Source organism: Chaetodon auriga, chromosome 5, assembly GCF_051107435.1.
Source record: "Chaetodon auriga isolate fChaAug3 chromosome 5, fChaAug3.hap1, whole genome shotgun sequence".
In the NCBI taxonomy this organism is placed as follows: domain Eukaryota; kingdom Metazoa; phylum Chordata; class Actinopteri; order Chaetodontiformes; family Chaetodontidae; genus Chaetodon; species Chaetodon auriga.
In genome coordinates this window covers 12380354-12523368 of record NC_135078.1, presented here as the reverse complement: position 1 = coordinate 12523368, position 143015 = coordinate 12380354, and the positions used below count along the sequence as shown (strand labels likewise).

The 143015-nt window shown below is 42.2% G+C and overlaps 7 protein-coding genes across 10 annotated transcripts in view; 3 read left to right on the top strand and 4 right to left on the bottom strand.

The window, feature by feature from the left end:
- cabp7a (calcium binding protein 7a) overlaps window positions 1-19361 on the bottom strand; it is a 23621-nt gene extending 4260 nt beyond the window's left edge. Inside the window, exons 1-3 of the mRNA XM_076731421.1 lie at window positions 18358-19361; window positions 1683-1826; window positions 1427-1539 (exon numbers count right to left, since the gene is read on the bottom strand). Of these exons, the coding sequence (XP_076587536.1) occupies window positions 1427-1539; window positions 1683-1826; window positions 18358-18466 (366 nt within the window). The 5' untranslated portion in view covers window positions 18467-19361. The remainder of the gene's footprint in view (window positions 1-1426; window positions 1540-1682; window positions 1827-18357) is intronic.
- A 42483-nt stretch (window positions 19362-61844) lies between these two features.
- Window positions 61845-89016, bottom strand: nf2a (NF2, moesin-ezrin-radixin like (MERLIN) tumor suppressor a). The gene is made up of 16 exons (XM_076731033.1): window positions 88251-89016; window positions 86823-86948; window positions 86559-86681; window positions 83895-83978; window positions 78115-78183; window positions 77870-77952; window positions 75307-75382; window positions 74572-74706; window positions 73834-73908; window positions 73493-73606; window positions 72458-72580; window positions 71993-72210; window positions 70304-70409; window positions 68350-68468; window positions 66831-66990; window positions 61845-62095 (listed from the first exon to the last, which is right to left on the bottom strand). The coding sequence occupies exons 1-16, from the start codon at window positions 88362-88364 to the stop codon at window positions 62045-62047; spliced, it is 1776 nt and encodes a 591-aa protein (XP_076587148.1). The 5' UTR covers window positions 88365-89016; the 3' UTR covers window positions 61845-62044.
- A 910-nt stretch (window positions 89017-89926) lies between these two features.
- fbxo21 (F-box protein 21) lies at window positions 89927-97202 on the top strand. 2 transcript variants are annotated; one of them, XM_076730904.1, is made up of 12 exons: window positions 89927-90178; window positions 90743-90878; window positions 91107-91216; window positions 91336-91457; window positions 91602-91748; window positions 92007-92143; window positions 92250-92386; window positions 92699-92878; window positions 92993-93125; window positions 93288-93478; window positions 93567-93724; window positions 95454-97202. In XM_076730904.1, exons 1-12 carry the CDS (start codon window positions 89955-89957, stop codon window positions 95693-95695), a joined length of 1917 nt encoding a protein of 638 aa, XP_076587019.1. In that variant the 5' UTR covers window positions 89927-89954; the 3' UTR covers window positions 95696-97202. The 2 variants fall into 2 exon arrangements, with proteins under 2 accessions (XP_076587019.1, XP_076587020.1); XM_076730905.1 differs by having other exon boundaries at window positions 89935-90178; window positions 91122-91216.
- Window positions 97203-97410: 208 nt separating this feature from the next.
- On the top strand, window positions 97411-105200 carry tesca (tescalcin a). Of its 2 annotated transcripts, XM_076730907.1 has the most exons (8): window positions 97411-97578; window positions 99002-99071; window positions 99627-99707; window positions 100225-100364; window positions 102562-102623; window positions 103678-103785; window positions 103877-103924; window positions 104026-105200. In XM_076730907.1, the coding sequence occupies exons 1-8, from the start codon at window positions 97521-97523 to the stop codon at window positions 104116-104118; spliced, it is 660 nt and encodes a 219-aa protein (XP_076587022.1). In that variant the 5' UTR covers window positions 97411-97520; the 3' UTR covers window positions 104119-105200. The 2 variants fall into 2 exon arrangements, with proteins under 2 accessions (XP_076587022.1, XP_076587023.1); XM_076730908.1 differs by lacking the exon at window positions 103678-103785 and having other exon boundaries at window positions 104026-104240.
- fbxw8 (F-box and WD repeat domain containing 8) lies at window positions 105115-122280 on the bottom strand. The gene is made up of 11 exons (XM_076730903.1): window positions 121694-122280; window positions 121497-121601; window positions 120520-120684; window positions 119949-120037; window positions 117062-117219; window positions 116695-116891; window positions 116275-116493; window positions 110284-110411; window positions 106697-106870; window positions 106497-106613; window positions 105115-105563 (listed from the first exon to the last, which is right to left on the bottom strand). The coding sequence occupies exons 1-11, from the start codon at window positions 122156-122158 to the stop codon at window positions 105398-105400; spliced, it is 1983 nt and encodes a 660-aa protein (XP_076587018.1). The 5' UTR covers window positions 122159-122280; the 3' UTR covers window positions 105115-105397.
- Window positions 122281-125026: 2746 nt separating this feature from the next.
- Window positions 125027-134375, bottom strand: rnft2 (ring finger protein, transmembrane 2). Of its 2 annotated transcripts, none has more exons than XM_076731372.1 (10): window positions 133971-134375; window positions 133308-133385; window positions 132498-133009; window positions 132300-132376; window positions 131311-131411; window positions 130840-130993; window positions 127895-128044; window positions 126857-126922; window positions 126620-126721; window positions 125027-126173 (listed from the first exon to the last, which is right to left on the bottom strand). In XM_076731372.1, exons 1-10 carry the CDS (start codon window positions 134006-134008, stop codon window positions 126039-126041), a joined length of 1413 nt encoding a protein of 470 aa, XP_076587487.1. In that variant the 5' UTR covers window positions 134009-134375; the 3' UTR covers window positions 125027-126038. The 2 variants fall into 2 exon arrangements, with proteins under 2 accessions (XP_076587487.1, XP_076587488.1); XM_076731373.1 differs by lacking the exon at window positions 133971-134375 and adding an exon at window positions 133529-133656.
- Window positions 134286-136401, top strand: spring1 (SREBF pathway regulator in golgi 1). Its single transcript, XM_076731374.1, has 5 exons — window positions 134286-134437; window positions 134750-134906; window positions 135017-135168; window positions 135439-135552; window positions 135867-136401. Exons 1-5 carry the CDS (start codon window positions 134342-134344, stop codon window positions 135948-135950), a joined length of 603 nt encoding a protein of 200 aa, XP_076587489.1. The 5' UTR covers window positions 134286-134341; the 3' UTR covers window positions 135951-136401.
- The last annotated feature ends 6614 nt before the right edge of the window (window positions 136402-143015 follow it).

Genomic DNA, 143015 nt, shown 5'->3' with positions numbered 1-143015 from the left:
CATGAAAAGGAAATATAAGTATGACTTGATGTGTTAAACTTCAGGCAAAGTTGACGTCCAACTCAAATACAAGGTCCGTGCAAGTTGAATTTCCTATTGGACGATTAAGCAGTGTGATTTGCCTGCTGGATAACTGAGCTCATATGCCTCATTTTCAATCATATTAGATCAAACTGGGCTTTTCAGAAGGGCGGCCATAAGGAGACAGAAGTTAAAGTGAGTGTTTCAGAGAGAGGGTGAATAGAGGTGCCACAGCAATGGACTATATAAGAAAAATAATATGTTTTTTGAATGTTAAAGCATGCAAACATCTTCTAGGAGACACCCAAAACAAAAGCAGAAATCTGAAAATGAGCATAATATGGGACCTTTAATTCCTTTACTTAGGCCTAATGTTAGGTACTTTAACCTATTCAGCAGCAACACATCATATTTTATAAGCCGGTCTTGCATGTCAAATCATATTCTGCAAAGAATAAGCAATCAGATAAATTCAGTGGAGCAAAAAATACTATTTGCCTCATAAAGTCTAAAGTAGCAGAAAAAGAAAAGAAAATATTTACCTCAAAGTTTAGATTTTGAGTAAATGGATTTGCTTACACCCCACCTCTGGCATTTTATAAAAATTGAGTTAAAAGAAATAAAGAATCTGTGAATGGCCGAGACCAAAAAATCCCTGCAAACATGCCGATCCAGGATCTGCACCTGTTCAGAAAGCTCATCTGTGTCACTCATTTTCAGTTCAGCCTGAGCCGAGCTCACCAGTGTGACCGGAGGCTCTGTGTGATCAATCCAGCAGCACATGCTTGATACTGCTATTCACATAGAATGTTATGTGAAGCTATGCAGCCTTTGCAACAGTCCCTTGGGTTTCTCGACTCTCCCAGCAGGTGTCTTTGCTTGTGATTCTTTTATTCCAACACTGACTGCAACAAGAATTCCCATAAATCCCCTCTCTTTCTCACTTGATTTGGAGCCTCACTGTCTGACAGCCACTCAGGCGCTGTTATCACCTAACTACAACAAAGGCAGCTTTGACAAGAGCTCCATCCCATTAATTTCATCTCACTGTCAAAGTGAGCAGTTGATTATCTAATGAGGTGTCTGTAAATAAATTAATATCTCTTTTACACAAAAATTGACTTTAATGTTCTAAGTAATAAGACTGTCGCCACACACAACGAGGCGGAGATATCAGTTCAAAGTCTTGATGAAGGACACAGTTCTTAAGGGAATCCAAACCTCTCGAAGATTAAAATCCTCCTATTAACAACCCAGTGGATGTGGCAATTAAAAGTGGTTTTCCTTTAAAGTCTTACAGCAGCAGGGTCTAAATGTTTCTGCGCTTGGTGGTTCGCTACAGCTGCGCCTCTGCTGTCTGTCTTCTCTCTAATAGGCAGGAAACGAGTGATTGAATAATGAGCACCTTCCAAAAAACGGAGTCAAAGTCGGTGCCGTTGAACTTATCTGGCAGCCCAGCCGCTGTCAGCTTTGGGCCCAGAAGAGTGACAAACTCCTCAAAGTCCACCTGGCCGTCTCCTGCGGAAAAGAGGAACAGTCGGTGTTTATTGTGGCTGGTTTTACTGCCTGCTAAAGTCCAGTTTTGTGGGCAAACAGGGAGCAAGTTGCTTCTGTGCTTTGCGACTTAAGATGATAAAATCCAAGCTGTGTGTTTGCCTCACCGTCCATGTCCAGTCTCTGGATGATGACCTCCAGCTCCACCTCATTTGGCATGTAGCCCAGGGAGCGCATGGCCATCCCCAGCTCCTGCTTTGAGATGAACCCATTCCCATCGCGGTCAAACACTTTGAAGGCCTCGCGGATCTCTGCAGGGAAGACGCACACGCACACACACATACACACACACACACACACACACACGAGTTGAAGTCTTGCGGTAGAGCAGGATATGAAAGTGGGAAATGTTCCACACAGCAAAGACACATTTGTTATGCCGCATCAATGCTTGAGTCATAGTTGTATGGGGGTTGGCAGCTCAGGAGAACAAATTCCACCAGTAAAATGATGAAAAAAGAGCCAAAATAAAATAAAATAAAATAACACTTGCACAAAGAGCTGAGATCAGGACAAAATTTCAACATTTTAAAGGGCAGCATTCTCTGTCATCCTTGAATTTAAAATTTCATGGCGGATGAGTCAAACCTATCAAAGTCTTCACTCTCTTGACTGCCAAAAATATCACAAGGGTGTATTCTGCTGTGATACGAGGTGGGGAAAGTATTCTGGTGGTTGCATTTCCAAGATTCCAGTCCGTCCAATAATTTCTTAGACACAAAAATGAATGGCAGAAGGGTTAGAATAGTATTCCCAATATATTATGAGTATTTGAAACAATTACCACCAGCTCCAAATGAGACTGATGATGTTGAACCTCTATGTGTACAAGCTGACATTAAAATCAAATAATGTGAAAAGGCTAACTCACCATCATCCATTATAAAGAGAAACTGAGAATGATGTCCATTTTTCTCTGTTTCTTTTGGATATGTTTGTTTGGATTCCCTCTGATAGTCAAAAATATTGTGTTTTAGGTAAATAAGCTGTTTTGCACTTAAACACTGTTCAAAATGTCCTTATACCTGAACGACTCAACAGGTCTTTTGCCAATGACTCCTAAAGCAACACAAATAAAGTTCCAGTTCAACATGGCCGCAGTTTGGCAAGGTTCAGGCACCAAAACTACATGGTTAGATTTCAGAAATCAGAATCAGAAATCAGAAATCAGAAAAAGCTTTATTGCCAAGAATGCTTTTACACATACGAGGAATTTTTTCTGGTGAAATTGGTGCATTTAGAAAAGGAGTGAGTGATGGGCTGACATTGTCCGTTATAGGAGCATTTCATTAAGTTTTCATATCAAGATGAGCTGTCTTGTCATGATGAGTGCTGCTCAACCTGTGAAAATAGTTGCATAATGTTTCCTGAAACTCCATAGACCTGGTTGTGTCAGAATTCGGGGCTACTAAATACTAAAAGGTGCTACTGTTTTGTTGATACTAGCCAGGACACGAAACATTCTGCAGTTTGAAGCTCATCTGTGTCCTTCTTTTTTTGTCCTTCTTCTTTTTCCCTGAGTCCTGCTTTTTTCTATTTTCTGGATATTTTGGTGTACCATACTTGTTTGAGTAGCTGCTAGCTGCTCTGTTACTATGTTGAATCTCACCTCCGTTATCACATGAACAGTCACATTGCCTTACTCCTTCCAAGATTCTCAACTTGCTAAGTAAGAACTAAAATTTTATCTGAATACTAAAAATATCGGTGCCTCTGCTGCAATGATTTTGACTTCCATTGACCATGTCTCCTGTGACCTTCCAGACTTTATAGAAGAGCAGTACTAAACCACTGGAGCAGTGCCCCTTTAATATAGCTCGATAATGAAAGAGGTTGTATTGTGCTTCATGTTATTAGTAGCAGTGAGTTTCAGATAAACAGAGGAAGAGGAACTAGAAAACAGCATCATCCACAGAAACTCAAACCTCAGCAAAATAAAATGAAAGACATCCCAGTACTGGACGCACAGTTTGAACACTGAGATGAAGAAGACCTCCCATTAATACAGAGCCTCAATCACTACAGGAAATCTTTAAGATGTTAATTCCTCAGTTCAGATGAACGGCATATTTCCCCTCATTCTCCACTCATTTACTCTTCACGAGAGACCGAATCCCTTCATTTACATGCAGTAGCATCCACTATTGAGTCACCTACAATTTTAGACTCGTCCCATCATCATGTCGCACGGCTGATTAGCACACAAAAGAGCGGAGCAGGAGACGAATCTTAAGATAGAGCTGATGTAAACCTTCAGAAAATCAAGCGACATATCTCTAATCTCTCTAATCTGCCATTTACTGGAATCAGAAACCTTGAAATGCATCACTGAACCATCATGTAAGAGTCATATTGTATTCAGGCTTTGTAAAAAGACTTAATGGAAATAAGGTATTTTCCAAGGGTCTGACTGAGCCTTACGGACGAGGTCAGAGTAAAGAGTTGTAAATGGATTGTAGAGTGGGCTTCTGAATGTGTAATGGAAACAAAACAAGAACAGAATGATGTTGCTAAATAATACATTGTTACACAGGTGACAATAGCAGCCTTCTAGGTAGGCGACATAAAAATTCAAATGCAAATTTAAATGACTTTCTGTTCTCGCTTTACAGCCAATTAGCAGTTGTTGAGTTACTGAAGTGGAATAACATAAACAAACTTCATTAATCCATTGCGAAGCCAAAAGTCTTGTAAATGGGAATTGCTGCTCCGGTGATTTGTGTCAGACCGGCGACGAATGGCCGAGCCTCAGGCCAAAATCCACAGCGTGACAGTCGGTGACAAATATTTCAGCTGGAAAAACAAAACATGAAAGATCGATGACGGCAGGAAACGGTGTGTGTCATTCTGTTTATAATGTGGTACCTCGGCTTCGGGAAATAGTTTTTTGTAATCAAGTACACGTCCGCAGAATAGAAACCCTGCCACAGGGACAAGGGTACTTGGCAATCGTGTATTACAATGGATTACATCTGGGCATGCAATTTACAAAGCTGAGCACAGTGACATCCGCTGCGGCTATTCTTCACATTGCTTTTCTCTGCAAAATGTCTTACAGGAGATATAGTGTGAATCATTGGGCGCTTCCAGCTGTGGTTACCCCCACCCCCACCCCCGGCTTCCTTGGGTGTGATCTTATTGTTTATAGAATAACAATACCTCAGTATCCACCTGAGGTCCTCGCTCCATCTGTTTACCTTAGAAAAAGGGGCTTTGCAGCACATAGAAAAAACATGTTGCGGCTACACAGGAGGCTAGCACACTTTTAAATAAGGTGCCAAAAAAGCTTTGGCAAATACTCTGTCTTCCATGAAAGCTTTATTTATTGATCAAAGGGCAAGGTGAGCAAAACATCCCCACTGGTGAGTGCTGCATAGTATATTTGATGTAAAAAAAAAAAAAAGTTTGGATTGTGTAATGAAATACGGCCACTCTTTGTTGTGGGAGGATTTCATACTCTGTCACAAACCATTTACAGGATACAAACGCCTCAGTGCTGCATGGGCCAGAAATATAATGAATGGCTTATCAAGTCCAGTGAGATATACAGCCGTAAAAGTGGAATATGTATAGCCATCAGAAAAAAGAAACACACTTGGCTGTGCTTGAAATCAGGACAGAGTGCTGCGAGAATGAACTAACAAATCTCCGAAGTAAACCAGACCATACATAATCCGCACTCACTTATCAAAAGAGGCTGACTAATCATCCTCTGAAAGAATTAATTTCTCTTTTTGACCACACGCCATCTAGATAGAGCGCTATCTCTTTGAGAGTTTATCTATCTTAATTGTCCTCCCAGAGAGACAACTATATTCTCCCGCTTTCATTTTACTCTGTGGGCCCAAAATTGGACAAATTCTTATGTATGCCACAGTGACTTTATTGTAATTGAGAAATTGCCTCTGTCAGACGCCAAAATGTTCTCTCTCCTTGACTGTGAATAAATTGCTCTGGGAAGAAAAAAAGAGAATAGCTCTGATATTGGTGTACGCCTGCACAGATGACCCGAATTATCCGGCCCAATCAAAGGGAGGCAGTTGGCAAAAATGAGCCACCGCTTAATCATTTAGCCTTGAAATAAATGGATCTAAATACAAGGCACGCATAATTAAAACGACAGTGGGTCAGTAGCTGCTATCCACTCTCATGTTCCCAAACCAAATCATGGAGGTAAAAAAGAAGAAGAAGAAGAAGAAGAAGAAGAAGAAGAAGAAGAAGAAGAAAGCAAAGGATGGAGATTGTTTTGCTTTCTGCCACAATGACAGGAGATTACACTGTTGGGTAAGTCCTCATATTGTACCGTAGCATAGCTGATTTACATTACAGCTGCTTAACATGAACATCACTGTTTTCATTGTTCATTAATCTGATGAGTGGTGTCTGTGTGTGTGTGTTGTATAAAATGAGAGGATACAATGAAAAATGCCCTTCACAAGTCGACATTGTCAAATTGCTTGTTTCGTCTGAACAACACTTGAACACTGAAGGATAATCAGTTCACAGTGATAGAAAATCAACAAATCATATTTCAGAGGATGAAACCAAAGGATGTTTGCAATGACTAATGCTTTGGATGATTTGAGAAATGATTAGCCAATGGACAAAATTAATCAACAACAAATTAATTTATTGAGCAGTCATTTCAGCATTAATGTGCTCTTCTGGGGGGTTTCTCTGTTTGTCTGTTCTTTATTGAAATCCTAGAGGCTTTAAATCTGCATTAGGCTTCACAACAAGGTGTAAACATAACAATGGCGTCATCACGTTACGTTTTAGCTTTGTTCTGGTCTCTCCTTTCAGTGGATTATTTGACTCTTTAGTTGCTAAATGCTCAACTATGTTCATCAGCTAGTTGCTAACTTTGTCTGTTGCTGGGTGCTGGGCTGGTAGCAAAAAGCTAAAAAAAAAGTAATAATAATAATAACCCCTCTGTATGCTTACACCCGTTCCTGCAGCTAGAAACTGGGTTGATGAGAGCGGTGAGTGTGAACCAAAACAGTAACAACTGAGGGAAAGTCAGTCTCTGTGGGTTTGTCACTACAAGCAATCACTTTCACGTCTCTTTATTTTCATCAAATATTGATGAGAGCAGCCTGAAGGTCTCCAAGCTTCATATGTTGAGTGGGTGCCAAATGGTAGACCAGTGACTGTATATAACAGCTGCCATCATAGACTGTTTTAAACAAGCTTCCTTCCTTCATAAAATGGTGACATTCATTCATTTTTGGGTGTTCAAACCTAAGACACTGCCATCTTGCTTGGCTGGAGTTTCTGGAACTGCTTCAGGAGATATGCAAGGCACTAAGTCATTTTCCATGTTCGTCAAAGTCAAATTTTACCTCTTGTGAACTGTTTGAACGGGCATAAAAGCAGAACATATAATGAACCCACCATTTCATTTAAATTAGGGTGTCACCATTCTGGATTTTCCCTTCATTGCTGCAAATTTTATTATAGCTCCTGGCCTCTTTATACTTCACTGACTCTCCGTTAAAGCTTCAATTACATTTTACTTTATTACCTTATTAATATACATATGTTTTCTTCTGTGTTTGTTTTTTTTGTTGTTTTTTTTTTTGAGCTGCTGTTGTTGCATCTTCCAGCCGGTCTCTGGGACCGTGGCTCCACCAGGGAGGCGTGAATATTTTTGTTGAAAGCATGTGGTATTTGCTTTGATGTAGAGAGGTGCTTGTTGGCCTTCAAAGATGCGATGCCATGCGGTCCCCCGTGGTGTGATCTGACAGAGGATGAAAAGCCCAAGTTAAGATCGTGAGCTGCGAGAGCCAAGCATCTGAAGCTGAACTCCCACCAGAGAAAGGTGCAGCGTACTCCCATCACACTGCTCTCCCTGTACACCGTTGTATATCAATGAAGTGCACTGGATCCTTGCTGCAGCACAGAGACACCGAACAGTCTGTGAACTGTATGCAGCATTAGACAAAGCCAGGAATCGCTTGGAAATGGAGCTGATTCATGCAGACAAATAGAAAGCATCAATGACAAAAGGGCCCGACATCACTTTCTATGTGGACTTTTCTACTACTCTACACGATATAGTGATAAAGTGAACAAGATTTCAAGAATTTCATCATCTTTGCCCGTATACATATAATAAAGCAAACAGTAATCAGAAAGAAATGGGTAAAATTAACTTTCCTCGTCCTCGCACAACAGAGGCGGATCACATGGGAAATATTTACTTGGATTGCCGAGGCAAGCCTGGAGCAAAGCTTTACCCCTTTTCAGGCTAAATTTAGCATCAGTGAAAACTTTTGCTAATTACGCGCGGTACACTCTGAGCAGAACAGGCTAATACTGGAGCTTTTGTAGCTGTGAAGAGTCCGTGAATGTAATCCAGGGCCTGTTTTACAGAGCCAGAGATCCTCTTCCCCTCAGTCAGACCTGCATCTGCTTAGGGCTGCTTTGGATCGGTAATTGCAGCACACCCACTCTTTATGTAAGACCTTATCAGTGTGAGAAAAACACAGCTTGTGTGTGTGTGTGTGTCTGAACCTCAAGCGACTATTTTTAAACACCCATAGCAACCTTAATCCATCTTTAGCTGGATATGGGCTGACTTGGGCACCCGGAAGATTTGAATATTACCATAGCAGGCTTCTAATAAGGCTCTGGAGTATTCAAAGGGGCTATATGGCAGAGTTGCCTATGTCTTAAGGAAAAAATCCCACCTCTGGGTTTGGATAGAAACTCCTCCCTCCATTATGCAATTTGAAGCGCTTTAACCTCGCCAATGTAACACTGACATGACCACAGGGAGAAACTGGAAGAGAAAGAAAAGTTAGAAAGGCCGAGGTGTTTCATCCTCAATAAGGAAAAAAATCCCCGGGCCAACTTCTTAAACCCCACTTGACCTTGAATGATTGGAGTCAGCGAATGGGTGAAATTTTAGCCCGTCTCTGCTGCTTCTTACGGTTGTCTTTTCCAAAAAAGAATAAGATTCATTGATCTGTCTCCATTTTTTTCCCTTCCTTGCTCTTATGTTTTCTCAAAGCTGCGAGTTTTCATCATCACAGCCGATCCCAAGCTGAGCCACGGCCAATATCCATGAGGCGAAAAGCCGTGAGAAGCACCTCAAACAAAGGTCAGATGTGAACAATCAAAAGCCTCCATTATACATTATAGCTTATCCAACACTCCCTCATCAGTTCCACCATGTTAATGGTACGCGCTCCCTCATGGATCACGTTTTTCTACCACTGGATTTGGTTATTGTCTGGTGTAGAATTTGCAGTACTGCTCATCAGAGGGAGGAAATATTACCTGGGAGAAAAAGCACTTCACCTTCCAGAACCCATCACAGTTAATTTCACAGGTAATAAAGTCTGCTGGATTCACTCCTTCGTGGCAATCGATCAAAATGGAAATAAATGATTTAGCTTTAACTTACCTGACAGCTGTAATCACAGCATTTCATGATATTCTCCACTAATCTGCACCATGTTTTCCATCAAAACCCAACGTGGCAGGTTACAGTTACTGATCAGCTGTGAATTTATACGTTGTGGATTAGCTGGATAGCTTATTCTATTATTGAGTGTTAGATGAGAAGATTGATGCCACTCTCTGATCTGTACGGTAAATATGAAGCTACAGCGAGCAGCATTTTATCTTATCTTAGCTGTAAACAGGAGGACACAGTCAGCCTGGTTCAGTTAAAAAATCCACTTGCCAGCACCTCTAAAGCTCATTAATTAAAACTTTATATCTTGTTTGTTGAATCTGTTGAAAAACTGAAGTATAAAAATGACAAGTTGCTGTTTTACAGGGGGTAATGTGTCAGATTTCCACTGGTTATCAGACATATCGTCCAGTATATAACCAACTGTCAACTGTCCAGTTCTTATGCTAAGCTAACGCATACAGACATTAGCGTGCTATCAATCTTGTCATTTAACTCTCCTCTAGAAAGCTAATGAGCGTATTTTCCAAGATTTCCAACTTTTTTTTTCAACTCTAATGTAAAGTGGCAACAATTCAGTGGTCATTCCCAGAATGCCGTTATATTTATATCTACTTTTTAGCCACTAACATCATCACAAACACCACAACATTTTCACAAAACCACATATAGGTTTTAAAAGCAGTTTTACTTGACAGATACAACCTGTGGCTTGCAGGTTGTGGTGCTGGGTCACTTCACCCTCTGAGAAACAGCTCATTTCTGCTCACATCATTATCACCATCTATGTCAAGTAGAGCTTTTTCATATGCTGCCTGTCTCATCCAGGCAGGTGGTACAACCAAGAGAGCCATTTTGAAATCCTTTCCTGCCTGCCTGCTTGTGTTTCTGCCCGTCTGCCTGTCTGGCAGATACGCAGTACGACCCTCCACCATGCAGGCAGAGCGGGAAATGTTGAGGATTGACGGGGTGACGGGAAGTCGTGCAAAGTCAGATTTATTGTTCTCAGGCTGATTACATGCTAGCAGGATGCTTTCATCTGTAATGTCACGAACTGCATCCTTTTCCAAAATGAATCAAACTAATCTTTGCGTCCTGCTTGCGTTTCTTTTCTTCACCCAGGTGTGTACCTTTTATCATTAATGTTTTTTAATGATAATCATCAAAGCCTCTGAGGCTTGTCAGGCACTTAAACAGAACAAACTGATATCTTGCCGCGGGAAACCTTCCCTGTACACTCACACACCACACTGCATCAGTCTTTTATGAATAAATAATAAAAGGCCACAAATCCAACACCACCAAGTCAAATTCTGCCAACAAACTCTGAACATTTCACAGGCTTTATAGGCAGTTAACTTGGCAGTAATTTAACAATTACAGCAGTCAGTGCTGTTGATGCCACATGTCTTTCTTCTTTTCAAATCATTAACAAAAGCTGTCTGAGTTATAAACTGACGTTTGCCAGACTTGTAACATTGTCAAAATGACTTGAAAGGCAGAAAGTGGAAATGTAATGGTGTTGGCAGCGGTGAAACACTTCATTTATTAGCTTGATTCAGTTTTTGGTTTCAATATTATTTCAGAGAGAGGATTGTTTTTTCTTCTGTAGGTAAGTATGGAAAGCTGTCATCTATGCAAGGGGAAACAAAGTGTTTGTTTAGGGGATCCAATTTAAGGGTAAAACAAGGTTGCTGGGGGGTTTTTTTCTGCAAGAGAACAATAATTGAACTAATTCTGGCTTCCTGGGAGAGAGCCTTGCTAATAGCAGTCAATAACTGAAGTGAACAGGAGAGAAAAGTAGGTGTTTGGCTTTGGTAAGCACATCTGGATTGTTTGCACGCTCAACACTCCCGAAAATCAGCCAGCATACGAGCTACCATCATGATTGGTCATTTTGGTCTGTGTTGTTGTTGTCCAAATCTTCTTAGCAGCATATGCTTTAAAATGGTCTCAGTTGACCCCTTGGAAGTACACCCCCACAACGCCCACTGATTCTGCACCAGCAATACGCATAATTTTTGCCTTGCCAAGCAGATGCCGGTGTCTTTAAATATCTTCATTTGTATTCATGTAAGTATTTCCAAAGGAATGGAAGTCAACCCTCCACCTCAGGGCGAAGGAATGAGTCAATGTTTTCTGCTGCAGCTACAGTAAGAGTGGAGCAGAAACATCAAGATCTCCTCACAGGCAGTTTATGCCATTAGGAACACAGTGGTGTCAGAGTGTTTTTGTTTTTGGTTTTTGGGTTTTTTGGGTTTTTTTAGCAGCTGTCAGTCAAAGCAATTTGCAAGTCCCAAAAACTCTGCCAAGGGAATGACTAAAAATGTTAAAAAGGAAGCCCCGATAGCATGTGTTAAATTTTTATTACTGAGAGCAAACTACTTTCCAAAACAAAATGCAGCATGGAAGCCAGAATATCTTAAGAAAATGTTCTCGAATGCAAATTTATGATTCAAGGAGACACATGAGGGGAAAGAAAACTCCCCAGTTAGTCCTGTCCACAAGCCAAGAGCGCTGACGCTCGCCATCCACAGAATTTACCTCTTTGAGTGTCGCTGCTTGTTTTACATTCACATTTCTGCCCCCACAGAGTTCCTTTTCCCCTGATACACATCAAACTAACCCTGAGCTGTGATCAAGGCATAACTACCTCAGCTCAGTCAAATTAATTTATCTAGTATGTGTGCAAGTTTTTGTGATAAACTGTCTAACCGAAGATACGGTACTCAGTGCCCCCTTTGGTGTACTGATTTCTTTCATTTATGGCCATTTCTTTCATGTTATTGTATAGGAAGCTTTATAATCGTGTATTAAGGGATTATGGATCCTACGCACAGACACTGTTGTGACACTGTAGCCCTTTTTTGAGGAGGTACATAGGCTGTCAGAGTAATGGAAGCTACAAAGACACCAAGTTGGCCTACTTGCATTTCCTTTTTCAGCGCTGTTGAGGGTGAAATAAGACTAAGGCTGTGTTTGGAAAGAGCGACTACCAATGAAAATGAAATCAGTTTATTTTGCAGTATGTAAGGCCAGGCTTAGCCCATTAGCTTTTCTGGTTCTGGAAAGCAGAAGTAAACAACAGCACGGCTAATGGCAAATCACCACTGCCATGCAGCATCCTCTTATGCACTAAAAAAAAAAAAGAGAGAGAGAAAGATATTATAAATGTAGATAATCACAATTTTCCAAAAGATGAACATTTGTCTGAGAGATGAGTAATGCCCATCTGATGATGGAAGGGAACCTGATTCACTAGCTTTTTGTTGCATTACTTCACTGTAAATGTAACACAAGCTGAAGCTAGTCCTCCAAGTAATTCTGTTGCTTTGGAAGTGCAACATTAGGCTGTCTCAATCAAAGTGGGTCTCTTTTCATAAAACCTGATGATTGATGGTATTTTTGTTCATGTTCATGCCCATTGTGGTTTGGCCATATTGTGAGCATTTCCCCTTGACAATAGCTGCATAATTTCAATAAAGTACGTCAAAAAATGCAGAATGACTGACAAATATCTTCATATTATCAGTTTCCAGTATAGTAATATCATTGGGGGCCCTGCTGTACTCTGCCATTCATGCTGAAGTCTAAGGAAACTGCTAGTTTTTGAATTCCACACATTAGCAGAAGTGAATTTAGTGATGAAATAGCATACGAAAACTGTTGATCTGACTGCTTGTTACTGGAGATTTTAATGCAGATTTTGCTTTTGTTTGCATACTGGACACTACTAACTACATTTTGGCCAAATCAGTACATACTGTTAGTATAGCAGTGGTTTCAAAAACAGCAGAGTGCACAGCTATGCTAGCAGCTCTGTGAGGCTGTACTTGAGCACTGGGGGACTGAACAACAAGCAGTGCCATTTCTACAGCAAACGCTGATAGTAATACTAAAAACAATAAGAAGTCTCAGTAATCTTCTCCTTTTCAGCAACATATATTTACTGCATGTCCACTGCAAACCTTCTGCACAACCCTTCTGTCGCTCGATATCGGAGTGAATGGAATACTGTTAACACAGTGACTGCACGCCAATAGTCTCCTCATTCATTCTCATAATCACAAGAATCAGGCCTTCCTTCTATCACTTTCATCACAAAGTAAACACAGTTGCTATAATTCCATCTTGAATCTGCAGTGATGCCGGTCTCATTATTCTGATCACTTCCTGTTTGCAACATCTCAGCTTCCTGTCTCTGGTGGGGACTGACAGTCCAATCTATGTTTGATCAGGAGACAAGGAAAGTCCCCCTCACTCGACGAGCAAACGAGCAAATGGAGAGATAACTTTGTAGGCTGTGTTGATTTCGATTACCACAGACAGTTACTCAGGATTTTAAAATGCTCCTTGAGAGATTTGTCCCTGCTGGGGTTGTGTGACAGGTTAGACTTTCACACCCAACCAAACACCCTGGAACTGGAACTGAGTGAGGAAAAAGTAAGTATCATTAAACATGTTGATGGATATGAAGCCATAATTTTGGTGTACATTGACATTTTAATCTGAGGATTAATATTCTGGTTCCACCTGCAGAAACAGGGTCCCTGGATCAGATATGGCCGCTATCTAAGTAAATTCCCTGGTCTGCTTCTCTCTGCCTTGTTTTATATGCACGGCAATTTTAAGGTATTGTCTGCAAGAGTACTAAATGACTGAGATGGTAATTTGTATTGACATTTTGCTTCCAAGAAGAATGACTACCACAAAGATTTGGCAGTTGCAATGATTTAGCTATAATTTAGCTTTTTGTTATGAATTAATTTGTATGTCTGGCTTGTCCAACATCCTTAATAAACTGCAGCTATTATGTTCCTGTTTTCAAGCATGAAATTTAGATATTAGGCAACAGCTAAATGATCTTTTTGTTCTGCTTTTTCTAGCAGTTTGCTCATGTATGTTGAATGGATTCATTTACCTTAATGTCAAAATGTATTGACTATTTCCAAGCAAATTCTGCTTTCACACCTGGCCCCAAATGAATTAAGGTCTGTCAGAGAAAACTGAATTTTGGGCCTAATTCATGAAAGAAATGGTTGAATGTAAGTCCTCTCAAGCAATCTTCAGAGTTTACTTCTATGGACGCAAGACAGAGTGAATGAACGAAAGGCAGACAATGGAATATGTGTCATTGTATTTTAGTAGAATTGAAGCTTTCTATGCGAGTCCACCACTCTGAAAACAAACGCAAATGCGAAACAATGAAAGGAAAGCCTGAGCAGATTTAAAGTGAAACAACAGATAAAGTGCACTGATCACAACCTTGTCGGAAATATGCAAACATTCTGCTCCTGTCTTATCTTCTGCTTGTGTCTACAGAAAACGACTGGTGTCTGTTTACATGAGCTTCACTCTGGGACCTGTTACAAATGCTATAAGCTCAGCCCAGGGACTATTTTGAAGCTGCCTCCAATAGGGCTGTTGTTAGGCAGTGTGGAAATGGGCTACCCACTTAATTCCACCTGCAGTGATATTGACACTGAGCTTTGTGTGTGTGTGTGTGTGTGTGTGTGTGTGTGTGTTTCTTTTAGTGGTGGAGGAGGTCTAAACTATATTGAGCTCCTGTAATATGACCAACTGTTTTTTTTTTTTCAACCCTCTTGTGTAGGAGGGGAAATGGAGAATATGGAGTCCTATTCAATTTATGCTCACATCATTGTACATTAAGGTACTTGCTACAACCCCCCACCTTCTACACACACATATACACACACAAGCTTATCGAGCATCAGAAAAATTGCGTTTTGTTCCAATTATGGCTTTGACAGCCTTCATGCCAGCAAACTCTGGTGCCATTGGTCCAATCCCTGGGGTGTCCAAGCCAGTAATTGAAAATCAAGTCCTTGGCAATGCGTGCCAATAGGGCTTGAGCCTTCTCTCCCTATACATGCACCGACACACACATATTCAGTAATGTGCAATTCCGTTTCGTGACAAAGCTCTGTCTCCCTGACGGCCGAGCTGATGTATGTGACACTTCAGACTTCCAACCAATTCTCGTCCATCTCTCAAGAGATGGGAGCGGTGAGGAGACACGGAGGCTGTCGCTCGAGCAGCGTGTCACTCATCTGATCATCACACACTCAAGAATGTTCTCAGTACATGTTGTAATTTGGATCTTAACCGGCTTTAAAGTATCTGCAATGCAAAGAGTCGTTTGGAGTCAAATCAAACAGATTGTTTCCTGTAAATATTGTTTTTCTTTTCTTCTGACCCAATGTACTGAAACGTTTGACATAGCAACTCTTCCCTTTGCTGCATGCTGGCCTTGCACATTTGATGAAGGTAACAAAATGTGGAAATGACCAGAAATCATATTAAATCAGATACATTTCATGTTTTATATGTTGAACTATGCATTAACAGTGTGTGTGTGTGTGTGTGTGTGTGTGTGTGTGTATAGATATAGATATAGATATAGATATATAGATATAGATAGAGAGATAGATCTGTTAATGCATAGTCCAAAGAGTCAATGATGGACAACAATGTGTTCAGTTTGTCATCCTACGTAATGATATTACTTATGTTAGGGTCGGTAGGCTCCCAGAGAGGTCTGACTCTCTGTTATTAAACTGTTATACCAGAAAGCCAAATGGATATTTTGGGATTTTAGAGGGCAGTGCTGCATAAAAGGTTCTGTCAGCACCAATCACTGATACAGAGCATATAAAAATCCACTGGATTTAACCATGTTTTACAGCAGAGGTCATGAAGACCTAAAACAGAAGTAATATTGGACATCTGAAGCGTCCTCAGCTAAAAATTATGTTTATAAGCAATTCTCATAAAATGAGTTTAACTCATGAAGTATCAAGCTAATAACACAATGTTAATTATGTTGTTAATGAAGGCCTGGCCCTCAAAAGGAACATCCAGATTATAGGGGGTTACTAAATAAGAGCTGAAATGTCCAATAAGGAGCTAAATGTATCACAATGCAGCCTAATGATCCCAGCTGCTTATAGCACACTCCTCCATCTCTGAGCAGCTGAAAATATGATGAGGATAAAAGCAGGATTGTTTCTAAAAGCTTTAAATTAAGCTAAATTGAGCTATTAACCAACAAACCAATCAGTCACATTTATATTATTCCCATTTGGGGATATTTGGCAAGCTGTGAATCTCAGTTACACAATAACAACACTCAGTCCCCTCAGTGACACTGCCTTCAAAGTCTGCCTATTTCACAACCTGTAAGACATCCCTCACACGGGATCACTAATGCTCTACAGCAGCTGAAAGAGGCTCTGTCACTGTTGTTAACCGTGCATTACCTCAGGCTCTCCTTTTCTCTCCACAAAGCATCCCATTGCTTCTCCACTCAAAGTGCCACTACGAGTTGAGCCGTAAAGCCCAAACGGCTCACTTAGTCCTGCGACAGACTCACTGCAGCAAGGCAGCACAAGTGGATTTGACTGACTGAAGTCAAAACAAAGTGTTGTCTGTTTATCGCACCTAAAGCTTGACCGTATGTTGAAGTGGGAGGGGGAGAAGGAAGCTGAGATTCCTAAATCTCACCAACCGAAAGTTTCTTCTGCAGTAGAGAAAAATGATTGAAAAAAGGAGACACCCATCACTTTTTTTATGCTGCTGCTGTGTGCAAAATATATTTCTGTCGTGCAACGTGTCCTGGAAATCATGTTTGACAGTAAAGCATCGAGTGATGCAATGCTATAATCATGAGCATGACATCATGCAAAGATCACTTTTGACATGCTGACACTTCTCTTTTATCACACGCTCAGTTTGTGAGATGTCAAAGCAAAACAGAAAGACAATAGAGTATAAAATGCATATAGCCTTCAAACAGTTTCATCTATCTTGCACCAATTCTTGTCTTTTCTGGATGATTCTGTGTGTCTGAAACAGGTACTGAGCCAGTTCATAGAACACCTTTTGGGAGTCAAACCCAATTCGTATTTGGCCTCTTCCACTCAGCTTTTCTAATTAATATCAACCTGAGCACTGAATAGCATTTCCCTGCCAAGCTTATTATGTGTGTATGTGTGTGTCTTTGCACATACTGCATATGCAAACCTCTTTGTGTGTGTGTGTGTGTGTGTGTGTGTGTGTGTGAGAGAGAGAGAGAGAGAGAGAGAGAGAGAGAGAGAGAGAGAGAGAAAGGAGTTCGGGGCTGTGTCATCTCAAATGTGTGCCACTCCAGGTTCGATTAACGGCTCCTTTCTCACCCTCTCACCAGCACCCATCAACAAGCCCCTGCTTGTCTGTAATTGACACATAAGCATTTCAGTCTTTGCGTAATCCGGCATGTGTCCCTCACAATGTGTGCTTCCCTAACAATGTGTGCATTATTAAGGTATCAAACATGAGATGTGCACTGAACGCATCACTCAGCCAGGGACACGTCAGCTACCTTACAGCATCACTGCACTGAATATATGTCAACAACACAAGAACTTACTGTCATCACACATGCTTTGGGACTTGAACAGTGTCCCTGGGGTTGCTGTATGATAATATGCAGATGCTCCGGGCATGAATATTCTCAGGATGATAATAATAATAAAAAAAAAAATGCTCTGAATTGTCATGTGTCAGCATGCTTGTTGAGACTTTGCTGTTAGGTGCCACTGCAGTGCCGTGGAGGGGTTTTTTAGGATTTACGTTGATGTTGGTTGAATCATTTTGTGTAGCCGTGGTACAAATATTTCACAGTGCTCAGAAAAGGAAAACAAAGATGGAATATCAAACACTCCTGGACCATCTGATCATCATAATGTATGTGTGAGCACACTTAATGGGCCAGTGAAATCAGGCTTCCGTCAACCAAATATCCACCCAGCAGCTTCTGCTTCTAGTTGGGGTTAGTGCACCACAGCTGTCCTCAAGAAGCAACACTTTAAGGCTGAAAGGGAGCAGGGAAGCCTTCTTTTATTCAACCAAGTCAGCTCCACGCTGAAGCTATATGCAGCCGACCCTCTGATTGAGCTGTAAATCTATATTTGCAATCAATGAAAGAAAATTGAAACAAGATAACTGATCTTTGAATAACACTGATAACAAAGAGTGTGACTTTTTTCACATTCTGTTTCATTTATCAAGATCAGAATAAAAGGGGGGGGGGTTTGTTGGTTTTTTTTGTTTGTTGGTTTTTTTTAATGAATCCCAAGCCCTGAAACAGGCCTCTTGTAAGCTGAAAATCAATCATTTCAAATCTCCATCCGCGTCATGAGCGCTATCCAAGGTGCTGACCGCGCGTCTCTTTGAATGAGCGCCACCGCAGGAGCTGACCACAGCCTCACACACGCAAGCCTGTTATTAATAAACGCCTCCTGTGTGTGGCCCACCGGCCTTGAACACCCTCAGGTATACGTGAACAGGTAACATCTCACCTTCAACTTCGTCTTCGGGCAGGTTCACCGGGGCGCTGTAGGAGAGGATGTCGGGGATGGTGCAGATCCCCCGGTACATCAAGGTGGAGGTGACTGGGTGCATCGGCATAACTGCGACCTTTGGTTGCCACCTGCGCCCTCGTCATACAGAAATGTCTACAGAGAGGATCCCAACTTCCCCCCACGGTCACCGCGGGATCGGAGAGTCCATGGATGGAGGGAGAGATATGAGGTAGGAAACTGTGGATTCCGCAGCGTCTCCGCTTGCTTTTGCTTTTGGTCAACGGCGGGAGAGCGGGAAAAAATGTAGGGATGTCTTACCTCATTGCAGTTTTGTTATTTGCTTGAGAAAAATAGTATCCTGAATAATACACAAAGTCTCTTCAATGAAAACTACCTCAGACCGAGTCAATGCGCACATGTATGCACCACCATCCACCAAGGCAAGCTCCACATCTGAGCTAATTAGTGCAGGTTATTTGTCTGATGTGCAAAACCGATCAATCGATACACAAATTTGTAGGTCATCAATCCACTGACTGTGCGTTTAGTCCCAGCGTTTCGTCTGCCGCGAGCCTGCATCCACTTGTTGGATACGCGCGCTCACTTGACGCACTCCGTCCTCGAGGTCCAGCCAGCTTCACATAATCCACAGAAACGACGCGTTACACTCAAAAAGCCTGGTGAGGAAATAGCCTTAAAAAAAATCTTAACGCGTCTCTTGAAAGCGTGAAAAGATGACAGGTCAGCGCATGTCCCGATCCTCAAAGACAATAATTGCTGGGCTCGCTCCTAATTGGTCATGGGGGCGCATTGCGTTCCAGTTGTTTCTTCTTCAGTGGAGGAGTGAAGGAGTGTTTTTGTGAAAGGAAGCTCTCTGTGTGGATCTGATATGTACTCCTCTCTCCCTCTCTCTCTCGTCTCACCCCCGTCACTCTGTCTCTCTCATACATACGTCTACAAATACACACACTCTACATGGGTGTAGGCAATCCCTCCCGAATAACACACAAACGCACCCCTCCCTCCCTCTCTCTCTCTCTCCCTCCCTCTCTCTCTCTCTCTCTCTCTGTTTCTTTATGTTCAGCTACTCTCATATTATGATTACTCACTAATGCTAGATTAAAACAGCTGTGATTGACAACTATGAACCATAGGTGAGTGGCTGACTTCTTCCCACTGAGCCAAAGAATGAATGCCTGACAATTATGCATTTTTATGCATTTGAAGTTTTGCTATGATGCAAAGCTGCGTCGCCTGCTGGTGTAGTTGGCCAGACTGGTGTGACATACAGTAGGAAGTATTTTGCAGACTGTGAGAGAGGGAAAAAGACAGAAGAAGCAGAGAAACTGAGTTACAATTCCCCCCAGCCTCCCTCTTTCTGTCTCATCATCTCCAATTGTATGCTTTGCTGCACCACTATCTGTGCAGAGCGACCCAGTTGAAATGAACGGTCGTACTTTCAATGGATGTTTGGCTCAGCAGTTCAGGTTTGAATGGAGAGGCTTGAATTTTTGGTGACCGAGAGCCGTCTTTTTAGTAATTCCCTGACGTGTCTCTCTTTTGGTAGGAATCTTCATGTCAGGTAGGTTTCACAAATGTCTTTCTTTCTTTTTCTCTTTTGTTAATTGGAGTTAATTACAGGGCCAGCCATGGCCTTTTTGGGGCCCTCAAGACAGATTTTGCATTTGGGGGCCTCCATCCACTGTATTTATGTCTCTTCCTTTATGTGTAAAACAATAGTTGAATAAACTACAGTGATGTCCTGGCTATATCTCGGCGAAGCTGTTTGATGGGTCTGTGGGGAATGTTTTGAGCAATGAAGCAATAAAAGTGATTTGTTATTATGCAAAGTGGTTATGGAAACATTCATAAAGTCGATTTACTGGCTGCACAGTAACCCTTGTTTTTTTATATATTGCATTTACTTCATCATCATTTGGGGAACCTTCAGAGACCTATCGCCTGAATCTGCAGCTTCCCTTGGCTTCACACAGATTTCACACAGATTATATTGAGCTTCAGCTTTTTGCTCAGCTGTCCAGCCTGCAAGTTTAATGTTTTGAGTCACTCTCACTTTTCTCATACCTCCATTTTTTTGGCCACAGCAGGCAGCTGTTTTCAGAGAAGAAGTTCTAACAAGTCACTGAACACTACCTGCTCAGCACCAAATGGCAGACAGACACAGTTAGCAAGTGTCTGGTGCATTTCGAGCCAGATATTACCCTCAAGAGTTTTAGAGGCCAAAAACAGAGCTAAAAGAGAGTGAATATTGGAATTATGTTCAACAAGAGGATATTTCAATTGTCCTCACTCTTGAACATGGATGCAATCCCAGAAACACAACTAAGCAGTCTGTGGAAAGCATTTGGGGACAAAAAGTTTAGTATATAGAAACAGTCAGGAAAGGTTGGTGCCCTGTATGAATTCAGCTAGATAATCTATGACCTGATCAGTTATAATCTGCAAGGTCTGACCCCTGAATATAACCCCTGAAAAAAACGTTACATTTCTCCAAAAGTCCACCTTTGCTTGGTCACTGAGTTGCAACATTCTCCACACATGAGAAACATCCACAGTGCTGGCTGGCATTTTCTAATGCTCAACAGACCATTGGTAAGTCTGACAGTGTCAGCAGTGTCCAACAACCGCTGGCTACACACAAAAGGGCACTACCAACTTTGTATCCTCGGGTGACATGTGGCACCTTTTTGTTTGCACAAAAACAGCCTACCTAAAGCCTTCTCAACAGGAGGAAACTTTGAAGGTCAGACCACTTTCAGATCCAATAGCCGCAGTGTTCAGACTCCAGTGCGTCACAGGGCATATTTGTCACTGGAAATGTTTAATGATTACCCCTGCCAGGTTAAGGTCTCTCAGATTTTGGTTGTACACGTTGTGTGTATGTGAGAGTTGAGCTGGTGTTAAGGCTGGTGCTTGATGGCCACCGTGGTGCCTCCTCACATTGTTGTTGGCTAAATGCTGCTGTGACTTCAGGTAAAAGGAAATGTAAGAAAACTTCTAATTAATAACCACCTGAAGAAAAAAAAAATGTATTCATGGATAAGGCTTAGATTTGAATTTGTAATGATATCAGTAGAGAAAAAGCAAGAATAGTCGAACAGTCTATTAGTAGTAGAATAACAGAAAAAAATCCAGAAATGCACATTTTGTCCATAAATCTAAAAATCAAGTTATCAAGTTTTAATGTGCACATTACCACAGCAGGTGCCACTCTGAATGAGTGGAAGTGGACATGAACATGTTCCTTTTGAGCTCCAGAGGTGCAAACAATGACCAGTAAATTACCCCGAACAGTTCAGCTGCATGATCCAAGTGTTTTGAAGCCAAGTGATTACACTGTGGATTCAAGACTTTAATATTTCCCTCATTAAGCCCTAGATTTTCCTTACTCATCATGCATCACCCCACAGCAGTCTGCCTTCATCTGCTCATAAGTTCCTTTTTCCAAGACTTGCAGGAGTTGTAAAAGCGAGCCTAAAACTCATTGTGTATTCAAGTCTCTGAATAATCACTAAAAAGCTACTTCTGCGTTAAGCCACTTCTTTATTTATTATTGACTGAGAAGTGCAGAACTACTTGTGCTGCAGAATAAATCACTTGAATCATTTTGTCAGTGATTTCAATAAAAGTGTGCATTTTGTTGCTAAAGTAAGGCAATAAGACCATGACCATCTTGACCGAAGGCCAAGGACAGGTCCTCCAGTCTATTCCCTTTCTTGACAAGAAACATGATTGAATAAAGCTGTTGGCTCTTTTGTCTTTTTATCTTCAACCAATAGGTTTGTATGCATCAAGCAGACACAAAACGACATTAGCACTTATTTGGAGTTGTGTGTTTGGCCACAGTCCAATATTCGCACCAACTCCTAAGTGATATGTTTGGCTCTTTAGCTTGCTAAAATGCTCCATATTCACCAGCTACTCGCTAACTTTTAAATGCAGGTGGAAATAAGGTTGATGGGAGCAGTGAGAGTGAATTAAAACAGTAGAGTTACGGTCCGTAAAACCAAAACAGAGAGCTTAAAGACACTCCTACTCTCCATAGAGCTGAGGGTAGCTGCAGAGCTGGATGATATTTTTTTGTGGATTTGTCACTGCAGGTGATCTTTTTCACACTGCTCCAAGTCATGTTTTCTATTGTCAACATGAAAAAAAAATGGATTGGTGCAGCTTTAATTATTGTAAAATAAACCAATTTATCTAACAACCAAATGTTAATGTTAATCTTATGTAGATGTCAAGTACAAATGATTTATACTGAATGTTGCTGCAGTGAATTTTCCGCTATGCTATGCACAATTTCCCCTACAGCTGTTTTAATGAAAGCTTGACAGGAGACAGCCGGAAGCGAATTGCGCATTGCATGTACATTAAACATTATGCTGATTTGAAAATCAAGAGAAAATGTACTACAATTAAAAATGTCTTTTATTCTATTACTTCTAACACAAATGCTGTAATGTCAGTCTGAATGAAATCAGGGGTATATGACAGGGATGTACCTTCATGCCCCTCTGATTTCTAATCACAGCTTGTCTTGGCAGATTTTAAAAAAACATCATTCTCAGCTCATCTGACAGTAATCGGAAAACCCTGAAATCCTCACCCTCTTGCTTTATTTTTTTCCCCCCACATATCATCCTCAGATAAGAAAAGCGAAAGTCTTGATGAGACTGTAACAAGGACAAAGCACAGAGAAGAGCCCAGGTACTCGCACAAGCTGCCTGATTGAATTGTTGCAGATTAAAGGAAGAGGGAGAAAATGACTGTAATTTCATGTGAGACTACCTGCCTGAAGTTATTACTTCTGAGGATTTACCATATTTCAAAATACATAACAGCTCCAAATTGCCAAAGCAGCACACATAAATAAACAAAGCCATACGTGGGAAACGTGTGGACATTTTCTCTGTCATTTCTCTGGACAGAAAGCTATAGAGTCCATATGATGAGGGCTTGTTGTGATGCTGCCCCTGTGGTCAGATCCGTCCGCCCCAGTGGAACAAATAAACCTTTTCAATTCTGACTACGTCCTTGGCTATTGACCAGCACAGAGAAAAAGTATTGGAGTGAATAATGGCCCGTGCTACGAACCCATTGAGCTGCTCCGGGATTATAAGCGGGGAGCCAGGGAGAGCTGGAGAGGGAAGAGGATAGATGGAGGAAAGCGCTTTTCCCCTCTGTTTGGAAGACAAGGGAAAGACAGATGTGGTCATTTCACAAACCCCTGAACAGACTTATGTCATTAAAGCTCTGCATTACAACTGGTTAATGTAGTTAGGTGATGCATTTGTAGAATGTCTACATGACAAGACAGATGTTTCGGGAGTCTGAAATGCTCACAAAAGTCTGCCATTACTGACTAAGCTCTACCTTGGATCATTGCACCGTCCCGCGGCCCCATTATACATCCAGGCATCCTCTGTTGGGAGAACTGGCATCATCCCTCTTGTCAGATTATGCTTCTTTCCTCTACAAATCATGGCTGGCCTGGTGCTGCCATTCTTAAAAGTTTCTGGCTATGGGAGGAGGAGTTGCAGTCTACGAGGGAATTATGGATATGCCAGTGGGCGCCTGTGCTGAATCTGCCTCTGAATGAAGCTGCAGGATCAACATAAGCTGCACTGCAGGCCCAAACATGTACTCCCTCAGTGTTTTGGCTTGTGTTTATAACCATGATATGCCATCCTCTCTTCCCTTCCTCCTTTCCTTGTTGGGCAGCCCCAAGCTGGACCCCTCCGATGGTTTTCAGAGGATGTCAGTGCCTGTTTGAAGCACTGCTTTGCTATTTGGGGAGCCTCTGCCGGGAGGAGGTGTAGGAGGAAAAAAAAGATTGGATTTGGAAGCAAAAGAAAAAAGAAAATCTCTTTATTTGGGGAAGAAACGAAACAGCAGCCCCTGGTGGCAAATAGATGCACGCTGGTTCCTCCTTATAGAAACAGACTTGATCTTCCAACTAAAAATCATGCAAGCCTTTGTAGGAGCCTGAGACTTTGAGGCCATATGAGGTGCTGTTGTGAGGGGAGGGAAGACAGAGATTACAGTCTCTGGAGTTTGAGCAGAGTGGCATCTTTCAAATTACTTTCTTTGTTTTGATATTTCTGTCTGGCAAAGTGTATTAATTGTAGGTTTGCATTCTGTTATTGGGCATACGGCCTACCTAACACCTGAATCATGTCCATTTATTGATGCTTATATTTGATGAAAAGATGATCCCCTTTTCAATGAAAAATGAATGTAACATTTCTGTAGGTGATATGTTGCACTTACCAGCTGTATGACTTGTTTGTGTGCTGTACCTGGACACAATTATGAACCCTGTTCATTTAACAGGGTTCACTTGTGAGTGAGGGCAATAAAAGTCACCAGAGGGATTAAACGCAGCACACATACAGAACTGACAGACTTGACAGGTCCTGACAGATTGAAAAAACTGGCATATGAAATCATTAAATGAGCATCAGGAAAGCATGAAGAAATCCCACAAACAATTGAAAGGGTCAAAACAGATTGAGGAAATAATAAACCCAGTATCCCTAAGAAATAGGTCCAGATTTGACGTCTGTGTACGTCAACATGGCCAATATTCAGTGCCAGTTTACGTGCCAATTTAAGAAGTACTGTGTCCTTTATGTAGAAAGACAGGAGGTAAAGGTGAGAAGTTTAGGGTGGCAGATGGATGTGTCTGAAATCTGACTTTCGTGAAAGAGACCAGAGTTTGTGACCAGTCACAGACTTGGAATTAACATTCCCCTTTTCAATAACCATAAACAATCCCAGTCCTTACACTGTGGACACGATAAAAAGGGGATGGGGGTCTCCCCTCAACTCAAAAACACCTAATGAGTGTTTTAGTTCCCTAACCCTGAGCATATAACCATGGCTCATTTGCCTTGTCCGTGATCGTTCCCTCACCTTAACTCTAACATAAATGCAGCGTGCAGATTCAGTACTGATGTTCATGTTCTTGGCAGTAAGGTTGGGAAACAAAACACCCCAAGCATGCAATAATCACCGGCGCTATGTCGTGTGATCCGACAAGGCCAAATCTCTCACTGAGGACAGAGGACATTTCTGCAGTTTAGCTTAGGTTTCCTCGACTGCAAAATAAATACAGCTAAAGTTTCACGTATTTGATCGACCCTTTATCAATTATTGATCATTGGACAAATAGGCACACCAGCACTGCAGCTTTGATGGCAAAACAAGCGCAAGCTCACTCCAGCAGTGCTGTGTGAGCAGTTTTAAATGCAAAGATAACACTGTGCATATATCACCCAGGCCACTGCTCATTAAAACCAGAAAGTCTGTGCGGCTGGCCGGTGTAGGGTTATCCCCCAGCCATTTTATGAAACTTAATGTTCCATTAAGAGTGCATCAATCAGATTTGAAATGATCTGGATGCCCATTAGTCCTTGCAGGGCCACAGTATTGAAACCACTTCCAATGTAATGATACTGAACAGGCACAGGAGACATCATCTTTGAAAAAGCTATCACACATTCGCCCTCAGCTTCTCCCACAAACCCTTGTGATGTCAGACTGACCGTGTTACCACAGCCAGAGGCGCCTGAGCACCAACAGAATAATCTGAGAACCACTCAGGATTTAGAGCAGAAAAATTCTTCGTGGACTTTTCTGCCTTAAGCTCCTAGTTTGAGGGATATCAGATGAACACTAGCACCGAACTCGCTCTCCCTCCAGAATGTTAATGCCATCTCCAAAACATCAAAGTTGTGGAAACTAGGGTAAGAAATCCTCGTCATGTTTACCTCCTGAGTGAGCTGCCGAGTGTTTACACACCTTTTCTACAGGAACCGTTTCAAGACATCAAAACGCCCGAGTCTGTTTTCCCTCTCATGACCCAGAAATGAAAGACAACACTGAAGGCAGTGGAAAGAGAAACCACGAGGGAATTTAGCCTTTTGAAAAAAGTTAAGCAAACTCCAAGTTCACTAAGACTGAGGTGAAATCTGATTAGATAACCATGACACCGGCGAAAATGTCCTGGTGGAAGTCTTTAAAAATGAGAACACTCGAGGTTCCTAAAGGATCTGGTGTTTGTCATTTGCTTAGCATATTGTGTGTGCAGCTGTAGCTCCATGTTACTTTGAATCCAACCTGTAAACCTGTGGGGGAAAATAAATCTACAATTTGCCATAGATTGCTCAATACAACAATGCTTCCTAAAATCCTTAGGGACACATGCTAGACCTACAAATTATACTTTCTCTAACTTTTACAAAGTGTTGCAAGTATCAGTCAACTATTGAATCACCTCCTCAAGACTCTCCTCTATATGGAAATGGGGAGAAAAATGCAAACGTCTCCCTGGTTAAAATCAATTATTCACAGTCATCTCTAGGGATGTGGAGGCCCTGGCAGTTTCCTAAGATGATTCGAAGTGTGTGTGTGTGTGTGTGCACTTGAGTATGTGGAAGTTCAAGCTAAACCCTTTAGTGTAATGTGAGTAACATTCAGGATGAGGACTGTGTCCGGGCAAACCCTCGCTGCCACTGCCGTCTCCTCCATGACTGAACCCCGCTGAGAAAATGGCCCTCTCAGACAGGTCTGCAAGAGCAGATAGGAAAAGGTTACAGCGTCTCTTTAGTGTAGCGTCTTGCTGGCTATCCCACTGCTGAGGAGTTGTGAATGTTTTATAAAGAAGGAGCGTGCACTGTTCCTCTGCAGCCTGCAGTGACTGCAACTGTTGTGCGCCTGCTCGTCTGTTCCACACCTTCTCATTTCTTCCTCTCATTTCCATTGTCCTTTTTTTTTTTTTCTCCTGTACTTCGTGCCCATAACAGGAATTATTAGCACGCATGCACATGGCCTGCCAGTCAAAGAGATTATGTCCAACATAGTAATTGTTAAATTATGTCCATTATTTTCTATACAGGCCCACATTTAATATCTTCCTTGTGTTCGGATAATGTGGAAAGCACCTGTTCAATATTTACAAGACAAACAGCACTTTGAGAGTTTTTAGCATTTATTTATGCTGGTACTCCTTGTAAGACTTCTACTACAACTACAAGTACTTCAAATATTACTACCATAACAGCACTACCATAACTACAAGTGTCTGTAAATCTAATCCAAAGGTCTGTAATATATTTTTACACTAGTCACAAAGCTAATCGCCTAATTAGAAACAAACGGTTTGTGTCAGCAGATGTATTCAAAATAAGACAAAAGAGAGACAAAAGAGGAAGAAAACAAACGCATTAAATAACAAATCTTTTCACAGATACTGGGGAAACTGTCACTGAAAATGTTTCTATGTCTTCATTAGCTAGACATGTCCTTGAGGTAAATGTCAGGTTAATTAGCTGCAACATAGATTATGGCTTGCAAATTAATTGATATTGTTATGGTGAATAAAACATCTCAAGATGAATAAATATCCAAGGGAAAATGTTGCTGGAAGATGTATTCTGTTACACCATGAATTTTACAAGTGAATTTTATAAAGTAATTAACAGACACAGAACCCAATGTGCTGATCATTTCAATTAAATTCATCAGCCTTCATTCAAAGCTTTGATGTGGCTTTCCAGCATGAGTCAACCAGGTGTTTGCTAGCTGTGTCCTCTCTTTAAGCCAGTCCATTTTCACTCCCACCTGCTTTGACTAGCTGTCTGTCCCCAAAAAGAAAAAGCCTCAAACTAAAGACTGAGGTAACTGCTTCTTTAAAGACATCACAGGAGCTGGAGATATGCAACAAATAGTAATACCCAACATTGTTTCTTTATCAAACAAGATCTAGCATCTATTCTTTCTGTTGTGGTGAAGTTCCCTTCATTCTGATCAGCTTGTAATGCCTAACTATATCTAACTATAGCCTGAACACCTTGTTGGACTCAAATCAAAGGGAGTAGAGGAAACAAAACACAAAAAGCTTGACTTTGAAGCCAGCCAGATCGGGGTTGCGTTAGTGTCAAGGCAGCATGCTGTCACAACTCCTGCCATGCATGCATGCATTCTGCTTATTGTCCCATTCCAGATCCAGCCACTCCCTCCAGTCTCTGATCAGTCTGGTAGTAGCTTACATATCGATTCATTTCCACCAGTACTCCACCAGTGTCTAATTTTCATGCACCCTCGCGGTGTAGTCTAGTTTCAGCCTGTCTGATCCTGCCTGTTTCCCAGTTTGATGATTTGTCACCTGTCCTGTGTCTGGTTAAGTCTGCCTTCTCTTACTGACCTCTGGGTTGTGACCCTTCCCTGGCTTTTGATAAAGACTTCCAAGAACTTTAACTCTTCTTTGATTGTCTTTTGTCCTGAAGTCTTTTCTCTGTCACTAACAAATAAGCTACCTTTTCTAACATCTCCAGTATGATATACTTATAGCGACTGTAACTTGGAAAAAACTGCATGTTGCTTCCTTAAAAAAATGTTGAGACCTGAGAGCACTTTTTTTATTCAATGAGACCTCCTTGTCATTTCTCCATACTATTCTATCAATTAGCTGGCCTCTTCACTTCACTCTCATTCTGAATCACATTGAGTGTGTATTGACAGTGTAAACCTGATGTTGAGCACAGTAGTCAATAAGCTCTGATAGCCACACATTTCTGCTGGTGTTTGTTTGCTGTCAACAGCTCCTCTCCACTGCACCGCACTGGGTTTCTCCCTGAATACCAAACAAGCGACACTTCTGTGTCAAACCCAGTAAGAAACCTGAAGAAATGCAGCTCTGAATGCTGACCTGCCATGCATTCTTCTTCAGCAGCCTCTCTTAGAGTGACCCCCCACATGCATTCACTCTGTGAGGTAGAACCACCAGACCTTGACCAGAGAAAAGGAAAAAGAAGTGTAGGAATTGTAGCCAATGGTTCTGATCCACATTGTACGCAGTTCACCCGTCCGCTCGTAAAAGAACAGAAAGCTCATGCCATGACTGTAACGGAGATACCAGGATCCAAATGCAGCGCCGACTGAACGGAGAAGCACGTGAGTCTCACAGGTACTGTGGTCCAGAGGGGGCAAGACAAAACTCGTAATCAGGGTCACAGAACAGGGGTCTTTACGGGGAAACAGGAGAGCAGACGAGGTCAAAGGCAGTCTGGGTCGAAACCGGGTGATCTGTCTGAAAGAATATGCTGGAGAGTCTTGCATAAGGGCTAAGAACAATCTGGCGAAGAGTGAGCGTGAGGGGGCCACTTAAGTACGGCACAGGTGGTGATTAGACTCAGGTGTGCGCTGGCTGGGCAGGTGTGCAGATGAGAGAGAGAGAGTGGCAGCAGAAAAGGAGCTGGCTGATGTGACAATGACTAAATTAGATCATTCCTTTTTAAATGTTTTTTTTTCCACTCATTTATTGCTTAATTATATTCCAAAGTGATAATTTCATTTCATTTTAGACATCTGAGTAATTTAAATGTCAGTTTTATCCTGCAGTAAGGAATGTAAACGTTGGAGTAGATTTACCTGAACATGGCTAAAATCGGTCACTTGATGGTCCTTGATTAATTCTTTGTCAGGCGTATGGTAACAATATGTTGCAATCCTCTCTTTAGATTACTTCTCAGTCCTGCATTACTGCATGCGTACATTATGAAAACCATGCTTTAAAATGTAAATGAGACACATTCCTCATTTAACGTCTTTCAAACTCAAAAAAGCATGAGTAATAATCCATGCCTCTAACTGTCATGAGACAGCTGTCATTGCAGGGTTCTGTCTTCGGCTTCCTGAATTAGCTTTGTTGAATCAAACTTGCAATGACTGAGAGGTACAAAGGTGAAATCATTCTCAAAGGCTTCCAGCAGTCTCAGGCCTGTCAAAGGAAAACAGTCGGTGCCAATCTGCTTTTTCCCGATACCCGTGAAGGGCACCCTGATGTCTTTGTTGTGAGCGGATGTCTTGATGAATGGGCAAACTGGAGGCAGAATTCCATCCAAATATAGTGCGATTTTAAACTAATTTTCAGAAAATCAGCAAAAGAAAATGCTAAGCTTTGCGATGTGACTATTAGGAGTAGGTCCATTGAGATAAAAGCTAGGTGGCATTGTTCTCTGGTGAGGTGCCATTATATCATTGCAGAAGAAGAGGGTGCAACAAGACGTGGAACCAAAGGAGCCCCAGTCAGAGACAGGGTGTAGCAACCCTCTTTCCTGCTCGATTCAGGGAGCCCTTCAGACGCCCCTTCTGCATATACACTGTTGACAGATGGACTTCTACAAAGCCGTGGTTCAATCGAACCAGTCAATGGGTCCCATCTATCAGTCTGTCCCCCCTTCCGTCCACAAACCTCCCTTCACAACAGCATTTCCCAGGTAACAGCCTGTGGTCAATACTCCCCCATTGTGAAAGACTCCATTTCCTTGTGACACTATGGCTGTGTTCACAGCCATGTATTGACACAGATGGACTCAGTGTTATTTCCTCTTCCACTGCTTGCAGTCCGCTCAATCTGTACTGGATAGTAACATGTTGCATAACTGTGACACATTTGATGCGGTAGACAGCTCTTCAGTCATTCATTACACCAATGTCATGGCTTCAAAGAAAAAGATTTTTTCTCTGCTTGTACTGTGAGGAATGCTTTTTTCACAATAAAAGAATTAAAGGGAAGTGAAAGTATTTGGAACAAAAACATGGTTTTTCTCACTGAAATGGTTTTAGGGTCACAGTTTGGTGCATTAAACATGCCCACAGTGAAAAGAATCCAAAGTTGTTTCCACAGAACAAAAAGATTTTTTTTTTTTTTCCCTGAGAAACTGGGAACAAAAAGTCTGTGGCCCATCAGACCACAACCTTATTTCAGATGCTTTGTTTCCATATCAGATTTTCTTTTGTGTTTACCTGCTAGTGACGGATGCCAACTGTTTGTTGTATTGCTAGCTCCCCTGTATAGACTGACCATTGATTGTTGGGAGCACAATAGAATTCAGAACTAAAGCATGCACATTCATGAACACTGGCACAAAGTCAAATACCGGTTCTATAGGCCATTTGTGTCCTTTATACTGAGACTATGTTCTCATACTAACGGTGACACTGAATTAATCACTCGACAGAGAGCCCACAAATGCTCGGTGAAAGGAACTCACCTTCAGTCGTATGGAATAAAGATGTTTTTAGTATGACAGTCCTTACATCTGTATTTGTTAGATATGATATGTTCCTGTCCAGCTCTCCTCACCAGAAAAAAATGGCTGTATAGGTCGTCTGTGCAAGTAGTTACGCCCATGTTTGAGTTTATTGCTAGGTGGTGACCTCTAGTGGTCATAGTAATTACCATGTGAGCAAAGGGGGAAGTCCTTCCGTCAGTGTTCCTAAGCCCATGTACTAATCTCCTTTATACAATCATGTGTTCACAAAGTGGTAAACGTCGCTTCATCCTTGCCTGTAAACAGCCGATCCTTTGGAGGATGCTGCTTTCATATCCAATCATGTTACTATCACCTGTTACCAATGAACCTGTTTACCTGTGGAATGTTCCAAACAGGTGTTTTTGGAGCATTCCACATCTTTCCCAGTCTTTAGCTGCTCCTGTCCCAACTTGTTTGAAACGTGTTGCTGCATAAAATTCAGAGTAAGCAGATATTTACAAAAATCAATGAAGCTGATGAGTTAAAACATTCAGTATATTGTGTTTGTACTGTTTTCAGTTGAGAATATGTCAAAAAGGATTAGCAAGTTATTACATCCTGTTTTATTTGTTTTACGCAGCATTTTTTTTTTTTTTTTGGAATCAAGGTTGTATAAGGAGCAAGAAAGTCCACGTATGGAGGAGGTGGGGTGGATGGATGGGTCAAACAAACACCTAGAACTTCACCAAGGAGAAACCAAAAGTAAACATTGACTTAATTTCATCTGTACGTATATAAAAATAACATTTTTAACCCAAACTATCATGTTTTCCTGAACCCAAACAAGTAGGTTTTTTTTTTTTTTTTGCCAAACCTAAGCAACCGTAACCCTTTCACAATGCTAACCACGTGACAACAAAGGTCTGTTGCAGATACTCTCCAATGGCCATTGTTGGTAATTGCCCTATTGAGTTATTTATGTCTTATTACCTGTTGCCTCTGTCCTGGTAAGTGTATTACGGTACAAAATACAACCTATAGAACTCCACTATTCGCAGGGCTTGAAGTGTGCCAGTACTCACCGCTACACAGTACTGACACTTTTACATTTTACTACCGTGACTTTTTCTTCTACACCAGCTGCCAGTACTCATTCCTGCCTTCTCCATATCAGGTTCTCTGGGTGATTCATAATGACCTTAAACAAACTGCATTACCCACTATGTGACACGCATCTGTTCCCATTTTCACCTCCATGGTTCTCTCTGTAGGTGGCAGATTTTGTTGGCAATCCAAGGAACTAAAGGCATCCCAGTCTGATGACTTGATTGACCGCATACTAACGCTAGTGTGCATGATCAATAGTATCTTTTATTCACTTCAGAAATTCAGAATGTAATAGGCCTACTCAATGATTTGCTGATACTGACTCATACACACACCAACATGTGAGTAAAGGGAATACTGGCACTTATTTTCCACTTCAAGCACTGATTGTTAGTGCAGTTATTTTAGTGCCAGAGTGCTCAGATTATGATGGATGATGTAGAGAAAGAACATCTTTATGTGTCAGTTATACCATTATGTAATGATACCAATGTGATTGTTTTATGTTGTGCTTTTATATTTTTTTTTCACATTAAATTACAATAAATTATCAAACCTAGCTACAAGAACAAAGCACCTGACCTTCAATATGATGCTTGAGGCAGTCGTTTGAGCTGTTTGTATTGAACAGTTTGTATACAGTTTAAATATTTCTTTGGCATTAATGGTGACATAAAGGTAAAATTATCTGGTATCACATTTTAAGGGTTAGGGTTAGGGTTTTTATCTAAATGCTTTATTAATATGTAAATATAAGGATGCCTTACATGCAGTTTGTAAAAAAGAAAGCCAATGTTTCCATGTAATGTATAAACACACATATATCAGTACACAAGCATGTCTTTTTGAGAGATGGATTAAGAGACTGTAGGGGTGATGAAGGGTCCTCATGACCGCAGAACTTATCAGGAGCAGCTTTACAGCAGTCTTGATGAGCGAGGAAGATAACAGAGCAGGACCAGTGCCAGCAGGAGCAAGGTCAGCAAATGACTGAGTGACAGTCACGTCTCCCAAAGACAAGCTGGAGATCTGAGAAAAACAAATCTACCTTTGGCAGAGAAGCCTTTTTTTCTTTGAAGTGTCAGCACAGATGAAATAGCCTTGCCTTGGTTTGCAGTCTGCTCCGTAATCTTCCCCATCATCTTCTTCTTCTTCTACTTTTGATTACTATTATTATTATTATTACAAATATATTTTAATTGTTTAGAAATGTGCAACCAAACAGACAGAATAAACCTAACTCACATTTTAGTTGTTAGTTTATTTACGTCATTACAGTTTTTGACATTTAATTTAACTGTACCTTACATATAGTAGTGGACAACTTTTGTAATTTAGTACAGTTCTGTCCTAACAGTGGGGCGTTATGAACCGTGAAAGAGAACAGGTCAGATGTATAATACAGCGACGGACGAGGGACCTGCTCTTGTAGGTGCATTAGCACTAGATAAGCTCTGGCCTGAATACACACAGTAACACAAATATACACCAGATTCATACACACTCCTGCACACACAATCTATCTCTCTCCCTCTCTCTCCCTCTCTCTCTCTCTCTCTCTCCCTCTCTCCATCTCTCCCTCTCTCTCTCTCTCTCTCTTCTGGTGCTCTGTTGCTGGAGCTGCACCGCTACAATAACCCAGCTTTGATTGTAACCAGTGAACCAAAAACATTACTTGGTCCGCATACCAATATGTTGTGCTGGCTGTTGAACGGTGGGTATTAAATGAATCATAAATCATCCCTTATCCTCTGCTGATCACATAAATCACTGGCTGTTTCACACTGAGAAAGGGTCACTTGTGTGCTCATATTTTGGTGTTTGTGTATTATATAACGTTTGATGTACGGCAGAAAGTGATTTGCTATTTGCATTCCTGACAGCGGTGACTTTAGGTGTCAGTCAGATCTTTTCAGGAAAGAGAAAAGTGGGAGTTTCTCAGGCGGTCCTGACCCCCCCTGCGCTACCCCCTACCTCTGCCTCCCTGTGTAATGCTGTCAAATGGGAAACGGACAGTCAGAGGCTAATGTATTGCAACCTGTCGGGGAATATCAAACCAAACGCCTTGCAGGAGGGTGAGGAGCCTTCATTAGAGTGTAAAAAGCACCCCCCTTACCCTCCCCACACCACCGGCTAAAATTTGCCTCTCCATCCCTCAGTAGAGATTAGGGATTCCACTGCTGGAGGATTCAGGTTACTGATAAGCCTGACTATTAAAGGCCGCCACCTCTGACGTTTTATATACAGCTTCGTACCAGGAAAAACTTCCCATTAAAGAGAGAGGAAGGGATTTACCTATATACACGTAGGGAACGGCCCCATATTAATACTTCCCCTTTATAGAATTTCAATAAGGAGAGGTCAGTTGGAAGTGTAAAATTTATTGAGGTTAGCAACAAAGAAAGACTGGTGATTAGAGCGCATCGATTTGAAGCATCTTCATTAAGCGCATGCCCATGAAGATAGGAGATAGGACATGATTCACACTGGTGGTGCTGCTGGTAGTGGCGGATTATGTGATAGCACAACACGCTAGCAAGGATGTTTAAAACACAGCACCCAAGAACCGTTAGTGGATTTTGGACAAACAGAATCCCTTTAGCTTGTCAAGCCTCAGAGGTTAGAGGTTGGCATTTCATACACATGTAAGACGACATCACTTTGGGAGTGTGAAATGAAAAATTGTTAAAGCTCTGTTAATCAATATTTCTTAATCAAATGACTGTGTGCAACCCAAAAGGGGTTGTTTGTTGCAATGAGCCCACAAAGAATTATGACCCAAATGTGCAGGTTTATAGGTGCATGTGCTTCAACCGAAGTGCTTATTGGGTGACTGAACAGCGTCTGACACCCCCTCCCCACAAGCCTTTCCACCTTAAAAAGCAATATGGTGGTGAATTGTAGTGAAGTTATGAAAGTCTAAGAAGCAACGTCACTTCTGGCGAAGTGAACAAATGTAGAAAAGATTGTGTATACGGACAAAAAAGAAGTCAAGAGAAGTTTTCCAAGAGAACGTTATTTAACATGTTTTTATCACTTAAATGATGTTTATTCTTGTGTTCTCCTTAGTGTATTTTGTTGTAAACTTGCTGGAGCACAGTGGCGTTACAATGGCAGAAACATTCTGCAGACTTTTCAAAGGATTACAAAAGAATTGCCAGAGTTGCCTCCTAATGAATGAAGTTCACAGAGTTTATAATCTTCTTACCTCACACACAACGATCAGTGTTACGAGTGAGCTGGCATATGTCTGCTTGTCGTTTATTAAGAGCGTTTCACCAACAACAACACATGTTTTGACTGAACAAAAACTTTGACAACGCTGTCTCCAGCTGCTGTGATCACACGTGGTTGATATCAATGTCGACAGTAGCAACTCATATGGATGAAGTCATGTCAATAGTTTGGGTAATGAGTACACACTGGACCCCAGCAACATTAACATAGGGCCTTCATGCAGTCAGGTCAATTCTCCATCTGACAAGTCACCTGACAGCTATGGTTATGGAAAGACGGGCTGAGCTGGTCATGCCTAAGTGATCTTGATTGATTTTGGTTCTAGCCTACAGGCAATGTTTCAGTTTGGGCATCAGTGCCTGCATGAGGCAGTGCTGTCACTCAAAGCCTGACACGAGGCCTTCGCTAAGTTTGGTGCCGCAAATCAATGAAACATTGCTGACCGCTATCATGGGGTAAATGAAGCCTTTGAAAGGAAGCGAATGAGACAGAGGGGGAAATCTTTGACATGCTATCTTTAGTTTAGAGTTGACAGTGATGATGTTGACATGTTGAAGGAGGCAAATATACTTTTTGATATCACAGGAAGCTTCTGGGGATGCGGAGAGGTTTTGGAATGAACCAGTTTTGAGGAGGAAATTATTCAAGACTGAGAAGAAGTCCTAACATACATTATGCTATTACTGACATTTTTACCATCCCAATACACTGTACATATCATGTGAACAGTACAGCACCAGTAATATGTATGTATTCATTTTCATATCTCTCCACCGACCTGGATCTTGTGCATTGATTGGCATAATGAATGGCAACAAAATTGTCAGTGAAGTGATTAAAATCAAAATTTCATGCGTATGACTACCCAAGGTTTGGTCTGACGGATTGGTAGACTGGACAGAAATCAAACCATTTGTGCAAACTACTTACTGTACTGTAGTTTCAAGGTAAATTGTGACTATGAAACTGCAACATGTAAGTGCCTCAACATATTTCACTCAAAATCAAGTAAAGCGTCTTCCCACACAACTCATGCAGGAGTCAGAACAACAAGATGCGTCATCAGTTCATGAGCACCAGAAGCCCTTTAAAGGAGACACAAATAGATTAAAAGTTCTGTAACATCCCTAAAGAGGAGATAAAATAAGACTCATAAGAACCAGAAAAACAAAACATTAGATAAATACACAGAGGAAATTAACTAAAAGACAATATGCATGTCCTAGATTGGTTGTTTTGAGGGCATGGTTCTGGTAAATGGAGGACAAAATACAGGATACATCATTTAATTATCGTTTAATGCATGCATTAAAGGTATAATATGTAGCAATTCCACATCAAAATATCCAAAAACTACTAGTTACGTATTTTGTGAAGTTGTGTACTTACATTATCCCAAATGTTTCCAACAATGTTCAAACCCAGAGAAATCCATGATTTTATTCAAGGTAACGGTGCTTTTCATTTGATCCCATCAATGGCAACATGTCCACTTTACCCTTCGAGTTGCTGTAACTTCCAGGGAAACATCAGATGAAACATCAGAGAGAAGAAGGAAGCCGGCAAACATGAGTGAACATAATTTGAATGAAACATTAATACATTACCTCATCCATGAACGTCTCTCAACAATGGTGTTTGTTTAACAGTGAAAACAGAAACTCCCATGATCCCATGCTATTTCACAATATCATCAAACTACATTTTTTGTTTTGAGAGACCCCTAATGGCCAGAATTACATACAGTGTGTCTAGAACTGGACAATAAATACAAATGTTAATGACAGTGAAAATATGATGACACATCTCTCAGGTTTATCCTGAGAAACTTGACAAACACTAGTAAAATAAACCTACATTTTGGATTATGATCTGCTGTGACATTAAATATTTTTAACCATAGCACACAAGTAAAAACTCACACAACATTAGGAGGTGCTGTATAAATCAGCAAAACTATTGGCCAGAGCTGAAATGTAGGTATATCCTCTTCTTTCGTTGGTAAACTGACTGCATTAATATCAGGCTTTTCTTGCCTTTCCCATCACTCAAAGCACTTCACAACACAAGCCAGCGCCCACCCATTCACACACACACATTCACATACTGGTGGCAGAGGCTACCATACAACCTGCTCATCAGCACACTCGTGCACTGATGGCACAGGTATCCAGAGCAATTTGGGCTTCAGTATCTCACGCAAGGATACTTCGACATGTAGACTGCAGGACCCACAGATCAAATCAGGACCTTCTGATTAGTGGACAACTGCTCTACTTCCTGAGCCACAGCTGCCCCTAATGTGTCCTTCAATGTGAAAAAAAGACAGAAACAAACTCCAGTTGGCAACTTGTGGAGAAGTTTTAAACTCGCTTCCGAAGCAGCTGGAGCTGTGAGACTGATTTTTATGGATATGAGAACAAAGAGAGGAAAATTCCAGCAATACTTTTAGTATAAAGAACAACTTTCTTATCAGATTCATGTGTTTCTGCTTAAGTCTGAAAATAAAGTTGTTCTTTGTCAATACAAAGCTTTGCTAAAGTCTTGACCCATTCCTCTACCTTTTCCTTTAGCTCTGCAGCTTGGAGGCAGGTGAAATTGTGCCAGAAGTCCCTGATCTGCTTCTGTATATGTGAGGACTACAGAAAGAAGTAAAAGCCTAAACAAGATGAAATAAAGGCAGGGGTGACCTTCTGTGGATGGATAAACAAGGCGTCCACCAAACCAATGCCTATCAGTAAGATACCAACCTTTGGGAAACAAATGTTCCTCCTTTCACAAGTAATCTCTGCCATGAGAGTGATGCTATAAAACCAAAGGATCCCAGCTTTCAAAATCTTAAAAATAATCTCAATATTCTCTGATCATCTTGCAATAATTTCACCAACCACATACGGCAGCAATCTTGGATGCAACCCTTCATTACATTAGCACAAGTCTTTCCTTTCGCGGGAGTATCCGCCAGCTGGATCATGTCCACTTTGAGTCAGGCAAATGAGAAAGACACCTCTTCCAAACTCATTATGATTGGACAGCTGTTCCGTTGGGGACTTTCCAAAATCAACAATCACTTCCTGGACAGCCGCTGACAGCAATGCTGGGTCTCGTGACGGTGTTGAAGACACTCTGGCACTGCCACTCCACATTCTTAACACATCTTAATTTGGCATGCTGTTGTGGTACCTGACTGTTATAGCTGGATGGACAGAGTTGGTAGTCCATGTTTTAATGGCAGCCTCAGTCCAGGGGGTGGGGGTTGGGGGTTGGGGGGAGGTCCTTCCAGAAAATTTTAACTGACAAGATTCTCAATTTGTGGAAACTAGAGTACAGTTGGAGTTTGTATCCCTGGGGCCACCTGTGCTGAAATTAATGCACATGACCACCAATCCACCGAATGGCTCATGTTATATTCTACTGAGGATTACAGCCTCATGTTTATTCTATCGTGTTGCTATGGCATGTCATGAATCAACTACCATTCCTTGACAAGTAAATCTCATTAGGAGTATGTCTGTGTGTGTGTGTGTGTGTGCGTGTGTGTGTGTGTGTGCAGTCTGGCGGTTTGGAGAGGGATGAGAAAGAGAAAGAAAGAGGCACAGGAAGTTTGTGTCCGACAGATGTTCACTCTCAGTTGTCTAAGCCAACCACAATTGCCTTATGGGCAATGCCCAGGTGGCGTGACCGCTGCTCGGTGGACATGTAGGCAAGTGCGTGCAGAAATGTCAAGCTTCAGTTTGTGTTGATTCAAAGCCCAGTCAGCACGGAGGAAGAGGATTGGATGTTAGAACAGACACCTTCACTCCTGGTTTGGGTGGGTCTGTGTGAGCTCAAGTTTGCGGACTCATTAGTTTGTGTATGTAAATTTGTTGTTCTGCAGTATGTACATTTGTGCAGTGTCTGTATACACAGAGCATATGCAGCAGAATCCTATTTAATAATTCAACAATATATAATATATACAATATGTAAATTAGAGCTTCACAATCAGAGAACACAGACGATCTCTGGACTGTCAGCAAGGTTGTTGGCTGAGAAACATGTGGCATGGCTCAACATGCAGCCAATCAGAAGCGCGAGAGTGGATTTAATTATGTTAACAGCAGTCCTGCCCAGTGCAACTTTAATTTGAGAGGGAACAGAGACATAAGAAAAAAAGCAGCTCAAAAATAAATAAATAAATAAATACACAGAGACAACCAACACTGAGGTAGATAGCAAGCTCAGAGGCAACTATATTAATTTTTGTGTTCATTTTCAATTACCACCTAATCAGTGCTTGCTGGGTTGTTGTGTTAACTCATCAAAACAATGTATTAGGAGAGTCAGCATTAAAAGCAACGGAAAATACATAATGGAAATTACAGAGTTGCCTATTCAAATTTTAATGCTGCAATTCAAATAGAATCGCGCACCTATACAGGCAACAGCAGAACTGATGTTTATGATGACAAAAGGACTGGGACAACGGTTAGTTTATTCATAATGATTTCACCTTTTTTTTCAGACTTTCCTCTTCTATATTCAGAGTGCAAGAGTCAACTCTAAATTGAATAAACTTGAGGGCAAAAGTCTCTTACTTTGCTATTAGACAGAATGGTATTGTATGTGCCTTGTTGGCTTTAGGTTCAGTGTGAGCAAGAGCGGCTCTCCTTCACTATAAGGAATGGACAAGTCTTGATTTTGATGTGTTTATACGTGTTTTCTAATGGAGGCCTTTCTTTTACCTCTCAATAGATACGTAGCATTTGGAGATGGATCTCAGTGTTGAATCTTGCATGCAGTGCCATGTCTGAGAAACCTCTAATACCATTTCAACAGGTGCCCCTCTTGTCCCCGACTCTGCAGCCCATCGCTAATTGTCACTTCCCTTTTCCATGTAAACAACATAATATGTCATTATGCAAATGTGCACTTATGAAAGCCTTTGCCTTGCGACAGTGTCAGAGGTTCCTGAAGTCTGGCAGTCAGGAAGGAAATGTCAGCAAATTTGTCAACATGTTGAAGCAGCCTTCAACTTGGGAGGAAGGGAAGTGGTGCTCTCCCTGGTCATAGTTTTAATGAGGGCATGGTAGTGTAGTTTTGCAACTACTGACATAGCAAATCTTTTAAAATCTTATTTCTGACACATTTATTGATTGCTCAGTGCTCCACGCTAAGCTACACTTTGTTAAGTTTTATTGTTTTATTGTTTTATTATGTGAGTACGTGTCTCCTCACATACAATCCACTAACTACTGTTCGAAGGTTTATTTTTAAATGAATGCCTCTTAAATAAATAAATACACATAACCTCAATTAACATTAGCTAATTGCCACAAGCAGTATTAATAACAGATCTTGTCCTTAACCAGATAATTAGCAGTAAACAGTGCAAATGAACAAATTTGAGAGCTCAATTTCAAATTCTAACTAATTCAAACTAATAAGGCAAATCAGTCACGTTTTAAAGGTCTTAAGAGTAACAAAAATGCATTGTTTATCTGACAATAGACGTGTCCCTATGTGTCCAATTTAGCATTTAGGAGACAGGCATATGTCAAGACAACCTCCTAAATTATGTATGTTGTCTCCCACAGTTCATCCACGTCTCCACCACAGTCATGGAAGAACACTTCACTCCCAGAGCTTGTTTTCACTTGTTATTCAGAGTTGTGTTTGGTTGTCTGCGCTGTGCAATTTGTGATATAGGCCTCCATTTTAAGGAGTTTAAATTGCAAATCTGTGAAAGGTCAATGCAGGCGTACCAGCTATTCTTCTTCATATACTAGAGGTGCAACAGGCTACATGCAAAAGGTTTGGGGGAAGTGAATTATAAATGACTCAGCCAGCCACATAACAAATGTTTTGGTATGCAAGATACTATAAAAATGGCGTTGCCCTTGTGACATTGCATTTTTCAGATAATCCAGTGGGGATTTCTTTAAATGATGCATTTAGTTTTAAGAAATATGAGGATTTAAATGCTCCCCCATATCACCACCAAAAACAAACAAAAAAAAACACTTTATCCCAAAGTCTATCTTAAAATTTTACAGTCACCCAGTTTGGAGATACGTGGTTTCCACTGGACAGTGACTAATGTAAAATGGTGTCGTGGTCAGATGTCAGCACTGTAGTTCCACATTGCAAGTATGTTTTCATTTGCTGCCACAGTTTTGCGTTGTTCCTTTGACAATGACATCTTTCACTCAACAAAGTATTTGGTGTTAAAAAACATGAGAATTTATTTCTGTTCTTTCATTTTTAAGAAGCAGTTGTCTGCAGTAGCCTGTTATTGCGAGATAATACTTGGAGAAGGACGTCTACAAAGGCAGTTTTTTTCTGCATCCAAGTTATTTTCCAAATAAATTATTATATAAATGAAGCTTAGCGGAAGTTCAGTTGGGAAGACTCTGCTTGCTACTACGCTCACTCAACTTCTGTCTCGACCTCTCTCTTGCTTTCCCTGACCCTGCTCAATCAGCTGACCCGGGGCATTCAATCTTTCACTAAAACCAATCAGATTTTGCCACAACGTCTGTGAGCCAATCAACTAATTGCTGTCAAACTTCTAAATGGTACTTTTCTATCTGGATCCATTGCCCCGCCTGCTCCCCACCACCAGACACCAAACTCAATGGGGGGGATATTGTAGTGATAAGAAGAGCGGCTCTTTTAAGTAACTCAGTTTATTTTGGTCACTAGTGAACTGACTCATGAACGCAGCTCCATCTGCAAGCAGTGAGAGTAACCTGGCTCTTATGCACAACTGCACATGCAACATACAGACGCAGGATTTTTCCAGCTCATGGCATCACTTCCCACTATTTTTTGTTACATTTCTCCTGATTGAAATAAAACAGCAACCACATCTTCACTGACTTTATGCAGTACCTCCTGTTGAATCTGTGTATTCAGGCTGAAGGTAACACCCTGCTACACACTCACACAGTTAGATACACTCACACGGAAGCTGTCCACTCTGTCCACCCTCCTCTCTGGTCATCACTGCATCTGACAGTCCAGGAAGTCTGTCCTGACTGCTACATAATGAAATCACTTATGGAGGATGAAACATTCTATTATATAAAGTACCTGCTTCAAATTAGCAGGCTGACAAGTGAACCTGACTGTGCAGCAGTCGCTGCGAACGATAACACTTGCATTACGGAGAAAGAAAATGAAACAAGCAGAAACGTGTGAAGTGAGACCTGCTAATTAATTGTGCAGGAAATAGCCCTTCATTAACAGATAATTTTCTGAGGTACCTCTCCCATCTCCTCATTTAAGTGTGTGACAAATAAGAAAACAGCAAAACTGTGAAACCAAACATATTTGAGCAGCCAAATCTTAATGATTTACATTCAGTCTCTGCAGCCTCGCAGCAATTTTAACAAATTCGAGACACCAATGGCAGCTGTGACAAACATCTGAAAAAAGCATGTCTTTGTGAAAGAGAGAGCATATTTCCCCGCTGTACCACCCCTTGACTTCAGCAAATATTGGAAAGGTGCCTCTGAATGCAACTATTTGAGCTGAATCTCAGATTGTGGATGCTTACAATTCCCACACTGACTCACCACTGTGCGTTTGTGTATGTAAACAACACGAAGTAGAATTTCTTTTCACTGCAGACTGATGAGTGTGGTGGAACCCAATCTGTACAGATAAGGTGTAGATAATATTGATTGATGAAATGGTTATCATCACGTTTTCTGTCATATTTTCTCTGCACATAAGTACGCAGTTTATGTAACACGCTATCTGCTTCATCTGCTTCAAGGTGCTTTTCCTTCCTGACTAACTCATTAATTTGTGTGTGTGTGTGTGTGTGTGTGTGTGTGTGTGTGTGTGTGTGTGTGTGTTCGTGTGTGTACACGTCCTTTATGTCTGGGGATTTGGATGGAAAATCCCCATATCTGACAGTAGAGTCCATTAAGATTCTGCACAACACGCCGGTTGAGGTTTCACTCGAGGGTGGAGGGGGTATTCTCTTGCTTTACACTCTCTCTCTCTCTCTCTCTCTCTCTCTCTCTTTCTCTCGCTCCACTCCTCTCCGCCACGAATGAGACACACTTTCAGTGACACGTGCACACACACACACACACACACACACACACACACACACATACACTCACATAGTTGTTTTTCTATCACATTTGGGGACATGACATAGACTTACATTCAATTCCTGGAGACTAACCGTAACCCTATCAAATTCTTGCCTAACCCTAACCTTAACCAAAGTGCTAGGACTAAAATTTAATAATTTAAATTGTGGGTACTTGTGTTTTGTTCCTATATAGAAGACTAGTCCCTCCAATGTGAGTAATGTGCCTCTTTATTTCTCTCTCTCTCTCTCTCTCTCTCTCTCTCTCTCTCTCTCTCTCTCTCACTGCAACATACTTGTTTCCAGACAGTCCAGTCAGTTAAGCTGCAATGGTACTGCGGCAGAGTCCACTTAGAAAAAGTCTTTACCTGGAGAGCAGTGTGTTGCCCTAAAAAAAAAAAAGAAAGAAAGAAAGAAAAAAACCCTTTGGCACAACAGCACTGAAGAGAAAGACCAGAGGAGACAAGTACAGTGGAATAGACTAGAATACAATAGAAAAGATGGAGATGCAGAGCATTTATCCCGTTGTCCTATTCTGTTTCATATTCAAGAAGGCTAGTAGTAAAATGTGTGCCAGTGTATTTCAGAAGCTTTCAGTTTTTTCCATTTTTATGCCAAAAATGCAATTTCTCAGTTTTAGTACTATGAACAGCATCTGGCTGTTTCTAATGCCCTCAACACACGATCTGTGGCACAATCACTTTGTGTGATTCATTGGTTCCTCGTGGAGAGAGTGAAGATGATTAAAGGTTGGGGCTGCATGGTGTCTAAATTTTACACCTTGCCACTTCAGTCAAAGCTCGATCGGTTTCAACTTTGACTTTGTTTTGCCAGTGACCTTTAAATGTGCAACCAACAAGATGACAGCTGCCCTTGATGTGACTTGGAAGTGACTCATGATGGACAAAAAGCTTATTCTGTGTGTGTCACAGTTCTGTGAACTGTGACACACCACCTTAAATTAGTACCCTTAGTATGACAAGCTGTGACAAATCAAAAACAGGATTCACACGCAAGGAGGGTAAAAGGCAGTTTACTATGTTTTTGTTCACAGTCAGCAACACGTAGGCAGCCAGCAAAAGCAAGCAAGTCCAAAGCGGAGCAGGCAGCAGAGCGAAAGCCAAGAACAGGGTGGGATCATGAGCAGGTAGGCAGAGTGATGACTTTTCATTTCAAGGTTTGTGTATCTGGAAAAGATTTCATCCTCAGGTGTCTCTGTTGGCAAGATCAAAAATTTGATTGTAATCCAGTCTTGGTTTTAACTGGGCAACATGCAAATCAGGTTCAGCATTAGTTCAGTCAAGAGGGCAAAGGTAATGTGCCTGAAGCTGTTTGGGAAAAAAAAAAAAAAAACAAGAAGAAGAAGAAGAAGAAGAAGAAGAAAGAATTTTCAGCCGTTTAGTCAATTTTCATGTCAATTTGGGTCAAAGTCCTCATTTGGTATGACGTGTGTGTGTGTGTGTGCGTGTGTGTGTGTGTGTGTTGTCACTGTACATTCACAAAAAAACAATAATGGGTGCATATTCTTCAAAAAGAACTCTTATTTCTTCTTATTTAGTTTCTCAATAGCCATCAATCACACTCTCCTCATCCTGCGGCAAAACACTCGAATGAAAAAATCTGCATTTCATAGAGAAACACCATCTCGGCACTGTGCTGATACAACGCTCGTTTACTGATATTTGATATTGTTTCAGCTCAAACCCAAAAACCATTTAAGTAACGTAAATAATTTTCATGCATTAGTGAGGTAAAGCTTTCTGCGACATTTGCCGCAAGCCTAATGCGACCTGAATTCTGTGATTTCAACTTTATCACCTGATCACACAAGCGCCATTGTCTCTTCTTTCATGATGCCGGGTGCTTATGAAAAAGTCAGATCTCAGCTTTCCCTCCTTTTCGACAACCTCTCACACACGTCTCTTGCAGACTTGTGTGAGAAGCAAATTCATGATCAGAGGATATATTATCTCCCAGAGTAATGGTGCCTCATCATTCTCAGGGACACATTCCTTTGATATGCATTTTTCGAGTGAGGCCTATCCCCTTGTTGCCTGAAGTTTTATGAAGGGAAATATTTATGGCATTAAAAAGGCAGATAGAGCACTCCAGGGTGTCCATAATTGGTACTAGTGGGTAATCGTTTAGGATAATTTTGTCACTGTATGCTGAGGCGCCGTTGTTAGGCCCAGGAGTCCAATGTCAGAGGATTTCTACAGGGATATAAATAAGGTCTAGTAGTTTGGATAAATAAACAGGAAGTAGTTAATGGGCTTCTATCATGAAAATACATCAGGGAGGGAAAAGTAACTGTGAGAAATGTAATAATTCTCAGCTTCTGTGGCCACTCGTCCTCCAACCTAAACGACAACTTAGATTGACCCATATGTGTTTTCTCAGTGGACATCGTTTGCTGGTGCATTCAAAGACCAAAATCATAAGGTTTGTTTGGTTATGGTCATGGTTTAAAGAGGCCAGTGTTTGTGAAGACCGGCGTTCCATGTGCAAGCTTTGTTGATCCAACCATACACGCCTCCATCTTAGAACAAGGCCGTGCTACTGAAGACACTGGTCCTGACAGGAAAACATTATCTTAGGTCTTTTGGAAGCTGCACTAATTGATATTTCTCTATCAACAGTTGGTTAAATGACCCTGTGCTCGAAGTGATGAGCCCATAGACTTTTTTAGCATCTTTTAAGCCAGCAGTTTTGGTTTTTACATCATGCAAGTTTGTTGAAACTCTGGTTCATTCTCACCACTCTCTTCAGCTTTGTTTCTACTGGCAACAGGTAGCCGTTTACAGAGAGAAACCTCTGACTCTGAAAGTCAAAGTCCACCATCTTCAACAAACGGCAGACGTATTGGGACGGAGCTACATTTGTCAGGTGGCACCAAATGAATGCTAACACCGCAGTGCTCCCCATCTGCTAACTGTGCGACTTTCTGCATCTTGACTTTCACACATTCACCGTAATAACTTCATACGCTGACAGTGTGTCAGTGTTGTGTTTGCTGCCTGTTCCACTCCCCACAAATGGTCAAACTACCGGCCCCTTGCTACATGTAAAACAATTCAGCCCCCAGTAGAGGTTCATCTGTCACCGGTGCCTTGTGCAGGTAATCAGGAGCTAAAGCTTCTAGACAGATAGCCGTCCTTTCAAGGACAGCCCTTGTATATTAGGTGACCTTCAATATAAAACCCATTACTCATACAATTAGTCATCCTCATGTGCGCCACGGAGAACGAATATGGAGTGCTTCTGCTTTAACTGGACACATACCTCACCACAAAAAAAAAGAAAAAATAAGAATGAGCTCTCATGCACTCATTCTGCTTCTTGTTAGCAGTCAGTGAAAAGTTAAATATGCCTCAAGGCTGCGTCTGTCTCGCTGATATCTACACTTCAGCGTCTTCTAATAGTATCATTGTGCTTTCTGCACACACCTTCAGGTGCAAAGATTTTCTCCACATGTTTGTTTTTTAATGATCTGGGCGCATTCGGCAGTCTGCACCCTACTTGTTAAAAGCTCAGAGAACGCCACTCACATTGTGGAAAATATTGCTCCAGCAGATGGTAAGAGAAACAACTGCTGAGAGGTCTTTAAATGCTTTGCCAGTTCAGAGGGTGCAAACTTTCTGGGAGGCTAATTAACTATTCGAAATTATATCATATTGGCTAATTAGGTTTTGAAAATCAGGCAATCATTTCCATGTTTAGCCAAATATTGCCTGAGTCATGCTTTAAATATGAACCTATGAACTACCAGATCTTGAAATATGAATATGAGGAAACCAAATACGAAGAAGCAGCCGTCGAGTGAGTGATAGTGTTGCTTGAAAGCTAATAAAACTTCATTACGATTGTGTTGAATTAATTAGCTTGGCCTTCTCAACAGGGGCCAACAGCTGGAGAGTGAAGGAACACATCTCAATTCCCATTTGATTTAATCTTTTGGTTTCTTCCATGTGCAGCGTATTCTTATCTCCCAGCCTGAGAACACACATACGGTATCTGTTGTTTTTGAAACCAGACATGCGGCATTTCACGTGCAGGTCACGTGCAACAGTGAGAGGGAAGTGTAGAAGGACGCACAAGGACACTTTGGGCCTGGAGTCCTTTCCAGTAAAGTCTTTGAAGTGAGGGATCTTCGTTAGCGAGAGGCTGCACGTTCAGCTGCAGAAAGAGGCGGGTTTTCATAGAACTTATGTAAGTCTCCCAGATGGCACCAACTGCATTTGATCGATGACAGAGAGGGAAGATTCTGGAGACAAAATGGACAGGGACAATGTTGTCTTTATTGTCATATATCACTCACTCTGAATGCTATCTATACTTTCAATATTTCGATGTCTTTCTCAATCGCTTTACAAGGTCACCCAGAGGACATCTGCATAATCATGGAATTATTCTCCCAAATCCACAAGTGCATGAACGTGCATACACTGCGTCAACAGAGAGGAACATTTCTGACACCAGACCTAACTTCACTCCCTTCAAAAAAAAAAAAAAAAGAAAAGAAAAAGAAAAGGAAGAAAACAATGCATTTTCTGTTAAAACACTGTTCACCCAACCGTAAAAGCCGGACAGCAGGAGTTCCTTGTAACACCCTTTCGGCTTTTTCTTTTCACCACACATTCTCATTCATCTCAAATTGTTTATTTTTCCACTACTTCTGAGGGTAATGGAAACAGGCAGGAGAGCCAATTGTAGACGATCCCAATGAAATTACCCCTGCAGAACAAGCCAGCGCATCAGCTCCCAAGCTGACTGGGCCTCGGTATTGATAGCCCCCAGATGAAACTGCTTCCCAATTAAACTCACTCCTTTTTTTTAAAATAAATAAATAAATAAATAAAAAATGTGAGCTAATGCCGTCGTTTTCAGCAGCCCCACACAGGCCAGAAGGAGTAAAATGGCAATATCACCCATTTCACTTTTTCGTCTTTTCTTGTCTTTTTTTTTGTTTTGTTTTGTTTTGTTAAATGAAAGGCTTGGTGAAATAATTGGCTTTTTGGCTTCAGTAAACATGACTATGTGAAGAAATTTCCAGGGGGACAGAAACAAAGGATGCATTAAACAAAATTCGTAATTTGTATTAATGATGCAATTAAAGTAGCTGCAATTACATAAAATTTGCCTTTTCATGAATGTGCTTTGTAATGTATTTTGCTTGCAGCCATGTTTCAGTTAAATGATGGAGTGACGGCCTTCTGCTCCACCTCTTCTACATGCATCGCATTGTGCCTCTATAGAAATCGCATGTGTGTTAATGCGTTTGAGAACAATGCTTGCCAGATCTTACCTCATGATCTGACCTTGTGAATGATACCAATTGTTCTTCAGCGCTGCATCAACAAGTCTCATGAAGACAAAAGATGAAAACAAACAAAACGTATTTCACTGTGCAGTGATAATGCGCTTCTGGGACAAATGTTGTGTATTACTAATTATAACTCATTGCAATCAGCTGTCCTCTCAGATGTGTGCTCCTGAAATTAGTCAGATTAGTGCACTTTGTTTGTACAGTCATAAATCGTAGCAGCAATTTAACAGTGTTGATGAATACACAAAGCTAAAAACAAAGTAGCTAACACTGCCTCAGCCACAGAGTGTGAGGAATAATTAGAGTGATTTTTCCAGAGTCATTAAAAGCCTCATTATTATACACCCAAATATATTGGCATGCTGGCAGGATCTAATGAAAGTCTGTCAAATGCATTAACAAAAACAAACATTTACAGTTATTTTTTTTAGCATCTGACCAATCTGTGATCTCCCCCGGCGGCATCTGTTTAAGATTAATATTTCTAAAAATTAACAGGCTGTCAGCAAAATGTGACTATAGCACATCTGCTGGAAACGTACACTCACAAATTTCAACACCAGGAATTCATCCACGATAGATAACAGACACACTGCGAAAGAAAGAAAGAAAGAAAGAAAGAAAGAAAGAAAGAAAGAAACTTAAAAAGCAATGAAGCTGACTGTATGTCAGCGGACAGCTCTTCGCCCTGGGGTGTGTGTGTCTACTGCGGGTGACTGAGGTGTCCAGCAGGGTTGCTAGACTCTCACAGACAGGCCAAGAGGTAAACAGAATCCCGGAGAGTCGCCCATGGCATCAAAACCACGAGTGGACTTGCCAGCACCTGCTTCAGTGCTCGGTGGGCATGAAATTGAATCGAGCGGTGGTGACGCAGGGTATCATCATGCATCGGTTTGGTATTTTTTCAAAGTGTCGTCTGCAGCACCTCCATGATCTCGTGAATGAGTTCCACTTTGACAGTGTGCCAGCTACGCGGGGCACTCTTCCGCAGACGAGTGTTTTGTAACAAATGCAGTTAAAAAGGGAGAACGTAAGAATTGTTTCAGAGTGCTAATTAGCCATGCTTTTGAGGCTTTGACAGGGTTCTTGATAGATACAAATGACTCAGCACTTACTTCACCAGGTGCTGAGACATCTGGCTTTCAGAACTCATTTTCTGGCCTCTACTCTGTTTTGGAGCAAAAACTCCCCATCTACTGGCATTTCAGCACACTTCCACCTGCTTGCACTTTCAAACACTCAGTGACGGAGGACAGCAGCACGAGTCAGAGTGCAATTCAGCGATGAAGGGTAACAAGCCTCGTTCTGAAGCCAAAAACAAGGAGATGTGGTATGTTACCACTTTGCTAACCTTTTCCTGGTAAATTTGGTTCTGTTAAATAGCAGGTCAACAATGTTTTAAACCTTTAGGTTACGTGAAACAGCTGAAAGGTAAGATTTCAACGTATGCTTGACTCATATTGAAATATAATCATCTAAATTTAGTTCATGAGGCTGCTGTTCTTTCAAATGCAGGCTTCTCACAAAACACACAAAATAACCTAAATCAAAAAAACATTCTCTTGACATTATGTGCAACATACAGTATCACACCTACTATCCTTAGAAACTCGAGTCATACAAACAAAATGTCTTTACCGAAGGAGAAACGTCAGGAAAAACAGACATACTGAGTAGATAGAAATGAAAGTGCAATATGGAGAAACAGGAAAACAATATCAAGTAAACAAAGTAGCGACATCTTGGAATCTTGTTGTCACTGTAATTTTGCCAGAATTGAGCAAAGACCAGGAAGCTACTGCATGAGACCAGGAAATAGTTCTGGCCCTGAACTCCCCACAGCTGGTTTATACTGGCACATAGTGAGCTGCAGAGGTGACTGTAGACAGATGTTTTTTATTTTTTGCTCTGGAGGAGCCAGGCTAACTGTTTTCCCAAGCTAAGCTAAGCTAATCGCCTGCTGGCTGGAGCTTCATACTTGGCATACAGACTTGAAAGTAGTATTGATCTCCTCATCTACCTCCCAGCAAAGAAGACAAATGAGCACATGTTCTAAAATGTCCAACCTTTCATTAAGTGTCATAAGCTAAAGAGTTTGAGGGCTGCTGTTATGATCTGCACAGTCAGAAGAGAAAGCAGCTCCTCGAGTGTGCCTCGTCTGCACCTCCTTATTAGCTAACTCAGTTGTCTACATGAGGGAAATGTGATTTGTGTTTCTCTCAGTCACTAGCTCAGGGGCGTGGGCGGTTTGATTCAGGTCACGGATTACCTATTTTAATCTTGTCATAAACTCTTGCTTCCTGTAATAGCTTTAAGGTTGGAAAATCGTTTTATTACACCCTGTCTCATAGTATCACATATATATTCTGTATCAGCTTGTCCTGGTTCTTTATTGAAGCCATATGATGTTTACACTGAGCAAAATATTGAAAACCAAGATTCTCTTTACAGAAACGTTCCTTATGTGCATCATTTAATTTAATTTGCTGCAAAATTTCAATTCACATTTGGTGTTTTTGTAAGTTTTGGGGTCTCCACTAGAAATGAAAATAATATTCAGTGAGTTCAAACATCGTTTGGCTGCACGGCACTGGCGAATCACTGAGGTCTGAAGGCTTTTAAGATCATTATACATGAGGCAACGTTATACAAGTTTTTCTTTTCTTACAAACTCTTCACAAAAAATTTCCAATCAGTAATATCAGCAGTCTTTGGCTGTTGTGCTCCGTCTATGTGAAAACTTGCTCTGTCCTGAATTATTTTTGCAAGCGTCTGTCAATTCCTGAAAAGCCTCTACCAAACACCAGCAGATTTAACGTATTTAAAATTAGGCCTCACTGAGAGATGTAAATTCAGTCAATCTTTCACTTCATGCTCCATTTCGCCTTTCAAATATCGGCAGCTTATCTAATTTCTATGGTCTTTTATGTCTATCCAATATTAATAGCCAGAGGACCCCTCCATAAATGAACGACCTCCTTATTAATAAAACAACCGTGCTGCTCCAGCGCTTAGGAACTGAAATGACACTCTACTCTCACTCTTTAGCTTCTTTGAAAGAATATAAATATGAGCCAGGGGGTTAATGAATTTCTGAACAATACATTCATATCACTGTGGTTAACACTTTTATCATCATCATTATAATACAGTAGCACTTAGGCTTTGTGGCATTTTACTGGAACTTGCGCTGGAATATTGCTTTGCCCACGTCAATAATTACTGTATCCCCAGGCACGATAGCAAGGAAATGGCATCGAGTGGTCATTCGCTGAACCCCCCCCCCAACATTAATTGTCCAATCATAGCTTAACTAACTAGTCTTTTTCTTTCATTTTTCTTTTGCTTTTTTAGCCTTTCTAAAACCAAAACACAAGAGGAAAAATGCTAATTCATCAGCCTTATCCTAAAAGCCTTTTCTCTTTAATTCAAAAGCAAAAACACACTTGTGGGTTGTGTCAGAAACACACAACAGTCTGATCTTATGTGTCCCTCATCATTTCTGTCAAGGTAGACAAACACACTTTTTTTTTTGTCAAACAGACAATTTTCAGGGGATAAATCTGCCACAGTTTTTGCAAACTGCCTGCAGTGCAAGAAAGGTAAATTTGACAGGTGTAGCAACAGCTGTTAACACAGGAGATAGGGCTAATATATTTCAGGCCACATACCAGCATCAGTATTTATCTCCATAACAGATCAACTTATCAGTGCTCATACACTCCCACCCAAGTGCAAACCAGTCAGTTCTGGATACAGTTTTATATAGAAACCCTAAAGATTGAATAATAAGGTGTCCTTTGTACTGAGTCAGCGGTGGCAGCAAATAGACATCTATGCAAATCAGTGACGTCTGTGAGAAGGAAAGAGGTGACAAGCCAGAAAATGTGACTCTCTCCGAATGCCGACAAATGGGTCACCAAACCACAACCCAACAAGGAGGAGAGGAAGTAGGATGATGTGATTCACGGGGCAGACAAAGAGAAAAATAAAGCATAAAATATGGGACAGGCTGACAGCCACTGTTGAGCCGAGTAATGGCTATGAAGGGATTCTAATTATACCGCTCGACGCAGATTCACGATGCTTCACAATTTAGTGCATTAAATTGTTGTATGTTTTGCTGTAGCTAAGTGAGCCATGTGACAGTTTTTCATGATTTTTCTTTTCCTCTTAGATGCCAATAATTTTCTGTTTCTGCAGCCGCTGAGAGTGAGGCAGAGAGAAAGAGAACGAAGGCAGCAGAGAGGGAGGAAGTCACAAGAAGACAGAGATGACAAGAGTGAGGAAAAAGGAAAAAAAAATTCCCTGCGTGAGTATAGATTTTAGACAGGGGGGAAAATGCATAAAGCAGAACAGAAATGTGCTGTTTCAAAGCCAGCCTAAAAATAGGGACGAGGCAGGAGCAATTCCAGAGCTGACAGTGTTTTGAGTTTTGTTTCTTTAGCTGTTAAGAAACAGAGAAAGAGGGACAGCGAGAGAGTAGAAGCCTCTGCCAAGTGTGTATATGAATCCCTTACACTCAACCAGGGGTATTGGGATGCCTGCCACTGGGATGTTAGAAGGATATCAGCTTGGCGAGAAAGAGAGGCACATGAATGAACAATGCAACTGACATCACTCCACAGCGAGACAGCCTTCTGTGCTGCATTCTGCCCCAATATCTGCCTGTTGCATAACTCTATATTACATCCAAAGTCCTCAGAGAACAGATAAACCAGGCTGGCATACTTGGATTCACTCACGATTCCTTATTTTTGCCATTTGGATTTTACACAGAAATAGCAGTCAGTGTTATAGCAGGCAACATTTGAGATTTTTCTTGTCAACAAATCCCATGAGAAGTACTTCCCAACTTCCCTGCCTGTGTCTGTCTCTGAAGACGTCAAATTTCAGCAATGTATCATAAAAAGTTTTTAGCAAATATAAGCCAATCAGTTGTTAGGGATTATTTTGTGGTGCGGTAGTAAAGTTATTGTTTCAAAGGTGCAATAGTGCCCATGTTCATGATAATGAAGGAACACATCATGCAAAACGGTGTCTTCTTAAATAGTTTTTGGACAACAATAGTGCAATATGACACAGATGAATAAGATATATGAGGCTTTGGCTACACAAACACGAAGATGGTGACACATTGGACACCAAAGGAAAAACAAAATAGGATGTTCTGGGCTTTGGGGATCTCTACCAGTAATTTCTTCAAGTCTGTTTTCAAAGTGTTGGTACGCCATTACTACAAGCACACTGTTGTCTCAAGAGATTTCAATGCAGAGGTATCAAGTGGAGAGGAGAGAGATGTGCACGTTGCACCATCATCCCCCAGACACTTCTATATTCCTGCTGCTGCTGCAATAGTGTAGAGATCATAAATAGAGCAGCCAATTACACAACCACCACTGGGCTGCTGCTTCTCCACCTCTTCAACACTCTGCCATCCATTTAACCTGGAGTTGTTCAGTTCACATACAGCTTAGCAAAAAATAAAAAGCTAAAGTTTAGGCACAGAGAAGTGCAAACAGTCCGCAGGGTGCCCATATTATATTTGTAACATCAGCATGTGCCTTACTTGTTTCTTGACTTACTGACCTCTTCTTCCTCTGTGCTGGAAATAATGTGCAAACAAGGGAGACTCAAAGTGAGCTGTTTTCCTCCAAAAAGGGGCCCTGATGGAAATAATCTGCAAGGTGATGCGAGATTCTTTAAACAACTGAGTACAAAGAGAGGCTGCCGAAGACAGCGAAAGGCCTCCAGCAGGAAAACAAATAAACCCCTCATGCAAATCTCTTCCCCTTGAGCACCTCTGATACAAGATCTACAACACCGCAACAGACAGGTAGGTACCCACAGAAGTGGGTCAGTTAAACGGGTCAAGATGGATGAATGAGGGAGATGCATTCTTCTTACAATCTAATTAATACCTCCAAGACTTCTCCTGAGCTATTTTCTCCCCCTTCTGCTAGTATTTCTGTTTAAAAACCACAGTAACACCACCAAACAAGCCACCAGTGGCTCGGCAGTCAGACCATTAGCCTGAGCGACGGAGAAAAGGCTGTCACTCCACCATAGGAGGACATTAGAATGGAGGCTATGTAAAGAGAAAGTCATTTGGAAATAACAAGGCAGAAATTGCGAGGTAAAGGTGCACTGAACAGCCCCTCGGGGTATGTGCATGCATAATGAGCTTTCGTAGGCGAGGAGGGGAAAAAAATACTCATTCATGATCTCGTCAGCCTTAAATATCCACAAATAATCTGCCTGCTCATTAATAATTCACAGCTGACTTCTCGATGTGTCGGACAGAGTCAAAGTCTCATTAATAACCTCTGTATTGACAATCTACACAACGTCCCTCTGCACACTCAGAGAGAAGATCATGATGTCCAGTGACTCCCGCCGCAGCACTGGACCCTGAAGGCAGAGAGAGCAGAAAAAAAAAAAAGACGAAAGAGAAAATAAGTGACGCAGACAAGCAGAGAATGAACGGATATTACTGAAGATTGATCCATATCACAATGACAGAGGCAAGCTGATATTCATATTGTAATTTTTTAATGGAGTGAGACAATTAAAACAGCACTTTTCGTTATCTGAGGGTCAGAAGAAAATTTATTCATAGCCCCTCATCAAGCAGTGCAGAGACATACCAAAACAGGCAGGCAGCTGCCCTTCCTTCAGTCTAACAAGCTGATATTTTGAAGAGATTTTATTTTTTTATTTTTTTTTTCAGTCTAAAATACCAAACTCATTTCCATCTTTGCTAACTGCAGGCAACATAATGAACCCAATCATGGCGATTTTCCACAGGTATTTCGCTCAGAGACATCTGCAGCCTGGAATGAAAGGAGATACTAATTTGGCTGGAAGGACCGCGAAGGATTTTGTGATTCTGTGTGTCTGTCAAGAGTGTGGGTGCCTGAATTTGAGCAAAATACACATACGCCAGGAACCTGATGCAGCACGGCGAGGCTTCCAAGTTTTTCAAATCCTATACACCCCCTGCCACCACACTGAGTCCCAGGGGACTGGAAAAATTTAATCACACTAAACATATGTGTAAGGTGAGGTGACACACTATCAAATATATACAAGCATGAAGAGAAGCAGAAAGGAGTAATGTCATGAGGATTTGTACTGACTATCTAGTGAATAAAACACATTCCCACAGGAGCAGGCAGGCTGCTTCTCCTCACCCCCACACATCGAGGCAAGTGGGGGATTTCACCTCTTTGAGGAGGTGTTTCACAAGAAAAGACTCAATGGATCCTCCTGGCAGGACAACGTGGCACAACTTGCAGGTGCAGTGTACATGTGCACATTTAGATGTTTCAACTTGCTGTCTTTCTGTCATAAGCCGAAACTCTAATGGGCTTACATGACGACTAAAACCCACCATGCTGAGATTCTCATGTAGGCAAAGAGACTCATCCTGGGAAAAAAAAGTTTACTCCTGCATGGGGCATAGAGCTGTAGAGTATTCAGTGAATGAAAATATGTACATGCTACTCAGATTATGCCTATTTGTGTGCTTGTGGTATGAGCAAAGATATATTTTTTACTGTGGTGGCGACAGTCCAGTTCCTTCGAGTGAGTTAATTGACACACCAGAGCAAAAACCTGGAATATCAGGCGTTTTCAGATGCTTAGTGCATACAAGCATGACTTGGCACCAAATTCAGCCAGCAAAGCTGGAGAGCTGAGATCTCCATATGGTATTTTTAGACCTTACTAATGCCTTTGGCTGTATACCATAACAGCTTTTGTGGAAGGGTTCTGATTTGCAGAATTCTTGTCATTCAGTATTTTCTAGGTATTTTTTCTGTGGAGTTTGCTTGATCATGGGACTACAACTTCATACCTGCCTTTTATAATGATACTGGGGGTGATCATTCAAACATCAAGTGGAGAAAATCAACACAGAGGGCTTATCCATCAGGGTGTATATGAACAATGTGCCTCCAGTGAGCATGCATTTGGTGATTGACAGGTCAAGTCTACAAAAATCTGTGAAATTTAAACTAGTTTTAGCATAGATGCCTCAACGTTTTGGCCTGCAGATCATAGAACCAATGCTTAGTGGGGCTGTGACAATTTAAGACACAAACATTTATCAAAAGAGGCTCAGATTCACTCACTCACCGCAGCTCTACAATTTGTCCAAGCATGATAAACCAGGTAACATAAACGATCTCGCCGCAGAAATTGAGCAAATGGATCAAAATACATTTGTCATCTGGTGTGAATGTATTGTTGCATTTGACTGTTTGAGTGTTAACAAGAAAAGGACTAAAGGATTACTGAGCTGGCATATTTTAGGACAGGTATAGGTGGGAAGAGATTAGCACATGGGAGTAGATTTGAGGAAGCAGTTGATAAGCCTACAGGAAATGGCAAGCTCCACCATAGCTGGCACAGATAACACACACAATGGATGGTTTAGACTGTGGAGCTCACAATGCCATGGCAGGACACAGCAGATGAAGGGAAAGGAAATTCAAGGTGGTGTCAAAGATGGAGCCATGAAGGTGGAGTTAGGGTGTGATCATTGGAAACTAGTTGCTAAGAGTTTGTTGACCTTACATTATATGAATTAACGCCAATTGGTGGGCAGAGTTTAACATTGGTAATGGCAACAATGGAAGCCAGTGATTGCTTGTAGCATAGTTAGCACTGCAGTATAGCATTAGCTTTTTGAAGCCAGTGTAGCTGCACTGTTACAGAGAATGTTGATAGTTTTAGTGAAGGTTTTGCTAGCATGTAGAGAGACCCAAGGTAGAAGGGTGTTTATGTGACTGTAACGTTGTGTCGTCACTGCACTTAATGTGCATTAATAGTTATGGAAACAAGAAAAAACCTAACGTTAGCTAACTAGCTGACTCACAGTGTTTTGAGTTGGCAAATCATATTAATGACATTTTATTAAAAGGAAGCAGAGTAGAAATGTAATCTTAACCATTGTAATACATACATAAGTATAGTGAGCAGGGCTAGGGCTTCAGACAGGAGGTGAATCTAAGCTAAAGCTAATATTACTGTATGTGTGCACAGCTGTTATGCTACCGTGTAGCCTACAGCATTAAAACAAGTACAGCTTAAAGAGATTTTGGTCATTATTTGATATAAATAACTGATATCTTACACAACCGTGTTTCCAAACAAATTGGGACACTGTGTAAAAGAGAAACAGAATGTGATGATTTGCAATACAGTGAAACCCCATATAAACCCCAGAAAAACCCCAGGGTCATGTTTAGCACTCTGTTGCATCAGCTCTTCTTTTAACAACACTCTGTTTTTGGGAACTGAGGAGACCAGTTGCTGTCATTTTGAAAGTGGAATGTTTTCCCATTCTTACTTGATGTACGACTTCAGCTGCTCAACAGATTGGGGTGTCCTTTGGTGTATTTTACGTGTCATAATGCGCCAAACATTTTCAGTTGGTGACAAGTGGGGACTGCAGACGGCCCAGTTTACCACAGCCATGCTGTTGGAATATGTGCAGAATGTGGTTTGTCTTGCTGAAGGCAAACGGTGTTCACTAACAATGGTTTTTGGAAGTGTTCCTGAGCCCATGCAGTGATGTCCACCACAGAATCGTGTCTTTTTTCAATGCCGTCTGAGGGCCCAAAGATCACGGCCATCCAATACTGAATCTTTTAACTTTTCCAGTCTTTTGTTGCCACTGCCAATGACATTTCAGACTTCTTGTCTTCGTGCTATTTTCAATTAAATATGGGATTTCAGTGTTGCTAATCATCACAGCCTGTTTCTATTTACATTTTAAACAGCATCCCAGCTTTTCTGGAAACAAGGTTGTACATTGAATCCTGGTATCACACTTTAACAGGAGCAACATAATACTGGTAGCTGGGTTTTAGCCAGAGGCCACAACCGAGCTCTCAATGTAATATTGCTACAGTCAGGCCGGTATACCACATTAAGATTCTTTACATAGAATAATATTGTGTTTCCAAATAAAGCAAGTCAGTCTAGAAATGCCAGTGATAGGTCATGTCAGTGACCGAACCAGGGGTTGCTACAGGCAACTGAGTTCCTGTTCAGCTAGAGGATGCTAGTGACCTCTCATTTACTACTTTTGGCTGAGTGACTAGCTTCAATGCTGGGCTCTGAGCTGTCCTTCATAAACATTTGGATTAGGAAGTTAATGAACAGTAATGCCCGTCTGATGTTCAATGAACATGTACCTGCTTAAAAGTGATCAAATTTTCCAATAACATTTCAAATCATAATTTAAAGAAAGACAAATTTATTTGGTTGCTATGATGAAGCCATAGTGACTTTACTTCCGAGTCATTCGGATTTAAAGGTACCATCTCTTATGTCTACGCAGTCAAATGTAAAAATGGTAATGAGATTTTACTGGCTACTGTACTAAGCCAATAAAACGTTACTGCATCATTCTTTTGACACATGAATTGGCTCTCTGAATGGAGGCTCGCCCCTGTATGATGACACAAGGGTTTTTCCTTCCTTTTGTGTGTGCTTGTTCTATATTCAAGCCCCTGGCAGGTGCTGCGCAGTCCCCATCAACTCCCCTCACCCTGCAGTAAACTGAGAACCTTTTCCAATCTGCTGCAAGACGAGTGCGTGCACATGTGACGTCAACTGTGTTCCCTTGAGAATGGATAAATGACAAAAGATGCCGTTCTTCCCATCCTATCCCCTCTTTCCTCTCCCCTGTTTCTGACAGTGTTGAAGGGGAGGCAGCAATGAAGGAGAATGTGTGTGTCTGTCCGATTGCCTCCGCAGACCCTCAAACCCTGTCCCTCTGAGCTCTGGGCCCCTGGGGAGAGTCGGCTCCTGACGACGTCTCTCTGTCACAACACTGACAAGCTAAGGGTGGCCATTCCCCAACAGAGCCCAGAGGTGACAGAGCTGTGGAAAAGCCCCTTGACCTCAGCGCCACTCACACAGGAAGAGACTCACATTATAGGGTTAATGTGATGAAAACAAGTGCACGGGGCATACAACACACTCCACACGCCCACGCACCCATGAGCACGCACGCACGCACACAAAGACCTTGTCACTCAAGCGAACAGGGTATGTGATGTGACACAAGATGGAGGGTGCTTATGTAACACTTGATTCTTTTCAAAGGTGTAATTGGATGTCTGTTCGGTTGGGGTGGAAGACGCTCTTGGCACTGGCAATATCAAAGCTGACATTCATCACAGTCAAAATAACTAACACTTTTATTTCTGGATGGGAAAAAAAACTCAAACGTACAAAAAAATCAGACCTGATATTCATTTATTTTACATGGAAAACAAACATGTACTGTGTGTCACAATGTCAATCTAGTCATGTCGGTACTGTATCTTCACCCAAAGTTTAACTTTAAACACTGCTTACTATCCTCGTTAAATGCAGACAGGAAGGAAAAACTACTGTATTTTTTTTCACATTATAATTCCCCAAAATAAATTGCTTTCAGACAGCAAGAGCACATTAATTCAAACAGACACATTAATTCAAAATAGATGCAAATTCATGTTTCAAAAAAGTGGTTGTTTCCATACACACACACACAAAAAAAAAATGGAGATAGGAGATAGATGAGCTCACATCTGAGAATCACAGTTCCTTCATCCAGTTTGAATTCTAAGCACCACCTGGTACAAATGATCATCTCTTCAGTTTGGAGAGCGGAGCATAGTGCACTCGGTGCCCTGCGTAAGGACACCCTACAGTAATCAAGTGTTCAGCTGTTTGAGGCAGCCAGAGTTACAGTGTGCAACATGACTTCTCTTTGTATGCGAGATGTAAACGAAGATGCTGCGGCTTCACGTACAACACTTTGTCTACATCGCTGTAAAAAGTTGCATGAAGAACACGGACATGTACACAAACTCTGAGATGTAAAAAAAAAAACACTGCTCACGCAACACAAATGAATTGCGATAAATCACAGAAGTGGATTTTTGTGTTGAGCTTAATATCCACCACAGCCCATCAACTCCCACAATGAGCAATAAATGGATGTTCAGATGTATTATGGCAAAGGAATGCCCCATTTTTGCTGCTTGAACATTGAGATCTTCATTTAACAATTCCACTGAAACAAGAAAACTAAGGCAGCTTGAAGTCATTAAGTAAAGGCAGAATAAAGTATATTATATGGAGGAATTTGTTGGCATTATATTATCGGCCATTGTTAATGTAGAAGGCAGTCAAGGAAAATACAGTATTTTGCTGTCTATAACTACTAAAAATGAAATATTACAACCTTTGGGTGAGGGTAACGCCAGCCTATCAGCCATATAATCAATTCATTCTCTTGTTCAACTTTATCCCTTAGTGGTTTATTTCTATCTGAATTTCAAAACAGTTCGGCAATCAAATTACAGTAAGTAGGTCACCCAGTTTGGACATGATATAATAACCATTCTAACTCCACAAATACTGACTCATCAGAGCCACAGTGGAACCAGAGCAGTCTGAGACCAGATTCTTTTCTGTCGGCATTGTCTACCTTTGTTCTTTGACATTAATAAAAACCCACACCCAAGTTCACTTCAAAATATTCAAGGAGAGTGTGCCATCTACACACTCTTACTGTAAACACACACACTTTTTTTTTGTAATAAATTCCAGATTTAGTGCAGGAACATTATGCATGCATCCCTGTTTGTGCGTACACATGAGGCCCCTGGTGCAGATCAAGGCAATGGTCATTTTTTGTTTTTGTTTTTGTTTTTTTTGGTCCGTAGTGTTTCGTGGTGGTTTCCCAGGAAGTGGAGCACAAGGCTTTGTAGTGTGGCCAATCACTTAAACTGACCAGGAATGTGGAATGATGAGGTTCTTGGCAGTTGTGCATTCCCATCGTTACAAGTATGCAGTTTAGAGTTCCTCAAAGAAGGCCACCCTGGACTTGGTGCTCTGTAGTGTTAGCTGTGGAGGAGATAACGAGAGACTTGATGGGTTTTTTTTTTTTAACTATGGTGGAACTAAACATGTACAGACTATATTGCAGCAAGCAAAATAAGCAACCAAATGAGACTAATGTCACTGAAATCATCAGATATCTTTACCCGTAGCTTTTCTGGCAGATCCAATCCTTCTGTGTATTACCAGTGCAATGCAAAGACCCTTAATATCTGACTGAGGCACCGGCAAAAAGTAGCCATTGTGTGGATGATCCTGAGCCCAACTTTTAGAACTAATTTTGGGAGCAAATGCATGAAACCCTCAGCACCCTGGATGGTCTCTAGAGAGCTGTTTGCACTTCAGGTCTTCCTAACATTGTGGACTCTTTTGTGAGAGCATGCTATTTAATTGTTCATTGTCCATAGTATTCCATTCCATCAAAACACACAATTAGACTTATTTCCCTTGTCTAATCAAAAGACTAAGTGATCATAAGGAGAGGATAATTGGAGAGACTTTACAGTTTTGTGTGTTTACTGAAAACCTACTCCCAAGGTTATTCTGTTTGTAATGAATCTAAGATGATATGTGAAGGCATGAAGTGTTGTTGATGCATCTTGTAATGAAACAAAAATCAGGCTCAATCAGAGTTTACAACTGCTGTGGGTTTTCCAAACTCAGTGCTACTGCAGAGACGATCAAAGAGACAGGGAGAGCAGGATGAGTGGAAGATCAATGCCAGTCAGAGAAAGCACTGTTAATTGTTTTTCTCTCCAGGTTTAAATGAGCTGGTGATGGATTAATCCAGACCACCGGCTGTGCTTTAACCCCTTCAGCACGGCTAACCATTAGATCATGTAATGTAGCATAAGTGGGCACTGCTTCAAATTGGCTGGGCAAACTTTTTCCTCTCTCAAACATCTGTAGGGTGAGGGGAATTAAAGTGGCTCCCAAAGTAAATATTAGACTGGGGATGAAGGAGGACAGTTTGGGAAATCCAGGTTATTTCCGGGGAATGTGGAGATGGAGGGACTTAAGCAAATCCGAAGAGAAAATGTGTGGGAGAGGCCTGGATTTGCAGCATGATGTTTACAGATCACCTTCCATTGTCCCTGTTGACAGGCAGCCTGAATTACACTTGTGATTGTGAAAGCCTGAGTGTGTGTTTATTAGTGTCCTACTCTGCAACACCATACTCCACACTGCCCATAGTCTCCATGCTGGAAAGACCAAGAACACTTCATTCACTGTTCCAGGCAGAGTATTAATGTTGTGAGTGGCACGGCAGCAGCCTTTTTCCAGTAAATAAATCCTTCTGTCTGTTGTTTCAATATGCAGGAGAGCACAATGAGAGTAACCCCAATGGTTGACCTCCTTTGTGTGCCACTTGACAGTGTGGATGGTTTTCCATATACATACAAAAAGGCATTTCCTCTCAGTGAAACTTCACACAGAATCTCTGCAGCTCTTGTGTTGTGATTCAGCTGGTGAGAATGAGCTCTCCTGGCAGGCCCGGTGCTAACAGAGCAGAATCTGTGTCCTGGTAGAAGTGCAGAGGCGCTGGGCCGTGTTAAGGGGCCATTCATTAATCATCCAGAGGGGAGAGGGAGTCTGGAAGGAGAAAACCTTGCCCGGAGGTCCTGATGCTTCTGGCTCAGAGATCTGTGCTTCGTTCTACATTCCCCCTGCTCTTCCTTTCCCACCATAGCCCCCCACCCTCACCATGCCCTCCTCTGGTCGCCAACTTCATTGAACACTTCTCCGGGGCTCAGCCTCCCTCAAACTCCTCATCCTTTTGAACATTTTTGGTCAACCTCAGCCTCCCCTAAACTTCTGGCCTCTTTGGCAAAGCGGCTTAGATTCCTCACTCTCGACTCTTCTTCCCTTCTCCCTGCGATGCCATATGCCCTCATCCCTTCCCTCGCTAACAAGATGAATGCCAACCGGCTCTAGTTCAATTAAACCAACACTTTTAACTTAGCTCCTTCTCCCCCTGCATGCCAGGGGTGCCCCCCATCCATCCAGATGACTAATCACCAGGCAAAAATCAATTACCGCTCCCTTAACAAGTGTATTTTACACTGGAAGACAAGAAGAGAGGAGGGGTAGGCCTTTTTATGTTACGCAATGTGCTGAGGACATAGCTCAAATTTTCCTGACACTTTTATCAGAATTACAGAGAAATAACTTGAGTGGGAAGATAAAGGAGAATGAGTCTAATCTGCCAGCTCATCAGAGGACAGTAGAAACAGAATCTGCTTTTTATAACAGCTCCATTGCCTCTGACCAATCAATTTAGGGATATCCCTCAAGCTGAAGGAGTCTGTAACCTTTTTGTGTCAGTTTCTATCATCACCACTGATGGAGTTGACATAAGATGCATACAAAAACACAGATTTCCCTCTAAATTTATGTGTGAGATTATTTTTTTTTAATACACTCAGGACTGGTAATCACTGTGCACTCTTTAGCTGTCACAGTGGAAAATGAATGATCGCTCTCCCTCCCCCAGCAGGCTCCTTAAAAGAAGAAGCTGGAGGCTGAAAAATGAACCTGGGGCCAAGTGGAGACCACTGCGATTAAGTGATGCTCTGAGAATCAATATCTCCCCTTTAAATAACGGAATGGTTAGTTGTGGGTGTTTTACAGGGGAGGACTATCAAATTTTGGATAGACAGTTATCCTTGGAAGATGATATGAGATCAGTATGAAAGCCACATTTACACTTCATGTCTCTCCAGCTAATCGGACAGCGGGTGAAGCATTAGGGATAGATAGGGGTGTGTATTTCTCCGTCTAAGACGACTTAATATGCATCTAAATACAAAAGACGACGATCTGGTAGAAACACTTTGTGAAGATACGAGACACTACGGTTCAAAGTGGATTCGATATGATTCAGTTGCAATTAGGATTTAATATTGTTGCTACTTGACTAAAACAGATTTTTTCTCAAATACTGAGCCAGAGGTTCACACCATGTGCCAGCAAAGGAGGGGAGGAAGAAGATTGCTAGCAAGTAAGATGGATGTCCACTGGGTTGCAAATTTCTGGGAATATCTAAGGTGGGCACTTTGCATGGGAATTAATTAGAATTTATGGAAAATAGCAGGAAATAGTGGGAATAAACTGGAAATATAGGTGCCATTTGCTCAGGCTACATAAACCATGTCATACGCAGATATATGCAAACCTTTTAGCGTATGATAAGCACACATACAGTGATTGAAATCCCTTCTAACAGACATGAAAAAAAAAATCAGCATTTTAGTTGAATTTTAATTAACTGAGTAGACTCATTTAACAAGAATGACGGGAAATACATTAATTAAAACTCCTCAATCAAGCTACATCTCACATGGTAATAGCTGGGCTAGCATCAACTTGCAGATGGTGTTAACCAGTAATGCTTTGCTTTAAAATGCTATCTGCTGGTTAACTGAAATATCACACAAAATATATCCACTCCAGTAATATAATCAAGTTTTGATTGAAAGCGTGTAGTCCTGTGGCTCAGACAGTGAGGTAGTGTTGGCAGTAGTGTGGGCTGCACATATGGTGCGAGAATGCACTGTGCATGCAGAGGCTTGTAATTTTACTCAAGTCCTATTTAATGGGATGGTGGCAAATTATCTGTGCATGTGATGGAAGAGTGCACTGCTGAATGCAGTGCATGGTTACAATTCAATTAAATGGGCATACTTTTTATGTGTACTTTCCACCCAAATAATTCTACTACTAAAAGCTACAGTTTTTAGATTGACATTGTTCAACATTTCCCACAATTCCCAAAAACCCAGACCTTAAATTTTGCGGAAAGTTTCTGGAAATTTTCAAACCCTCTGCATGTAAACAGTGCTAGATTTAACATACTTTAAAACTTGGCTTAGCAACTCTTTCAGGGGGCAAAAAAATGCACTCAATATATTTGTTAGAGCTCAAGGATACACACAGTTCGCTTTGGAGAGTGAATAAAAACTTTTGTTCTTTTACAAGAAAACAGCACAAGGCACCTTTAAATGCTATTGGCTGTTTTTTTTTTTCTTAACCTCAATTTCTGGGTTAGCACGACCCTGTAGACAAAACAGCTTCAGTACTAGTCTTCTATGAGTATCTTGAGACTTGCATAATTTATGATACCGCTGCGCATTGTGAAGACTGCAAATGTAAAGATTTCAGATAGCGCTGTGGTCCTGATATTTCTCTCAGTGTGGTGATGTTTTGGATGGCTTCAGGTAGGTTTGTGTTCAGGGAATGTAGGTAGCTAACAGGGGAGAGGCAGGTTGCACATGCATGCACGCACACATACACACACACAAACAGAAGAAATGTAGGGAGACAGACAGAGTTACTCCTAAAGATTGGTTTTTGACAGCTGCATCAATTTTTTTTTTTTTTTTTCACATTTCTGGGTTAGAATCTGGGTCAGATCTGTGGTTGTGTATTGATACAGTCTAATCCCTGGGTCTTGTATTGGTTTTCTGATATGTAGCAGTTAATCTTTACACCTGAATTTCTTAAATCACCTCAAGGGGTTGATGTAATCAGATTTCTGTTCTGCAACCTATTGGTGAATCTTGTGCATGCTTACAAGGTGCCAAAATAACTACAAATAACTGACTGTGAGTGTGAACATATGAGGTATGAATGTAATGTATGTACAGTGTGTTCCTGAGGAACATACAAGGAGTCCTTTTTGAGGCACGTGTCAGAGTGTGTGTTGCGTGTCGAGCATGAAAGCAGCCGAGCTGATTGGTACCTTTTTAAAGTTGCTGTGCTTGCTGGTCCCCTGCTCGGTGTTCTGGTTGTGAATGATGTCCAGAGGAGTCTCCCTCTCTTTCAGCTTCAGACTTTCAATCTCGGTCTTCAGCTCATTGAGTTGCTCCTGCAGGTGCTTGCTCTTCTCCATGTACTCGACCCTGAACATGACCAAATTGCAGGTTGGGAGACAGTTTGTTAGGTTTCCCTTTCAGCCCTTTTCCTTAAGACAAATGTCAACTATGTTGAACAGTTTGGTACACCAACTGATTATGTGTGTCTCCATAAACAGTTAACCACCATGTTCCACCGAATCTGTCATCTGGAAATTTTGGTTTCCATATCCTAACTTCAAGGCCTTCTACTTTCCCATTAGCTCTGACTTCAATAGCTACTACTGCCATAGCTATTATGGACAAATATGGCAAAAATGGGCGTCCTTGTTTTATTTCCTTAATAGAGGCACAGACTTTGAGATATAATCATTATTGATAACCCTGAAGCCTGTGCTGTTATATAGTACTCTAACCCAATTACTGAAGGATTGGCCAAAATTAAAAAAGCTATAAACTGTGAAAATTAAGGCTATATGATCTTATGCAAAGGTCGTCTTAAGGCCAGCAAATAAAATGTAACAATGATCTAATGTTTTTTCAAATAGAGTAACCCTGCAAATACGTGTCTGTAAACCTCATTCACAGTTTAGGGAACACTTTTCCAGAATTTCTCATCTGAAAGGAAAATATGAGACATGCACAATTTTTCGAATCAGTGTGCTGAAAGGTGCAATTATATAATGCCTTGTTCCTGATTACGTTGACTGACTGCCTGGTTAATGGTGGAGGTATTGTAATTCCAGAGAACTTAAATGAGCTGTGTACAATTAACTATAATAGTAGGTCTTACAAAGAGTTCTTACAAAATAATGGTAGGGGGAAACAGTTTCTGTAAACATTTCACTGGCCAACCTTTTTGTAGTGACACAATTTATTATTATTTATGCATCCCTCAATTCCACTGCTGTCTTTCTTCAAGCCTTATGAACAGATACCCACCAATTCAAGGCCTTTAGTCTCTGTCTTCACTTACTTTCATCTTCAAAACCTAATTACCAAATTACATGACAACAAAGACCTGGGTAATTTATTCAACTCCACTGCCAGGGTCATACATACTCTCAATGTAATTTTTCCTGTCTGCAGGCTCAAGTGGCACAAAACGCTTGAAGGCTGGCAGTGACATCAGTGACAGCTAATGCTGAGGGTCAAACTCCTGCATCTCAATGTGCATATTAAAAAGTGTCCCTCCAAGCACAATCATGCATTAAGTTCAATCTTTCACACATTTTGAGCGCATCTAAAATTAATATAGATATTCATCAGTTAAAGAGTCCCTTCAGTTGATTAGCAATTATATCACCAAACCACTGCAATCAGGCTAAACCACATAACCAGAACGTGTCAAATGCAAACTTGCTGAGGCCCAAAATATTAGACAGCAGAGTAGGGCCAGCCACTCACTTCTCCTTCTCGATCTCCATGGAGAGGCGTTTCATGTCAGTATCTTTAAAGTCAAAGCTGAGGTTTTCCCTGCTGAAGCTCAGGTCGGGAGGCATGCTGTCAGGCGGCAGTCCAGGGGACTGGGAGGGGAGATGGAAAAAGAGATTAGAGGAAAGGAAGCGATGTAGACAAACTGACGGGGGAAAAAAAGAGAGAAAATGGGGCATAAAGAATAAAGAGGAAGTGGGAGTGATAGAGAAAGAAAAAAATGATGAGAAGCAATGGAGAAGACCTGTGCAAGCATGTCACAATGTAGACTGAGGGAACACAAAAAAGGAGGAAGGGTAAAAAGATGACCACTTTGATGGCCACACCATGAACACACAAATAAACCCGACACCCTATACTCCTGACCCAGTGTCTGAAGCGCATTGGTCACATGCCACCTCGTCCATCGGCCGGATATGAAGGCGACCTAATACACAATATAAATGTAAATCTATCGGTTGGCACGTGAATCCAAACTGCGTGGCGGATACAGTCAAAATAAAGCAGCGCAGGGGGCAATTTGACCGAGGACATTGGAAATGGGAAAGGAAAATATTGTGTGCTTGTGCGAGTGTGTGTATGCGTCTTCACTCATGAGCTGATACACGTACAATAGATTTTCTAGTGGCATGTCGTTTATATGTGTGTGTGTGTGTGTGTGTGTGTGTGTGTGTGTGTGACTCTTCATTCTTAAGCTTACAAGCAAGCCGTTCTCTATCACTGGCCAGCATCTCAATATGTATGTGTGTGTGTGTGTGTGTGTGTGTGTGTGTGTGTGTGTGTGTGTGTGTGTGTGCGTATGTGTGCGTGTACATGTGTGTAAGCAGATGAAATGTGCAGTGTGTGGGTTTTTAGCATGTTGGAAGCTCTTGCGTAGGCTGCCTTATGTGCTGCCTGTTCTTATGCAAGTTCAGTGTGGCTGTGCAGGGCTACACTTGCGTGTGTGTGCATGTGTGTGTGTTTGCGTGTGCATGTGTGTGGTAACAGCAGTCAAGCGAAAACTCTGGTCATGGTCATTTCCATACCAACAGTTGGGGCTGATGCTCCCAATGTGGACAGACAAAGTACTATTCTGTGGGGTGTGCAGTGTATACATGTACTGCATAATAAGTGTATTATGCGTATTTGTTGTATTAAAGGTTGTAGCTTTCAACCGTTCACATTTTTGATTTATCTTTTGATGTACTTTGAATTAATCCATTTATCTTTGTTTTTAAAATATGAAAAAAGTGAGAAATGTCCATCATAAATTACGAGAGCTCACACTGTAAGTCCAATAAAAAATGTAAAAAAATATTGTTGGTTATATTTATTAACAATTTTGGGGATATTAAAACCTGTATCCAGGGATTATGGGTTTTATGTAATTTTTTTTTTACAGTAATGTTTATCAATGTGTAGAGCTGCAAGGATTCATTGATTGACAGAAAGAAAATTAACCTGCAACTACTTAACTGCTAACATATATTCAATCAAACAAATAATCATGATAATAACCTGAGTTATTGATTATTCAAGCAAAGATTCCAAACATTTAATAATTCCAGGTTGTCAAGTGTGAGAATCTGCTGATTTTATTGGTTGTAGTGCACTGAATGTCTGAGTTTTTGACTGTTGGTTGGACAAAACATTTAAAGCCATCCCACCTCGTGCTGAACAATATTGTGATTAACCTTTTTCGCAGTATTTTCATGTTTTATGGCCCAAATGATTAATCTGTAAGGAAAATAATTGTTAGCTGCAGCTCCATTAATACACACTGTCAGCAAATAACTGCTTATTTTCCCAATAAATGATTAAACTGACTAATCAATCAGTAAAATTTCCACTGATTTGTTTCCTGCCATACATCAATACTGTACTATATGGACTATGTGCATCTACATGTGTGTTATAAGTACGTCTGTGTATGTTCCAGGTCTGTTACCGTATAGACAGCCCTGCTGGTAATCTCCAGCAGCTTGTGCTTTGCCCTGCGCTCTGACTCCTTGGCTTCCTGCAGGTCCTGTTTCAGCTGCTCAGCCTCCTTGGCCCTGAGGGAGGAACAGATAGACTAACAGATGCAGTTAATGCTTTAACTCACCTCCCAGTCCTTCAAAGGGAACAGAATTATCTAAATCGAATCCAAAATTATCTTATATAATCGGTACGTCGGCACTCGGCAAACCCGGAGTGTCACTTTGTTATTACCCAGGTGATCAATGTATCACCCAAGCAGACAGTGGTTTCTGACTCCATTATTCCACCATCGGGTTCGCACACAGAGATGTAAGAAAGTTACATGCAGGTGATTACATTTCTTTTTGATTGTGTTCCTGAACACTCAGCAGTTCCTCGCTGATGTGGGGGAGCTATGTGCCTCAAGGGCTTGAGTGGACGTAGTCATTTACATGTTGAGTGCCACGGGTTTAAATTTCTCTGGTGCACAAAGTGCTCATCCAGAAATTGCAGTTACTGACAAGTGGTTAATGGTGTCCATTCGAAATGATTGCCTAATAAATTGTGAAGTAGAGGCCGTGAAGTGATATTCTCGGTATCTATGTATACCCTTTTATTGTCAAAGTGACTGAAGTTCTTTACTACAATGGATTGGCATCTATGAAGCTTTACAGAGTGCTGATCAAGGATCACTCATCAAGCCCCCGTCTCCTCATCCATCGGACATCCAGAGAAACAAAGAAGTCAACAGCGGCTATTATATGTACTTGATTTGGACAAGGAGGTGTAAAAAAAGAAATCACAAAAATTTATTTTAAAGGCATAGATAAACCCAAGATCACAACATCACTTTCAGCACTGTGGAGCTTCAGGGTGCAGAGAGTTTGATAGGGGCTGCCACCATCGATCAATACTACTGCTAACAATTAACTAGCACAAATTAACTGCTGCATCTCGGGCTCGGAGGGGGGTTGCTGAAAAAAAGCTCTCTCCCATTTCCTTCTGTGTGCAGCTGTGAAGCTGTAACCGCATGATTACCTGCTTTTCAGCTGCAGTGAAAGAACAAAGCTTTTAAAATTAAATGATTTTAAACAAGTTGGAGCTTCTTATTCTTTGATCCGGCAAAATTTAAATGCGTCTGCGTGACTTAGCTCTGTGCTCAGAGCATATCGACCGTTTTCTCTGCTGAGCAAACTGAAGTGCAGCGGTGTGTTTGTGCCCCTTCACATTAAACAACATAGTAGCTCAAAAACCTTTCGGGAGGCTCGTGTGTTGAGGAGGTTATTCAGGAACTGGCTTTTGATGCTCCTGTAAGACATCTTCCTCAGTTCGAGGTATTCACATTACAAAGGGAAGAAAAAACTCTTGGAAAGTAAGTAAGATGTGGGAATAAGTTATTTAAGGATCTAAAAAAAATAATGCATGCCGTGCAGGTGAGTGTGAGTGTGTGTGTGTGTGTGTGTGTGTGTGTGTGTGTGTGTGTGTGTGTGTGTGTGTGTGTGTGTGTGTGTGTGTGAGGCAGACACACAGACAGAGAATCTGGGTATGAGTGAGACAGTGTTGACAGAGACAAAGCCACACAGTGGCCAAAGCTGATTCAAAGTCATATTCAATTGCAGCATGGATGGCTGTGCACTGCACGTTCATCCACACAGGCCTCCTTTTCTCCTCTCCTCACCTCCTTTCCGACTCCTCGGCCATCTTGAGGGCCAGCATCTCTGCCTCCAGCATCTTCTGCTCCATCAGCCGCCGCTCCTCCTGGCCACGGATGGCAGTCACTTTGATGCGCTGCATCTCTGTCTCAGCCTCGGCAGCTTTCTGGGCCAGCAGCTTGGCCTCCTCCTCTGCGATCTGGGCCTTTTCAGCCAGCAGGTCTGCCGTCTGCTCCGAACGCAGCTGGAGAGGAGCGGGAAGAGGAGGGAGGAGGAAGGGCAAACACAGGAAGAGGGAAAAGGTAAAGAAAAGTTGCAAATGGGAGAGGAGATGGGGAAACAGAGCAAAGATAGAGAGATGAAAATAGGTGCAGAGAAAGAGTAAGATGTTGTGAGAGGAGTTCAATTTGACTGAATATTTTCTTTTGAACCCTGGCGTATATGTGACACAGATTGGTGGATTTTGGGTTAAGCTAACCCATAATTCTTACCAGTGCTTCGTTGGCCATGCGAGCCTCATCCTGCAGCTGAATCAGCCTCCTCTCCAGCTCGTCCCTGGCCCTCTCCGCATCCTCCCTCAGCTGCTTCTCCCTCTGCAGACGCTGCCTCTCTACCTGAATGACACACACAGGTGGAGCGTGGACAAAGAAAAGACGATATGGTGTGAAATATGGACAAAGAAGGAGAGCCAGAGAACAAACACGAGATGGAATATGAATGGAAATACAATGGAAAAATGGTTCTGACAGAAGCAGGTGCAGCAGGTGCCCCTGATGGACTGCATCATACAAGAGAGCAAGAAAAAAAAAACCTTGCTATTATAAAAGGGGAAGAAGTGACTTTCATGTACTAAGAATGAAGTGGCCATGAATTTCTGGCTGCTTGAAATCGTCTCCCTCGTATGACTTGGAACACAGACGTGAACAATTACAGCCAACACATCAAAGACATATACTGTTGAAGTGTGAAATAACATGAGATTGGCCAGACAGAATGCACTCTGTGCGTTTCCATCCACCTGTTTCACATGCATTCTCAATTTGAGCGTTAAAAAGCGCAAAAACATCGGAAATTCAATTAAAAGTGGAAACATCATAAGGAGGTAGTTGGTGTATCTATAAAAAGAAAATACAACTAAATTCAAGGCAAACACACTTAAATCATCAATCGACACGCAATAAATCATGGCGTGTGTGAAGCATGTGACTTAACGGCACGAACACATCCAGCCTGTGTGGAGCGATGAGGAGACTGAAACCTTCCTCAAATTAATACATGGAACAAACTGAAATGCCATCATTTGAGATTTGACTGGCACTCTTTTAATTACATCATCTCATTGTGCCCTCTTCTTCTGCAGTGGTTTAATGGCACCTGAGGGGACAATTAGCGCAAGAAACCCTTTATCTCGATGTGTCCACCATTAGCATAACAGTCGTGGATGGAAACACGCATTCACTGGCGTTGACTAGATTTGGATGGAAACATGGCTGTTGGCAGCTTCTTTGTTTCTCCATTATCACTACCTGTTTTCTGGCCCTCTCCTCTCTTGCCTGAGCCTTCATTTGCTGGACTTCAAGCGAGTCGACCCGCCGCCGGCGCATAAACAGGTCATGGTTCCCTATGCACAGCTGGAGGATCTGCACGAGAGAAACAAAACCAATAATGGCTGATATTTCCAATGATACGTCAAACAGGTTGGTACATCACAAAACTCTAATCCACCAGCCACTTCTAAAATGTTTCTTTACCTCCACTGTGAGAAACAAACCAAACTGATGGTTTGTGGGCTGCTAAAGTGGCTGGTGGAAAAGCAATATTTATTGGCTGCAGAACAAACAACTTGTAGCATCTCAGCTGAACTCACCAACTTGTTGACTCTTAGCCGTGAGGAGTTGAACTTGAAAACATTTGTTTTCTTGTCCAGAGGTTTGATGGTAAACTAAACATTGAGGAGACAAAAAAAAAAAAACAACAGATTTTCGATGAAACCACAGAAGAAAAAGAGGTCTGTCAGGTCAGGCTGCACAGTGTCTTTGAAACTGATATCATAATATTGATAAGGATATTTTCCAGTGCTGGCTACTATAAAATATGGCAAATGTATTTGCCATAGTAGGACTGGAGCTCTAGTTGCAGGTAGCAAGCTTTTTTCAAGCTTCTGATTGGCCAACATGGCTTTAGATTTAGGGTTATATGACAGCCTGTTGGTCTGGCATGCTCTTCAATTCAGTTTTTGCATTTTCATGTGGCTGGAGATTTTTTTTTTTAAACAGTTTTTTGAGAACACCAGAGGGAAAAACACCAGCGTATATGTGCACTAGGCATTGGTCAATCACAAGAAAGGATGGGAAGGGGTTCAACACTTCAAGAAAGATGTGATTGTATAAAGGATATTACCACACGGGCTCATATCTAACTTGAATAACTGAGACTTGTGGAACAACAGCATAATAACCTACGATACTAAATGATCACCTATATTCAGCTCCATATTCACAGCATATATATAATGATCTATATTCAACTTCCAACCATCTTTAACACAAGCCAAGTACGGTCCCACCAAATCTTTCCAATGATGTACAACAGCAGACTCGCCCACCTCCTTGTCGCTGTAGGAGATGTTGCGGATCTCATTCCAAGGGAAGGAGCACTTGGGTGTCAGCCTGTTGTCCGGCTCGTAGATGTGCAGACCCAGGGCATCCACTCCCAGAAGAAGATCTGTTCCCTTTTTGTTCTAAAGCACATCAGCAGAGCAAACAAAGCTTTTCTTCCACCAGTCTGTTAAGGCGCACCAGTGAGCAGCTGTGGGAACCCCCCTTGCAGCCAACATTCATTTGTACCTGCGTTTGACAGAGGTGGCATTGTGGAGGCTCTGCTTGCCAAAAACATTTGTTAGAGCTGAGCTGAACAATGCCATTTGCAGGGTGTTTTATTCAGTCTGGGCTTGTTTACTTGAAAAGTAATGCTACAGTGAATTACTTAAGCTGAGGCTGACTTGCTGGTGGTATTTGAAAATGCCTCGGCCTTTTAGAGAACGATTGATCAAGGCCAGAGTCACCTCAAGTGAATTTCTGTTTGTCTGGAGTTTTTACAGGTTTGTTTTTATTATGACTCACCTGGAAAATATCCAGCACAAAAAAACAAATGTTTATTTGCCCCCCAAAACATACATATTTGTAAAAAAAAAAAAAAAATGCTCAAGAAGAACTTAGGGGAAATTACGATGATGAGTCACGCTGCTATTCCCCTTCAACACTGCAGCGAAAGTGACACGCCTGCTCATCTCTTATATAGGCTAACTTTGTAAAGACATAGCAAAGCGGCATTGGCTCACCCTGATTAAAAAGTAATTGACGCCATACATGTCCAGGTCCTGAGCTATTTTTAAATACTCCATCTCAGCTTCATCCCTGGTTCAAAGACAGACAGAGAGAGAAAGAGATTGAGAGGGATCCAAGGGAATGGGGAAGAGAGGGAGGGAAGGGTGGGAGGAGAGGAGGTGCAGAAGTGGAGAGAAAAAGCAGATCAGACCTTGTTTCCTCTGCTTTTGTGTGTAGCATCTGTCATGTTGTGTGATCTATAAAAACTCTGCCACAGAGCCCTTGCAAGAGTGAAAACATATGCACAGTGCCGACACAAAACACAACTCTAATTCGCTAACAGGCTTTAGAGGTCATGCTTGACGGAAATGAAGACTTATTCTGATGCCTCCAAGACTCTAAATACTGCGAGAGACAGAAAACAAACGCATCAAACTCTTTTATTCGTCTCTTTCGGCAGCCTGGTTGGCAGATCTGTTGTGATTTCAGGGTCAACTCAGCAAAAAAAAAAAAAAGAACATTAGCATACTTTGATGGTTGAGGAAAAATCAGGGCATGCTTCTGCCTAAACTTTTAGTAACTTGCTGTTTGATATGGGTGGTTGGGAAATTGATGATTTAAGCTTTATCAAAGTTTTAACAGGCAAGAGAGCATTGTGCCAAGTAAACAAAATCTTAACTAGGTTGGATGCTGAGTACATTCTGACTTTAGAGTGGGTCAGATTGAAATGTTAATGCTTGATTAATGCTGCGGAAGCATAAAGCCTTACAGCTGCACTCTATGAAAAGAAGATGCAGACACACATGGCTTATCAAGTTTGAAAAGAATGAAATCTGAAAAGATGAAATAAACCTTTAACTCCCTGTGGGATGGATATCAAATCTCATGGCTTCTTGCGTTTAAACGACAATTAACATTTGGGAACTTTAGCTTTTTGTTCAATGGAAAAAAAAACAGGTTTTGTGGAAACTGGTGCTTTGAACTACAAGCTAACACGCTCACACTGACAATGTTAACATGCTGGTGTGTGGCAGGTCTAAAGCTGACCGTTTTCACTGTGTCAATTTAACATGTTAGCATACTAAGATTTGGAAATGGACAATAAACACAAAGTACAGCTACAGCTGATGGGAATATCATTAGTTTTGTTGGTACTTGGTCATAATATTGACCTGATTTATGGGGCTAGATGACAAGTCGGGGATCACAAAAGTTACTACAATTCATCCTGAGGGGGTTGTGACTGCCTGTATCAAATGTCATGGCAATCCATCTAACAGTTGTTGTTTAAGTCTGGAGCAAAGTAGCATATCAAGATGGACAAGACAGCTCCCCAAAAGTGATGCCAAAACACCTCGATTGACCAATGGTGGCTGGCTGCCCCCTCATTGTTAGCGGATGCGACATGGGCCACACATTTTTTCCTAAAGATGGTTTCTGTCATTTTTGGTCGTTCTTATCGCATTGATGTATATTCAAGTGTTCATTTTTCTGCTAAGTTTGGTTTTAATTAGCTATCTGAGGCTATAAAAAGGGGGTGTGATGTCATGATTGACAGCTGTCACTGACTCGCGATTGAGTCAGGCGGGCATATGGGCGGGACAAGATAGCAGCTCCTGTATCCAGAATATTTCGGCTTCATTTTTGCACAATGGGAAGTGGAGCAGAGTGTGTAGAGGTGTTGTGGAACAGAAACGAACAGTCAGGTACTGTACTGGCACAACACTAGCATCGAAAAACTGAAAATAGGGCTGGCTACCATCTAAAAATGGTGACACTACTGTCTCATCAAAAGGCCAGCAACCCCCCTCCTGCACCCCCACTACACTGCATCACTTACTAAACAATTAAAATGCTCAAGGTGTGAGGACCACCAACTACACTCTCTCTGCTGGGGTTGAAAGGGTTATTGATCAGCACCAGTGACTCAATTACGACTTTGACAAGTGCTGCGGTTTGCTGGCTTTTAGAACTCACTTTCCAGTCCCAAATTCTCCCACCCCCACGGGAGTTTTAAGACGCTCCACATCCCTCACAGTCACACCCGATCCATTTTCAACTTAGCTCAGCTTAGCGGTGGAGCAAAGTGCAAAAACAGAACAACTGATTTTCCTTCTCGTGTCACTTTAGATTTATGAAAGCAATTACAGCAATATCATTTTTATAGCCCTTTTCACCATGATATATGTTCTCACTAAATGATCCTCTTTATAAAAATAGCTAAATGAATTGGGTTCATCTTGTGAAAACACATGTAATTACACGTAATTGATGAGTTACAGGCTGCGGTAAAGCTGTGCCATTTGGTGTTGCTGTTTTTTTCCTGGCCAGCAATAGATGTTAGAAAAGTTCCTACTTTGGATTCATTAATGCTCCTTTTAAAAAACTTTCCCACAGAAACAACTTTTCTGTCATGTGGCTCGTTTTTTTTGCATCTCATCTCCAGAATGGACTTTGCATAAAACATCCCTTGTGGTGGAACCAAGTTTTTAAGCACATCCTGTGTGAACTCAAAATGAAAATTTGCTGATGACTGTGGATCTTCACAGTGGTACAGTTCAGTGCAGCAGTTTTTACCTCGTCCTGCCCCTGTGCTCTGCATAGCACGCTGTGATCCTCTCCTCCCACATTTCTGCAGTCATTTGGTACAAGTTAATCACCTGAAATGGAGAGAGGTACGACATAAATATCCATGAAGGCATGCAGAATGATGCAGTACATACTGAAATGATCCTAATGCGGGTATAGGCCTGGATAATAGGGCACATAATGCAAACTTCCACACTCATGAATGACGTTAAGTAAACCCAGCTGTCACTCACCCTCTTTGGCAGCAGTTCCTCCTCAGCCAGGAAGCCGGGCTTGTGGACGTTGGGATCGTAGTCTCCGTACTGTAAAATAGAGCAAAGGTGCCAAAAGGATTAAAATCACTCCAAAATAATGGCCGCTATTCACTTTCTCGCCAATAACAGGGCAGACTATGCCTCTCCTGGGAGCTGTTCTTCAGATGAAACTACAGCGTCTGTAAGAAAAGGGTGTCTTGGAGAATGAATGGAGGCCGGTCTGCCATCGGGTCATTAACGTGCACCGCACTCTCAGTGGCCCAGTTGTTGGGAGACGGTGTAAATGATGCTATTAGGCATATCTCTGAGGGAAACAGAGACTGATCAGCTATCATCACAGAGCCGAGATAAAACTTCTATCACACATGTTTGAAGAGAGATACGGATGGATTAGGCATGACTGAGTGGCAGCGGAGAATTTCCTTTGGGCTGCTGTAAAACTGGTGGAGGGATATGAATTATACATGTAGCTACAGATTAAAAAGTGGGCTATGACTGTAGATTTATGTAAGTAGGCTAACTTGAATGTTTGCCCATATCTGGGCATTGCTGTGCGCTCTGTGCATGTTTTTCAAATACTGCTGTCAAATCCAGTTGTGCCTTTCTCTAGCAGAGTGACTACGGTGATTTTGCTGTTAAATTATCGCTCAAAATTAAGAGGCCATTGAGGAAGGCAATTTTTCTGTTCTTTTTCACAGCACTGTCGGAGCACTGAGGTATTCAAGAGACAAATTTGTGTCAGAAGTAAACAGAAAAATATAGTAATTATTGTGAAAATCTTACCTTAGCAGTCTTCATATTTTGGGCCTAATTGTAAATTTGCCTTTGCATGAGATTCACAGGACATCTTCAGTAAGAAAATTACATGTTTTCTGGTGACTTTCTGGCGAAGGACATCCTCGAAAAGCGCTTAAACTCAAGAGGAAGAGCACCAAAGTCACCAAAGCAACTGCTGAACTTGGTTCAAAATTATGGGCTTTAGCAGAGGCATTTTTGTCTTTGAATTTGACACCAGAAAGCTCCATCTTATCCCCTGCTCATGGGTTTCTCCCTCTGTCACTATTGAACTTTTTGGTCGTAACTTGGTGGAAAATTGGCAGTCTAAAAAGACTCTTTCCGTGTGACATTACCACTGAGGTTTCACATAAAAACCCCTCTGCTGCTGCTCAAGTGTCACCGTAATTGCGCTGCAAATTTGATTGCTGTGTCACATTCAGCTGACCAGTTATCTGAAGGGGCAGAAAACAACAACACAACAAAGAAAACGTCTCAGCAATGCAAGGGAAGGGACTGAAAGTAAAATGATGGATTTTTGGAAGAAAGTGCTTGAAAGAAAATACATCTTTAAACAGCGGCATCACATTACAAAATACAATTTGCAGCACATTGGTTTTGCACACAATAAATTAGCTTTCATCCACTCATGTGGCTCTAATCAACTAATTCTATACATTGTGTTGTTTTGTTGTATAGTGTTACCTTTATTACGAGTTAATTAGATTTCATCTTGTGCACACTAGACTGAGACCAGTACTTAACAAACCCAAATTTAATAAGCTCAACACACAGACTGGAACACCGGTGCAGCGGCTAACAGAGTGGAGAAGCCGAGAGCCATTTAATTAGATCCTTTCCCTTCAGTTTCACTGCTTCTACTCCCTCACTTCCTCACCTGTTTGTTTGTAACTGCTACATAATTGATGACATATAGACTTACAGGGGTATTATAGCAGCACCAGCTCAGGCAGAGGCAGACTGGCATCTTGACAGTGACAAGAGCTCACAGGTGCCTTCTGATCACACACACCTTTCTTCCAATTATTTCACACAACACAAAACTAACAGCTATAACAGATTCTCCAAGAACGGTTGTGAGTCAATATTTTCTCGTAACAATAATCACCAGCACCACAACAGTGGCCTCTGAATAATGGATATATATATAACTGGATATATATATTGTGTCATCGCTAAATTTAGGAAATGGATTTCTCACACAGTCCAGTCTCTTTGAAGAAAATCCATTTGCGGTACAATGGTGAGAAATACAGGTTTCTTATTTCTAGTCAACGAAATACACTCTAACCAATGAAAGGCATTACTGTTGTGTGACCTACACAGGCAAAACTGGACTTGCTAGCCTTGGTTGGGCTACCTCCGTATATGGCTATAAACCCAAACTAAGGCTACGTCAACTGCCCATTGTCTTGGGGTCAGTTCGGAAATGTTGTTTGTAGGTAGCTAGCATCATGGCTTCCTCTAGTTGCCACCATGAGGTCCATATTTGTGATTTTGAAGGAAATGACTCAGTAAATATTGGATGGTTTGCCAAGAAATTTGGTATACCATCAGGATGAATTATAATCTTGGTGATGCCTTAATAATTCATCTAGTGTCGTCGGGTCCAATATAATGCTTCTGCCTAAATAACCTACAGAACAAAGGACATTCCCATCATCCTCAGCTCTTCTTTCATTTGATGCTAATTACAGATGAAGTTAGCATTTACCTCAAAGACAAGTGTGCCTTGTTTAATAATTGTTGAGGTATATAATTTCTGGAGGAACTCACACTGTAACACATGTACAATAGAAATTTGAAGTGAGTGTGAGCAACAACAGACAGCATTAGAAAAAAACGCTGTTTCCATACCTGCACTTTTCTAAATTACTTCCGCGCTCAGTTCCACTACATGCCCGCAAACTGAGACTGAACTGACACGTCTCACCAGCTGGCAGTCAAATTGGCAAAATCATTTTCTTCCCATCCCTGCTCCTCATTGTCCCTCATGATAATGTCGGCTCACCCAAGCTGAGGTGGGTGTCAACATTATGACAGCTGAGTCAGGTGAGTGAAGCGGGATTTACATAATCTCAAAGCGAAGCTGACAAATTCCACGGAGTATTAAATTACATAGTTTGTGGTTCGGATTGAAACTGAAAAGTGAAACTCTATTGAGCCGTTTGTTGTTTAGACAGATTGGAAACAATCATATCTGTGTCACATGCTGTGAGGTGAAAAACGAAAGACAATCATTCAGTTTTCAAATATATATTTGCTGAAGCCACCAGTGAAAAACAGTGATTCCCACCACTGTCACCGGGCCTGTTAGCTAGACACCCCCCTTCATACTAAACTGGACACGTATCTCCACACCCCCAGTGGCGTCGTGGCTGAGGGAGCTGACCTCACTCCCTCCTCAACCTCCATGCCAGAGTGACCCCCTCTGCATTTTTTCCACAGCAGCTGTTTCTTGATATTCCCTGTCGACACCTCCTTGTAGCGCTTCACCCACTCAGAATACAAAACAGGGGGCACTGAAACCTCTGCGGACCCACAGAGGCTGAACTGTCCGCTCAGGAGGGAGCACACACAAATTCCCACAGAAAAGTTTGTGTGCTTCTTAAATCTGATGACCAAGAACACTTCATACATTATCAACTGTTGAGAACTGCAAGCTGTGATTAAGGTAAAACGTGGAGAAACCACCTTTTTGTGGTGGACTGAGACTGCATGAGCAGGTACAGTATCTGTGTTTAAGGAGCCAGAAACAAAAGTGCAATAACTGTACAGAAGTCAGTCAGAGCGTTTATGTGCACACAACTTCCTCCATTATTCCTAACTTCTATTATCCCCTCCATTCATGCACTCTCTGAAACTCATACAAGGTAATGGTAGCTTTTGCGGCTTCCTACTGTGTTTGTTATGAATTATACGGCTCCTTTTTTTCTCCAACTGGAAACAGACTGCACACACAGATTCTGTGTGAGACTGTCTGTACCTGAGCAGAGTTATGATTCACATTATTAAAAAAGAAAAAAAAAAAAAGAGTCCTCTTTTAAACATTAATGTCGCCTTGGAATACGCCTTTCTCCTTATTGCTGTCTTGAGCCTGGCGTAATCATGATTAAAGATGAGCGAAGGTACCGAAGTAAATCTCACTGTGTAATATACTCAGCTTCACAGGTTACACTGTGGTTCTGTACAAAAACAACTCATGATTTGAAAAGGAGGAGGGAAAAGTCTGCCAAAAACCTCTCAGCAGCTGCACTGCAAACAAGTACCTGTCTCCCTTTTACAATGCCAATTTACTCACACTGGCTCTAATCAAAGTGGACCGCTGATTAAACGAAAACAGATTGTGGCCCCATATTTTTTTTTTGCCGTTCCCAGATTGAGGGTGCCGACAGCAGAGAGAGCAAGTCTCAAGCTCATTTGCTGATTTTTCTTCAACCACACAGTCTCTTTTAACCTCGGCCTGTTAAATTGGAATGGGAAAGGCGAGTCTCTGAGGGCTCCTGGCCAAATCTTTGAGGTAGAGCTCCAGTCTCACTAGACCCTGTCCACCTGTCAAAAAGCTGCACCTCACTCTCCCTATCTTTTTTCGTGGGGATTTCAGAGAGATGGGATCCTTCAACCAAAACGACTCACATCGCTTGTGGTTTATTAAGGGAGCTTTTCCTGCGGAGCAATTTCCATGAACTTCAGGTAACTTGCTTGATCCTCAACCAATAAATCAATGAAGGGTTTTATACGGCGCCTTTCGTACAGGATGATGCAGTGAGACAACCGGACGAACATTCACGTGTGAAGAGAACAATTAGAATAATAATTGAAGAGAATAATTAAATATATCAGAGTACAAATGGCAATTAAAAATACACTCACAGCCCAGAGAGGCCCTAACTTCATAACTTCAGCAGTGGCAAGAAGCATGGCTGTAAGCTGACAGACGTCCTGAGGCCACCACACTGAACACCCTCCACTATTTGGCTGCACCTTTAATTAAATGGGACTGTGGCATTTTATTTATTTGAGATTTTTTACCACCTGCAGACCTGCTGGGAGGCTGCTCCAACAGGTAGGCTGCTCTGCTTTAGCAGAATGGGGTTTTTTTTCTGCATTTCAGTACAGTTACTTAAAAGCAACATCCAGAGCCCCTGGGCTCCTGGTTTTTACATGAAAGGCATTTCATGCGAGGCCCCCGTAGCACTCTGTGAAAGAGTGAAAGAATTTTAAAAATCAATACCAAAACTAGCCAGTGGAGGAACTTAATGCGTAGTGTGCGCTCTTCTGGTCCTTATCAGGACTCAGACGGAGAGTTCTGGATCAATTGTAGGTGATTTATATCTCTATTTATTTATTTATTTTTTATTTTTTGGAAAACATATGAGACGGACAATAATCAAGCCCGCTGGTGATAAAGAAAAGGTTGTCTCTCTGCACTGTTCTAAGAGAAGAAGAACCACACTCTGGTAGTATATGTTTTATATGACAAACAAAGTAAAAGCGTGAAAGTAACAGATGTGAATCACCACTTGTTTTATATATACATATATATGTACATCTATAGATAGATAGATATAGATATATATATTTGGACTACCTGAGATGAAAGGAGGGTAAACAAGACACTGGAGCCAGTTTATTCTAATGTCAGTTTTCTTTGCTGAGATGGGCCTGAAAACTGGACCAAAACATCTAAAATGTCTGGGTTACCGTGCTTTTTTTTTAAAAGGTTGCATTCTTTAGTGCTGTTACAGAAAACACCCCGTTGTTGTGAATTACTCACAGCTGTTAGCACCTCATAAGACCAATCTTTCTAGAAATAGGCTTGAAGAGGAGAAGTAGTTTGTCATGCAAATTTAAAAGTAAAGATAAATAAACCATCAAAGAGTACACAGATGTCTGGATGACTGTACTGATCTTCTTTGAAAATAAGCGAGAATGAAATCTTCATTTCTAAAAAGAGCACTGACCTTGGCGTGGACGGCGTAGGAGGCCAGGAGCACAGAGGCCTCAGGTGGACAGTGAATCTCCTCCTCAAGGATCTTCTTCTTCACCTGAGGAGTTACCGAATAAAATCAGCTTCACCTGAATAGCAAAGCCCTCTTTCTTCCAGCTAACCCAACACAAAAATCAATTCAGAATTCACAAATATATATATTCTGTGACGCTTTTCGCTGTTAGCTGTTCTAGCAGCACAAGCAGTCACAGTGGCATTTTGTTTTGGGAGGAAACTATCAACTATAATATGAATCAAGACGTTTATTCTCTCATTCAGTTTGAGCATTTCATCTCCTTTATATTGATTTCCATGAGAGGAGCAAAACGATTCGTGTGAGATGAAGGAGCTGAATCAGACTGACAGGGTATCTCACTCAAACACAATGAAAGAAAAAAAAATGACTTGACACCTTTGAGAAAGGAGTGACAGTGCAGGGCGAAACACAACTTTCTGACAGCTGTGCTTTTGACAGCCAGAACATTATTCCCTTAATTCCACCTTTCCAAACGCAGGAAACTTATTGAAAGCACAATGTCCAGGTACCAAGTTTTAATAGCCACAAGATGAAGTTATTACGAGCTGCAAAATGGGTAAATAATCTTCTACCACTGTTACAGTACAGCAGTACTTGCACATTTAGAGAGATGTGGAAGCAGGACTCACTGTGCCAAATAAATACTGTAAGACTTAAGTATCATAGCCACATAGGGACCTATTAGATACTGAGCCAGGAACTATGTACCCAAGCCAACATTATTTCATATGATCATTAAAGTTCTCCAAGAATCTCAGCTTGCTAGTCAGCAGACCATAATGACATGACAGAAATGCTTGAGTCCAAGAAACGCTCCAAATCATAATTAAAGGAGAGCGCCACCCACTTTCATAATTCATGTTTCTTCTGTGCCCCCAGGAACAGTTGATTCTCCATATTTGAAGCCCAGTAAGAAAGAAGGCCAAATTTAAGGTTTAGGTCTCCAGTTTATAGCTTATGGAGAGAGCTCATATTTCAGCCGTAGTTATATAAGATGGCAATTTAATGCTTCAGACCTTATCATTTGCAAACCCAGTCATGCTGTCTTCTCTTGTTTTGAACTAACAAAGGTGTGGAGCCAGAGGTGACAGCCCCTAATCGTGGCAGGCGCTAAGCGGCTGAGGCTACAATCGGGTTTACAAATGAGACCATGTTGTTGCTAAGATTGCAGGCCGAGGTGACGAAGACGTGCATGTGTCTGTTTGTCTAAGCGGTCCAAAGTGTGTGACGGGTGTGTGTGTGCGTGCATGTGTGTGTTTGTATCCGGGTCGGTGATCATTTCTGATAAGCACTAATCCAGCTGTCATGCCTGTGACACTATCTGAACAGAGGCCTGCTCCCGACATTATGGGAATTAATGAGAGCAGAGTAAGAGGAGACAGGCAATGTGAGGCAATACACATTTGTATTCTTCTCCCCTTGTTGCTGTGTACCGCTGTAACTGTTGAGTAATTTGTCTGCTGTCGCCTTTTTTTTTCTCTTAAAGCAAGGTTTCCCCCAAAATAAATAAATTGCTTCAGATACCTCTGAACACATTAAGTTCACAGGGAGAGTTTTTCTATGTCTTAAATACGTATGTGCCTCTATCCAAATGTTGAGGAGCACAAGCGCGCCGCTGTCTCAAGCCATATAACTGACCCAGCACAATGGGCTGGATATGATAGAAGTGCTCTGGGGGACGAGTATCCCATGGAGAATATGTCATTAACTGGGCCAATAACTGAGCCCGTAAAGCCTAATTGGTAACTGATAAATGTGGCTGGAAGCATCGGACGATGGGAGCACAGTTACAAATCTCATCTCTTGTGCGGGGAATGGGGTGGCGGGCCGCTCAGGAATTCCCTGGAGAGTATTAAGTGGAGAGAAAGGGCAGCGGTAATATGTTGTGCATTGATTCCACATGGCTGCACACAATAAGACCGGGACAATGAAAAGTGTGCTGGAGAGAGCTCCGCTCGACCACTTGTCAGAAACTCTGCTGAAGCGTGCCCCCTGTTGGCACTGGATCAGAATAGTAAGGAAGCCGCAGACACAGCGCATCAGCCACATGCCTCCTGTGCAAGGGTGAGATGAAGAATCCTGTACGTACAGAGCATTTTGAGGGCTTTTAAGTGTTAAAGAACAGTTATCATTTTGTCATAGACTTGTTTTTTTACAGCAGTGCCTCAGAAAGGCAAAAAGTCTTGAAAAGTCTTGAAAACAAGCAAGCCTCTGGGAACATCACAATCAATGAAAAGAGAGTTTTGAAAAAAAAAAAAGCATTTGCCCACTGGCCAGGCAGCTTCTTCTCACAGGCATGTTGAATTTCAGGTTTACCTCCAAGCCCGAACGAACGTCAACTTAGAAAGCATCAGACAACAAAGAGAATGTGTCAACCAGTGTCAGTGAACAAAAAACCTTCTCATGAGACCTTCATGGCAGGATAGGCACAAAGAAAACAGACAGGAAGTCAACAAGGTACAATTTTCAAGAGTATATCCAGAGCCACAAGACGTGTCCGTGCTGAATCGTTTTCATTCTGATTTAACTTTAAATGGAAACAACAACCAAATAAACAGCACGATGACAAAACAGCAGGTTTCTATATGACTTATAAGGTACCTGCAGGAAGAAGAGATGCTGTGTGATATCTTGCACTAGCTCCTCCTCAGCGTTTTCAGGGTAAAACTTGGCCAGGAAGTGAAGGGTGATTGGTTCCTCCTTTGGTACCTCCTGATCCAGAACCTACAATAATGAACCAAAAAAAAAAAAATCTGCATGTGCAAGGTGGAGCCATGCATTTCCTTTTCATGCTGGCTTCATCTTCAATAATGTTTACATGACCCGTGTCTGTGAGAAGACCAGTATGACATGAGATTCACTCACCCTCTTTTCCATCTTCAGCCAAGCGACCGTGTCCTTAATGCTGTACTGGAGGCCAAAAAACCACGTCTCCCTCAGTCCCAAAGTTCGGCACACCAAGTCAAAAAGGTCTTTTCCTTTCCACTTGACCTGAAACACATGAATGCCTTTGTCTTGTACAATTTTCAAAAAACAGAAAATGCTGAAATACAGGAATTTGAAAGAGGCATCATAAAAAGAAAAGCCCCGCTAAACTAAAAACACAGAAAATCCAGTCTGCTGCAGCTAAATATTAACAGTACAATCCACATAATTCGCTGACTGCCCCTAATGTGTTTGAATAAGCAAGAGACCTTTATCAGGTTAAATATTGACATCCATCTGTAAGATGCTGTGTCTACTGAATCCACACATAGGAGCATTTTCATCATAACCTCAGTGCCTGGTTCAAAGCAGGGAGCCATCCATGTTCTCCTCATCCAGCTGACAGCTATGATGAGGCATATCTGGCACACATATTCAATTTAGATAGCTTTCATCTCTAGCCTCTGAGCTAACTCGGGGTGCAAGCTTCTGTCAAGTGCATTCAAGGTTGCCGTAAAAAAAAAAAAAAAAACGAGTTAAAAACTGCAAGAAAGGAGCTCCACAATGCTGTGGGAATGCCAACGAGGGATCAGAATCAGAAATTCCCCTTCAAGGCTGCATGAGCATTTTGTCTATACGACCAATCCCCGTTAAATGCTATTTACAAAACCCATAATTGATACAATCATCACCCAGCACAGAAAATAGAATCCTGCTGCTGCTCTGTGTGTAATTACCAACTGCAAACTTTGGTGGGGTTCCTCCCCTTTAAATACAGAGGTGGTGCCTGCAAGTCGTTTTGATGCCTTTCAGTTCTAGTATATCATCATGCAAGACCAAACCAAAAACACTGCAAGAAGGCCGAAAATACATAATGAACCATCATAAATCAGTGTGTTCTTTTTTTTAATTCACACTGCAGGATAATGCGCACAGGATTTCAGGTCCTATACTGCACTGAGCTCTGCCACAGACTGAAATGTTCGTGATTCCACTGCTGCATAACACAGATAAATTATAACAGATATACTCTTCTGTAGAAGGAACCACGATGGCAATTGCATGTGTTCATAATTACTTGCTGCCATCTAGTGTCGAAAAGGGAAACTCCCATGTCTTATGAGCAACCATCACCACTATTGTCGCTAAGATAAACTGTACCTGCACCCTAATTCAATTCAATTGCCATTACAGGTGAGGGTTTAACATTGACGTTGTAGTTGCACTGCAGCGCATGACAAATGGTAACCCAGTCCGAAGGAGAGCTTAGATGTACTCTGTGTTGTGTTTAGGACCACCGCACTTGTGGAAGACCTTTGACGAACAATGAATGAAATCATGCTCAGTGTCTAAAACACGCATACATACCTCGCAGCTGAACTCCATGTCTGACTCCATTGTGCAGATCCTGACGTTGAAGTTCCTGGCTTGCTTTCTCATCAGTGAGTTAAATCCCATTTTCGCTGCTAAGGCACTTGCCATTGCGAATAGTTAATATACTAACTATTCAATTGTTCAAAGACGTAAATTCCTACAAAGTAAGTGCACCGTCAAGGCATTATGTCTTATACTCTATGGCGGAGACATGAGATGAGTGATTTGGCATGGCTGAAGATAAACACAGCTGAGCATGTGACTGTCCGCCTATACGACAGCTCGTTCAGGACAGATGCTTCAAGGCAAGTTCCATGAAAGTTTCTATCAGGCTTTCACTGACATTTCCTTAGTTTATGAATGTCTCAAAGACGTTACGTATTTTATGGTATTTTTTGTAATTCTCGCCAGCTACCAAAGAAAAACTTAATACATTTAGCGGATGCTGATAAGATACAGGGTAACTGTTTTAGACTTGTTGCTAACGTTAGCTAGGTTAAATACAAAATAAGTTAGCTAGCTAACTAACATTGCATATTCAATACAAGCTCTTATCTTCCACTAAGGTTATACCTCTCTATCCTGTGCAATCCGTCACTATTTACATCTCCGCGTCCGAGAAAATTTTAGGCCAATAAATCCCCTCTGGAGAGTTCAAAACTCTTAGGTTGCTGCACATTAACTTTGCTGGAAAAGAAGCGCTAGCCAACTGCTGCTAATCATTTGTTAGCTTTCTCATCCGGAAAACAATGCTGCATTCATGTACCACAAAGAATGTTGGAGTAACGTAGATGCGCACATTAATGACATTAAAAGAGACAACAGAGAGGAGGTTCTCAGCGCCAGAGACCATGTTTTGTTTGTTTGTTTGTTTGTTTGTTTGTTTGTTTGTTTGTTTTTTGAGATTGATATACTTTATCTAGGTAAACTGATTATACAGTAGTAGTTGCTAAGTGTTTTCTTGTATTATTATATCATGTATATGCACCCTTAATAACTACACTTTATCTCCTTCACTTTCTAACTCCAACTCCAATCCAATACTAATATATATAAAATGCAAAAAAAAAGTTAAGTCACCACAAGTTAATGCCAAATGCTTTTCTTTGTCCTATTTGATCGCACTGTGAAAATTCTTCTGTTTTCTTGCGTTGGCCCAACAAAACAAGCAAATTTATGGCTGGCCTTTCGGAAATTGTGGTGGGCATTTTTCACCATTTCTGGACATTGTGGAGAACAAACAAGAAAGTAATTGACACCTTAATGGATAATGAAAATACTAGTCGCTTATACCTAATCACTTCCTTAATCCACACATTTTACATTACAGATTTTTCTGTTTTACATGACAGAAGGTTATGTTCTGTGGAAGACAGATTCAGTTGTCACTGACAGATGACATCTTGTGACTTTTCCTGTAAAACAAGTCAAGTACCTTAAAACTATAGTTCCCTTAGACTGCTGAACAATTTACTGTACATTCCTCTTTGTGAAGTCATTGCATTGTCACTTAAAATGTGAAAGAAAATAAATTTTGGAGAATCCGATAAACCTGAATGTTGCATAGCGTCTCTTCTCCGCTTGACCTAACAACCAATCACAATGCAGTACATCTCCTATGCCCTGCCCATAGCTCTGCCCCCTGCGCCATAAAGGGGCGGTGTCTGGGCAATGAGGTAATCGTGGTAAACAGTAAAGATGGCGACGTCTGTAGCCGGAGAGGGGCAAGCAAGTCTAAATGGGATTATTTCCGACCCCCAAACTAAAAAACTGACCGACCTGCCGACCGAGTTGCTCGAACACATCCTGTGCTTCCCTGTCCTCAAACATGTCGACATTTGTAACGTTTCCTGCTGCTGCAAGCGGCTACACGACGTTTGCCATGGAAGGGGGAAGGTCTGGGGACACCAGTACAAACTCAGGTGCTACGATTTTTTTGTGTGATATGTCTTCGTAATTTTGTCTTGTGGTGCATTTTACTGCTTTCCGCGGAAACGTCTCTCTGTTTTTTTAATTGCTGTTATTCAGAGCCCTAAATTGCTCAGGGTCTACTTAAAGATGGGTTCGTTTATTGCGAACTCTCAGGCAGCTGTCAGCCGTTGACATTCTGCTGATGCACCAAATTCATCATCACGCGAGGCCAGTGGCAAGCTTCTTCTCTGTAGACAAGCTTGTAAATGTTAGCCTTTGAATATTTCACAAGTTGCGACCTACACTCCGTTTTCACCAGAACGGCCAAAAATGAAACGGTGTGACCTTGAATGTTGCATGCAGCCTGTGAACGACAGGAGAGTGCAGCTCCTGCCAAGAGCAGAGCCCTCCTCCTGACTCCCTTGGCTGCTACTCTCTGACTGCTTTTCCTTGCAGAAAACCACGTCTGCAGCGGGATTGTGCATCGTTTCATAGACGTGTCAAATGCTGCTGGGCTGATTCAGAGCATGTCCAAAGTGATACTGAAATAACAGTTTTTCTGCCTTCATCAACAGATGGCCCAGACTGCAGAGGTTTTACCGTCAGAATGAGTGCTGTGACTGGCTCAGAGAATACAAAACACGCCACAGAGTTGGTATACAGATACGAAGGACCGTGGAATCGATCTCAAAGAGATTCTTCACTGAAGTTGTGAGTAATCCACTTATTATTACTATGTTGTTACTTGAGATTTGGTTAAATGCATTTAAGAGATTTCACAGAATGACAGAAGCATTAGTTTGACTTCCCTTTGCCTTTACAGATGCACCATTTGAATGAAAAATAATACTTGTCTCTGTATTGGCTGGCCTTTTGCATGCATGGTCTGTGTGTGTGCACTTTCTATGTTCCACACTAACCCAGAGATCTGTAACTCAGCCTTGCGTTGGCCAGGTGCTGGGAGACAGCTTTGCAGAAATCGAGTCGCTTGGGATGCCAGAGCACTTCTGTGAAGACGAGCTCCTCTTCATACTCAACTCTGACAAGAGGTGAGAGCAACACCGGGCCCACAGTCACAGTACTTGGTGTTAATCTCATTAATCCTTTCTGAGACGCCTGTGATTATGACCATTAACGTCTCCATCTTCCGTTCTGTGCCCATTTTCAGGAAAAGCTTGACCTTGAAGTACTATGCAAAGAAAATCCTTTACTTCCTGAGACAGCAGAACATTCTGAAGAGTTTGAAGACCTTCCTGGAGCAGCCTGCGGAGCAGCAGTCTGCTTTAGAGGGTGAGGCATGGAAACAGACTTCATGTTCAGACTCAACTCATGTGTGCTGTGTGCCCTGATTAGCTTTGACATCTGGGTACAAAGAGTGTGTGTTTCTTCTGGAGCGTCATGCATCCCCCCTGTTGATCTTGTCTGCCCCTGTAGGTGCTGTACTGGTGGATAAGTATTGTAACCCACTGGCTGATGTAACACTGAACAGCATATCAGCCCAGCTGGACGAGATCGCAGAGAAAGTGAAGAAGATGCTGAGAATCAAGAACCCCTCTCACCCCAGCCTGCGTGTCGCTCAAGGTGGGCTTTCAAAACTAGCGAAACTCTGAATGAAAAGTTGTCTTCTTGGGTCTTGAGTTTTTGTTATTTTTCCTCACATCCTTGCCCCCAAAATCTACCAGCAGTAGACTCTCAACGCCTGAAGGCATGGGCTTCAGCATGGCTTAAAAAAAAAAAATTAATACCAGGATATTTGGTCAAGTGTGTCAACTGCACAAAATCTATATTTTCCCCTTTCAGCCAAAGATCCTCTGAAGTTTCATTTCTTGTACGATGCAGGTGACTGTTTTGTCGTAGAGGACTTCGAGCTGCAGAGGCAGGTGGTGTGTGCCATAAACTCTGTCTTGTACGAGCAACTTCAATACAAGGGTAACGAGTTTGACTACTACAACCCTCTCAACTCTTACATCCATCAGGTAGATGCTCTGTGAAATTATGCGTATTTTAAGTCACAAGCGTTACAGTCATGTCTTAACGTTTTTTCATTTTAGAACTGACTAAGCCCTCTTGCTTTTCATTTAGGTGCTACTACGCCGTACAGGGATTCCCATTAGCCTCTCTGTCCTCTACATGACATTAGCCCGGAAGCTGGGCGTTCAGCTGGAACCTGTCAACTTTCCCAATCACTTCCTGCTGCGCTGGTGCCAAAAACCGAGGGGGTAGGGTTTGAAATTAATGGCTATCAAATTCCTCTTAACCTCATCTGACAGTCATTCACATAGTTCACACTTTTTGGAACTTGCTCCATTCAGACAAAAGGCAATTCAAAGTGCTTTACTGGGGCATATAAATACATTAAAGATAAGACATTAAGAAAACATTAAGATTGCATTTAAAAGCAAAAAGCACAAACAGGAAATAATGCCAGTGAAAATCTTACTCTTTCTCTGGGTCATAACAAAAAGCTACCTTTTGTTATTAAGTTTGTGATGGATGTATGTTAAAAACATCTACCAACTTTGCTCCTGCAGGAGTGAGGACATCTATGACTTTGTCTACATCGATGCCTTTGGTAAAGGTAAGCAGCTAACAGCCAAGGAGTGCGAGTACCTCATTGGCCACCAGGTGACGGCAGATTACTACAGTGCCATCAGCACCACTGAGGTGCTGCTCAGGATGGTGGGAAACCTGCTCAACATCGGCAAAAGAGGGTAAGAGAAACACCTGACTGCCATCTAAAAGCAGAGTAAATCATTTGAAAGCTAGATGGCTGCTACAGTGTTCTGGTTGAATTGCTTTACACTGCGCTGTGCGCTTTCTTTCAGCGAGGGTAATGAGAAATCCTACCAGCTGCTCAGAGACTCTCTGGACCTCTACCTCACTATCAACCCAGATAATGTGCAGTACCTGCTGCTGCAGGCACGCCTCTACTTCCACCTGGGCATCTGGCCAGAAAAGGTCAGGACACACAACCTGATGCTTTTTTCTCTAGTGCTGTAATAGAATTAAAGTCATAAAGAATTAACTTTGAGCACAGTCATTCAGTACAAAGCCCTTACTCTTCAGCCCTTAGTATTTCAGCTGACAACATGGTCCACTGATGTTTGTCCTCTGTCTCAGGTGCTAGACATCCTGCAGCACATTCAGGCATTGGATCCCTCCCAGCATGGGGCAGTGGGCTACCTGGTGCAGCACACGCTGGAACACATCCAGCACAAGAAACATCCTGTTACGCCTGAGGTGAAGAAGCGTAGCGCTCCAGAACACCTGGAGGTCCAGTATTCAGTCGGCCTCATCATGAAACACAAGAGGTGGGTCCCGCTAACATGTAATACGGCAATCCTCTTCTCTATTAACACATCTCTCACTAATACCTGTCCTGTTTGTCCCTTCCACCAGGTCGGGTTATAACTGTGTGATCTACGGCTGGGACCCAAAGTGCACCATGAGTCAGGAGTGGATCACCACCATGAGGGTCCACCAGCTGTCCAATGGGGCCAACCAGCCGTTCTACAACGTCCTCGTACAGGACGGAACATGTCGCTATGCAGCTCAGGGTACGGATCAGAAACATGAACATGAAAAATGTCTTTATGGTAAATGAATATTTGCAGGTGAAAAATAAATCCCCATCAATATGTATAAGTCTGATAGATGCTTTTGGGAACGAATGTATCATTGCACCATCCAGGCAGAAGCTACTAAGAAACCAAAGTGAAGTAGACAGACCAAAAAATCAGTTTTTGTCAAGGCCACAAAGTTCACAATTATGTATATTTACTGTTGCAATAAGATGTATCAAGAGTGCATTTCTGACTAGTCACAGGCCAAAACAAACTACCACACTTTGTACACAGAGACTTTTGATTATTTGGGAGAAAGATGTTTCTAGTGAAAAAGAAAAAAAAAATAGAAAAAAAATACTATAAATCAGTGTTTATCCTGTTTTACTGTTGTGAGGTAAAAATGCTCTTTAAATATGTGGGATCCCTAGTTATTATTTATGGCTCATAACCTGAACATGGGGAAAAGTGATGCAGGAAGTCTTTCAGTTAAGGGAACCTGGGATGCTAACACCATAATACTGTAACGTAAAAGTAAAAGACATAAAAAGGAATCTGTCATTAACATCAACAGGAAAAACTCAAATGTCTCATAGACACAAACTAAGTCACATTGGTTAGGTGCCCTGTTGAACATGACAGATGACACGAAGTTCATGCTTAACTTACAGATCCTCTTCTTAAGAGATGATTGTTATTAGATTTTGCAGCATCTTGCTCTTAAAACAAACATAACTCTGTAATGCTTAATAAAGTCATATTAGTAGCGTTATGTGACGTTTATACTGTATATGTAGGGGTATTGACTATGAATGCATTAGTCTTTAGCTTGCAAGCTGTTTCATGGTGAACAGTTAAGTGGTGCTGCATCACCCTTTTTTTGTACCTTATACATTTTCCCACTTAAGAGAGCTCCTCCCTGATAGACTGACTCATTTCCAGTATGCTCTTGTGCTTACCTGCTCGCTCTGCTGCTGCAGGCTGCTGCCACATTGTCAGCTCAACATTCACCTGCAGGCTCTGGTCTCTACAAACCGAGGGGGATTTGTGTTGATCAATCTCTCTCACTCACTTCGCAGGAACTGAAAAGACATAAACAAAATGTTTTGGTACAGGAGCTGTCTGTTTGACCCGGGGCCTGCACTGCCAAGCAAGTTCAACATACCTAGGATATCTCTTCGTTATCTGGCTTCGCTTAGTCGAGCAGTTGCAGTCACGCTAAGCGGTCAAGTCAACGCAGGTTTTCCCCAATCAAGCCATGAGCACGTTCACATGAAGGGCTGGTGTTCGCAGCATGTGACCAGTGGCAAACATGAACAAGTCTACTGACAGCAGAGTAGATTTTACAAGCGAAGAGCAAACCATGGTATTAAACAAATATGAAGAATGTAAAAATATAATCCAGGAAAAAACTTGTTTTTGTAGTTGTAGATGCTAATAAATACAGGAAGGAACAGCTGGCAGAAAAATGCAGACTGTGTGAATGCATAAACTAATAGGCTTATAATATCACTGCTCCATCATTAGGGCTTGACTGTAATTCCATTAGTGTATTCCATTAAATTGAGATGTATTCTTATGGTGTGTATCATAATTTTAGCCTTACTCCTCCAGCAGGGACCCTGGTGGTATCAAGCTAACTTGATATAAAAACATAATTCAAAGCACTAAGCAGGCACATTATCTCTTATCAGAATGTCACATTTCCTTTGTTGTTCTCCAGAGAACCTGGAGCCCCACTCAGCCCCCCTGGAGATCGGCCACCCAGAGGTGGGACGCTACTTCTCCGAGTTTGCCGACACCCACTATGCTGCCAACGAAGAACTGCAGACGCGATACCCAGAGGACATGGATGAAACTTTGGGCACAGTGCAGGAGCTTTATCACAGACTGCCACCTGGCCCTGAGAACCAGGACCAGGCTCCAGCCACAGACCAAAACAACCACCAAGCCATGTCCATGTAGCAAAGTGGCCGTGTCCAACACCCTGCTGACTCCGACTAACCAATTACTGGTCACCCATTCTCAATTCACAATCCACTTAGCTCAGGGGTTCTCAAAGTGTGGTCCGCAAGCCAGTGGGGGCCCTCAGACACATGCAACATGACATGAAATGCATGAATTATATTTTAATCATTCCATTAATACAACACTTGGTCACTCTGACAAACTGCTCCCCCCTGAGCTTCTGTCAGGTTAGGAATGCGCAACAGCTAATGGCACCTTGCAAGCGCCGCAGGAATTATGAGGCTGTCATCAATGCTCGTGCTGTATTTTGGTGGACAACTCTGCAGTTTAACGTGGAAGTGAGATGGAAAAACCACCAAGGAAAAAAAAGGGGGTTTCAGTTAAAATGAATCAGCTCTTACTTTGTCAAAGCTCGGGGCAAAGATAAAATGATCTGCCTTTATCGGCAAACAGGTGAACTCTGTGCTCAAGGAATTTTTCCTCATTATGAGACCAATCACAAACCCTATGACAGGGTTTTCCTGTGCGGCCCTCAATCGTATGCTGGCGCCCTAATTTGGCATTCAGTCATCAAGACTTTGAGAACCCCTGACGTAGCTGTTGCTTTGTTGCAAAAAGGTCATATGTAAGGGAGACGGTTGGAAAATTCACCAGAATATAGTATTTTCAGAAAATGATGATTTGGTTTAATAAGAAATGATTGACAAATGTGGTTTTATACCAGTCAGGTTCCTATTCCGGTCTGGAAAGACTTCTTTTAATATTTCCATATTTTGAAGAGACCAAAAAGTCTGGAAACGTGCCGCGAAGATTGTTACTGTTTGGACACACATATCTAAATATCACAGTGTATTTGTTGTGAAAACAAAGCTCAGACTGTGGAGTGGTTTGGCCAAGTCGACAGGCAGGATCTTCATATCCACTTGACAGACGGAGTTTGGGAGAAGTATGGAAATTCAAAATAATGTGTACTTCCACACCTTAAAGAAAAAAGAATATGTACTTGAGGAACACAGTTAAGTGGACAAGTAGGTTCAGGATGGGTGCCCAGGTGCTGTAAATCTCCTTTGACCTAAAACCAAGGAATGCTTCTTTACCCAGAGCTCCCCCAACCCCTGACCACCCCCCTCCACCCAGCACCAGTCAGACATGCCCCCAGCATATAGTCCAAACCGAGTCAACGTGCCACACAGACGACTAGAAGCAAAAGACTTTGTAAATTGACTTTTAATTCCCCATCTTTTAATCAAGTTTCATGCACTCATGGAAGTTCAACTTTCACATTTCTAGATCATCTTGTTTTTGTTTTGTTTTTTTTTCCTGTATATTTACAAGTAAACACGTAGGGTGTCATGGCTCATCAGTGTTGTTGAGCTGTTCATGGAAAACAAAAGACGAATCAATAAGAACCAGGCTGACTAGAAACAAATGTCTCTGAGCATTGAGGAAATGACAAAAAAAAAAAAATAATAATAATAATAATAATAAATGAAAAGACGCGTTTCATGTTTTGTTTTGTTTTTTCTAGCTTCAGTCTGACTTATTTTACTGAATTATTACGACCATATTCATACCTTGTAATGCGCAACAGTAACCACCACTTACTGCAGAAAACTGAGGAGAAACCGGAAGACAGCAGGTCATCAATCCACGAACTGTGTGGATTTAGGACCGGGAGGAGGCCAGATGTTTCCAGGACGCCAGCAGCAGACTACAGTTGCATTGATCCACCGATAGCAGCGCGATAAAGCCGCAGCAGCGCAGAAAAGTTGAGCCAGTCAAACCAGATTGTGCGTCCTGACGCACCAGTGGAACCGCAGCGATGGGAGCTTCGCAGACGCGCTCCGGGATGTATCAGGACCTGGCGGACAAAACTGGATGTAAGTAAGACAAATCCAACAGGAACCTATTTATATTAGACACTAAATAACTGCTAGTTCAGTGCGCGGAGCAGTTAGTGTTAAAATCATTCGGTTTCAAGGTGTCAAAGTCTGGTGGCAGTGACAAATAAGGATCGTCAAGGAAATGAAAGGTGATAACAGATGACTCGACAAATGGAAAAGTGGTCATCGTACCAGTTGTCACCCAAAGTTTTTACAAGTGTTAGTTAACATTGACATAGTTAAATTAATTGCTGCTAAAATTAAGTTATTCAAAACGCAATCGGTTGAATATGCAGTTTTACTTTGTGAGCGCAACACTCTCGTTTTTAACAATAACTACTAGGCGACCACACTTTTAACAAGCTACTCAAACAGTTCATGCTCTGTGGTACATCTGTGGAGTACGTATGTGTGTGTCTCTCTCTCCCCATGTGACAGGGAAAGTTTGATAAAGAAATGAAACGAAAAGCGTATCGAAGCAGAAGTGTGTATATCCACTTTTAGAAAGAGCTCTGTGTCTGCAGCGGAACGCAGAGTCTGAATAACAAGGGTAAGGTCTGCATCTCAGACTGAGCCAGACTTTATTGATACTGTATGAGTGAGACTTCGAACTGCTTTATTGCCTTTGTCTCCTCAAGGTGGGGCTTTGACCCTGTTTCTCTTTATGGATTTACATGGCCTGGGCGCACTGATGAGATGTGCGGTTTCACTAACAGGCCTATGCTTGTTGGCAGAGCACAGCCCACAGATTGTGTTGTTGTTGTCTTCGGCTAATTGGTCCATGTAATAGTAGTTAATTGTGTGTTGCGTCTGTTAATCCTGCGCATTTACTATAATAGTCAGTCCACTCAGACCTGTTTCTGTATGAGAAGACACACAGTCCCTTGCATATTCTTCACCCTCAGCAGCTGCACCTTCTCCTGCAAACATTCACCCAGCAGTCTCTGGGGATGGAAAAAAAAATGTTCAAAATAAACACAAGTGTTTACTGAAAGAACTGAAAATGCCAAACCCATCTTGGTATGGGGGCAGGCAGAGCTGGGTTATGCCGTTTAAACCTTTCAGTGTGTGTTCACTAGTCCACACCGTGAGTTAATGATTCCAGGAATGCTTTGAAATGGCTTAAAAGGACAATCGCAGCAGTGCAAAGGGTGTTTGCTTTGCCATTAGACTGATGGTGGAGCTGCACCTGCCGTGCAGGTGAATCATAATGCAGTATATTACAACGAAAAGAAAACCAAGAAAGTGAGTGATCGTGTCATTTCAGTAAGAATAATCTTGTGTTTAGTATCAGGTAACTGCATGTTGGACATCCTTAAAAAACAATTGAAGGAGTGGAAGAGGCCTGTTGATGGGTGTGGAGTAATTATGGGTGTATCGTGAACATACTTTCATGTTGTTGGTGTTTGCTTCTTTTCAGTTTCACCAGACCAGATAAAAAACCTTTACAAAAGATTCCAGCAGCTGAGTGGAAATGAAGAAACAATAAGGTAAACCCGACTGTACATATATATTAAAAAAAAACTAAAAAACTACACATGTGGAAGAGCTCTGCTGCTCAGCCGCATGTGGTTTTAATGGAAACCATTTGGCTTTTGCCGTGGCCACTAAAGATGAAATACTACCTGCTCTGTGGCTGGAGTGATGAATTGTGGGTATTTCTAGTATCTCTGGCACGGACACAAATGCGCAGCATATGGTGATACATGCTGGCTGAACTAATGCAAGACACATTAGGTAAATACAATATGTCGATACATGAGGCACACGGAGCTGACACATACTGTACACACACTCATTCATGTATAAACGCACACATAAAACTGCCAAAGTGTCATTCTGGTCGTGGTATGTCACAAGTTCCTTCCCTTTAAAAGGAAACAGGGAACAAAAGTTGTAGATAGCATGTGTTTCTTTACACAGTTCACCCTCAGACAGACTCACTGTTCATGTTACTTCCCATAAATAACGTTCATTGTTATTAAAGCTTGCAGGCGCTGCTGTATCTGTTTTATGATAATGTTCTTTCTCTTGTCGCACTGCAGTAAAGAAAACTTGAACAGCATTCCAGCCCTTGCCAATAATCCAATCAGAAAGCAAATTGTTGACGCGTTCTTCGACAAAAGGTGAGTACGCTCAACTCACGCAGCACTCTGTCTCTCCACCCACTATGCATTTTTTTTAAAAAAAAAAAACTGTGATGTGTAATCCATCCATTAATTAAAGAAAATGACAGCTAACTGCTGACATGTTAAGCCCAGCAGTTTCTCACACTCATGCCGAGCTTAACAGGACAAACCACAGTGTCCGATCAAAAGCTATCTGTTCATGTGACTTTTGCTCACAGCCACACAAGTCATGTGCACAATGGAAACCTAAAGGGACAATAAGCAAAAAAACATCAGTAAAATTTTCCTTTTGGTTTGGACTTCAGAAAATTAGACTCTGTGATGTCTCATCGGATTCTACGCATCCGTATTTTCAGGATTTTTCAGTACTTGCAGAATACTTGCAGTCTGCATAGAATTAGTCTGTTTCCAACTTGAGAAAAATACTGATGTTCGTGTAGATCTTGAAAAAGCCACAATGGAAGAATTTTACTTCTTTATCCCTAAACGTTGATTTCTTCTGTCTGTGACCCAGGAACCAGCATCAGGGTGAGGTGGGCTCCTCCGAGGAGATCAGCTTCGAGCAGTTCCTCATGGTCATGTCCCACTTCCGCCCTCCAACCTTGAAGACGACGGAGGAGGAGAAGGAAGCTTTGAGAAAAGAGAAGCTTCGCTGTAAGACGCTGCACTTCAATTTTAATACAACAGCATTGGATACAAGGGAACCCGCTTTACTTGTTGGTTTACTTGTGTTTACAGTGCCAGCTGTTGGTATAGGACCAAAGCTTTCTCTCCTGTTTCCCCCTTTGAGTGTGCCACAGTTACAAAATACTAGGAAAAAAGTGCAGCGCCCGGCATAGCTAACACATCGGTAATGTGAGTGTTACTTCAGCCACCGCTGCCATGCCACAAAGAGCGTGGCGATGCATAGCTGCATGTGTGAGCACTGGATTCCTCGCTGCATGTCAGCTATCACACTGGAGAGGCTTGCATGTATTCATGGCTTGGCTGGCAGAAGGCCAGAGCAGCAGCTTACAACTCCAACACTCACAAGCGGAACAAGATCATTTGTAGCCACCGAGTCGGGGCCCAAATTCAGCCTCAGATATCTTAATGCCATGAGATTATAATCAGTTTGTAGCGTAGGAGGTATTTCACAAGGAAGAATCGTCATTTACATTTCTGGTGCATCTTCTCCTCGATCTTCCCCTTGTGTGATTTGTTACTTCCTACATGTCCCAGAATAACTCAAACACACTCCAGGGAAAGAGTGTCAGAAGTGTGAAAAGATGGGAATGACCTGCTCAGCAAGCCTGGATTAACAACTGGGCAAATTAGCAACTGTCCCTGGTACCCTTAAGGGCCCCGAAGGCCCAAAGCATGTTTTTGTCCAGTTGGTTTGTGGCACCTAAACCAAACCTCATTTGTGTATATACACCATTTAAGGACAATATCATCATAAACTGATCAATAGTTGAAATGTCAGGGGGCTTAAGAAGGGCCCTGCATCATGTTCTAGCCAGGAGACATTGTGTTGAGGGCTCTGTGTAGAAATTCAGCCTAAGGGCCCCCTTCAGGCTCAGATTGCGGAACTGATTCTGCACACGTTCCTGAACGAATTTGTGTTTACTCAAATTAAAGCAAATTTACTGACACGAGAGCAAGGTCATTGTTTCCATTGTTCTAAGTAGGGTAGAATTCAGGTTTGTCCTCAGCTCACTCTTGACCGATAAAAAGGCTTTAGACACTATTCAAACAAGTTAGTCACGTTGTTTCAAGTCGCTCCTCATTCATGCACTTGGGGTGTGTTTCCAGTTGTAGTTTCGGCTTCCTTTAATTCTCTAATGAGCTGTCACCAAAAGCTGCCTTTTGCCGTTCATGTTTTAGATCACTGAAACGTTTTGTGGCACAGTCTTGTGGCCAATAACGCACAAAACCAAGAAATGCACCAAGAAATTTAAACCTCGTGAGCAGATTTTTAAAACTCTGTTAGTATTTGATTGAGGGGTTATTTACTGTGCAGACATTTTACACCAAAACGTTGCAAACAGTGCGTTGTTAAAGATTAAACCAGTGGTTTCCAACCTTCTTGGCTTCTGACCCCTTATAAAAAGTAGCATCAGCAGTTTCACCAAAGAGACATTTACCCTCTGAGCCTCTCAGATTCATTTAAATCACTGTTTGAGAGCCAAAGAAAAAAAAAACCCAAAGCACAAGGACTTAGATAAAGGAGATATTTACCAGACGGCACTACAAACCATGTTTGTCTCAAACAGCCTGAAGACTGATAGTGACCAGTCCTGCTTGGCTTCACACCAACCATTCATCTGAATTTTGTCTCGCTGTCGTCACCTGTTGTGTCAAAATGTTGTTTCCGCACACATTTAACACAACTGTGACCACAAATCACACACGGCTCTCCCTGCTGTCACAGTGATAAATTTCCACCAAGGGAATTTTTCAAAACAAACACACAAACAAAGATGAGTTGGTCTGACATTAAAACTGACATTCTATCGATTGGCTGGACGTCGCCTGAGGAAGAAAACTTGTTAGTGCCACACGACTGCTGAACATGCAGCATTGCCGTGGGACTGAATCTTGCAAATGTCACTGTAAATGAGAGCGGTGGCATTTTAAAGGTGCCGTCGCCTCAGTGTGATTCTTTAAATTCAGCGGTGGTGGTCCTGACGTGGCCTGAAGGGGACGTGCATAGTTATTCTCTCTTATCTCTGCCTCTTCACAAACATTCCTCGAATCACAACCTCCTCCGGTCTATTAGTAACGTCCTGCCGTCTTAGATTGTGATGATGGAAAGTTCTTTAGAAATCAGACCAACCAGGAAATTCTTTCCTTTCTGTTTTCTCCCCAGTCCTGTTCAACATGCATGACACCGACAACGACGGCACCATCACTCTGGAGGAGTACCGGAAGGTAAGGAAGCCACGGCAGCCTTTGTCCGATCGGACAATTTATCGCATCTAAACTGATTTGGACCCCATTACGAACAAAAGAGAGAGGATGTTTAAAAACCAGAAAGCGCACGTGTGCGTGCTGTGTGCGCTTTAAGCAAATTATACTGCTCGGGATGACGTACGGTTGAGCCGTTCGGGCAATTACATGATGTCACAAAACTATGTATTTTCAAAAGTGTTGGGTTCATGTTGTCCCACCCGAACAGGTGCAACAAAGCTGCTGTTTTTAACATGGGGATGAATCAAGCAGTCTGCACACACCCACACAGGCCTGAGAAGAGGTGTAATCAGACAAAATAAGTGTGGGCTGATCATAGAGGTGCAGTGGCTTTAAATGTTGTTGTTATACTAGCACTTAGTGAGCAGTAAAAATACAGGCTGACAGGATCTATACTTTGTTTTCTGAATGCATGAAATAGTGAAATTTAGGACTCCTGTGGAGCCGTTTGCTTCAATCTGGGAAAAGACACCCCACAGTCTTAATATGCTAAATAAGTCGCACGTGATTCATTCTAATGGTGCTTTAGATTTGCATTTTGAGACATCGTGGTTAAAAAAAAAAGAGCATCTTGCTTCCTTAATTTGAGGGGTTTTCCTGTTGAGAGAGCACAGTGTAGGCAGGGATGGTTGGAAAGTGACGTTACTAACAGCGTTTTAGATGGAAGAGGTAGAGGCAGAGACGATAGGGATTGAAGAGGAGTTAGTTTTTATTGGCTGAGTGCATTAGCTTTTATACTGGTGAAGAAATCTGTAATCGTTTTAAATCTTGCTGTAAGTGAAATTCAAGTAACTTTCTAAACATCAGTGTGTGAGCACATTACACCGGACAAGCGACCAGTCTTACCAGTTTGATTCCTTTGGTAACATTTGGCTTTAAGTCATCAGTTGTGCGTGCTGTACTTACAGTATTTACTTGAAGCTCTCAGGCGCTGAAGTTCCCACGTGGCCTGAAGACTGATGCTGTTTAAACCCCGACGACAGTTTAAAGACTAACAACATTCTTCTCATCCAAGGTAGTAGAGGAGCTTCTGTCAAAAAGTGGCGCCATCGGGCTGGAAGCTGCCAAGGCGATAGCAGATGCTGCCATGTTGGAAGTGGCCAGCACAAATGTGCCCCACATGGTAACGAACTTAACAGAACGAACGTGTGACAATGAATCCTCACAGTGGAATGTCTGCAGCGGAGTAACCGTTTGCCTCTCTGTCGCTTCAGGCCCCAGATGATTTCTATGAAGGAATTACGTTTGAGCATTTCGAACAGGTTTGCACTTTTCCAACTTCATGTTCCACCCGATCAAAACGTAGGAGACCCTTTTTGTTTTTGTCACTCACTTTGGACATCATGTCGTTGTCTGCCCACAGATTCTAAAAGGGCTGGAGATGGAGTCCAGGATGCACATTCGCTTTTTGGACGTGGACACCACAACAATGCGTTGTGGGAAATCAACGTCTTGAAGGAGTTCTTCTTGAAAGAAATGTGTCTGTCGCTGCTGTTTTTAGCAGAACGTCTCCAGTCCTTAAATGGAATGAAGCCAAACACTTTCGATGCGCACGAATATATTTTTGGACGGAGGAAAATAATTATAGACCAAATACCATCCTGAAAGAACATTTTTATGTGAATCACAGACTGTCTGCTGCACAAGCTGAACAACTTTTAAGCCTAAAAATTCAGTTTCACACAGTTTTTAATTCCATTGTAAAGCAATGTGATCCTACGAGAAGCAAGCGTCACATATTTCAAAGGGATTTATTTCCCATCTTTTGTAACACTCCTTTTAAAAGGTGCTATGTGTAAGAATTGGCCACCTGTCGAATTCATAGCCCAAACAAACTGGGAGCAGCATTTCACCACAAAGTTGGGGTGCTGGGGCTAACCGGTTAGCGTGCAAACTAATATCTCTGCAATATAACGTCAGAAGTCTTATTTCTTCACATTCTGTTGATAATTTTAGTAAATTTTTGAACGTTTTAAGTGAAAATTCTTACATGTAGCTCCTTTCATTTAATCAGGTTTCAAACTAACACTACCTCGTCTGTATTCTCCTGCTCTTTGACAACTCTTTTTTGTAATCGGCGTGTAATGTGAAAGATTCTTTGCACTTCAGTCAAAAGCTTCACAGTTCAGATGAAGTCAGTCCTGCTCTGCGGCTGCTCTGGCATTCATGGGTCATCTGTCATGGCTAACATCCACTGCAAGCACATGCCATTCCTCTGCGGCTCCAGAATAGTTACAGGTTTAATTTATCTGTCCCTCTGAGACTCTGTGTAACCAACCACTGCTGTTCTGCCATGAAAACCCACTGTTTTTGACTGCTAGTGCATAAATAAAACACTTTCCCAAATGTGAACTATTAGACTTCGCCCTGAATTGATGTGTTAATGTTTTTTTTGTTGTTGTTGTTGTTTTATAAAACTAATAAATCTACAAAGAAGAATCTTATTTAGTAATTGAGGTAGAAATTATATTTTTATTGCTGTGGTGCTGCACAGCCAAACTGAATCAAATATCAATTAAAAATCCAAAAATTTTACAGGAATTGTTTACAAGGCTGTGATTCTGTGCGACATCTGGGCAGCTGAATTCAACATTTGAAATTACAAATACTTATGCAACACTTACATACGATATACAGTACACTATAAAATGTGACATTTCCAAAAAGCATGATTTGAATAGGATGATAAAAGGAAAGTAATAAAACAAAAGGATACAGTTTGGAGAATCAAACTGTCAGTGGGACGGATGGGAGCCCGACAGCCTGTCGTAAGGCACCGCCAGGCCGATGTTGTAGTTGTAGCCGTATGACTCGGTGTAGTCGGACCTGCAGATGGGCAGGATGTGATCCTGTGACAGCGCGTCCTCAGAGAAGTCGTAATGGCAGATGACTCCCCTGTGTCTGAGGGATAAAAACATTCAGAATCAGCAACAAAGATATTCATTATTTCAAACTGCAAGTTTAAACTAGTGCTTTTCTGGATTTTTTATTTACAACAACAACCTTTAACAGAGAGGAGCAGCAGGTTGTCTGGGAAATGTGGCCCCATTGATGACACATTAAGCATGAGACCAGCCATCTTAACCACTGTCTAAGTTGTAATAATGAGGTATTGTTACTTTGACAATAACAATGGTAATTGCCACTTAAAGGAATAGTTCAATATTTTGGGAAATGCATCCGTAGAGTAAGGTGAGCGGATGAATGCCACTCTCATCATTCTCACACCTGGATGGTGAATTCCAGGCTTTAGCCCGCAGCTGGTTAGCTTATCTTAGCATAAAGACAAACGAGGAGAAACCCTAAGGTGATAGACTCCACCTATCAGCGGCTCTAAAGCTCACAGGTTAACGCCTCCCGTCATCATATGGTTTGTGTAATCCACACAAAAACAAAAGTGTAAAAGCAACAATTAGTGGTTTTACACAGGGTGAGGTGTCAGACTATTTCTTGGCCAGGACCAGTGACTAAATGAAGTCTCTTTGGTTTTTGTACAGATGACAAAAAAAAAAAAAAAAAGAAGTCGGTTGAGTGAGTAGGAGCTTTAGTGGTGCTGGTAGGTGGATTTGGTTTCCTTGGGACAGAGCCAGGCGAGCTGCTTCACCACGTTTCCAGTCTTCATGCTAAGATAAGCGTATTTCCCAAAATATCCCATACTCCTTTAAGAGCGTTACGAGGTTGGATTCGCTTTTCAGAAGCGTAAAGTGCAGAGAAGCAGTCAATTCACCGAGTATTTCTGACTCAGAGCGTCTGCAAGCTTGTGGGAAATGTGAGATCGATGGAGAGAAGAGATCCTGGTTAAAAGAAGAAGCGTGTGGGAGAGAGATCAGTGACCTGCGGTGAGCTGTAAGGTCGTCGTCTGTGATGCAGGCCCCCCGTGGCGACTTGTCATCGGGGATGTTGGCTGTTACCAGGGTGCTTGTGTTGAAGCGTACATGCCTTACAGGATGTCTGCAGCCAAGACAGAAAACAACACCTTCAGTGTGAAACATACACATTTTTTACTTACAGATTACAGACAAGGAAAAACCCACCTGTTGTGCATCTCCCACAGCTTCGCTCCAATCCTCGTCTCCCACACACACACCAATCCCTCCTCTCCGCCGCTCACGATTTTCCAGTCGTCCGCCTGCACCGAGGCCACGCCCAGGTGGTGGGCGTACAGGGACGCCATGGAGGAGCCGGCTCGTAGGTCAAACACCCTCACCCTGAATCACAGCAGAGATGGACAAATGCTGCTATTCTTTACTGCGAAACGTGCTGCTTAACTTTGTCATGTCATTGCAGTTATGGAGGTTGTTTTGTGCTTATAGGCCAGAGGTTGTTCATGTAACACCAGGGGAGTGTTTGGGATTTCTCTGACACTCGAGCTGTGAGTCCAGTAAAAGAATAGTGAGTACAATAGTATCAGTCACTTCCAGCGAAGCGTGGTAATTTTGGATTGCACTTCCTCCTGGTGGAGGCGGAGGACTCCAAGGCCGCGCAAGAGAGAGCAGAGTTTGTCAAAGAGTGCATTCATTTCCAGACAAAAGGACACTATTCTCACTTTTGAAGGAACTTTTCAACATTCAGCCAAGAGACCACAGACAAATGCAAACCGAAGCACATGCACCAATGCTAGTTCCAGCCTCGCTCGCCCTGGGCTGAATCCAAAGATCACATCATTTCATCTCACGCTATCCGACACCAGGATATGCCGGATTTATCACTTTCACTGGATCAGGATCCAGAAAAAGATGAAACTCTAATTAATGTAGAGAAGATACCAAGTGTGACATACAAACAGAAACCAGCTGAACATGAAACTGATGTTATGGTAGATGAGACGTGAAAAACCCATTATGGTGCACAAAAAGGTGCAAAACTAGACCAGAATTTAGATAAGAGCAGATCAAGTAAGAGGTGTTAAACATGAAGCAGCATCTGTTTATGTTGTAGATACTGTACAATATTATCATTATTAATATTATTCTCATTATTATCATTCAAATGCTAGTATTTGTATTAGTATTTATTATGGATAACTGGCAGTGAGAGCATGATTTTTGCTTGCTGGGTTCATGAGCAAACACAAGCCCAGGGGACCTTCAGCTCCATCTGTTGTCACTGTGGCTTTATTGCAGCTGAAAGCATCCAGGACATGACTCCATCCAGGCACGAGCTTCTTCCAAGACTTCATTACCATAATCAAATTCACTTTGGGGACTCAGACAGATTTCATTTCCACTTCCAAATTTTTTGCAAAAGAATCAGAGGTAAATGGCTAAATGGGCACCGCGGACTTGTTGTCTGCAGTTAGTTTTGTCCGTTCAGTGGTATTACGTGATGGAAGCACACATTTAAACAATGAGGGCTGAACATAACTGGCAGACCGCAGGGAACCATAAATCTAATGTTGGAGGCGGCTCTGTCTTCAGTGAGCTGTCAGTGGCCAGACTCCTCTTCATTAATCAGGAGGAGCTCTGCCTAATAAGAGAAGTGTGGGAGAGGTTCGGATAAAACCAGTTAGTTTCCCACAGCTACACGGGACATTAATCATTACACACATGAGGACTGTGTTTGATGCAGATCTGTGATTTGATGATCCCAAGACGTAACCTTGTTTGATACTCCATACGAATGGATAACTTCAGTATTCCAACACATTTTGGCTGTTGCAGTGGACAGTGCTGTTGCTGTCAAACTCTGATACAGCTTTTCTGCTCAGCATTTACAAACTATGAGTTAAAACCACCTGTGATGATGAATGATGTCAAAAACGAGGCCTGAATTAACTGAATTCCACAACAGGTGTAAAGCATTGATGTTAGAAGTTTGAAGGACATTACATATTGCACAGGTGTGTTTTTATGGTTTCAAAACAGAATGTTCAAAGGTGACCTGGGAGGTAAACTAGACTGAGTCGACAGCCCTGCTAGCAGCTCTGTTAGTCTGTACTTAGGCAAAGAGGTGCATCAGGCTAAACGCTAACATCAGCATGTAACATGCTGACAGTGACAATGTTAACATGTTGATGGTTAGCAGGTGTAATATTTACGATGATCACCATCTTGGTTTAGCCTCTTAGCACGCTAACATTTGCCAATTATCACAAGCACGATTCCTCCTGAGGGGACATAAATCTCCCATCCTGTGGTTTTTGACAGACTTCACTCTGGGATGAAGTGGAGGACCCTGACCAACAGACCGGCACGGCCATCCCTGGAGCCATGCTGCTGCTGTGACTAAAAGTCATACTGACTACGTTTTAAACTTTTTAAATTGGCAGGACAAAGTCGAGTCAAGTCCAACACTTCAGCAAAGCAGTCTCGAGGCTGGACTCTGGAAGAGCAGTCCTGCATGATGATAAGTGACCAACAGCCACAGGTATGGAACTCACTCTTTCTTCCCTCTGTCTTAATGTCTCCAGTTTTGCTTTTTGCCCACATCTTTCCTGTTTGCACAGATGTGGCCGTCGTCCAAACAGCCCTTATCAGGACCTCTCATTTGCTCCCTGGATTGCGCAAAAAACAGAGGGACAAAAATCATTTGGACAAAAGGAAGGGATGCATTAGGCTTTGGCCTTCAGCCACCCTGTCAGAGGGCCAAGATCGCAGACTGTCCCTCAGTCTCCACCACTTCCATTTGCCTTCGACTGTGCCCCGCATCAGCTGGGGCCACGGAGGAAGAGCCAAACCGGTGTGTGGACAAAAGTACACATCTATCAGCAAGCAGAAAAATCTAAAGTAAAGCAGAACGCTCTGGCAAGAAAACAACCATTTCAATTCTTCACTCAAAACAATGCTGAACATTTTCGTTTGGCGCGAGATGAAGCATCTTCGAAACAGAGCATTTTGTTGTGGGATTGTGAGTCGTCCTAACTGGTAAGAAGAGGGGGAAAAAAAAAACACACACAGAACCTAAACAATATGATATGGTCTGTCTTTCTCTTTAAGCCAACTGCTTAACAGCCAGATGGATTTGGTGCTGAATAGAAACAGCGGGGGCAGCTTTGGATGAAGACGCGCCAGGGATTTTTGCTTTCCTGCCAGCTCATGCACCGCAGCAGCCGCTAACAAGTGCAGAATGGATGAGAATGGCTCTTTTATGTGTCTTTTTCTCATCTGGAGAGCCAGGTTAGCGATGTGGCAAGTGTGTGCCCATGCATGGGTGTGTGTGTGTGTTGTTGGTGGATGGGAAGACAGCCAAATTTCTTGTTGTTGTGTGGTATCGCAGGTAGAAGAGGAGACGGAGAGACATCTGTATTCAACAAAAAGAACAAAACGCCTCACATCTAAGTATCTCAATGCCTCTGTCTTACTTTTACTTAATTAAGCTTTTCGATGTTCGGTGTTTCACGAGACTGAGAGGCGTCAATAATGCACAAATTGAATAGAGCCTTGTCTTCTCACACACAGCCTCCTAACACCTGTTCTCCACGGCAGACACTGTAGCCTCAGCTTCCTCCTTCATCAGGCGTCACTGTGGGGAAACTATTTAAGAGACACTCCTTTAAGCTTAAGCTCATGGCCCCCTTTCAACCATTTGTGATGTTGAAATGAATAAAAGAGAGTCAGCATTGGGAGATTCTGCCCTTGTGCACGATCTCCATCTCCGTGAACGTGTGTTTTTTCTGGCCTACCTCCTGTCTTTGTTTCCACACACCAGCAGGTGAGGGGGGGCGTCTCTCAGGTTGATGCAAGTGAAATCTCCCGGCGAGCTCCCGACACAAGCCACAGGCTGGCCCGTCTCTAGGCTGTAGACGTGGATCTGAAAAGCAAGAGTGCGTGCAAACATCAGTCATTTGAAATGTAAAGTCGGCCGACCACAACATGCAGCAAATGTATAAGCCTGGAGTACGACATGCCCGCGAGCTGAAAGACGGTGTTTGTAGCTCTTTTTATGCATAAGACAGATATCTTAAATATACAAGCAAAGCAAATAAGGAGTTTCAGAGGCCAGACAGTAACGTGATCTCGACTGGCTGCATCAGCTGCCTGAACTCAAGCCGACATATCATGTATTTTAGTTGCTGAAGATGATAGTTTGCTCTTTTACCTCATGGTCACTGTTACATTACACTGCAATTTGATGGAGTGCGGAGAAAACAGCAAAACTAAAGAATTGTCTGAATATTTTGACATCACTCAGGATCTGAGAAGTGCTTTCTTTAACTCACTCAAATAATTTGTTTTACCTTTAATTCACCAATTTCACAAAAAGCGTGTCCTTCGCTTCGTGCATGTTGGACCAAAGTCCAAAGACACATCAAACCACAGCAGTGGTGCAGAATATCACCTTTGATTAGATTAGAAAGGTGCACAGTTGGACAAAGTCTGATCCACTTTTGGTGTTTAACGGCGCACGCTGAGGTGCAACTGACGATATTTGGATATTACATATGGTACAATAGACAAACACAGCAAACTGAAGTGATGCTTTGCCAGTTCATTAATTGCTAAGCAGTGCTTAAGTGTTAAATCTGGTTGAAATGAAAAAACAATAATAAAAAGCAACCTCGGGGCATACTTACAAATACAGACAGGGATGCACACCATTGCCTCTGGCTCAATGGCTGCAGCAAACTTTCTTCATACAACTTACAATGATGTCATCTGGAGCTGGCCTAATTGGTCAATTAGCGGCTGGTGTTTTCTCATCCAAATGAGAGAGAACAAACAGGATAACCGCCAGGCAAAATTGACTTTGAATAATTAAAACGATAAAGAAATTAAACCATGGGAGGGAGAGAGGGAGAGAGAGAGAGAGGGAGAGAGGGTCGGAGAGAAAAGGACAGACAGAAAGAGAGAGAGAGAGGGATGGAGAGACAGCGACAAAGATAAAGAAGTTTGAAGGAAGAGAGGCATGATGTAAGCCTTAAGGAGGTGCCAGCAGGTTTTGTGTGTCCCTTATTTGGGCCAAGCAGAGCTTTAATTGTGCACCACCCCAGGGCAGAGCCCAAATCACACCAGACTTTGAAATGACAGCTTGATAGGATTTGGACAGCGGAAGAAGAGGGGGGGGGGGGGGGGTTCAGCCTGCTGTTCTCGATGAATCATTACAGTTGCAGGAAGATATTCTTTATTAAATATCTGCCCACTGAAATGAAGAAATGCCACTGAGGGAGGCAAAGGAGTGGTTTTGTGATAATATCGGGGGCTGTTTAGAGACTGCAGCAGTATGTCTTGAGGAAGAATAATCATGATCATGACTACAGAGGAGCTGTTAGGTTAATGCACTTGCTGGAGCCCCTGTGAGGTTTGCAGACAAAGGGCACTCTAATGGTGGCTTGCACTGGGATGTTAATGGAATTACTCTCTTTGCTTTTAAAAAGATGAAAAATTTGGCAAATACTGCTGCACTTTTGAGAAAACCCTTAATGTCGGCATTGTCTGCACCGTTGAGCACGTTTGGCCAACGAACAGATTTTGATTAATCTTAAGTGGAATATCACAAACCAGGGAAGGAAGACCTCGTGCCATGGAGGGCCCACCACCTGCAGGTTTTCCCTCCAACCCAAGGCTCCACCAGCCGAGTTCACTGATTAAGGCTCCATCAAGTAGAGAGAAACAACGGAGTGAAGCCAGCAGCTGAGGTGAAAGGTTTGAATAAAATCTGTAGACTGTTGGCTTTCTGCAGCCTATGATCCTCTATCCCTGTCATGCACAAACACCCACATCTGAAGCAAATATGGAATCAGAGCTGCATTCGGTTCAGACACCATGTGGACAAACAGAGATTAGCACAGCGGACCAGATGCACGATGATGGCAGGTTAGCGGTTTGATGTCATTTGGAAGCAGAGCCTCGCTGACGAGACGCTCATTTACGAATGCTTAACAAGCTCAGATTCCACTTTTCTATACCTGTGCTTGTTATCTTTGCAGAGACGCCTGTGTGCAGCTGAATTTGATCTCTCCCTGAACAGACAAGAAGCTCGTAGCAAAGGAACAAGACATCTAACAGCCAAATCACAAGCAGTAGATTAGTCTTGGCTCATTAGCGGTTTGTGGTTCGAAGCTGTTGGCTGCTTCCCAAACTAATTAAACAAAGGCAAGATGAATAAAGAAAGAAAGTCGCCACTCTCATGTCATCCACTCAGATAACTGTTCTGAAAGCACAAACTTCCTGAACAGCACCAGACATGTGTTTAAGGTGTTCTGTTGAGTACGAGGGTGTTTCATTGTGGATATTGTTGGATCATACTGGGTAGGGAGGTGTGTATGCTATGTAATTACCCAGCAAAGGTAGTTAGACCAAGTAGTATTTATCCAGCCTAGTTCAGCAGTATATTACCGTGATGGCCTCGGGAGCCTAGCAGGGCAATAGTCCCATAGTGGTTGATTCCCCACTCTCCTGCTGAAGGTGCTCGCGGGACAGTATATTCCCCGGCGGCCTCAGGTCCCTGACAGTTTAATGGCCACAAGTCAGCAACCACAACTGTTGGATTACACATCACCGCTGCTCTTAAGATTTGCATGCACTCTGGTTTCGCAGGGTGGTGTTTATCGTCACTCCTCGATCTCTGCAGGGCTGATCTTTGTGCGTGCATGTGGGGAGCGACAAGGTCGAAACTCTGCATGTATTTTATATTCAAATATCTCGGTGTGCTATGGAAGCACATATCCAGATATCTGATATGCATCCTTTACCTGAAACTCTGCTGTAACTGCAGCAACAAGGTGCTGCTGCTGTTTGTGTACCGTTCTTATGGCACTTAACAAGCTCGACTCCACCCCAGCATCCCCCCCATAGGTGAAATTTCTAAGTGTGCTGCCTGGGCTTGAGAATGTTATTGAGTAAATGAACCCAATGCCCTGATCCTGATCATTGATTACTTCTATCCGCCCTACATGTGTCTGTCCGTATGTCTGTAAACCTCATGAACATACACACTGGACATCAACCCATTCATCCAGCCTTCCATGCATCCAATAAGCACTCTGAACTTGAGGCAATGAGAAGATGACAGGTTTTCTGACAGCTCTTGTGCTCTGTGGTAGATTCACTGCAGTGGATGGATAGTTTGCCAACGGCGATGCCAGCTTGTGTTGAATGCCCAGCGACGAGCTGGGTGGATGCCTGGGTGCCCCCAGTCCACTGGCAAGAAGGTGGGCAGTAGTAATGAGGATCTGGAGACTGGCTCCGACCACACGCACTTATACACACCCACTGACAACACCAACAAAGACTGGGAAGGCTAGAAGACAAAGCCACATATTGCAACGCACGCCAAAAATATGATCAAGAATCTTCCATATCATTGACACAAAGCTGCTTTTGTGCTTTGAGCTGTCAGATTTTGACAGAAAAATGCAGCAAACTCGGCGATCGCAGCTGAGTCTGAGTTCATCTGAGTCAAAATGCTGTAAATGAAAATGTTTCACTCTTCGGTGAGAGAAAAAGGTGTGAGATGACTTTGTTGGATGCCGCCTTCATGCATTTTAACAGATTTTAATGAAGCATATGTTTTCTTACTACAGGCTGCGTAAAAAGTCTCTGGCACTGGTTACTACTGCAGTCAATTCATGCTTTGTCTTCTTCGCAGTATGAAAACGCTGTTAGAAGCATGACAAGAGTGGCAGACAGGTTAATTAAACTTGTGAAATATTTTAATTAGGAAGAGGGGTATGCTAATCATGAATAGGCATAATTTAGATGGAAATTTGGGCAAAGCTCACTATGGAAACAAGAAAGTCTGACAGACTTTCTGTGCTTCTGTGCTGCATATACAATGATTTGAATCTAAAATGTGAAGCTTACTGGAAACAGACCTGCTGCTTTAAATCCTTAACTCTGGAAATTTTTACAGCTGAAGACAAAAATTAGGATTTCAGTTGGACTGGGAGTCTGAGATAACGAACAGTAGTCTCGAGAAATACTGCAGATCCAGTGAAATAATTCCATTAAGGGAAAACCTTTCACGTATCTTCCTCATCTCACTGTGTACCTGAACCTCAGATCTTCATCTCGACTCCTTGCCTCTTCCTCATTACACGGTCGACTGAATGGACAGACAGAATATTCAACAGGAGAGGACAGAAGAAAGTGAGGCTGTTACTTCCCTCACTGCTGCTCTCTGCCTGCTCCACTATGTGGTGCTTTAGTGCTGCCGCTGAATCAGTGCTCCAGAATATCAGCTGAGCTTTTCTAACAGGGGCTGATGTCAATGGAGGAGCTTTGCCAAAACCATGTCAATTACTAACAGATTGCTGCACACCCACACACACACGCACGCACACACCACTAACGCCACCACTTGTCCACTCTCTACAGCAACTGACGTGATTTTTTGAATGAAGCGACACACTTTGGGTGCAGCAGCTTTCAGCGTTTGTTTCATGCGTGTAACACTGAATATCTTGATGGAGTCAACTCGAGAGCGTAACGACTGCTGCGTCGTTGCCTCCTGATCCCAGCAGAACGGTTGGTCTCGTGGCTCTTTGTACTTTCTAAGTACGTGCTTAAGAGTCAGTTCGGTGGCAAACATGATATTATTAGAAGCAAACAGATGCAGCTTGGGGAACGGGACCCTTAAAGGTAAACTATCCTTAAAGGCTATAGTCATTAGGAGCAGGGTCCGAAGAGGGCTTGCTGCTATTTAAGACAGCTATATCTTCTATAAACAAACCCCCTACAGGTACATGACATTCATTTCTAAGGGGACCAGAGTAAAAGCGATCACGCTGTCAAGAGACCCAGTTCACATTTACACACATGAGGCGTGTTATGAGAACAGTCAGTCGTGTTTGCAAAGCACCGAAAATTCAAACCAGCTAAAAGTGTGCTTCAGACGTAGTAAAAAGAAAAAGTGGGCTCCACGTTTAAAAGGCAGGAGGCACATTTTCTCCAAAAGAGTAATTCATTTAAGTGAGAGCCAGGAAGACGGTTATTTCAGCTACAAGCCAGTGATTAAACTGATGATGGCCTAATGCCAGAAGCTCACCTCACTGCTCTCCCCTCGACGGACTGTGTTTCTATGAGAAAGTGTGCGTCACTCCATTTGAGCAAACTAAATTCACCTTGTCCAATTTCCCGTTTTCTCATTATGCACCTGTTGAGAGCAGAAGTGACCTTGTTAACTCGACTGGAAACCTTTCATTGCAATTAGTGAGCTCTGGCTAGCATTTTTATTTGTTTTATTTGTTTTTTTTGTATTTCTTTTACAAGACATCTAAAATCCAGCGACAAAAGTTCAGAGGCTTTGCCAGCATTCAAGGTTTTGTTTCATTTTATTTGTCTTTCTGAGACTTTTCCATTCCAGAAAGCACAAAAAGCACCTTGATCCAGCTCCATCAATCCCATTAATATATGAACACTACAGTCAGCCCATATACGCACTAGAGTGTTGATGACAGTGAACTCGACAATCATCAAATCACAGCACTTGTCCTGTTTTCTCTGGAAGAACATAGATGTTTTCTCGTGCTGCATAACTTAACGGGTAAGTCTGTAACATTAGCACTGTTATTACACTGGTAATGTTATTGTAATGCAGTGCAACGTGGGGATTTCTGGGTGTAAAGTGTTCTTGGGTGACATGGAAGGCGGTTAAACTGCATGAGCAGATGGGCAAGAAAGATCTGAAACAACATATTTTAGCAACACGTTCTGTGCAGAGACACTGAACTCACCTTGTTTCCTCCATCGTGCATGGCCCAGCCCGTGCGCTTCACTCCGAGTGCAACATGGGAGTCAGAGGCATCCAGGCAGGTCACAGGATGACCGTAGACCGAGTGCAGCGTCCGTGGCTCCTCCTCCCGGGGGTCCAACAGGTACACCGTCTCCCCTGCTGTCAGGGCCGCCAGCGGGCACTGCTGCCCCCTGCCGGGCACCAAAACCAGGCTCTCTACCTGCCGTACAGACAAGACAGAGGCACCCTTTACTCACACAGCAGCGAATAAGAACATTGCTTATTTTCATTCCTTTCATCATTTCATCCGTTCATTAGCCGCATTAAATGCTTCCATCATTAGCACAAATTACTAATTAACACAATAAAACACAAGTATGGAGCATTTCATGCATGTGAGGGATCAAACTGCTTAACGTACAGTCTTGGGTAGCTGAGCCCTGCAGAGTGTCCTCCAGTAGCCCCGATCGTCAGCACGGTCCAGCCGAACGTCAGGCCCAGCGGCAGAGCCCAGGACGGGGCTGTCGGGGCTCAGGGCCAGAGCCTGGATCCTCCCTGGGCTCTGGTAGTGGTGGATGGGCTCTCCACCTGTCTCTGTGCTCCACAGGTCCACGCAGCCTTTAACCAGGACAGTGAAACACAGCCACTTAGCACCTTGATAGCTGCACTGAGGGAGGAGGGAGCATCTAACCAGGCTAAAAACCTAGGAATTTCCTTTAGATATAATGAAAGATCAAGAAGTGCTCATCAGCTACCAGAGGATCACACACACACATACACACGCTCACCGTCTTCATAAGCAGCAGCAGCCACTGTGCTGTTGACCTGGACGAGACTAACAAAAGGTCTGGGGTCAGAGTTCGCCGACAGGCTGTTGGTCTTCAGGTAGGAGGCCGTGGAGTCCCAGTGCAGCGTGTCCCACAGCCTCACATCACCAGACGTGTACCTGAGATACAGAACAAGCACATGGAGTCTGCTCAGCACACACGCCTCAAACATTTAGGTTTGTACACAAAAGGCCGACGAATGCAACAGCAGAGTTACTGCCCATTTTCCAGCACAGGCTGAGAAGCTTGCCTCTCGAAGAATACCTGACGTCACCCTCTCACCGCTGAATCATTTCCCCTCTCACACTTTCCTCACTTTACTCACTCTGACTTGTTGTTATTTTGCTTTCTAAAATCTTTGTTACATCGTGATCTTTCGAGGATTACAGGGGTGTTGTTTGGGCGGAACAATGCTGAACATTTCACCCGTTGCCGCTGGCCGCGCGTGTGTGTGTGGGGGGGGGGGGTTAGAGCAGGAAGTGACGGCGATCCTACCAGAGCACTCGCCACATGTCTCTGTGTTTGGAGAACTCCTACGCAGTTATGAAACTTTGAATGTACGATCCAATTCACTCCTTTGCAAAGAGCTTTTAAACTCAAATGAAGAAACGTGTTTGTTTTTTTTTAATTCTGCAACATATTGAACTTTTACATGATACCCACAATTCACTGCAATTTACAATTATACAAAACAGAAAAATGCAAATTCTCATATTTGAGAAGCAGCCTCTTCAAAGGCGGCGCTCTATGCAGCCGTGATGATGATCATCAATGATGATTGATTATCATCCATTAATTGTTTGAGTCGTTAACATGTTTCTTGTTCAGTGTGAGGACCTTTTGCTTTTCTCTGCTGTATGTGACTGAAAAGTGAAGCTGTCTGAGTCCTCTTGAGCTCGGGAAAACTATCAGGGGCATTTTTTTTTGTTATTTTCTAATATTCTGGTACAATTCACCAGTGACTGGAGACAACAATCAGCAGACGATGAACAGAATCATGACCTGTGGCCCTGTACCCTGTAGATGAAGACAGTCTTCCACTGGCCTTTCACTTTTCCTCTTCAACAAACCAAAAGTGTTTGCGTTAGTACGAGGCGTACCGTCTATGTGACTGTGCCGCCTTTCTGTGCCTGAAGGCAAACCAACAGACTTCTTACAAAATCTAATTACACAAATGTCTCGTAACTTCTGCTAGCGATTTCTGGATCTTAAAACACTGCACGCAGCACCCTCGAAGTCAATTTTTAACAGACCAGAACGTGACCTTCTCGTGCATCCTCACGTCAACCTGTGCCTGTTTCTTCCCCCGGGTGCTGCCTGGATCCACATCCACAACATCAGCCCCTCGCACTCAAACGGCCTCTGCTCTGTCCCCTCGTCCCCTTCGCTCTGCGCCCAAGAAAATGAGATCTGACTGTGGGAGACAACAAACTGCCGGCGTTGCCACCTCCACAGATACCATCACGTCTGAGCAAGAATCCGCCTCGCAGCCGGAGTGTGTGACACAGCAAGTGTGACAGAGGGTGTACATGTGTGTGCCCGTATGTGTGTGTGACTGGCTTAGCAGGGTTTTGGCAGGAAGCAAACAATAGGAATACACACTTTCACTTAATTGGTACATCACCTCAATGCCAGCTTATCAACAGGATGATGAGGCTGAATCTCACCCAAGTCATTCGTCAAAAAACTTGTACATGAGGGAAACTTTGAGCAGATTACAGTGATCTTCGTGCGAGGAAGCCTCAACAGATTTGGCCTTCGTGTCACTGTGTGACTCCAAGAGTTGTTGGGTTAATGAGACGATGTCTCCTGTTCCCTTTTAAGTGGCAAACCTCATTCCACTGCTTTTCTAATAAGATTCTGCGGATGCAATTGAATCATTCTTGATTACTCTTTAACTGTTATCGATTCTCCTCCGAATTCAAGTACTTTCACTTACGGAATTGCCCTTTAAGCACCATTAATGGGAAAAGTATTGATGTTGTGAATTTGCTGATAGTAGCAGTAGACAAAGCAACGTGCTTCGTATTTCATGTCTGGGCTGTTGTGGTACTGAGCGTCGTCCAGCTGCTAACCTGAAAAAAATACAAACACACCATCTTGTCCAGTGAGACACAGCAGGACTGAAGGGAATCTAATCACATGGCTCCCTGGAGACGCTGCACATCTCCTTGTGGGCAGTCTATCAGGCTCCTCCGGGCCCTCACAATTTATCACTGTCTCAGCCCAGCGCAGTCGTTTCAGAGCAGCTTCGGTTCAGTTCAGCTCTAATTCATGGACTCCTCCCTTACCAGCTCCTGCTGTTGGTAGTGTCATTAGTGGGTGTAAAAAAAATATGCAAAATTGTGACAGCATGAAAACTGAATCGCAATATTGGTTAAAAGTGATCAATAATACCTCCCATAAGGTGGTACTTATTGCCAACTGTCATTTATTTACCTCGTGAACAGTCAGGGGTCTCAGCTGCTGCTGACTTAGCTAATAGTCGAACAACTTTTATGCCTCAGGAGGAATAAAATGAGGACTTTTGCACAGTCTGTTTATTCCTTTCTATCTTTGTTTAATATATTGTGAGCGTATGGAGCATTGATCGCTGTAATGTATCATAACGAGGCTTCATCTCACTGGATCATCAAACTCCTAACTGCTCTGTGGCCAACCGCAGAAGACAATGAGTTCTGGCTGTCAATCACAACCTCATTGTATCAGTCTGTGATACATAACGTCTTGTGTCTAAATGCGATTATACAGCCAGTCATAAATCAGACAATTTACAACCAGGCTGTGTTTCCCTCTACAGCGAGTGTTCACACACATCAGATGTCAGGAGCGACTCCTTGAAACTCACCCAGCCAAGACAAAGTTGTCACAGGAGCTGACGTCGCACAGCACCTTCCCCAGCTCGAACTGCAGCTGGCTGATGGAGCCCACTCGGTTCTAGAGAGGAAATATGACCTGGTTGAAAACCTACCGTTCCATCCATCATACAAATTTTAACATTTTAATTAGCTAATCCTTTTTGACATATACTCAATAGAAAACCGTACAAAGACAATACATTTAATGTTTGACCTCATCAGCTTCATTGATTTTTGTAAATATCTGCTTATTCTGAATTTGATGCAGCAACAGCTTTCAAATAAGTTGTTTACAAATGATCGCATTGTGTTTATATTGATATGTTACACACTTTTTTGGAATCTGGGGTGTGCAACTGGTAAGCAAAGCATAAATCACTTGGCTGCAGAAGTATAAAATGTAAAACTGGAAATAAGAGACGCACAGTTCAAGCTCTACTGTATATTCTGCACTGACGTCTGCCCCAATCTCACCAGACAAACCCCAGCATAGGTGCTGGATTTGGGTGGGAAAAAAAAGGCTTGATTCTGATTCACCGCAGCGGAACAGCTCGAGCCCACCTTCCAGTTGGAGCACACCCTTTTGGCTGAGTTCCTGCAGTCTCGCAGCGTGCTCTTCCAGCAGGGGGAGTCTGACACGCTGGCATCCTGATGATAACCCTCCCTCGTGCACATCTTGAACCACAGAACGCCGTCCTCTGCGAGGACTCTCCATGCCCTGCTCACCTGGGAGGAGATTGGACAGCGTGATGGTGGATTGAGTCAGCATACATTACAGGCTCGCATCCCTTGATTTATTCGTGCTTAACGAGCCCGGCTGACTGCCAGATGGACTCCGTGCGCCGCGTGGTGTGGGTCGACCACACAAAATGCAATTTACTAATCTATGCAATTTAAGTCACATAAGGTTTATTAAAGCTGCGCTAAGCAATTTTGCATGTTGGGGGATGTGCAAGGTTACAGCACAGTCTGATCACCAGACACCACCAGGAAAGTCAATTCATCTGCAGAGAAACATTTCACTGTAAAGTCTGCTCCAGGCCAACAAGCTGCAGGCGTAGTCCCCTTCCAGATCGTTACCCTCACTAACACCACAACTAAATCCAACCAAAACTACCTTGACCAGAAATTGTTGGCTTAAAGTGGCGATTCCTGACTTTTTTGGAGTGAAATCAAACTGTGTCTACTTGCGGCCTCTCCTCAAAGGGCTGCATAAATCTGTGCTGTGAGCTGTTTCATTAAAGTGTGATTTTGCCTTTTCAGATTTTATATAAATAACTGTTTGAGGACTAATTTGGTATTTCAAAAGGAAATAGTGGAAATATAAGATGAGTCAGAAAATTATCCTTATTTAATATATATATATATAGTTCTGTACCTTCCATTCCTCTGTGGGATCTAGTCTAAAGCAGCTGCTTTAAAGGGACTCTGCATGTCTGCGGCTTGTTGTTTTTGTCCACCCCTTTCATGACACTGCCATTATGCACAAAATGAAGTAAATGAATGGATTTTGTTTGGGCGTGAGGCTCCTTCCTCACCTGTGCACATCTGCCGAGCTCAGCGCAGTTGAGATATTGGAATATCTTCAAGGCCAACTCGTACGGCAACTGAATATCAAAGAAGGGAATCTCATTGACTTCATTCTGCAAAAGAAAATGAAAACAGACATTACATACTGAGCTGATTCTGGTCAACCACATCATCATTTCCATCATTATCATCACCACCCTCATACCAGATCCTGAATGAGCTGATCCAGCAGCTCCTCGTCCTTCTTGACCTTTCTCTGAGGTGGATGTTGCTGCTGCAGGGATGTGCTGCAGACATTAGTCATATTAGCATACTGCCTCTTTCTCCTGGTTCTCTCCTCCTGAATCCTGTCCAGCAGTGGGCTGGTCCTCCCATTCAACAAACTATGTGCGATGGACACGTACTCGGGCTGATCCTCTGCTGCAGCCTTTCCACTTCCACGAACACATCCTTCATCCTCAGTGCAATCCTCTGATTTTGAAAGACCACATGCCTTGTTGAGACTTTGTTTCGAGTCTTCAAAATACCTATTTTTCAAGTCTCTCTGGCCTGACTGACCAGGAACATCGCAGGAAGGGGAGGCAGCACAAACAAGTCGCTTCTCCTCCTTTTTACTCGTTAACTCTTGTTTCCAACGCGTCCTGAACGCAGCAAGTTCGTCCTCGGCCATGTTTCTCAATCATCGTTGACAAAATATAACTTTAGAGTGTTACAGAGCGGTGTCGTACACATTTGTTTGTGATCCGCTCGGCATTGACGTAGAATAAGCACATGTCCTTTTCTATAAACAGTCCGAAGAGGGACAAGGCGCTGCTGTACTTAAGTTCCGAGAGCTTTTAATTCCGCAGTTTTATTATAGAAGCGGCAATTCTCGGAGATTATATATGTTTTTGTGGCCTCAACTGACAACTGTACTGAATATAACTGCAAGTATTTCGTATTCCATGCCGGTGGGATGGTCGTATTTGAAAATAATACAAAATGCTTCTTTTATAGTTGAAAAATAAGACAAGAGAACACAATGTCCCAGAACAGCCTGTAACAAAGGCTCCTAAGATCAAACCAGACAGGAGAGATTCAAGAGTTAACCATTGCATCTCTCTTTTGGGAAAAGATGATGTAAACCCCACACCATGTGACACTGTAATGAATAATACAGCAGAGAGAGAGAGAGAGAGAGAGAGAGAGAGAGAGAGAGAGAGAGAGAGAGAGAAAGGGGGAACGCAAACACAGTTAAGGTTTGATGAGAGAAGAGAAGGAGGGTCATATATCTTCAAGACTTGAAGAGAAAAGACTGGTCGTTCTGTCAGGGAGGATGTGCTGGCTGCCGATAGACCAGCCTTTGCTCCTGCCCGGTGACTCCACCTGCAGCGCCCGCCGACCCTCGCCGTGCTCCGTGGCTCAGCTGCTCGCGTCGCGCCTGCGGAGGATCGGGGACCAGCTGGAGAAGAGCTGGACGGCCGGGGAGACGGACGGCGGCTTCAGCTGCGGGGGCAGTCGGACGGCGGTGGTGACCGGGCGAGGCCACTTCAAGAGCTTCCTGTGCACTGCGATACACTTCACCGTGCTCGTCCTGGTCGTCGCGAGGCGACACCTGTAGGGCGCGAGGCGGCAACACCAGCAACAGGTGCGTAAACAGCGTCACGTCACCTGCGCAGTTTTTAGTGTGAGAAAGCGATGAAGGCCAGGTGTTTTGAGGGAAAACTATTTTATTTATGAGCATAAATCTGTGTGTAAAAGCGTTAATGTTTGTGGAAACATGTTAGACGAACAATGTGTTGATTCATTTGAACATCTGACAGCGCGAGGTTCAAATGATACTGAAATTAGAGGCGAAGTCTGGAGCCATACAGGCACAGAAGTTTTCTCTTCAGTCTTCTACCTATTCAAGTTTTCTTGGTCTTTCAGATTAACGGATAAACTGGTAAAAAATGTGTTAAAGGTGTAAATAAAAAAAGTGTTTGATATTCTCTTGAAAATTTGTTTCCATAACACAACACTGAAAGCTTCAGAATAATCAGGGGAAAACATCAGACAAGCTTCATAAAGTGACACTGAATTTAACATTAAGTGAATTATGAATTGAGCTGTTTATGTTTTAACATACAAAACAGGTGTTTTTCCTTGTTTTACTTTTATAATTGCCAAGCAGTAATTCTCATTTAAAATTTATTCTCACATAAAGACACAGTTAACACTTCACTTTTATATTAAATCCAGTTGAAGTGTCTCATGTTGTCCTAATTCTGCACATGAAGAGTGCGCAAACTTAAGTTCTGGATGAGTTTAATTCACATTTCATGAGGAATGGTAAATGCATAAAATTGTTATGTTTGAGGTTTTCACCTGTCAATCATGTTATTTTTTACTTTGCTGTGTATCTTTAAATATTCTTATTTGACTCATTTGACCAGCTAATGTGATCATGTTGGCCAGGTTTGTGTAGCAAAGGGTATTGCATCTTCCTGGCTGAAATGATGAAATAGTCTGTTAGGTCCACGTTAATAACCAAGATGCATAAGAAACTGATGGATTTATCTACACCTCTACCAGCGGCCGTCTAATTATAAACGGTTCTTTTATGGATGCTTTACGTAAATTAAGTGCATACATTTTATCCTATATAGATGGTGCTTACAGGACCATGCAGGAGGAGGGGGCGCACATCATTTGCACTAAAAGCAAGGGATGCAGGAGAGTCGGAGGATGCGGTCCAGGAGAAGGTGTGAGACGCAGCAGGGGAGGAGGATGCGGGGTTAAACGTGCGCTCCAGGGTCCGGACTTCGTGTCTGACTGAACTCCTTGTGTCATGAAGACATCCTCAGGGCCGATTTGGATGCTCTAACTGTTTGATAACGAGCTGACACGCTGAACCCCAGCAGCCCTGCAGTCAGCCAGTTGCACGTCCTGCCCCCTGCGTGACTCTCCGATTCAGTCATCCCGGTTACAAAACGGTGATGTAATCCTCCCCTGGTAGAGCGGAGGGAAAAGCTTACTAATAGGACTCCTTTGAATTTTCACCTCCCACGATGTGAGTGCATACAAGGGGGTTAAAGTGATTAGACCTTCAAATGTCTCTAAGGTGACAATAAGTGCAGCAATCCTGAAAAATGCACGGACCTTTTTTTTTTTTTTTTTTTTTTTACATAAGCTATTCTGTAAGTGTAAACATGTGCATAATGAGCGGGTGAACGTTTTTGTAGATGTTTTCTACAGTGTTTTAGATGATGTTTACACATTCTCCTGTGCTTTAGCATTATCTGTGGGGGGGCAGTGTTAAGTGGCTTTTTATCATAAATAAGATGCAGGACCTGCGCATAGGAAGCTATGCTGTTAATGCTGTCTGTGATTTCTGGAAATAAGCTTTCTCTGATATATCAAGTGTAACGTGAGCAGAACTGCTGGAACTGTCTTTTATAAAGTGTGTGCTATTTATACTAATTAAATATTTCATATGGATTTTTAGCAGTTAATAAAATCTTTGGGAAATAAAATTCTCTGCAGGCGTCCTCATAATTAGACAAGAAATAGGCACAATAAAGTGGGCTAAAGTACTTTAATGTCAAACTCAAAAACCACTGCAGTGCCTTCTGCATTCAAGTCATACCATCCACTACTTGAAAATTTGAAAATTGATATGACAGTATTCTGGAGAAATCATGAACTGAAGTTTGCAACATGGAAGATTATCAGACATGAGGTCTGTCAATGAAAATGCACCACGCTTGATACAAATCTACAAAATCTTATGCCTGGCTGGCATCATGAACAATTACACACTGCACTGTTTACATTCTGGGTAATTAAAAGTCACACACCAACTTACATTCATTACTCAGTATCTAAATAACCTCACCGTTCGCTAACCAAGAACCTTTTTTTTTTTTGTTTTACCTACAGACAGCAGAAACGTTTGTACTGATTTCCTTCTTACCATCACTCTTTTTTGTTCCCATTTTCAAATAAATACTGCAAAACTTGCAGCTAAATATCAAATAAAAATGGCTAAATACCAATAGTGGAAATGAAAAAAAAAACATAGACAATATACAGACATGACAATATCATAAAGAATACAAAAAAATGTGCCAAATTCACCACAAATAGTGCGAATGCTGCGACTGTTTACATTATCACCACGCTAAATCAAAGCAGCATCACGTGTTTGGTGTCAAATAAATTGTTGCTCACATTTAACAGCAGTGGCAAAGTCTACATGTACACAAAAGTGTGACTGTTCCCAGTCCAACTGTAAAACTGGCCAGAGTCCAGCTTTATGTTTCTTAGTGATGCCGTGCTGATTATTCGGTTTGTGCACGTGGCCTCAACCATTAGCTTCATATGCTAAAATGATATGACTTACACATGTTCTGCTCCGGTTTTTTCAAATGCCTCTAAAGTTGAAGTCCCCTATGCATTGTGTGTTTGCTGCAGTCATGATTATCCTGATTTTCAGAGTTACCACATTAAGACAAACAGAGCGAGATGACACACCATTATCTAACTGGCATTACAGCACAATCACATCTTTGCGGGTGCATACGATGAGCTCAGTAGATCTGGAAGTGAGCCGAGGTGGTGCCGTCCTTCCAGCATCGCAGGGTCTCAATGACAGTAGAGCGGCACAGCGGACATGTCCTCTCGCGGTCGAACCACAAGCACAGGCACTCCTCGCAGAACACGTGCTGCAGAGGAACATAATGTACACACGTTTCTTTTCTCGAGTCAGAGGCGTAGAGAATGCACAGCCTGCGCTTGGCAGCTCAAAGTTGAAGTCGTCTTGAAGGAGTGAACATCACAGGCAATGAGAGATTCACCCTGCACGAGCGACTTGTGTCTATGAGTTCAGTCGCTGACACTCACCTTTAATCCACCACTTGTATTACCAAATAATAACAATTATAACAATAGAAGTTTGCATAGGAAACTTTATATAATTTGCTTTGTCAGCACAGCGTGACATCAGGTGTGGTTACAGGTGCAGCTCAGCACACGTCTGACCACACCCAACCACAGACATCAGTAATCAAACTTCCAACAAGAGAGGACAGTAAAACACAGCTTTTTAGTTTGTATCTATTAAGCAATTTAGATTTTTTAACCTTCTTTCACTAGTTTACTGAGTCCTTACCTGACAGAGAAGAGCTATGGGGTCTCTGAAATCAGCCTGACAGATAGCGCAGACATCACCCGCCTCGCTGCACTGCTGACTGCCTGCTCTCACGCCATAACTCTGGATGAGACAAAAAAAAAAAAGAGAGTTAAATTTGAAGGATTAAACTCATCTAGATTTAAAAACACAAAGTGAAACATGTCTCTGAGTGCGTTCACTGATGGCTGTAAACAGTGAAATGAGTCTGAATCTGACCTGGGAGCTGCAGAGCATGACCAAGGCCTTGCGTATGGCAGACACACGTCCACAGATGTCAAAGGACTGCAAAACAATAAACACGGTCAGTTTTTCTGATGAGAACGGCCATTACAAATGTCCACGAGCTGCTTTCGCTGTTCTGACGTTGTTTTACTCTCAAACAGTCAGACTCAAAGTGACAAGCTTTAGTTCTCAAGCCCGTTTCTCTAAACTTTATTCAGCCAGCCACACGTGACACAACAGCATGACAAGAGTGAATCAACAACCGATGCAAATCACGCACATCAGCATACTCCAATATTGTCACACTGCAAACACGGCCTGGCCCTGGAAAACACCTGCTCCACTTTAGCACACACACCCAGGAAAGCGTCAACATTAGCAACAACATCCGCTGAATCACTGTGAGTTAAACAGAACTGGACTAAAATTGTCAACACACGCTACACAACACATGACAGTGACAAGCTCCCCGTGTAAATAATTCATCAGTGCATCATTCAGAGTTTCATTCATCCCAGTTCCATTTAGTTTCACTATTTCAGCTTCCCATCCGATATCGTGGCTGACTCGCGACTGACTCATGGCTCCAAAAACGTCTTTTTCCTGAAGTGTCTTGAAGTTTCTTGATGTAAGAGCTCAGTAACTGACTTTGACATGTAACTCATGGTCCTCAACTGATGGACGGAAATACTCCTGACGATGGTTTAAGCTGAATGCTACGTCAGCATGCTAACATGCTCAAAATGACAATGCTAAAAATGTAAACTATGTTTACTTTCTTAGATTAGCATGGTAGCATTCTAAACATTGGCAACATTTGGAAATAAAAATCAAATTTGGACAACTAAAAAGTAATACAAGTATATCTTATCAAAGACGGGTTGCAGTGTTTCTGATGCAGAAATCCAAATCTAGTGGTCTATGTCTTCGCAGTAACTCTTTCTGGCTAAGAGTGCCGTACAAAATCTACTGTATAAAGGACAACAACTGATTTGATTTTTGCAAAATACTCTGCTACTGGGCCCTGGTTACCTTGCAAAGGCTGTAGATGATGATGAGTGTGGCCCCCAGGAAGTAACTGTTGGACGGGTCTTCTCCCATGATGTACTTGTACCACAGCTGGATGGGCACCAGAGCCCGAAACAGCTGGCTCAGCTCCTCAATCAGCAGGTAGAACTTACCCTGGACAAACAAACATAATTACAATGTGCAGCAGCACATTAGAGGAGCCCTCTTTAGATGCTTCAATCAAACTTTCTGTCCGTACACAGGTGGCAGTGACTGTGAATGAACCACTTTCGAAGACAAAACACCAACAGAAAAAGGGACGTGAGCAGTCTCAGCCCAAGTTTTATCGCAATAAAAACTAGGAAATTGAGACAGAATGTATTCTTTCTTTGATCCACTTACTAACTGTCCAAAAAGCAGAAAGGGCTCAACAGCTCTGGGGCACTCTTCTATCTAGTCAAGAGCAGCGCGGTATTAAAAGCTTAAAACAGCACGCCTCCAGCCCAAACATGGCTGCTGTCCAGAGCGCCGCAGTTTCACAGCAGTACAGGCAATTTCCCCACACTGCGAGGGAAACTGGCAGCGGCACTTTCCACCTGCTACCCAGTGCCCACATTAAACTCAGCCCTACGGGGGTTTGCTAGCTGCCTTTAAAGGACCTCCGCTCCCCTAAATAATCACAGAGAAGAAATGAAGTTCTGAATGAGTCCCCACCGCCACAAAGTGCGTGAAGTCTATTGGGGATCTTTAAAAACAGACCGAAATGAAGGCAGGCTTGATTCCCCAACGGCCCCCGTGGCATCCCAGCTCTCATAATGACTTCCAGGATGTTAGCTGACAAAGATTGATGACTGTGGGTAAAAAACCCACAAGCAGCCAGGTTGGCAGGGGAGGAAGACCTCTGCCAGTGGCTAATTCATCTTCCTTATTGTCCCTTCAGCCTGGTATCCCACAGTGCCCATCACGCCCACGCGAAAACTGTCAAATCTAAAGTTTGGACAGAAGCCAAAAAGTTTGAGACAGCGCCATAGTCCACATTCACACAGCGGCCATTTTCCTGTGACGTCAGGTTCAGGGTGGGAAGCTCAAACGCTGTTATCAAAAAGGACAATGTCGTGCGGCTGTGGTAAGTCGTATAGACGCAGAGAATCTGACAACTCGTTCTCACTAAATAAGCACATTTAAGATCTTGGACTTTCAGAGTTTGTCTTGGTCATTTTTTCACGCTTTCACGCTGACATTTAGACACAATTCATCAGTTGATGACAATTAAAAAAACAATCATAACGTGCAGCTCTGTTTGACTTGACTCCCTGAGCTGCAGAAAGCCTTCAACGTTAAATCTTGCTCGAGGCCAACAGAACAGACATGTGGAGCAACACCAACAGAGCAAAAAATAAACCACAGATCGATATTATGAAGCCCAAATTTAGGAACCACTGCATGTGCCAAAAGACTCGGAGAGAACCTCTTGTACAACAGTGAAAACACTTCCACAGGCTGCAGACAGGAGCCCTGTCAGACCTTAAAACAAAGCCGTCATGGAACCTGTGCGTGCGTGCGTGCCTGCCATCACTTGTGCACACTCGTGCTGACTGTGGTGATTATGTGGCATCATTAGCGTATCCGCGGATGGATGCAGTAATGAAGCAGACTGATCATGTGACTGCGTGGAGGTCAGAGTAGACGACACTGTTTGGCCTCTGTGATTCAGTAAAAGTGATGATACAATCTGGGATTCCCTAAAAACCAACATGTGCCTGAGCAAATTGTGTGTGTGTGTGTGTGTGTGCGCGCGCGCAGTACATCCGCGTGTGTCAGTGGAGGGTACAGGTAATGGTCCAGCTCCAGGGAGGGATGACCTCACCCGTGCAACCCCCTCGAGGGCAAATGAGCTCAGTTGCTGGCTGCTGTGGTTCTGATAGGCCTGTAGGTCTGTTTATCAGTGGAAAATTTAATCCTAATACTTTGTAAACCCCCTCCTCCTCCCACCATCCAACACACAAACACACAGCAGGAATATGAGCTGCCCGGTATGGAAATCAAAGTCTATCTCTGTCTGTCCATGTGTGTGTGTGTGTGTGTGTGTGTGCGCGTGTGTGTGTGTTTGCAGTCATATTCTGTTGCCTCGGGTCAGACTAACCACACACACAGACACCCATGTGCACTAAGGAGTACCGTTTAAAACCTTATGAATACAAAACAGTTTCACACTATGACCCTTGAGCACTTTCTTCGCTCCGTGGAGTATTTCATCATCGTTCAGCAAATTTTCTTTTTGAAATTATCAACAAAGTTTCACAACTTTGACGCTGAACTTCCTGCAACTCACTGATTGTCTACACCGTGCTATGGATGAGCGCAAATATGGCAGTTTACCACAAACTCTGATTAGATGCCTTTCAAGATTTCCCTGGTGGACACGTTCAGTAATGTGTTTAAAGGACAAATCCAACACGTCTATGAGCTACAGTCACATTAGTAAACTGATTTAAGTTAGTTACGTTTTCGAAAAAAGGTTAAACGTTGGTCCTTTGGGTATTTGTTTGACATGAACAGGTTGGGCAAAAAAGCTGCAAGCATTCATTGCAGTTTAAGAAAACGTTAAATGCACATAACTAAGGCTGCAACAACAACTAAGGGACAACAATTCTTATAATTATTATCATATAAAAATGTTTATTATTAATGTTTTGTTGTGAACTACAACAGTCCAAAACTCAAGGAAGGTTTTTGCATCTTTGCTTTTTAATTTAAAATAAATAATTAATAAATAAATAAAGTCCACTAATTGATCAGGCACTTTAGCACGACACATAATTGAGGGAAAAAAGGGACGTTACAATGCCTGTAACTGTATGTGGAGATCATTAAATCTAAGTTAGAGCAACGGATACAGTGTAAACTGCAGTGTCCAATGAAAAATGAATCAGTACCAAAGCTCAGAGGAATAAATGTGCATTTCTCACCCTGGATTTGAAGGCGAGAAGAATCTTGGGCAAGAAGAGGACAAAGCATTTCAGGCCGATGGTGAAGTACTTCAGGACAAAGTCAGTGATGCCCACCACCCAGATCAGATCAAAGAAGTCAAAGCTGTTCAGGTTCGGCTTGGCAAATATGAGGCTGGAAGAAAAAGAAACAGCATCCAGATGAATTGTTCTCAGGAGGTCTGCTGTTTTCACAGTGGATGGGAAAAATAACAAGCGACAGCAAGGCAAATGTATAATGGAAAAACACAAAAAACAAACTCAAAATACTCACAGGACAAGACCAGACAAGAACAGGAAGCCTCCCTAAAGGAAATGGAAGTAAAAGTAAAATGACTCATACAACACAAAGTGAATGGAAAAAACAAAATATAGAAAGTCAACACAAAAACACAAGATGGCAGGCAAAAAAAACCCACACAGTTAGTATTAAAACACCTGCGTGTACACTACCTGTTGTGCAGCTCCTCGTGGCTAAATGTGTAGTAGATATACACTATATTCCCAGCAAGGAACATGACGATCCACAGAGCAACGAACACAGAACGTTCTTCCTAGTAACATAAAAGGAACACACGGATATTTTTGCAACGCTGCAACACATTCCTTCACATCTCAACTGTAATTTAATACCAGCTCATATTTAATTATGAGCAAAAGGGCAAGCAACACACATATAAAGAGATGCACTGATCCATCTGCCTATTAGCAGATTCAGCTCATAGCAAGATTCATAATGGTGAGAGCTGAATCTTGTGATTTCTCTGTTTGTATTACAACTGTCAAAATAGCAAAACTACAGGTTTGTCATCTTTTTTAAACAGTTAAATAACTGTATAAATATTGCTTACTTTTTTTTTTTTTACAGTCAACAAACCCTATGAAAATACCAAAACTACCAAGTATTGCCTGTGCATCCAAAGCCTGATACACAGAGCTCCACTGTTGTCTAAAAGCTGTTGAAAACACATCATTGAGCCACATGGTTGCACTGGGTCATATGTCCTTCACTGTAGTTTACTTTGAGTCAATCTAACACACGGTGCCACTGCTATAAATACTCACCGGTGCACTGTATGGGTCTTAATCTACAGCTGAAAATAGTTCCCCAGAAAAAGGCAGCATTTACTCCTGTTTAAACAACATTTGATGAAAACTACAGTGCCTAGCTGGTTTAGGAATAAAAAAAAGAGCCACAGACAGGATAGAGACGTGGGAAAATACTGACAGGCGGACTAACACATTGAGTCTTTGGAATTTCACTGGATTTGTTGACAGTAAGAAAAACAGAAAATAAAACCAGTCTTATCCTTTAATACAGGCATGCGTGAAAAGCTTGAATTTGACTATGTCTGTCTATGGTTTAAGCTAAAAAATATCAGATGCTGGCATTGTTTAAAAACCTGTATAAGCACAGCAGTTAATAAACTGTAGATCTTTACCCGTAATGACACTTGATACCTAAAGGTGGAATTGGCATAGGCGAATGTGCTGGCCATGCCCACACACACAGCAATACCTGCAGGAGAGAGGTGCAGGAGTATCACTAAACCAGACCTTATGCTGTTAATGATTCTTTGTTGTAAGTAGAGTAATATTAGACAATGTTGGCAGCACTATTACTCAACACACTGGCATACCGAGCTTATGCTGAAAGCAGACTTTAGCCAGCAGAATGAGGATGAAAGGGAAGCCCCTTTGCAGCCATGTGACCACTGCCTTCAACTCAGACAGGGCTGGGGCCGGGGTGGACGGGTCTTCCTGGGCCTCCTCTCTGGAGCTGTGCCTCTCCGAGGCAGCCGCCGTGGTGGCCTGCTGGAGCAGAGAGGAGGTCCTGTGCTGCAGGGGGTGGTGATGAAGGTGGTGGTGGTGATGGTGGTGCTGGGGCGGCCGAGGGAGAAAAGGTCCACCCTCCGTGCGATGGGGGCCCCCTTCTTCTCTGGATGATGCAGTCATCTGGATAAAAACTTCAGGGGGAGAGCCCAGGACTAAGCCAGCAGCCTGGAATTGGGCAGAGGAGACAGAGCCGGAGGGGACACCCACCAGGCCAGAGAAGATTTGCTGGGGTGACGTGGGCGAGTCAGGCTTCAGGCAGTCAAACACACCACCCTCATCCAGGCTGCTCTCTGATCCAAGGGTTTGGCTTCGGCTCCTGAGTGGGGAAAATGTTCTCTTAACATGTAATATATTGTGCTGTCTTGTATGAGCGTATGTATGGGTAGGGAAGGCTAGTTAATATTGCATATAAACATTAGCTTTCCCCAACCCAAACATGCGACTATCACAGGTCATTTTGAAAACAAAATGTGCTGCAGTGTAACAAATGTAATGCTGTTCTGACGTCCCCCCATAGGTTTGCATTGGGAGCTGCTTGTGACCTATATTTGGCTGTATAGTGTATGAAGACAATACACAAGCAAAGGGATGCTTCTGAGGGATATTCTTCCTACCTTTCAGAGGGCATGCCATCCGTGTTGCTGCTGTGTCTCCTCTGCATGGCATACCGCTCATCACCACATGGTCCAGCCCTGCAAATGCAAATCAACATCAATAGTCTGACTGACAGACAGGCCGCCGGCTTACAGCTTATATCTTCATCTATTGATCTCTGTGTGTGTTTCAGGTGTTATACATGCGTCCGTAGGCTACATAACAATGTGGGCGAATTTACCTGAATCAGTTCAGCGAATTGCCCCTCAGCTCTTGTCATATTTAGTGTCAGGTTAGCTGGATTGATATCGCTGCAAAAGATGCTCCGACCGTCCGGCTCGAAAAACTTCCTGTATAACGTCACCGAAGGCGCCTATCAGCCAATCAGCGTCCTCCTTCCCACCCCACTACATCCGTGTTGGAAATTTGTTTTTCCCAAGGCAGATGTCAATTTTCGCTGGATAAATATCACCGTTGAACGTTGTCAGACGTAATGCTGGATATTACAGAATCGTTGTCGTCAAAACGGATGAAAGTGCGACACTAGACTGCATCATTATATATATTTTTTTTGTTATGTGTGTGTAGTTCATATAAGACAGAAAGCTAATGCTAATGACAGCTAGCTAGCAGGGTAACAAAGCTGTCTTTTATGATGAAATGTCGTTAGCTTGCGTACTCACCAGTGAACTGCTTTGAGCCGTTTGAAACCATAATTCATATTTACAGCCGTTGTCCGTTAAGCGTAATTGCGAATTAGCTGCGTAACTCAGCAGCATGGGTTAGCTAATGCGGCTCTCCTGACTGAAAATAAAACGTCTTCTCTTTTTGGTAGCTTCTGCGTTTGTCTCATTTTACTGCGTGATAAAGCTAGCTAACGTCAGTGTACAGAGCCAGTTCTGCTCGGTGTCACAGTTTTTGAGTCGGTCAAAGTCGCGTCGGCATACATCAGCACATAGTCCTGACTAACACGTCGGTCAGGGAATTGATACCCGTGGACGTTTGATGTTGTGGACGGACACTGACACCGACGTCTCCCCAAGAAAGCCATGCTATGATGGTGCTACGGCGATTACTGAGAAAGCGCTGGGTGCTGGGAGTAGTCTTCGGACTGTCTCTCATCTACTTTCTCACCAGCACACTCAAACAGGTACAGAAGCTGACACGACAGTAAAGCAAATGGTCACATCTTCTGCATCAGGGGTGGATAATCAGCATAAGATGCTTGGTATATGTGTTTTAAATGACTTGAAGTATTGCTCTCAGTGGCTCAATACATGAGACATTAAAGAGATTGCCACCAACATAGAAGTGGTATAACTTAATCTCTGCAGATTGAGAGAATTATATATTTTCTCACTTTTTACATCATGATATTGTCTGACCCTGTTCTGAGCTTTGTTGAGCTGTTCTTTGATGGTTGCTGGACGGCTCTTCATGACCTCCTGTGTGAACTCTGCAGGAGGAGCGGACCATACGGGACCGCACACTCTTAGAGGTTAGAGATTCAGACCATCGCATCCCCTGGAAAGTCCGTTTCAACCTGGGAAACAGCAGCCGACAGATCACTCAGTGCAGAAACTCCATCCAGGGCAAGACTCTGCTCACAGACGAACTTGGTGAGTAATGCAGCCATTACTCACCACCATACAGAGACGATAGCACGACAGTTCCACGGGACTGTTGCCTTTAATCAACGTATATACTGATCTGTGTTAATGTTTCACAGGTTATGTCTGCGAGAGAAAAGACCTGCTGGTTAATGGCTGCTGTAACGTCAATGCTCCCAGCAGCAGACAGTACATTTGCAAAAGCTGCCTGGCCAACGGCTGCTGTAGCATCTATGAGTATTGCGTGTCTTGTTGCCTCCAGCCTGATAAGGTAATCTGTCATCAAGGATGTTAAGGGGCTTGGGGTATTACTGTCGTCACAAAAAGTGCTGTCCACATGCTGCATCTGCTGTATGCATACATTTTAATAAATGATCCTGAAATGCAAGAATTCAGACACTGTATATGTTTCAAAGCTGAATACTGATTTTGATTTTTGTTCATAGCGGTGACAGTGAGGGACAGAAAAAGATGAAAAAGTCGAACAGATTGAAATCTGCACTTGCTATGCTCACTCTGTTATCTGTGCACTCTTCTGCAGCAACCTCTCCTTGAGCGCTTCCTGAATCGTGCCGCTGAAGGCTTCCAGAATCTCTTCACTGCGGTGGAGGATCACTTCGAGCTGTGCCTGGCCAAGTGTAGGACCTCGTCACAAGTATGTCATGAGATAGATCAGAATGGAGACGATCAGCTCCGACAGACACCAGTCCTAACTCTGTAGATACAGAATAAGTCTAAAGCCTATCTGCTTGCATGATTGGTGAAAATGGTTTTCTCACAGATTTGCAGCCGCAAGTAAATTCAATATTTCACCCAGCTGCTGAATCTAGATAGAAATGCATTATTTTTTTAGGTGAGAAACGCTTCACTTCTCATTTTCTTCGTCAGTTTGTTGAATTTTTTGAGCAGTAAAAATAACACATAAATACTTGAATGTATTAACTTTTTTTTGTTGTTCCTCTAATGCAGAGTGTTCAACATGAGAACACCTACCGAAACCCTCAAGCAAAGTACTGCTATGGAGAGAGCCCTCCAGAGCTCCTTCCTGTATGAAACATCCTCTCGGGTTTAGGACGAAGAGGAACAGCAGCAGTGGGCCAGTAAAGCGTCCCTGTTTGGACATCTGAAGTTGCTTGGAGAAGAGACTCTCTGCGAATAAAGTGCCGTCTTGGACAGTTTTGCATTTTAGTGACAAAGAGGTGGAGACACCCACAACCTCAAAACGGACAAATGCTGTATGTGATTCGATTATTTACACTTCATAAGTGCATAGAATATGCTTCATACATTCATCCATGATGATCATCAGGTCTACATAGCAGGCAGCTCATCCATCAGAATCCGCTTCACATCAGTTCATGACATAAAATAGGCTTCATTTTAAAAGACGGCAACAGCTGTTTTGTGCTTTGTTGAATATTTTAACAGCGAAGAATGTGTCAGTACTTTGGTGTATAGTGCATGCATATGAAACTGCTATTTAATAAAAGTGACTGTGAAATGAGCTAGGTTATAGTTTATGCTTTTTATGAATGGTGACATTCAGAATAGTGGCTTCGCTGTTTTTATGAACTGTCTGTCACAGGCCTCAAAAGAAAATCATGTGTTTTAAAGCTTGTTAAAGAAAACTCACAGATTTAGTGTATCTAAAGGAAATAGCACTGCATGATCAAGCAGCGCCAAGTGAACTTGAGATCACCAGGCATTTTATTTTATTAGCCGAAATGAGCATGATATTAATGGAACTAGTGCACAAATAGAAGGTGTTAAAACATTCGAAAAGCTGTGAAAAAAACATTTGAGTTTCATGAAAAATATCCACAATCGTCTTAAATGTGTAGGGAAGTATGGAAACGTTCTGTAAAGTATGAAAAGTTCGGGGGCTTTGCTAACTTTACACATGCAGACTCATTTGAAGCTCATCCAGACCCACAAAACACCGGAACTTGTATTAAATACTAATTGATCACTTAATTTGAGGAGGACAGGGGCCACATTAATCTTTGTTCCAGTGTTGTTCTCTTGCATTGCTTTGATGGGAGTGTGACAGACTGATCTGCCTCACCACGCACTGTCCATCTGCCCACAAATTTCACTGTGGAATATGCTGATTTGAGTCCAGACTCGTGGCTCTCTGAAGGTGATCCTCATCAGCTTCTCTTTCCACCTCAGGCAACGTGGCCCGCTCACAGGGGATAGATGGCCAGAGCAAAACAATTAATCATTGTGAAGGCTGAGAAAACAAACTGTCGTAATTAAGAAATGTAGCCTATTAGAGCCCCTTTTCATTTGCCTCTTAGGCAAGTTGATTAATTGCTGTCACATGGGACAATGTCATTCGCTGAAAAGTATCAAGTCAGAGCATTTCAGCTTTTAGACAAATAGTTTGACATCTTGGGAAATACATTTGCTGTGTTAATGAGAGTTTGAGAGGAAGACTGATACCACTCTTTTGTTATGCTCGTGTATCTGTGAAGTAAATATGAAGCTAGCAGCTGATCATCTTAGCTTAACATAAAGACTGGAAACAAATGATTTCTGCATTTTGCAGTAGCTTGCAGAAAATTCTTTCAGAAAGTTTTTCCACAATGAAAGGTGGGATATTTCATTTTTCTGATTAATGTAACTTTTTTATATTTTATCTTATCAGAATTTCATATCACATGTAAATTTGATAATTTTTTTTTACAAAGTAGTTTGAAATACTTTTGCAAAGAAGCTTTAGCAAATCGAACTAGATTTCTCTTCACTGATGTCTTTGCTGTAGTTCAGCGTCTTCCAGTGTGAAGTAATTAGTAGCGTGCAATGCTCTGCATTCAAAGCAGCTTCCCCAACACTGACAGGCTGATGCTATCCATCTTCACATCTAACTCTCAGCAAGAAAGCAAAGGTACATTTTTCCCAAAATGTCACAGTATTTTGACAAAAAATGCTAAAATTGGGATTTAATCAGCCATTTTATCTGCTTGAGGCTATCTGTTTCACCTCATATCTACCCACAGAGAAAGTCAGTTTGAAGCTGAACTAAACTAATTACATTAAATTCATTCATTCCTACAAAGTAAGAAAAGAGACACAGGTTTTGAATGTCCCAAATGCATGTCAGCACACTGGATACATTAAGAAGAACAAATCTTGAAAAAATCTTGAAAGAAACATTGCTATAAACTCTAATTATGCCTGCATCACAAACTGACATCAACTTGTTTTTAAAAAAAATTACAAGAGGTATCCACTCCCCACTGAGTACCTCTGACATGTTGCTACAGTACCTGGAGGTTTCATCTTATCTTTCCCTTTGACTTTTGAAATTTGGACCCCAAACTTAAGCTCCAGCCAGTCCAGATAGTCCCTGGCTGTCTTCAACAGTGTGTGACTCCACTGCTTCCTCTCAAATGCATGGTTGGGCATTTGTGGTGGGGATGGCTTCGGGGAGCATTCCCCTCCCAGAATTTCCTTCACACATGCTGCAAGCATGTTGACCCTGGATATGGTTTCCCTGAGTTTCCTGTGAAGTGAAACATCATCGGGGTTCAGGTTCCTCCTCTGGTCGTCCAGGACCTTCTCTAGGCCTTGAGCCATGAAAAGGAGGCTGCACTGAACTTTTGATCCTTGGAAAGAAGAGTTCTCTTTGTCCTGGAGCTCAGGGAAGCCTGGGGACCACACGCCAAGGTGCCTCCCATTGGCTTCATCCTGGAAGAAGATCAACAGTGAATTTAATTGTCTGTGAGTTCACTGTATCACAAATCTACGCCGAACCTCTGCAGGGTCACTGAGACATCTCAGAATGAAGAGAGATCAAAGCACTTATACAGACAAGAGCAATGACTGATGACACGTTCTGTTGCCACAATCCCACACACTGAAGGGAAAAGTTATGTACCAGCATAAGTCTGTTATTAGTCTTACAAGTAAGTGAACTGTAAAAAAAAAAAAAGTACTAAGTGCATATACACAAGTGCTGTATGGAGTACAATTTTGAGATTTCTTTTTAAAATGTATGTAATTTAATACTATATATCCAACCATACGGGGAAAAAGTGAAAAATTTACTTTGCTTATGTTTACTAGATTTATCTTCACAGCTGCAGTTACTTTTACTTTTCAGTACTCTGTTGAGACACGCAGTATTATGTCACTTACAAAACACATCAAGCTCACTTCAACCAGAGTTTTGGTGAGGGCCGTCAGCTCTTTCGGCCTGCACGGAACACCAGCGGCATGTTTCCTCACTGCGAGACCCGCATCCAAGCTTTGCATTAGAATCACCACCCAGACACACGCCGCTTTGAGAAAACCTGCAAATGCAAGCACATGCACCGCTTTTCAAAGTCATCACATGAACTCAAAAGCTTGAATCAACTTATGACATGCATTGATCAATGAAGGAAGCGAGTTACATGACATACTGTACCTGCTCTGCATTTCATTGTGATTCTGCACAAGTTTTCAAGTATGACAAGGACTGATCGCTATAGTAATACAACCACATCATGCCAAGACCATTTTTATATTTGCACAGCTCTGAAAGGAGGCGTGTGAAAGATGTGCTGAAGATAAACACCCTCTATCTCTAACTTAACCGTATCCTTTGATAAAAAGAGTGAAGTGGCAAACCAATCTAAACTGGGTTCCTTTGACAGGTCAACACCTTGCGCAGTGCTTTTTGTCACTCCCACTAAAGGAAATGCTGCAAATTATTGAAGTGCAGATTGAGACTGAAGATATTTTGCTTTAACGTATAAAGACCTTGATTTTGACAGTGAAGATTTGTCTTTAGCACAACTGTCATGTCCAGTGCAGATACATTCAAAAACTGCAAATAACTGAAAAAATAAATAAATCAGCGGGTTCCTCGAGTCATATTTAAGTAAATAAAAGATCCCACAGAACTTTGCTTTGGGAAATGATTCTGGTTTGTAGATAGAGAGGCTTTTATTTAGCTCGCATGATCTACACACGGCAGTGAATTTGCATTTTGTACGTATTTGTATTTTTACTTTGGATCCAACAGAAAAGATAAAATCTTTGCATCATTTCGGATGAAGCACTTACGCTGATAAACGAAATTCTTTGATAAATGTCAGTTGTTTTTCACATACTTTTGTAATGACATATTTATGATTGATTCATTCTTCCTCTGATCCCTCTCACATGATACTTCCTGTGCGTAGATGTGACGCTCACCACAGTTCGACAATATCCTTTCATGTCAGCCTGGTTCAGTCTAGTTTAAGCCGCAACTGCATTTTCTAACTCTACGTGACTGGCTTGATTTGTTTGATATTACATGGGGAGGGCTGATAAGAAGCGATCCAACCCTTAGCACAGTAGTCGAATGGCGTTTTTGTTGTTGTTAGGAAATCCTTTAAGTCTTTTTAGTAAAAGAAATAAAACTTTGAAAAGCAAACTGATACAAAATATTAAAGAATCTGTTTACTTTATTAGGTATGGCCAAGATGTCATGAATTAGCCATCAGAAATATTCATTCTGTATAAAAATACAGATGTTACAGCAGAGGTTGAGGTTATGGCTGCAGTTACTTTATATGACATACTGGAGGGGGTCACGGCGCTCATCCCCCTGGTGCTCCTATGTTAGTTAAAAGATAATAAAGTGCCCTCTATAGTGGCCCAGTGCCTCCGTGTGCTAGTGCCCCTCTACACCCCCCTGCCCCTCACACACTGCGCAACTGCATACACATACACATACACATACACATACACACATAAATATAAAAAAGACTCTGATAACTTGTTGAAAACAGGAAGAGAATATATATAGATAGATAGCTAGATAGATACATATATCTTTATCCTCTGGGTAATTTATGCAAATGTAAACTATTGTGGTGCTGCCACCCTATATAAAGAGAACAGATGTTGTGTGGCACTGGAAAACAATAAAGAAGATGCTGAAGAAGCAGATCGGAAGGCGAGAGCCAGCGCAAAAAAAAAAAAAAAAAAAAAAGCTTTTTCATAACAAAAATATTAATGAAATGGAGGCAAAAATGAACACTGTGAAATTCAACGTTAATTTTAATAAATAAAAATAACAACCTCAAGCTGAAGAAAGGAGAAAAAGAACCTACAACCTGCTGAGGGAAGCATATTGTGACTGAAACAAATATGAGGCATCAAAACTGTACAAAAAAATAAATAAAGCACTCATTTAACATTTCTTAGTTACAGTTGACAGCAGAAATTAACCTTGGCCATGCAGGAGGGTTCCACTCTGCCTTCCAAATCAGTGCCAGGTCCCTCAGTGCTAAGACGATGCACTTCTGTAGTATTACCTAATAAATTACTGACTAATGAATAACAGGTTAATCTTGCCTGATAGCAGACAGAATTGTCCACTCAGTTACCAAAAGTAAGTATTTTTAACAAGACCTCAGGACGTTTTCCAGGCATGTTTGTGCTGACAAAACTGGGTATTTTAAGCCAAAAAATGATCTTTTCCTCACTCTAACCACATGGGTTTTGTACCTTAACCTAACCAGACCTTAACCACAGTGTTCTCACCACATGAAATTGAAGATTGAAACATAAAGAAATGGAAAGTTTCAGCACATCTGTGGTTTGCAGAAACATACAATGGCAACATTTTCTCTGCCGATTGGGTTGATACAACACGTAAAAACTATTCATCTTGGGAAACAGGACCTTTTCATCATCTCATCATGTATTTTACTTGCTTTTGCTGCCAGGAATGCTGCTTTCGGTACTATATTGTATAAATAGAGTGTTGTTTCATCAACAATTTTATGAAAATAAAAACGTATTCAATAAAGGCATGATTCTAATTTAAGCTACATCTCAGTCTGCTGTCCATAGATTTAATTCACATTAATTCACATTTAAAACAAATAAATATCCATAAGTGCCAGTATACAAGTATATAAATTAAAAGTCTGTGCTCTCACGGGCAGCTGTGCGAGCCACAATGGTGCACACTACACTGATTTTCCACCAGGCTTTGCAGCCAACAGGTTAACTAAATTGAAATTTGAGCCCCAAATATGCTGATATCCAAAACACACATCCAGTTCTGATCCCGGCGATGACCAGAGGCAGATATGGCAGTTTCCTGGGCTTCAGTAAAAAAAACATGTAAGGATACCAGGTGACATGATTTGTGTCATTTTCTCCGGACTGCTCATGCTGCTTGTCTGTCACACACTTCCTTCACCTCAAGTACCTGCAGCACTGTTGTAAGCCAGTCCTTCAGTGTGACTATGACGCCCCAACCGTATACTTTTTTTGCATAGTCATGGGGGTGGGACAGCTGTGCTGGGGCTGGTGTTGTAGGTAAAGGGATTTCTGGATTGATGTGTGTGAGAACTGTCTTTATCCTGCCTAAAAGGTGGGTGAGTCTGCCTTTGACCTGTGACAGGGGTCTCTCAACAGATTGTGGGTTGTCCAAAAGTTCCCTCTGATATTCTTCCACCTTTGAAAGGTGCAAAGAAAAAAGCTCATTCTTGGTGTAGATGTCCTGCAGCTTCAAATATATGTTGATACCAGATATTGTGGAACTGGGGACATCGTCTGGAAGTGACGGACCAAATTGTCCATGAATACTGATCTGTAAGAAAGAAATTAATTCCCCATAAGCGCACAATGAAGAATGGTGATCATTGTAAAATTTCAGTTTCAATGGTGATGCAACTTCAAAATATACATACCAATATATAAATATACACCAGTTGCTCTAACTTGTCTCCTTGCTGTTACTCAGTAAATAAGGGTCCAATCAAGTCAATCAGGACCGAAAAGTTAAGGACTGCAACTTTAAAGTTTAGTTCAGCTTCAAACTGACTTTCTCTGTGTGTAGATGTGAGGTGAAACTTCTTTGCATCTACATTGTGTTGATTCAGCAGGGGATTGGCTGTACATCTATTTTTGGCAAATGATCAGAGCACCATGAGTGAGCGGGATGGGCTGTGATGATGTCCTGTAGCATGTATCAGCAACTGTGTCACGAAACCCCATGGCGTCACGTTTGCATCAGCAACAAAAACTGCACTTGGTGGACAAATGTCCCCAATAGACTGAGTTTTGTGCATGATTCCAACAAACTATGCAGGAAATGTGTCCGATCTTTTTTTTAAAAAAAAA

What these genes read in the sequence shown, in the direction of transcription:
- nf2a (XM_076731033.1), bottom strand. Translation starts at nt 88,364, where the DNA reads ATGGCAAGTGCCTTAGCAGCGAAAATGGGATTTAACTCACTGATGAGA. An exon ending in TCTCCTACAGCGACAAGGAG is followed by an intron (nt 73,909 to 74,571) that starts GTGGGCGAGTCT and finishes CTCAATGTTTAG; the next exon opens with TTTACCATCAAACCTCTGGA. An exon ending in GGCTAAGAGTCAACAAGTTG is followed by an intron (nt 73,607 to 73,833) that starts GTGAGTTCAGCT and finishes TCTCTCGTGCAG; the next exon opens with ATCCTCCAGCTGTGCATAGG.
- fbxo21 (XM_076730904.1), top strand. Translation starts at nt 89,955, where the DNA reads ATGGCGACGTCTGTAGCCGGAGAGGGGCAAGCAAGTCTAAATGGGATT. An exon ending in AGAGATTCTTCACTGAAGTT is followed by an intron (nt 90,879 to 91,106) that starts GTGAGTAATCCA and finishes TCTGTAACTCAG; the next exon opens with CCTTGCGTTGGCCAGGTGCT. An exon ending in ATACTCAACTCTGACAAGAG is followed by an intron (nt 91,217 to 91,335) that starts GTGAGAGCAACA and finishes GCCCATTTTCAG; the next exon opens with GAAAAGCTTGACCTTGAAGT.
- tesca (XM_076730907.1), top strand. Translation starts at nt 97,521, where the DNA reads ATGGGAGCTTCGCAGACGCGCTCCGGGATGTATCAGGACCTGGCGGAC. An exon ending in GACGCGTTCTTCGACAAAAG is followed by an intron (nt 99,708 to 100,224) that starts GTGAGTACGCTC and finishes TCTGTGACCCAG; the next exon opens with GAACCAGCATCAGGGTGAGG. An exon ending in CGTTTGAGCATTTCGAACAG is followed by an intron (nt 103,925 to 104,025) that starts GTTTGCACTTTT and finishes GTCTGCCCACAG; the next exon opens with ATTCTAAAAGGGCTGGAGAT.
- fbxw8 (XM_076730903.1), bottom strand. Translation starts at nt 122,158, where the DNA reads ATGGCCGAGGACGAACTTGCTGCGTTCAGGACGCGTTGGAAACAAGAG. An exon ending in ATCAGCTCATTCAGGATCTG is followed by an intron (nt 121,602 to 121,693) that starts GTATGAGGGTGG and finishes TTTCTTTTGCAG; the next exon opens with AATGAAGTCAATGAGATTCC. An exon ending in TGTGGAAACAAAGACAGGAG is followed by an intron (nt 106,871 to 110,283) that starts GTAGGCCAGAAA and finishes GCTGTGATTCAG; the next exon opens with GGTGAGGGTGTTTGACCTAC.
- rnft2 (XM_076731372.1), bottom strand. Translation starts at nt 134,008, where the DNA reads ATGAATTATGGTTTCAAACGGCTCAAAGCAGTTCACTG. An exon ending in CACGAGGAGCTGCACAACAG is followed by an intron (nt 130,994 to 131,310) that starts GTAGTGTACACG and finishes TTTTTCTTCCAG; the next exon opens with CCTCATATTTGCCAAGCCGA. An exon ending in CCATAGCTCTTCTCTGTCAG is followed by an intron (nt 126,174 to 126,619) that starts GTAAGGACTCAG and finishes GTTCCTCTGCAG; the next exon opens with CACGTGTTCTGCGAGGAGTG.
- spring1 (XM_076731374.1), top strand. Translation starts at nt 134,342, where the DNA reads ATGATGGTGCTACGGCGATTACTGAGAAAGCGCTGGGTGCTGGGAGTA. An exon ending in TCACCAGCACACTCAAACAG is followed by an intron (nt 134,438 to 134,749) that starts GTACAGAAGCTG and finishes TGAACTCTGCAG; the next exon opens with GAGGAGCGGACCATACGGGA. An exon ending in GTTGCCTCCAGCCTGATAAG is followed by an intron (nt 135,169 to 135,438) that starts GTAATCTGTCAT and finishes ACTCTTCTGCAG; the next exon opens with CAACCTCTCCTTGAGCGCTT.